This window comes from Oncorhynchus mykiss, chromosome 19 (assembly GCF_013265735.2).
Source record: "Oncorhynchus mykiss isolate Arlee chromosome 19, USDA_OmykA_1.1, whole genome shotgun sequence".
Taxonomy (NCBI): domain Eukaryota; kingdom Metazoa; phylum Chordata; class Actinopteri; order Salmoniformes; family Salmonidae; genus Oncorhynchus; species Oncorhynchus mykiss.
In genome coordinates, this window is record NC_048583.1 from 36,218,658 (window position 1) to 36,330,573 (window position 111,916).

Below are 111,916 nucleotides of genomic sequence, written 5' to 3' on the forward strand. Positions count from 1 at the left end.
TATTAATGGTGTAAATATGAAATGTTGTATTGGAAATCATAACTCACGTGTATGCGATTGACTGTTGTAATACTGATTTATGTTTATGATGTAACAGCTGATGCAGTGTATTTTAATACATGAATCAGAGCCCCACTGCCTGAACTCTAACATGATCTCATCAACTGTCAATACCAGTGTCAGTGTGTGCCATGCTAGGGCCACCCTACCTGACTTTCCATCCCTCATCTCCCCAGCCAACTGAGCCAAGTCAGACACAGATCTGTCTAAAACAATCTTCCACACACACTTCATACAGTCAACACAGTCTGATAAACACATGGTATGGTTTCAGGCAACCTTGCAAAGAGAGTGGACATACTGTATTCTCCAGCCCAAAAAATGACTTCCAACATTATGCTCACACTCAGTCACACAGTTAGTACATCTGTTATTCTCTTAGCTAACATGAATTAATAGAAAGCGTAGACATTAGGTGTGACCTTTCCAAATGAAGTCCTTTCCTTTAGGTTCACTCAAAGTCAAGATGATATCGTCCAAGGAAGCTTCTGTTACTAGGGAAATAAATAAACCCAGGATATTCATTAGCTAGTTAGCTGCTGGCTACACCTGAGAATGTTAAGTATCATTCGATGATGGAATTAGTTGCTTAGTTGATCAAATTACAGTGTGAATGTAACTCTAGTTCCACCGAGCCATGCGTGTGCGTGCATTTCTGATTCGGTCTCTGTCCGTCATACCCTAACAAGTGTGTTTGGAGTGAGATGCATTAGTCTGTTGAAATGTGTTTTGAAGTGTGTAGCTGTATTTTGAATCAAATCCAAACTGCCAAGGCACCACTCCTTCACAGGTGAAAGAGATAGAAAGGGTGAAATATGAGAACATACAAGACGGTTTGTTTTACTCTTAAAATATGCCAGAGCAGAGATCTGAATAGGGTTGAAAAAGCTACCGGTAGTTTATCAAAGTTACCGGAATCTTCAGTAATTTTGGTAATTAATACTTGAATAACGTATATATGAGAGAGAGTATCACTTTTTTTTATATCGGTCTCCACATTGTCCATGAGTGTCTAGTAGATAGACCATATGGTTCAATTAGTAATAAGGCCCTAGGAGGTGTGGTATATGGCCAATATACCACAGCTAAGGGCTGTGTTTATGCACGAAGCAACGCAGAGTGTCTGGACACAGCCCTTAGCCGTGGTTTATTGGCCATATATCACAAACCCCCGAGGTGCCGTATTGCTATTATAAACTGGTTACCAATGTAATTAGAGCAGTAAAAATAAAATGTTTTGTCATACCCGTGGTACGGTCTGATATACCATGGCTGTCAGCCAATCGGTATTCAGGGCTTGAACCACCGAGTTCATAAGAGAAAATAGCCTAACTAATAAAAAATCTCCCCACTGGGCACAGACGTCAGTTCAAAGTTTAGTTTTGATTTACATTTGGTTGAGATGTCAACTAACGTGAATGCAACGTGGAATCGACCAAAAATGTAACCCTATCATTGGATTTAGGTTCAAAGTTGGGTGAAAAAAAATACAAAATTTGCTTATTTTGATAACTTTTGGGCAAGTCCAGAAGTATTTTGGGGTTGAAATTACATGGAAACAAAGTGGATTCAACTTGTTTTTGTAATCAACAACAGCATTATTTTCAATTAACTCTGCAACTTTTCCAACTATTTATGTTTTTCAAAACTGCCACCAGTTTGACACCAAAACATTGACAAATACATACTGTCATCGTAAAATAAACAGGTGTGTAAAATACAGATATTTCAAGCTGAAACCCTAACACTAAACAACGGTATTCACTAAGTTGATGGTTTATATTTAACATTGTTTTGTTTTTTGGAAAATCGTATTGAATTATTTAATACATTTTTACATGTGATAAGGCCACACAGAGGGACAGAGATAATTACAGACACCTGTAAACATCTGAAGTACCCAAAAGGGCCACTAGATGTCTTAAATCCTTAAAAAAAGTAAAACATTTGGGTATTTTACTAGTAAACTTAGAAAGTTTCAAGTGATATACCCTTCCTTTGCAACCCTAGATCTGAATAAGATAAAATGACATGAAAGACCCTTCTTCCAGAGAACAACTCTACAGAGGAATCCACACAACTCCATACATCAACCATCATGACAAATGTTTTCCCGCTTTATTTTGACAGAGAGTCAATGCTGAGACCAAGGACTCTTTTCCAGATGAGTCCTGTTTAGCACAACAATACACATCAAAATACAACATACACATTAACAACACATCCAAATACACATTAAAATGCATGTTATAATACACAACAATACATGAAAAGCAAAACACAGTCATAAAATATAGCTGGAAGCAGCAATGAATGGGGTTCACAGGATGACAGAAAGGACAAGATCAGAGTGGATTTAGAGTGGTTTAAAATGGACACGTAAAATCTGACCAATTCCTTAGCTAAGTTAAGACATACGATAGGCCTACATTCCAAATGTGGTGTCATTTGGTCCTATGGTTCATGAGAAGAAGATTTCTTTAGTATTTTTTAGCATCTTTGAAAGCATCAATGTTATTTTCTCAAACTCTTTAGGGACTATTGACAAAGATTCAATTCAGAGTGAATCAGACTTTTAGACCATGACAAGATGATATGATTACTTGAAGTATTACCGTTACATCGTCAAAAGTCAACTATTAATAGTTTCCTTATTTTTTAAGATGTCAATGCCAAACTTAACATGGTTCATAATGTCTTCGGTAACCCTAAACAGTTTCAAGCTGTTATGCCATTGTGAAGTGGATTCACAAAGGATTTAAATGGGCACATAACATCTGATTTATCACTAACTCAGCCATCTCTTAACAAATCCTTTAGCTTTTCTCAAACTAAGTTAAGATATGTAGCATGGGCCTACGTACTGAATTTGGTATTATATGGTTTTCCAAAATGTTGGACGACAATCTATTCTGATGGCCCTTATCGGTCTTTGAGGCAAATTTGTTCAGTACACCTATTGTACATTTTCTTTAGGAATATAGTGTAGTAAAAGTGAAAGTTGTTAAAAATATAAATAGTCAAGTACAGATATCCCCAAAAACGACTCAAGTAGAATTTAGGTAAAAATACTTAAGTTCTTCCATAAAAACTAAAAGCAGATCAACCCAACTGAAGGGATCTCCAGAGTTAACCATCCATGAGACAGGGTCTGGCCTCTCGTACATCTGTTAACAATGACGTCAGATACGGTGGAAGCTTATGCAGGAGGTATGTATAAACAAAGAGTGCAATGCATCAATCTACGATACTTCAAAGAGTGCAAGCCTACGTTCTGATACAAAATACAGTGATGCGTACTGAACCTATCGCCCACCAGGTGCTTTTGCTCTCTGAGCCTGACGTGAGGAAAACTCTCAATAGAGTAAACACTCACAAAGCAGCCGGCCCAGATGGTCTCCCAGGCTGTGTCCTCAGAGTGTGTGCTGACCAGCTAGCGGGCGTCTTCTCTGAAATCTTTTACCTGTTCCTGTCCCAGGCTGTAGTCCCTACTTGCTTTAAGGAGACCCCAGTGCCCAAAAATAACTACGTGACATGCGCAAATGACTATTGTCCCATCGTGCTCACCTATGTGATCCTGAAGTGCTTCGAGAGGCTGGTCATGACCCATAGCAAGGCCCGCATGCCAGGCACACTGGACCCACTCCAATTTGCCTACAGCCACAACAGATCCACTGAAGATGCCATTTCTATCACTATTCACACAGCCGTAACACATCTGGACACGAGGAACACCTATGTGAGAATGCTGTTCAGCAATCAACACTATTGTTCCCTCCAAGCTCGACACCAAGCTCAGAGCCCTGAGTCTGGACACACTCTGCAACTGGATCCTGGACTTCCTGACAGGCAGACCGCAAGCTGTGAGGATTGGCAACAACACCTCCTCCACACTGACTCAACACAGCGGTGTGTCATCAGTACTCCCTGTTCACCCCACGACTGCGTGGCTTTGCACGACACCAACTCCATCAAGTTTGCTGACGACACCACGGTAGTAGGCCTGATAACCAACCACGACAAGTCAGCCTATAGTGAGGAGGTAAGTGAACTGGCATTGTGGCATCATGACAAAACCCTCTCCCTCATCGTCAGAAAACAAAGGAGTTGATTGTTGACTTCAGGAAGCATTGGAGGGAACATGCCCCGATCCACATCAATGGGATTTTATCAGAGAGTTCCTCGGTGTCCACATTGTCATGAACCAACACCATCACCACCCTTGGCAAGAGGGTGCAACAGCGTCTCTACTTCCTTCACCTTGTCGAGCTAACCACTATGTGCCGGGTTACCAGAGGTATTGCCGGATATATGCGACAGATGTGAAGAAAACATTTCCGATTAGACCAAACTGATATGAAAGGAAACAGCAAGAGGTCACAACTTCAGCAGAAGAAGAAAAACACACAGCGAGAAGGCATTTCATGCATCACTGAGTACAGTGTGTCACTGCTAACGTCAGCCATGACTGCATGGTCACAAAGCAAATCTCCCAAACAGCAAGAGAAAATAACATTACACCAATGAATTGGTTACAGTACTTGCTCTACAGATTTATGTTCATATTTCCATGATGTGGTTAAACATAAAACATTTAAACAAATTGCATTTGATCCCATTAGAGCCCCTGTGAAATGTTATATAAAGAGTCAACAGTATTGCTACACTGGCTCCTTCGGTGTGAATGGATTGACCCCTGGGTTCTTGTTCTGCTTTGAAATACTTTGATTTATGAACTCTGAATGTCTCAATGTTTGACCGCTTAGAACAACCAGTCCATCTTTCATTGATTTACAACTGCATGATTCACAATAGAAAAGCCTATTTCTCTCTCTCTCTGTTCTGGGGAGATGTGGTACTTTAAAACCAAACTCCTAATGTAAGGAGGAAAACATGCAGCAGAAAAGAATCTGTGCAGAGTGTGAAAGGTCAGATACGTTAGTTCCCATGTGGGTCGTTTAACCTGGAAATACTCAGGTTGTGTGGCCAGGACATGGCCTGGGAAGACATGGGAACGGGAAAAGGGATGGGGGCATCATGGGGCAGTTCCAACTAAGACATCCTTAAGATGGGCAGGGCAAACCCCTGGGAAAGAGAGTGCAGTAGAGAACACTGTGAACAACTTATGCTAAACACAGAAGTCAAGTAAGTCAAGACCTCTGGGTTACTACTGAGCTTGACCCGGTGCTGATGCTTCCCTGAAGGCTCTCAACCAATGATGTATGTATATACAGTATGTCTATGCTCTCCACACACCTTCAGTTATGAATCTGAGCTAAGGAATCCTTACGTACCCCTGAAACTGGGAGCAATTCACATATATTGAGCAGCAATAATCCCAGAGGACCTATTAAGATAATAACTACTTGTACATTGAACATAAACATGCAACAATTTCAAACATTTTACTGAGTTACATTATATATAAGGAATTCAGTCAATTGAAATAAATTAAATTGGCCCTAATCTTTAAATGACTGGGAATACAGATACGCATGTGTTGGTCACAAATACCTTAAAAAGAAAAAGGTAGGGGTGTGGATCAGAAAAACTGTCATACACGTTGACCCAGAGCATCCCAAACATGCTCAAATCGGTGACTTGTGGTGAGTATGCAGGCCATGGAAGGACTGGGACATTTTCACAACTCCAGGAATTGTGTATAGATCCTTGCGACAAGGGGCCGTGCATTGCCATGCTGAAACATGAGGTGATGGCGGCGGATGAATGGCACGACAATGGGCCTCAGGATCTCGTCACGGTATCTCTGTGCATTTAAATTGCCATCGATAAAATACAATTGTGTTCGTTGCTCGTAGCTTATGCCTGCCCAGATCATAACCCCACTGCCACCATGGGGAACTCTGTTCACATCGTTGACATCAGCAAACCGCTCACCCATACAACGCCATAAACGCTGCCTGCCATGTGCCCGGTACAGTTGAAACTGGGAGTCATCCGTGAAGAGCAAACTTCTCCAGCGTGTTAGTGATGTCGATTACGACGCAGAACTGCAGTCAGGTCAATACCCTAGTGAGGACGCAGAGCACACAAATGAGCTGCCCTGAGATGGTTTCTGACAGTTTGTGCAGAAATTCTTTGGTTGTGCAAAGCCACAGTTTCATCAACTGTCCGAATGGCTGGTCTCAGACAACACCGCAGGTGAAGAAGCCGGTACTGGAGATCCTGGACTGGCATGGTTACACGTGGTCTGCAGTTGTGAGGCCGGTTGGAAGTACTGCCAAATTCTCTAAAATGACAGCTCTGGTTGACATTCCTGCAGTCAGCATGCCAATTGCACGCTCCCTCAAAACTTGAGACATCTGTGGCATTGTGTTGTGTGACAAAACTGCACATTTTAGAGTGACTTTTTATTGTCCCCAGCACAAGGTGTAATGATCATGCTGTTTAATCAGCTTCTTGTTATGCCATACCTGTCAGGTGAATCATTATCTTGGCAAAGGAGAAATGCTCACCAACAGGGATGTAAACAAATGTGTGCACAACATTTAAGAGAAATAAGCTATTGTGTGTATGAAACATTTCTGGGATATTTTATTTCAGCTCATGAAACCAACACTTTATATATTTTTGTTCAGTGTACTTAAAAAGAAACAAACAGGAAATAGAGATAAGTTTGGTCAAGAGGCTATGTTGATATGTCGTATCTGTGCTGATATGTCGAATCTGTGCTGATATGACATATGAATTCAGAGTCACTCTCAAAACCATAAACACACAATGAATATTACATAATGTGATGAAAGATTAAAACCTGACAATGTTGCAGAAAGAACTTGGTATTGAAGATAGTTTTCAACTCAGGCTTATACACAAGGCAGCATCACCTGTGCAAGTGTCCTGCACATGTTAAAGAAAGTATAAAACATTCATTTAAAAAACAAAAAGCATCATATTCACATGTTATTACCTTAATTATAACACTTTTACTATGTCATATGTCCAAGGCCACTGTAACAGAATGACACAGACTGTATGCCAGACAAAAACCATTGATTGCAAAGTTCAACAAAGCATACAGCTCTATGCACAAGGACCACTTTTAACAATTTCCACTGAATATTTTACAAAAACATTGACTCGAAGAACAGTGCAGATGTAAAGTTTGGTAACAGAATGCCAATATAATCTCCCTCAGTTTTTTTGGACCACGTTTTACTCCAAATTAAGATTCAAAGATGTTTGCAGAAAGAATCGGTGTCAGCAGTGATATGACAACTTGAGTTTGAAAAGAAAAATCTACTTTGGTTATTGAACTACATACAGTAAGTGAAGTGGATTAACACCCGGAAACAGATGGTCACATCATGAGACCATGATCTGTACTATACAGAAGTGCATCATTATGAATGTCCTTCTCCTCATTGTGATGTATCCTAAAAAAGGTACACAAAAGGTAGAACAAATGTAATGCATTATTCTACACAATGGCTATTATTCTAATGAGCTCCGGCCCCAAACAAGACCAAATTTGGTTGGTCCGGTTCGGACCAAATCTGTACCAATCATAGACGTCATTGTTTCACACGTTTGGACAACAAAGTACAGCACCAAAATACAGCACAGTAGAGCAGAGTACAGTAAAAGGTCAGTACAGTACAGTATAGTTCAGAAAAGTAAATGTCAGTACAGCGCAGTATAGTTCAGCATAGTAAAGGTCAGTACAGTACAGTAGAAACAGACATCTATGATTGGTTTAGATTTGGACTGACAAAATGTAAACTACTTTTCCACGTCCAAGGACGCGCGGTCTCCGTCGGTGCTCAGTGGGTGAGAGGGCTGGTTACAGTAAATGGAAATAGAGAGGGCTCATGAGAGTCATGGCTAGGTGGCAATAAGAACCAGGAGAAGTGACTTCAACTGGAGAAGTCATTCCGTTACCAATTTGGTAACAAAATGACACGTTTTAAATCACTTAATAAATCATAAACCAAATTGTTATCAGTAAAAACACTCAAATCGGTAGGTCTACCTTTAATTGTTACTTATGTGAACTTTCATTATCCTCCCTCCTCATGAGGGAGAGAAATGAGAAAATATCTTAAAGATATGTTTCTGGTAAGAGAATGACGAGACACTAGGCAATACTCCTTAAACTTACAGATGTCAAAACATTTCTGCAAAACTAAATATAAATATATAGATATTACTTGGAAGGGTCTTTACTTCAACATTACTGGGTTTTCATGTATTTCTGATACCTTTAAGACTTTTTCTGGTAGATGTTATCTAAGACCCCTTTTCTATCTGGTTGAACAGAAATCAAAGCCTTTGCTTATTCCACATGCTTTGCATTGGAAATGGTTGAAAAGTGTATATATGCGTTAATTTCTCAAAAATATAGACTCTTAGCTTTCATTTAACAGCGAATTTGATGGGCTCCTATGACCTTCACATGTTACTGCTCATAGGACTGCCCATAATCATATCATTGTCCAATGTCTCATGTCCAATGTCCTGTCACTGTATGTATTTTTTCCCCGACCTTCTCTCTCATCCAAATCCAACCCTAGCTCCTAGTCTACTATTCAAGTGTCTTTAGGTCCTTCAAAAGAGCTTCATAAAACCCATGTATTATTAATATTACTACTAGACGTCAGCAGTGTGACTGAGACTTTTCTGTTCTCGTTGGAGGTGGCCACCTCGGAGTCTGTACCTGTGGTTGTGACGGGGCTGTGCTGTCCCCTGTGGCAGCAGCAGCAGAGGGCCTGCCTACAGGCCTCCTGAGCTTGTTGGATCCCCTGCTGGGCCCTCTCACTGACGAAACAGTACAGCGCTGGGTCGGCCACGCAGTTGAAGCTGGTGAGCAGCAGGGAGACGTGGTAGTAGTTGAAGATGTTGATTATGAAGGGGCAGTCTCTTTCTAAGATGGTACGCACCAGCAGGAACACGTGGTATGGAGAGAAACACACCAGGAAAATGACAATGGTGCTGGTCACCAGGTTCTTGATGCGCGTTTTCTGGGTGCTTTGCGTGCCTACACTTTTTCCGACCGCCCGCAGGACGCGGAGATACGACACGGACAGGATGCCTAGTGGGAACAGGAAGCCAACGGCGAAACGGTAGTAGTTTATTGGGTACTCCCACGGCTGCATGGGGTAGTGCTCAAAGCACACTGATTGGTTGGTGCTGTCCCTGCTTAGCTCCTTGTGTCTGAAAAAGACAACACCCACAGCAATCTCTTTCAGCCAGATGAAGGCGCTGGCCAACGTGGCTGCCCGCATACTTCGAAAAGCTGTGAAGCGGAATGGGTACACTACGGCCAGGTAACGGTCTATAGAGATACAACATAAGAATCCGATACTAACATAAATGTTTTCATAGAGCAGGAAGCCACACAGCTGGCAAAGCCACTCAGTTTGTCTCCAGTCATCTCCCTGGAAGATGTACTGCAGCCAGAGAGGCAGAGAGGCCAGGTAGAGGAGGTCTGACACGGTCAGGTTGAGCAGGTAGATCCCCAGCTCGTTCTTGTCTCTCAGCTGAAGCCAGGCATGGTAGAGGGAGTAGGCGTTGGTGGGAACGCCAATCAAAAGAACCAGGATGTAGGCCACAGAGAACAGGTACTGGTGGATCTCATGGCTGATGGTGCAGTTAATGTGATCTGGCTCAGCCTCAGACATGTTGACTGTCATAGCAGACGTGGTCCACATGCTTTGTTCCTCTCTGTTAGCACCCACACAGTACCAGGCTGTGGGGCCCAGCACAGTGAGTTTGACTCAAAACAACGACAGTCCTGGCCATTCCACTCACTCAGCTCTGGAAGAAGAAGAAACAACAAAATGTCACGAGGAAAGGATTTTTGTTTTGTCATTGAGTTCCTGAAATGAAAATGATACAATGAGAGTCCTTTGATAGAGTAATATAATAATGCACGGACTAAGAACAAGGCTTTAGCAGCAGACTGGGACAATCTGACATTTTTTTCCAATTTTCACCCAAAATGACTAACTGCCTGTAGCTTAGGACAGAAAGGAAGGATATGCATATTCTTGATACCATTTGAAAGGAAACACGTTGAAGTTTGTGGAAATGTGAAATGAATGTAGGAGAATGTAACACATTAGATCTGGTAAAAGATGATACAAAAAAAATACATGCATTTTCTATAAAATAAATTGTTCCATCATCTTTGAAATGCAAGAGAAAGGCCATAATGTAATATAGGGGTTTAGGAGCTATTTAGATTTTGTCCATTAGATGGCAGCAGTGCATGTGCAAAGTTTCAGACTGACCCAGTGAAGCGTCGCAATACTGCACAGTATTTTGTATTAAGTCTGCCCAAATGTGCCGAACTGGTCAATTGATACATTTTCAAGTACATAACTACAGAAACATACAAAACTGATATGGTAATACAAAATTGAAGCTTATACACTCCCAGGAATGTCATACATGATGGATCATTAGCTTATACATGAACTTTCACACATCTAGATGGCCGGGCGCTGTGGGTGCGGACCCAGAGACGGCATGGGTTTAAACTGTAGAACCCTGTTCCTACATTTGAATTATAAAAATTGATTTTATCAAACTATGCTACGTTTCATCTCTGGGGCCCTCAGGATGACAAATCAGAGCAAGATTACTGAATGTAAGTCCATTATTTACCTTCAGAGCTGAATATATCAAACCAGTTGCCGTGGTAAAAGTGTGTTGTTGTTGTGCACTCCCCTCAAACAATAACATGGTATTTTTTCACTGTAATTGCTACTGTAAATTGGACAGTGCAGTTAGATTAACAAGAATGTAAGCTTTCTGCCCATATAAAGACATGCGTATGTCCTGGAAAGTTTGCTGTTAATTACAACGTCATTATAGTCACATTAGCGCACGTGAGCAACAACCGTCCCGGTATGGGGACACCGTAGTGTCTGGAAGAAGAAACAACAAAATGTCACGAGGATTTTTGTTTTGTCATTGAGTTCCTGAAATCAAAACGATAAAATGAGAGTCCTTTGATAGAGTAATATAATAATGCACGGACTAAGAACAAGGCTTTAGCAGCAGACTGGGACAATCTGAGATAGCTACTCACATCTTAAAATGTGACTAGTTTCAGGAAACTAGGCGTATATCGCAAGTCACAACTTCACAGGAGAGGCATTCGAAAGTTTCTTTTTTATATTTGTTTTGAATGCGTTTTTTTGGCAGAAATGCCTTCTGGAACATTTGAGCTTTCGTGTTTTATTTAACCATGTGCCTTAATAACAAAGTTGTATGTCATGTGTAAATACGAATAAAGGTAAAGTTAAATTACAAGCCTAGTTGGTTTAGCCACAGAAAAAAAGACAGGAACCTTCCCACTAGCCGTGATTGGCTGAGATAATGAATGGGCTGGGCATCCTGGGAGATGAGTTTCAGATTGGTCTGCTGTGTAGCATCTTCTGTCTATAAAATGAGCTGCTCGCTATGTGCAATCCTTTCTACTGCAGTTTTTTTTCTAAAGATATAACGTTAGCCATGGAGAACTGCAAATGTGTTGCTACTGCTCCCAATAACATTGATCCCCTGAATTTATCAGGCGCTATCGACAAAGGTCAGTGGGAAAGAGTTGTGATGGACTACTTTCAGGAGGACGATTCTTATGCCATTTGCACACGGTCAGTGTGAACCAGAGTGACTTGACACAACGGACCAAGTAAGCTGTACAAACAAAACTCAAACGACGTCTTATTGAAAGGGGTCTGCCGTGAAGTGTTCATTTTTATTTCATAATTTTAGTTAAGAACAAATTCTTATTTACAATGACGTCCTACCCCAGCCAAACCCTAATAAAAATGCACTGGAGCCTGGTGTGGTCGCCAAGGAGCATTCGGACTCAGTTGGGACCAGGTTTCAGCTGCTGAGCAACGCTGACATTCTTCCTCCCATAGATGGTATGCCTGTACAAGCACCACTTGGACTGGACACAGCTAGACAAACTTCTCTTTTTGAGAAGATCAGGGAGCTTTGCGACGAAGAGACTATAGACATCACATGACCTACACCAAAGTCAAGGGCAGGACAGAAACAGGCTCTCCGAATAGATTCCCTTGTTCATGCGTGGTTCGGACAGACCAGTTCATCACTGGTGGTGAGTTCAGTCATCAGCACTATCTGCAGTGCCTCTATTCACATTACTCTCTCCTAACACACACCATATGTTGCTGTTACTATTTATTTTTTTATCCTGCTGCTCTGCCACTTTACCCCGTATTGTATGCATACAGCTTACAGTTGAAGTCGGAAGTTTACATACACTTAGGTTGGAGTCATTTTTAACCACTCCACAAATGTATTGTTAACAAACTATAGTTTTGGCAAGTCGGTTAGGACATCTACTTTGTGCATGACACAAGTAATGTTTCCAACAATTGTTTGCAGACAGATTATTTCACTGTATCACAATTCCAGTGGGTCAGAAATGTACATACACTAAGTTGACTGTGCCTTCAAACAGCTTGGAAAATTCCAGAAAAGTATGTCATGGCTTTAGAAGGTGTACCTGTGGATGTATTTCAAAGCCTACCTTCAAACTCAGTGCCTCTTTGCGTGACATCATGGGGAAATCGAAAGAAATCAGCCAAGACCTCAGAAAAAGAATTGTAGACCTCCACAAGTCTGGCTCATCCTTGGGAGCAATTTATAAATGCCTGAAGGTACCACGTTCATCTGTACAAACCATAGTACGCAAGTATAAACACCATGGGACCACGTAGCCATCATACCGCTGAGGAAGGAGACGCGTTCTGTCTCCTAGAGATGTACGAAAAGTGCAAATCAATCCCAGAACATCAGCAAAGGACCTTGTGAAGATGCTGGAGGAAACAGGTACAAAAGTATCTATATCCACAGTATAACGAGTCCTATATCGACATAACCTGAAAGGCCGCTCAGCAAGGAAGAAGCCACTGCTCCAAAACCACCATAAAAAAGTCAGACTACGGTTTGCAACTGCACATGGGGACAAAGATCATACTTTTTGGAGAAATGTCCTCTGGTCTGATGAAACAAAAATCGAAATGTTTGGCCATAATGACCATCATTATGTTTGGAGAATAAGGGGGGGGGGGGGGGGCTTGCAAGCTGAAGAACACCATCCCAACCATGAAGCACATGGGGTGGCAGCATCATGTTGTGGGGGTGCTTTGCTGCAGGAGGGACTGGTGCACTTCACAAAATAGATGGCATCATGAGGTCGGAAAATTATATGGATATATTGAAGCAACATCTCAAGACATCCGTCAGAAAGTTCAAGCTTGGTCACAAATGGGTCTTCCAAATGAACAATGACCCCAAGCATACTTTCAAAGTTGTGGCAAAATGGCTTAAGGACAACAAAGTCAAGGTATTGGAGTGGCCATCACAAAGCTCTGACCTCAATCCTATAGAAAACTTGTGGGCAGAACTGAAAAAGCATGTGCGAGCAAGGAGACCTACAAACCTGACTCAGTTACACCAGCTCTGTCAGGAGGAATGGGCCAAAATTCCCCCAACTTATTGTGGGAAGCTTGTGGAAGGCTACCCTTAACGTTTGACCCAAGTTAAACAATTTAAAGGCAATGTTACCAAATACTAATTGAGTGTATGTAAACTTCTGACCCACTGCAAATGTGATGAAAGAAATAAAAGCTTAAATAAATAATTCACTCTACTATTGTTCTGACATTTCACATTCTTAAAATAAATTGGTGATCCTAACTGACCTAAGACAGGGCATTTTTACTAGGATTAAATGTCAGGATTGTGAAAAACTGAGTTTAAATGAGTTGGGCTAAGGTGTATGTAAACTTCCGACTTCAACTGTACCTACCCCATCACCAGTATCATTGATATTGATATTGTTCTTGTATATACAGTATATTATTTTGTTCTCTCTCTAGAATTGACACCATCTATTTTTTGATATTGCTAGTATGCAAGTAATCAGTTCGCTGTAGAGACACACCCACTTAGCAAGAGTCTGGGTATGTGTTATCTAATATTTGGACACTTTCTGTTTACCTTATTTTAGGCTTCTACTTTTTACCTCTTTTGGTCGTAATCTTTACTACACTACTCACTGTTTAGCACATGACCTCACATGTGAATCCTTAAAGAGATGGGTGGGGCTGGTTTAAGGGGATGTGAACAATGCTGAATTGGTGTAGACAAAGAAGAGCTCTCCACTAGGTACCACAGCGTTCAAGGGACATTTTCTAAAAAAAAATACTTTCCCCATTGTTCCTCAACTGTAGTGTATGATATACCATTTTATAGCTGTGTCTCTGATTTTATCCAATGTAAAAAACACAATTTAAAACGTTGCTACATAAGACCGAATCAAGGCGGTCGGTCACAAATAGCATACCAGTATCCTGTTACAGATGAAACTATTTGCAAGCTTTACTTAATAACTCCAGACCTCCAATTGGAGTGATTCTTCTGTGCTGCTGTGAGTGACCTCAGGAGGACAGAGGAGAGTACAGGGAACAGTTTGCCCAACTTTATCTCAGACTAGCCCTCCACAAAAAGGCCTGCAGGACAGAGAGAAGATCTCATCATAACTTAGACCCAGTCAAAACTTCACAGCTTCTCAGGGAAGCCATATGCTCTTTTGTAAACCATTAACACATGAATGACAAACCTAATGAAAACGTATATTATGCCTGTGTAGTAACAGTTTATTACACTTGTAACAACACTCAAACATTCAGTGTGTGAGCATTAAAATACAGGGCATTGCTCTGTTCAGGAATGATAAATTACACACACTAGCTGGTGTGATTTCCCAAGAGCTTTTGCTGTTCTATGTGAAATGATCCTCTGCTTTATCACAGAGGCAGAGATCAGTGAGGTCTGCACTCTACTAGCTGGCCTGAACTACATGTATTGATTGCCAACAGCCCTAAGCCTGTTACCTTGGCAAACTAAATTGGAACTACTGTGGCTTTATATCAGAAATACAAGATAGTCAACACAGAGGGAGGACAGCACGGTAACCATGGAAACAGGACAAGCAAGATAGTGTATGTCACATGACCAACATTTGATAAAAGTTCCCCTTGTGGCCAAGATGTACTGTACTCATGCCTGGAGTAGTAACACGTGCTGCTGAAGAACAAGGAGTTTGTCTCAAATCAACATTACTTTTCAAGAATGAAGTGATGAAATATTAAAACGCATCATTAGCCTCAGGTCCTTCCTACACTGTGATATTATTCCAAAATGAACACGTCCATCAGTTACTCTGCGCTAACTTCTGTCCTCATATAACCTGTCTAAATATGCCCATGTGCAGATGGAGATTTGGATCAACACAAAGCCATAAACCATCCCCACTGAAACTGAAGTGTAGCCACGGGCGTGTTCAGTAGGCAGGAAATGTGAAACCATTTAGAACACACATTTGGTTGCAAAAACGCTTAACTACGTTGTGCTGAACACAACAAATATTTGTTTAAACTGTGTCCCCTATTTCACACAGCAGATCTCTGTAGTCAAAGAACAGCCAACCCCTAGAGGTGCTCAGGCTGAGGCTGATGATGTTGTTGACAGGCAGGTCCATCTCACAGCAAGTCCTAGAATTCCCAGTGGACCCTCAGCATGTAATGAGCATCTCTTTCCAATAAAGACAAGCCTAGAATAACAAATCTGTCCTATCTGGGCTAATTCAGTCTAATCACGTCTGACATGGAATGATGTACGTGTCTGAAATAGCACCTTATTCCCTATATAATGTACCATATTTCATATATATTGCCTTATTCCATCTATAGGGCAATTCTTTTCACCAGAGTCCTATTGGGTCCCATTTTAGACACAAACCATGAGAACTCAAGTAACGCATCAACATGTGGTCATTCTGTATTGTCACAAGCAAGACTATACACTGAGAAAAAATATTTCCAAAAGGGTTCTTCGGCTGTCCCCATAGGATAACCCTTTTTGGTTCCAGGTAGAACCATTTTGGGTTCCATGTAGAGCCATCTGTGGAAATGGTTCTACGTGGAACCCAAAAGGGTTCTACCCAGAACCAAAAACAGTTCTTCCAATACCCACACCAGCATACCACTTGAAAAAAGCAATGTACTGGTAATTTGAAGTGCTATGCAGGTGTGGATATTGGAACATGCCTGCTCCACAGGCTTATGTCCTTGTCTGGTTCTATTCAGTTCAATTAAATACAGATTTATATATCCCATCAGGGGCAATTACAGAGCCGTGGAGGAGAAGCAGAGAGAGCAACAGGTGTACCAGGCAGCAAGTTGGTCATTATAACCACCACATCCTCATTATAATCATAATGTACACTCACATTTGTTGTGTGATCCCATTGGGCAAAAGTACAGTACCAAATCATAATTGGTTTACGAGGACATTAGCTACTGATTGATATTGTATTAGGATGATTTCTAGTATTAATATTTTAGATCAATAACAACATTCCCTATCCTGCAGAAAGGACGTGGCTGACATTATGGTCATAAAGAGGAGTCTGTAAGTGCATACCATAACTTTCTCTACCAGCACCAGACCAATAAAGACTGAGCAATAAATCAGCAGAATACAAACATCACAACACAATCATACCTTGAGATAATGTCTTACTGAAAGTTTAAAGGATGTCACGCTGCTTGCTTAGGAAGTCCCACTTCCTCCTGACTCTAACACCGAAGCTCCAACCCAGGCCCTCTGCCTTGCTATAACAATTGACTGCTCTCCTGAAGCTTCTTACCAGGGTCTCACGAAAAGCTAGCTATTCGCTGGAGCGGGTGAGGACACTTCAGGCTGACGATTAAGTTTCACACATCCCCATGTGCTACATTCATCCCTCAAACTTCCTTAACAGTGACCCCAGCGTTGAATTGAGTGCAACTGTAGATCTAGGTCACAGCACCACTGTAAATAAGTGACAGCACATTACTTACTTAGAGACCACTGCTTCCTCCTGATTCGGCGCACACCGACGCTTGAACCTAGGACCTCTGCTTCGCTAACACAAGTTACCACCCTCCTTGACAACGTACCAACCGTTCGAGTTATCCAAATAGGATAGGTCCATCGGTGACATTTCAAGCAAGCTGTGGAGTGAGTTTACGGTGCGTTCTTAAGTCTGTTACAAAAGCACTACTGTAAGTTGCCAATGAGTATTGAGATCCACTTCATGTCTGGTTAATTTCAGCAGTCTCTACTTTCCTTTCTAAATAGTCATTTGGGGATTGTGTGTGTAAGAGACAAAGTCTGAATCAATTCATAGCTCAATGCCAGCCAAGCTATTCATTCATAGACTAATGCCACAGGAGATGAAGACTGGCAGCTCTGTGGTACCCAACTTTTGTCACCGGAGGGCATTGCTTGGTCCACTAAGAGAGACTGAGGACATGGTTTGGCCCACTGAGAAGCTCCAATATGCATCGGCATATTTTCTTTTCCTCTTTGTTTGACTTCTTAACCTACGTAGTACTCTTGTGCTAAACTCCCAAACAATACTTATTCCACCACCAGTTGAGCAGAATTTGATGCATACTCCAATATCGGACAATCATAAAAATATAGCCTAATACCACCCAAAATACGTTAGAATAATGTCCCCAACGAGGATAGTAGCCTATGTTTATACATTTTTTTAAGCTAGAAAATACATTACCGTTATTGATATTACTCACTCAACAATATGCAAAATCCTTTCCAAAATCTTGCACCTGTTAATCGCATTGGTCTCCATGCAGAACTCTTGTCCACTGGCTAACCTACGGTCCACACCACAGCACCATGCACTTCCCATTAAGTAAGCTACTGTAAAGATGTTCAATAGGATAACTGTATTTAGAAGGCGTTAATAGGATACATACAAATGCAGGCTACTTAGGATACATACAATCTAGGCTACTTCCCTCAGACACCAAACACAGGAAAGCCTATTGTACAATTGCAAACAGCACAACATTTAGGAATGATTTGCAAAGATAAATAAGCGCACTGAGAAAATATAATAGTGCATTTCAAACAATACTTTAAAAAACCAATTAGATCCACCAAGGCTTAGCCTATACATTATTCAAAAACTCGAAATGCATTGGTAGTGCCGCAATGAACAGGCTATATTGCACTATACAGTAGACTAATTAAGCCACAAACGCCAATAATTAGCGATATACTAAAGATATGATTTTACCTTATCCACGCCCCTTGAAATAGGCTGTTCGCGGTCTTTGATGGTGAGAGTCGCTAGGTTTCTCGGCAGTAACTCTCTGAGTGCTTTGAAGAACCAAGCGCTTGGTTACTGACCAATCCGAAAGTAAGGCAGCTGTAGCGCGAAAGAGGCACTGCTCACATCTGGCGTTAGAGACGGGAGGGCACGGTGGTTACGGGCTTTATAGGGCTCAGTGCCACAGACCAACAGATTCTGAGAAACCCTACTTTCATTATAAGAATGCTGGTTTCGCTAGTGCCTTATTTTGTCAGCATATCTTCTTGAACTATATCATCATTCAGAGTAATTTCCTTCCCCCTTCCCAGTACATTACAACCCTAGCCTGTGTGTCTATTCATGCGATTAATGTTAGAAACGACCCTCTGGTAATATTTAAACTTGAGTCAGTTGCACAGTATGGGTGGGTCTAGATCTTATTCAGCAGTGGCTGTATGGTTAAAGGAGAAGGTAATTTTCATGTAAAGGTACCAAAGAGCACCAAGTTTATATGAGTATATCAAAGTTGATGTCAAATGAAAGTGAAGTGTCTATATTTTTGTGAAATGAATGCATAGATACGTTTGCTTATTCTTAATATTTAGGATGAAAAATGGTTGACAAAGGCTTTGATTTCTGGGCACACCGATGGAAAAGGGGTCTAAAAAAACTACTAGGAAAAGCATTTAAAATTATTAGAAATGCATCAAAACACAATGTTTAACTAAAGGCCCCTGAAAACTAATATTAACATTTATATTTAATTTTGCATTAATGATTTGCCTTCATAGTAGTCACAAACCACGTTGCAGTGGAGCATAGTCCAGCACAGTAGAGTATAGCTCAGTGCATTACAGCTCAGTACAGTAGAACACACATGAGTAGTGTACAGTATGTAATATTCAACTGAACTACACTCTTTACTGTGCTCTACTGTACTGAACTCTACTGTAATGTACTGTGCTGTTCTGTGATGTCTATATTTCACAAGTTTGGACATCTATGATTGGTACAGATTTAGTCTGGCTTGGACCAACCAAATTTGGTCTTGTTTGGAGATCGAGCTCATTATAATAATAGCTTGTGTGTAGAATAATACCCAAATCTTTAAATATAACGAAGGGAGAGACATTCATAATTATTCATTTCTATAGAGTACAGATCAACGACCCATGATGTCCCGTTACCAGGTTTTACTGTCATTCTGTTATGAAACGTTGCATCTGCACTGTTACTCAAGTAAAATGTGTTTTAGTAACATTTTCAGTGACAATTGTTAGTCTTCTGCATATAGTGTATAGTTTGATACACGGTAATAATCACTTTTCCACTTTAGAATGTATGCCAAGCAAGAGCCATTTGATTGCAAAGTGTAACTGCCCATAATACAATGACATGACAGTCATCTCTTAACAACCTGATGGTGACATATTACCTTGACAATGGTCAAACCATAGTAACACAGTAACAGAAATGCACTACATGACCAGAAGTATGTGGACACCTGCTCGTCGAACATCTCATTCCAAAAGCATGGGCATTAATATGGAGTCGGTCTCCGCGTTTGCTGCTATGACAGCCTTCACTCTTCTTGGAAGGCTTTCCACTAGATGAATGAACATTGCTGAGGGGACTTGTTTCCATTTAGCCACAAGACCATTAATGAGGTTGGGCACTGATGTTGGGCGATTAGGCCTTGCTCGCAGTCAACATTCCAAATCATCCCAATGGTGTTTGATGGGGTTGAGGTCAAGGCTCTGTGCAGGCCTGTCAAGTTCTTCCACATCAATCTCAACAAGCCATTTATGTATGGATCTCACTTTATGCACAGGGGCATAGTCATGCTGAAACAGGAAAGGGCTTTCCCCAAACTGTTGCCACAAAGTTGGAAGCACAGAAGCGTCTAGAATGTCATTGTATGCTGTAGAGTTAAGATTTCCCTTCACTAGAACTAAGGGGCCTAGCCCAAACCATGAAAAACAGCCCCAGACCATTATTCCCCCTCCACCGAACGTTGGCACTATGCATTCAGGCAGGTAGTGTTCTCCTGGCATCCGCCAATCCCAGATTTGTCTGTCGGACTGCCAGATGGTGAAGCGTGATTCATCACTCCAGAGAACGCGTTTCCACTGCTCCAGAGTTAGCTCCAGCTAACGTTGCTTCCAAAGGCAGTTTGGAACTCTGTAGTGAGTGTTGCAACCGAGGGCCGGTGATTTTTATGTTCTTCAGTACTCGCCGGTCCCGTTATGTGAGATTGTGCGACCTATCACCTTGTGACGGAGCTGCTGTTGCTCCTAGACTTTTCCACTTCAAAGTAACAGCTCTTACAGTTGACCGAGGCAGCTCTAGCAGGGCAGAAATTTGACTGACTTGGAAAGGTGGCATCCTATGACAGTGCCATGTTGAAAGTCACTGAGCTCTTCAGTAAGGCCATTCTACTGCCAATGTTTGTCTATGGAGACTGCATGTGTGCTACATTTTACATCTGTCAGAAACAGGTGTGGCTAAAATAGGCAAATGCACTACTTTCAAGGGGTGTCCACATACTTTTGTATATGTAGTGTAGCCCTACAAAGAGAGTCAGCAGAAACGTCATTTTACAAATCTTTATTTAAAAAGGTTTCCATTGTTTTTGGACAGAAAAGGTCTATGTATCTACATTAAGCTATGAAAACATTTGCAATATTTTCATTTCAGTATCTGTGCACGTTGGTAGGTGTGTCTTTTAGAACTCCAGTCATTTTTTAGTAGTGTTTGGTCATGATTATCAAAATCAAATCTCTAACCTACTGTACATTACACACAGGAACTGTGCACCAGTTAGACAAGACCTTAGACACCTGTACACATGGTGATGGCACACATATTGTGTGTGTGTGTGTGTGTGTGCACGCGCGCACACACACACACACACACACGTGTGAGATTCAATGCAAAACAGATGATATTTCTCTTGGGAATGCCAACCATACCAACCTTTCATCAATCTGAAGAGAACAGCTGTGGAAGGGAAATTTGATTTAGTAGAGAAAAGTGCCAAATATGGTCAATTTTCATGCTCTATATAGTCATCTGATGCATTGTTACACTGTAACAGGCAGACTAATCATCCACCTAATACAGGAGTCTAATTAGAATTTTATCCACTGACTTTTTACTAATACAGAAAACGCATCGATACTTTTTGAATTAATGAGGTTGTGCACAATTCAAACACCACCACCCTTACAATGAAACACACACTGTTCACTTCACAACAAACACATTTAGGTGAGAAAAAAAGAGAAAAAAACATGCAGACAAACTGTAGTTTTATCATCGAGGGGAACATAAATTCATTGAGTCTTATTGCCATTTTAGAGCTGGGTAGCAGACAGTATCTACATTTAACACTATCAAGAACTCAAAATGAAAAAGACAAACCCTTGGTCGACAATGTACTCGTTTTCTGTAGTAAAAATGTATCCAGTGTTCAGACTCATTATCTACTTCATTGTATAGTGCTTTTTGGAATGAATTTGGAAAATAATATTCATCATATGCATATAGAAAACATCAAAACTGACAGTGTTCTACTATATGTAGCAGGGCTCTCCAACCGTCCTGTACGTTTTCACTTCAACACCAATCTAGTGCACCAGATTCTAATAATTAGCTGAATCAGGTTAGTTACAACTGGGGTTGGAGTGAAAACCTACATGAGGGTATCTCTCCGGGAACAGGGTTGGAGAGCTCTGGTATAGACACTAGTTTCTGGGGGCATTCACGGTGGTCAGTAATGGACAGTATGAAATATTTCACCGTTTTATTTCTCAACCTGACCAATCTCTAACTCGCATCTTCATCTGTTTTAATCATGTCACCATTTCCATCTTTGTCCATATTTAAAAAAAAACTCACTTTCGCTCCATCTCCATCACTTTCTCAATCCTCCTTCACTCCTTTCATTTAAAAAGTAGCCCCTCTCTTGCTACAAAATCCCTGCTTTTTCTCTTTTCGGAAGTTGGTCAGTGCGGTGCTCTCTCCCTCTACTTTCTCGTCCTGCCTCGCGTGCACAAGGACAGATATGGGATGAATTACATGCTCCCCACAAGCCAGTTTCACAAAGCCCATAGTTTGGTCACCCACAGGCCACAACAGAAAACAGTATGTTCGAAGTTGGAGCAGACCTTTTTCCAGTAATGTGTCACTCCGAGGCTGTGTTGAGACAATCAAACACTGTCTGTCCTTAAGCTCCTAAAGATGGAGGACAGAAATTACCATGCAATTACTCTGGGAGTGGTTCTTTTCTCCTTCCCCAAAATGTTTGTTTTTCAGATTCAGAATATAACTTCTTGGACAAGGCCAAGGTTGTATATACAGTGCACAGAGAGCTGAGGGGAATCAGTGGTGTCCAATAGAAAAATATTAAAATACATTCGTCGCTCCCTAGTGCCTTTTGTCTTCCTCAAAGCATTCATGTGCTAATGTAACTGCGGTACTGGTGGTCCCTTGGTCATGCAAATCAAATCAACCATATCTTTTGCCAGCTGGGTACAGGCCCCTGTTGTGTGTTGATTGAGGTGGTCTCTGTGCCAGCATCTCCTTTATGAAGCTTTAAAGATAGAATCCGCAGTAGGGGGAAACAGCGCCACTGGCCGCTACACCACCGCTGTTATTGTTTTTGATGCCGAGCTGAGAAGACGTTGCGCAGCATGGTAAAAAAACAAACAAGCAGTACATGTTTTGCTCTCCTGTCGTGCGCGTAATGATGTCTGAGGGGAAAAACAGTGTTCGTTGTGTGCAGTAACTTCTTTGTTGTTGGCTGTTTCACCATTAAAGATTACAGTTAGGAAGTTTCAAACAGTCCGAATCATAAAGGATATATCCAGTACAGTAAGGACCAGCCTAGGAGTGCCAGACAAGACCAGGCCAGACATCCTGTGGTTTAGCAGGAAGAACAGTGTTTGTACAGTACTGAGGCTGTGGTCTGTAACTACACTAACGGCTCCTAGACACAGCCATATTCATACCACACAGTCTGGGGGTCGTTATTGGGGTCTGGGGAGGCAGGGGTGCTCGTGGGGGGCTCCTCTGTGCCACAGCTCAGCCCTCCTCCTCCTCCCACCTCCGGTTTCTTCAGTAACGGGGAGTCCGCCTGTAGCTGCACCTCTTCCTCCTGTGCCTCCTCCAGTCTCAGAGCCGGCACTGCCCTGACTGGCGTCACCATGGCAACCTCCCCACGATGGTTCTTCTGATTCTGCTGGGGGTTGGGTCGTCCCTGTTGTTGTCCGGTGCTGGGTCCGTTGTTCCTGGGGGTGGAGCCTGGTGTTGTTCTTCCTCCGTATCGCTCGGGCTGCAAGGATAGGGAGGAGGAGTGGTGCTGGGGAAGGGTCAGGCTGAGTGGTTCCTCTTTGGGTGGAGCCAGAGGCAGCCTGCGGGGGTCTATGTCCGAGGGTCCTGCTAGCCTGGCAGAGTGGGGGCGCTCCCTGGCCATGGCTCCAGCCCCAGGCCTCCTGACCACCCCGTCCACACTTCCACCACCTCCACTCTGGCTGGGTGAGCCACCTGCCTCCCTGTCTGTCCGGTAGCTATCTGGACCGTTTGAGCGCAGCAGGTCAGCAGAGGCCAGGCTGAAGGTCCGAGACAGACTGCTGCTGCCCAGACCACTTCCACGGGGTGCAGGAGGTCCCAGGGGTGAGGGCCGCCCCCCTGTCCCTAACCCGTTGCTGGCCCGGTTGGGTAGGGTCTGGGACTGGGGTGTGGAGGTGGATCCCTCAGGGAGCCGGACGATGGGCCTGACGCTCTGTCCTGGTTTGGAGTTCCTGCCTGGCACCTCGCCGGCCCGTTGGAGGTCTGTGTCTCTCTTCACGGTGGGCGTGACATAGCTGGTTGGAGTCTTGGCTCCATCTCTATGAGCAGGCCGGCCGGAGGTGGATCTCTCCCGCTCTCCTGTTCTGCTGAAGTAGTCCTCCATCAGGTCCTCCTGACTGCCTGTCTGCACCTGAGGGGAGGGATGAGGGAGACAGACACACAGCACTTAGATGAATCAAGGAAGTAGACTTCAACACCAAACCCTTATCACACAGAGGGAATCCATCCAAAGCTATTATTGTCCATGTTCAACTACCTGGATTACTGTAGACACAACATGGGACTCAGGACTGATCCAATCAGTGAAGTGCTTGTTTAGGTTGTCTAGTGTTAAACAGTATAAAGATTCCTGGAAATATGGCCCATGGGTCTGTCTGCCTATGCCTCTATGATGCAGATTCATTAGGGAATGTGTTTACAACACCAGGGACCAAACACATCTCACTGCAGCACTATATAAATTATATTACATTAATGGAAAGACAAGCAGAGCGGCCCGCTGCTCGCAAGGCTAACAGCCAACGACATGAGAAAACAAAGCTAATCTAATGAGGAACAAGAAATGCCTTTATAAACAAAGAGGAGTATTGATTTGGTCTCATCTACCTGCACCATTAAAAATAGAGGGACTATGGGAGGTAACACCACTGCTCAGATGTTGATTGATACAGCACTTTGGAATGCAGGTAAATGTGAGTGTGTTTAGGCATGAACATCTCTCAATCATATTTAGTCAGGTTTGTAGGCAAACACTTTAGGTGTGTTAACCCATGTTACACTGATTTAGGTGGTTAGTCAGGGAAGCGAGAATCAGATTGATCTCTACATTCTTTAAAACAGAGGTAGGAAGAGAACAAGAGACATGGCGAAAAAGAAAAATGTACATTGTGTGGTGTTGAACCCCCCCCTGTTGCCACAGTATGCCCGCTAAGTGATGACCATTTTATTTACTGTGTGAGTTAGGAAGTGAGGTGAATGGAGAGTGTGTAGATGTGCACGTCCTAACATTTCATCGACAAAAGCCTGTCAAGTGAGGTGAATGACCAAAAACTAACAGTGCCACCCATCCATCACCCTGGCCTGGTGGTACCAAAAACAGAGCCTCAGTCAGAGGAGCTGTTGGTGGAGAGGAGTTCTCCTGCAGAGGGGCTGGAGAGAGGGAAGCTGTGCTTTATGTAGCATCACTTCAATTGAAGCCACAACGCCTTCCCAAACCTTTCATCCATTTCTCTATGACACTATATGCTTATAGCTGGTTGGGAAAATTAACTCAGAATGTGTCATATTAAACTAGAAGCTATATCCACGATTCCATCCATGCCAAACCACCATACATCACTTTATGGCATAGAACGTACAAGTTCGTACAGTGGTTGATGTACAGTGCATTCAGAAATTATTCAAGCCCCTTGACTTTTTCCACATTTTGTAACATTACAGCCTTCTTCTACAATCAATGAAATATCTGTATTTGTTTCATCAATCTACACACAACACCCCATAATGACAAAGCGAAAACCGGTTTTAGATTATCTTTGCAAATGTATTAAAAATAAAAAAAACAGAAATACCTTATTTACATAAGTATTCAGACCCTTTGCTATGAGACTCGAACTGAGCTCAGGTGTATCCTGTTTCCATTGATCATTCTTGAGATGTTTCTACAACTTGATTGGAGTCCACCTGTGGTCAATTCAATTGATTGGACATGATTTGGAAAGGCACACACCTGTCTATATAAGGTTCCACAGTTGACAGTGCATGTCAGAGCAAAAACCAAGCCGGAACTGTCCGTAGAGCTCCAAGGCAGGAATGTGTAGAGGCACAGATCTGGGGAAGGGTACCAAAAAATGTCTGCAGCATTGAAGGTCCCCAAGAACACAGTGGCCGCCATCATTCTTAAATGGAAGAAGTTTGGAACCACCAAGACTCTCCCTAGAGCTGGCCGTCCAGCCAAATGGAGCAATTGGGGGAGAAGGGCCATGGTCAGGGAGGTGACCAAGAACCCAATGGTTAATCTGACAGTGCTCCAGAGTTCCTCTGTGGAGATAAAATAACTTTCCAGAGTGACAACCATCTCTTCAGCACTCCACCAATCAGGCCTTTATAGAGTAGGCCAGGTGGAAGCCACTCCTCCGTAAAGGCACATGACCGCCCACTTGGAGTTTGCCAAAAGGCACCTAAATGACTCTCAGACCGTGAGAAACAAGATTCTCTGGTTTGATTGAAATCTTTAGCCTGAATGCCAAGCATCATGTCTGGAGGAAACCTGGCACCATCCCTACAGTGAAGCATGGTGGTGACAGCATCATGCTGTAGGGATGTTTTTCAGCAGCAGGGACTGGGAGACCAGTCAGGATCGAGGGAAAGATGAATGGAGCAAAGTACAGAGAGATCCTTGATGAAAACCTGCTCCAGAGCATTCAGGGCCTCAGACTGGGGTGACGGTTCATCTTCCAACAGACAACGACCCTAAGAACACAACTAAGACAATGCAGGAGTGGCTTCGGGACAAGTATCTACGTCCTTGAGTGGCCCAGCCACAGCCCGGACTTGTACCCGATCTACCATCTCTGGAGAGACCTGAAAATAGCTGTGCAGCAACACTCCTCATCCAACCGGACAGTGCTTGAGAGGATCTGCAGAGAAGAATGGGAGAAACTCCCCAAATACAGGTGTGCCAAACTTGTAGCGTCACACCCAAGAAGACTCGAAGCACCTTTGGCAGCAATTACAGAATCAACAAAGTACTGAGAAAAGGGTCTGAATACCTAAATGTAATCAGTTTATTTTTTATACATAAAAAAATATTTTAAAAAAGTTTTACTTCATCATTATGGGGTGTTGTGTGTGTATATAGAGAGAAAAAACATCCACATCCCAAACCATTCATCCATCTCCCTATGACACATTATCCCTCTATTCTTACAGTCGGTGGTGAGAGGGTGTTGCTCTCCTCCAGGAACTCTTCCAAGGTGACCATATCGCTGCCAGGGGAGGAGGTTCGGTGGCGGCCCGGCCGGGGTGCACTCCTCTTGGTCGGGGTGTGTGTATGGGTGTCGTAGGGAACCGTGGAGCTCCGGGGGAGAGACAGGGAGTGGGAGACGTCGTGACTAACGCCCACTACGTCATCACTGGACAGGCTGGCAGAACGGCCCTGCAGGCGCTGCAGGGAATCTAGATGGACAGAGGGGGGTAGAGAGGTAAAGATAAACCATCAGGATAAGAGATACAGTATTGCTTTTTAGTCAACTAAACGCTGAAAACGACTTAAGTCCACAGTGGGGGATAGTACTAGAAAGCAGGCTAAAACAATGGCCTGAGACATGCCCAATATAATGACAAATCTGGTATAGAAATCAGTTAAATATAAAATGGCATCTATTGAAGTAATTTGCAGGGTTTGCAGATGGGCATAATGTTGGTTGTACCTTTGAAGTTAACAGGGGAGTTGCTGCTGGAGGTGTTGCGGCTGAGCTCAGCAGAGCCTGGTCGATAACCTGCAGAGAAAGAGACGGAGGCGGGAAAGAGAGCAAGAAAGAATGAAACAGAGAGCGGGACAGAGAGTGAAAGGGAGCCCAAGGGTCCAGCAGCCGTCTGAACTTGTATTGATCAGCCTGGTCTTTTACCTGCGTTTCCATGGATACTGCTCCCAAACAAGGCGTCGGGGGAGTGAACCCGAGGGTCGTCCTCGTGGATAAAACCTGCAGAGCACAGAGGGAAGTGAGTTACTCCGCCACGTCATCACATATTGATAGAGAGATGAAGGTATGTGTGTTACGAGTCATTTGTCCCAACAGACAGGTAACCAACCACACGCTGATACTGTCCCACTTTACAATTAAAACTGTGCACACTAAAAGGGCAGTAGTGTTTAAGGATGATTAAGGGGATATAGGAAAACCCCAGGTTTATACACAGTATATCAACTATAGATAATCCACTTCACTTCTACATACTGAATTAAAATGTTGCTACTGATTAACAATGTAACAACTGGCTCTGTACGATGATGTCGCCTTGAGCCACAAGGCTCCTTCCTGTAAGTGTTTGTGTATCTATTCTCCAGTTGATGGGACAAAGTTCTGAGATTGGACCACAAGGTTTCAAGGAAAGTAAACAAATGTTCCGACTGTGATTATTGACTAAGGATGGCAGAATTATTCCAAAACACTGATAACCTCTTGGTAGACTTAAGTGACATGTCAATTTTTCAGCACTGCGTGCGCTCTGGGAGATTAGGGATTTAAGTCACCCGTTTGGTGTTATTCTGGAACACTAGATAGGTTTCCATGCAAATATTCTAAAACCTGCATTTAAAAAAATGCATGTTCTCTCACTGGAGGTACGCGTCCATCAAACTGATTTCTTGTGGATAAAATGCTGTGTGTGATAACGCAGTGCACATAAAAATAACTTTGGCGGTGAAGTTCATATGCACCGAATTTAAAGCAGAAGTTCAATGCCGTTTCGACCCTCTCTCCCCCTCTCTACGGCACATGCTGTCTCAAACTCTGAATGAATGCTTGGCTATGAAAAGCCAACTGACATTAACTTCTGGCCTGTTGCAACCTCTACAACCACTGATTATTATTTGACCCTGCTGGTCATCTATGAACGTTTGTACATCTTGAAGAACGATCTGGCCTTAATGGCCATGTACTCTTATAATCTCCACCCCGCACAGCCAGAAGAGGACTGGGCCACCCCTCAGAGCCTAGTTCCTCTAGGTTTCTTCCTAGGTTCCTGCCTTTTTAATGAGTTTTTCCTAGCCACCGTGCTTCTACATCTGCATAGCTCACTCTTTGGGGTATTAGGCTGGGTTTCTGTATAAGCACTTTGTGACAACTGGTGACGTAAAAAGGGCTTTATGAACACATTTGATTGATTGAATGGGGTTCCATCACATTTTAAACTCTACCGATGGCTTTGCCACAAAAACTGTTGCTATAAATTGCAAGCTTGCCCAATCTGGTTTTGGAGCATTCTCTCTAGACAACAGGTCGCTAATAAAATGGACAGGATAGGTTATGAAGAGATATGGATAAGAGCAATATAATGTATTTGATCATTTGCAGCCAAGCGTCGATCATCATGTCACCAGCATTCAAATAATACCCTTGATATTTATTGTAAATTTGCATCAAGCTCATCACCACCCATCAGTTAACCACCATGAAGTTGAACTTATTTAATCTGCCTACAAACGCAACGCTTCTCCACATGGTTGTGGTAGTACAACATAGCATATCATCACGTGACTCCATATCATGGGCATAAAGGACTTTCCACCGCATAATACATTTTACAGACTCAAAAACTTCACACCATGTCAAACAAACAAATTGTCTGTCAACATTTATGAAATTGTACAGACATCGTGTTTCCATCACACCCGTCTTGATTTATTTAACGGAATGACTTTACTTAACTGTGAATGGAAACTTAATTACTGACTTTAAGAAGAGACATAAGCAAACGTGCAGTTTCATAGAAAGAACATACTGCAGATCTACACTACATCATGACATCTTAACATTGAAGATGGCAGCTAGTCAGTAAATGGGCATTGGGGCCTACCGTACCTTTGGGTCTGCGTCCAGGCCTGGAGCTTGAGTTGGGTGTCAGGCCTGAAGTGGAGGTGTGGTTGGCGAGGGTGGAGTGAGCAGCACCCCCTAGCTCCACACCTCTTCTTCTGGCGTAGAGCTCTTCTGTGCCATTGACACTCTCACTGCTACCCCCTGGAATTCGGTACAGCTCCCTGCCTCGGGACACTCCACTGTCGTTTAGTGCTAGGGGAACAATAACAGAGCAGTTAGTATCCATGATGGTACCACATCCGTCCAAACAAACAACCCCATTCTCCACACAGCAGAGGCAGGTGAGCTGGAGGCTGCTGGACAGTGGACAGTTAGGGCAGGTAGACAAGTGCGTGCTAGAGCAGTGAAGCGTAAGTGTAAGCAAAAGCTTTCAAAGGACACAAGTTGACTCCATTTGCACATTTGCTACAGTACACAATGATATACAATAGTCTCAACTAGCATTTCTTCAGTCAGACCACTTTCCAAATGGCAACATACTGTACGCACATCAATGGTTTTTAGATGCATTTTGGACCTACCAATGTTTCTATCTGATCAGTCTTTTTTTTACCAAAGAATAAAAAGCTAAATCCCTTTATAGTAAGTCAGACTGAACCCTGGACTGCTGAGACAATAGAACACTGGCAGTTCTACTATTCTATAGGAAGTGAAGGCTTTGGCAGTTTCCTGTCTGATTCTAACTCTCAAGAAAGGAAGAAAGTGAGAGAGAAAGAGAGTGTGTGGGTAGCCTACAAGACAGTGGTGTCTCAGACAGCAGGGTGTCTGGTAGACTACTGGCTCCGGGAGGGTCTGGTTCTATACCTTAGTGTTATTGCATTCCTTGCTCCCTCTCTCAGTCCAGCATTGGATTGGTCATTTATGCAAACATCACTGTGTTAGTAGTCTCAGACATCAATAGTTCCAATACAACAGCTATTCTGTATTTTTGCAAAGGGATAACGCGAATGGTGTGGAGGGAAACGAGGTGGACAGAGAGTGAGGCTAAAACGCATGGCAGAGAGTGACAGACAGATAAGAGTACAGGATATGGAATAAAGGATAGGATGATGTTAGACTGTGGTGCGCGTTTGACATGGAGAGTCAGAGTGTGATGCTAGCTGGAGGCATTCGTATTATCAGCAACATGACACAGGCTAACACAACACAGCACAGACAGCATGTGCACACATCACTCCCCAATGTCGCATTTTCTTTGCACTGGGATTAAAAGCACAACCCTTTAAACAGCAGTAAATATTGCAGATTGCCCCTGTAACAAGTTCTCCTCTCATCACCCCTCCAGCCATGTGCAACATGAGATTTATACCAGCTGCCAGACTAAGAGACACAGCAGACAGAGTAATTGCCTTCATTGGGCTGGTATCATCGCTCTTCAGTTGCCCACTTTACATGATTAAACATCAGTTGACAGACACACAGATCTCATTTTCACAGAGAGAGGCAAAGCTGCTGGCTGCAGTAAGGGCTGGCTGCAGTAGGGGCGGGCTCTAATCCAAAACAGGGCTACTTACTGCAGGGTCAAGCCAGAGTCCAGAGTGGAGTGTGCAGGGTATGAGGCTAGAGGCCTCAAAAGGTTCAGTTCAGAGTTCAGTTTGTGTGTGTTGGTATGTGTGATAAGTGTATGTTGTGATGGGAGGAACATGTGCATTAAGAGGTCAGTTTTCTGTAAGTAAATTATGACAGAGGGCCAAAAAGTTAAGATGTTGCAGATTTTTTTTTTTAAAGGGGGGGGGGGGGGGGGGGGGGGTGAGTGAACATGAAGATGACAAAGATGGTGGTGGTGGTATTAGAACTGTCCAATGAGGGGCAAGAGAGGCTCGGTGGTACAGGTGGAGATGTCAGAGGAGGACCAGAAGCGAAGTTGTCTAGAGAGAGAATGCCGTGAGAGAGGCATCTTGGGAACCTTCATTTTCTCCTGGCTCTTACTCCTCAGAAAACCAAACCGCTTGGCTGCTGTGACGGGGAGTACCGCTGGCAGGGCTGGGGGTGCTGAATGATAGGGGATTATGTTATACACACAACGACAAAGAAGGGGGAGAAAGAGAGATGAGTGAGTGAAAGAAAGTAGTTAACTACATGCATTATATTAATGAACAGAGTCCAAAATAGTCCAACAGAGAAGATGACGAGTTAAAGTATTAAAATGTTTAGGCATGCAATAGATCCTCAATGAAGTAGTAGATAATGAAGAACATGCAAGATGAGTTTGGAGGGGGAGGAAATGTGAGATTGTGTGTAGCTAGAGCTCCCTCTTGTGGTAAATAGAACTGTATGGCCTTGACACCTTTCCTTATTCAGTTAAGAACAATCCTGGATGAGTAGACGAAAATACACTGCATTTCCCTTTAGTTCCCCAACCCACCCCCCACCCCCCGTGTCAGTCTTACCTCTGCTGGAGTGGGTGGGGGTGAGGGTAGGGGAGTGCCCCTGTCCGTGGTGGTTCTCCTCCTGAGAGTGGTTCCCCACAGAGTCCAGGCTGAGGCGGGACTGGCGGGGGGGTAGAGGAGGGGGAGGCAGGGGGGGAGGTATGTCAGGGAAGTCCAGGGTGGGAGGTTCTGGCAGGGGGATGTCTGGGGCGCTCCGCACCCTCTCCCTCGAGCTGTCCTGTCTGTTCTTGGGCTTGATGAGTTTGGCCAAGGCCTTCGCCCCGGCCCAGTGGTTCTTCCTGACAGACAGGAAATCACAGTTTCACTCAGACATCCATCTATCCTCAGGCCATAGGTCATCTTCACTTGCGTCATATTTCTTTCCTGTCTATGTATGCTCTAGGGCCCACAAAGTAAGCTCTCCACAAGTGGCATAGCTAGGGTCAGGAGGGTTTACAGACCATGTGACCTGACCAGGAACAACTCAGGGACCTAGGGCTTGCTAAATGCATCCATTTGTCATCCTATTCCATTGACTTAGATTAGCAAGTGTTAAAAAAAAAAAACTTACTTTTTAGGGGTTGGATCATAAAACTTGTACTGATCCATGATCTTCTCCTCCAGCTTCTCTTTCTGCCTCCGGAGTGAGTTCAACTTGTCACTGGAAACACAGGATTTGTTCGATTTATTTATGACATTAAACAAATCAAATTCCAGTAGAAAATATCTCCCTCTATATACCCGCACGTGCACACACACACCCTACTCACATGTACTGTTTTTGCTCTTCGTGGTAGAGCTCCTTGCTCTCCATGGTTCTCTCCAGAAGGGTCTGGTTCTGTTGGCTCAACATCTGGATCTGACTCAGCAGGTGGTGGTTCTCCTCCTCCAGGTTCCCCTTCAGACGCGTCAGCAACTGGGACAGAACACACAATAGAGATGAGCTGTTTTATCTTAGACATAGACAGTCCCTTGTGCAGTAGCTCATTGAGGTCCCGGTGTGGTCTTTCAGTCGTCTCTGTACCTCACAGTGGTTGTCCAGCTTGGTCATGGAGATGTCCAGGCCCTGGTGTTGCTCCTTCATTGAGTCGTATCTGGCCTGCCAGCGGTTCACCTCCAGCTGAGCTCCATTCAGACTAGTCTTCAGCTCCTTGGTCTGCACCTGCAGCACATCATACTCCGCACGTAGCTGGGTATGTGTCTGGGTCAACCTTCAGGGGGTGTGGAGAGACCGTATGGAGAGACATGAGTTCCTGGTGCTTTGCAAAACAAATTCATCTTCAAAATACCAATTGTAGGGTCAGCTAGTCAGTGTTGTAGTTAGTTAATTTTGTTAGATTTTTGTTGAGAGGTGAGTTTAGCCATACTTATTTTTTCTGCCAACTTGGCAACAAAAGCCAGTTTAATCTAACTGTAGTGTTAAAAAACATGGCCAAGTGTGTGTAGCTGGAGAAAGATAGTTAGAAACAGCCATTACAGTATGTAACCACCAGAGGGTGCCAGGGTCAGGCTGTTCATGTGGTGCTTTGAAAAGCTGGAGTTGGTTGTTGGTGCTGTATTCAGGTGCTGCTGTGCTGACTGAGCTCACCTGTCCACTTCCCCCCTCAGGCTCTGGTTCTCACCCAGGATCAGGGCGTTTTTGTGGATCTCCTCTCCTAGACTCTCCCTCTCCTTCTGGAGGGTGGACTCCAGCGCCTCCATGGCATCTTTCTGCTTCAGGAGCACCATGTACCTGCACACAGAGACCCAGACAGAAAAACAGTAACAAAGACTGGGTTAAAAGACAATTTCTCCTCAGAGGTCAAAGTATTCCGACCCCTTGGATTTCATTTTTATTGTGGGATTAAAATGGATTTGTCATTTTTTGTCAACAATCTATACGCTATTGTCACAGTGGAAGAACATTTGCATAAATAAAATAGTCATTGCATGAGTATTCAGCTCCCTGAGTCCATACATGTTAGAAACACCTTTGGCAGCAATTCCAGCAGTGAGTCTTCTTGGGTAAGTCTCTAGAGCTTTGCTCACCTGGATTGTGAAATATTTGGCCATTATTCTTTTCAAAATTCTTCAAGAGGTTGGGGATCATGACAGTAATTTCTATAGTATTTCAAGCGAATTTAAGTCAAAAGTGTAACTTGGCCATTTAGGAACATTCACAGTCTTCTTGGTAAGCAACTCAAGTGTTAATGTGGCCATGTATTGTAGGTTATTGTACTGCTGAAAGGTGTCCTCTCCCAGTGTCTGGTGTAAAGCAGGTTTTGCGCCAGGATTTTCCTGTGCTTAGCACTATCCCTTTTCTTTTAATTCTGAAAAACTCCTCAGTATTTGCTTATGTCAAGCACACTCGTACCATGATGCAGCCACCACCATGCTTGAAAATAAGGAGGCAGTTAAATGACAAATACATTTTAATCCCACTTTGTAACAAAATGTGGGGGAAAATCCAAGGGGTCTGAATACTTTTGCAAGACACTGTATGGTGCCTAATTAACTGTCCCCAGGTTTTGTATTGTGTTACATCTAAAAATAGGCCATGGCAATCCCATCCCATATAGATTCCTATTACCACCGAAAGAACAATAACGATACTGGGTCCGACAAGAGCTGGATGGAAAAGTCATGAAGTATTGAGCATCCATGATATATGTGGTGGTGTGTTCAAAGAGCTGCTAAAATCCCATCAGGTTTGTCTTGATTCTTTCATAATTTCCAAAAAATTAAAGAAACTGACTGGAAAAGGGAGGGACTACCTCAGCCTGTCCAATAAGAACCTCTCATTTTAGTTGTGTTGAAAAATATGTTTTAAATGTTTTTCTACGGTGTACCCTAATGAACACAACCCAGGCCTTTGAGGCATATATGGACCATCTGATATTCAGGCTGATTAGGTCCTTGACGGCACAGCAGGCAGACTCTTCTAATCCCTGGGCCTCAACCCGGGCCCCAAGGGACCCTGCTCCATTATTCAAAAAAGTAGATAAGGAGAGATTTTTAGTTAGCCAGCTCAACCACGTCACATCTCACATTACTCCATTTAGACTGATGTGATAGTAAGCTTCCCAATAGGACAATTTTTCCAGTACAGGATAGTGTGTGGGTTCTCATTATGTCTCTGTGTGTGTGTGTGTATGTGATATTAGGGCTGGGCGATATGTCCAAAATATTATCACAGTATTTTAAGTATAAATTCAAGTATAGAAGTAAAAATACTTTAAAATTACTTATATTACACAAACCAGATGGCACCATTTAAAAAAATATATATTAACGGATAGCCAGGGTCACACTCCAGCACAATTTACAAACAAAGCATTTATGTTTCGTGAGTCCTCCAGATCAGAGGCAATAGATAACCAGAGATGTTCTCTTGGCAAGTGCGTGAATTGGACCATTTTCCTGTCCTGCTAAGCATTCAAAATGTAACGAGTACTTTTAGGTGTCAGGGAAAATGTATGGAGTAAAGAGTACAGTATTTTCTTTAGGAATGTAGTGAAGCAAAAGTTTTCAAAAAGAAAAAAAATAGTAAAGTACAGATACCAAAAAACAACTTAAGTAGTAACCAAAAGTATTTTTACTTAAGTACTTTACACCACTGCTCAATTGAGAATTTCCACACTGCCACAGAGCTGCACACTGCTGCACACTACCACGTAGGGATGCAGATATGGGCAAATAATCTAGGATTTATTTTTAACCAAATGTTGCAATTGCGGTTTGACTTGCGACTTAGAGCAAAACTGTTGGAATCATGGGAATAGAATGACTATTATAATTCAATAGTTAGAATAGAACAGTGTTTGAGATGACAACGAATTAAAATGTCAGGAAAGAGTTATTGTGACAAGGTAGGAACTAAAGTGTTGATACGTGTTTCCTAGGGGACCCTATAAGCTTTGGCTACATTGCATGTTCTCTCGTAGCTACTTCATGTAGTTAACATATTTTTGCTTGGCATATTTCTCTTTGATTTAGAAGATAATGTTGCACAAACAACTTGCTGATTTAGGTCTACACCATCACTGGTATTAGCTAGTTACGTTCTCTTACTCAGTACATTTATTAGCTAGCTATTAACATTAGCGGCTAACGATTAGCATCAAGAATCAGGGCAACTTGCTAAGAAAAGACAAACTAATAGTGTCATTATAGAACGCTGGCGGGTTTATATTAAGAACGCTGGTGGGTTTATATTAAGAACGCTGGTGGGTTTATATTAAGAAGAAAAGTGAAAACAGCATCGGTGTCATCAACATTGTTGCATGTGCTGCATTGACCATGCAGACTGAACGCAAGTGTCTCGTGGTTGAGGAACATCAAATGAGCTCCTTGAGTGACAGGGGGCGTGGCTAGGTCTGTGTGAAAAGTGGCACGGAGAGAGAGAGTGGACAGATGAGTCAAGTAGCAAAGTAAAAATTAACATTACAGATGGCATATCACATTTAACAAACCAAACATTAAAATACTGGTATAGAAGTAAAAACCAAAACGGTCCCTGCATCAATACCTGTATGTCATAAAATAAGGTATACCGCTCAGCCCTATGAGATATACGTACATAATATAACCAAGTCCAAATATAACCACAGCAAAAAAACAAAGAACACTGTCGCAATAGTTAGAGGAGTGATGTCGCCCTCCGGCCCTCCCCTCAGGAGTGGCCTGCCTGAAGCAGTACAGGTTATACGGTTCCACTGTAAAACAATAAAAGCAGCAGACTAGAAGAGTTCCACTGACATCCAAAAACCCTATCTGAACACCAACTGAATGAAATTAGTCTCCCAGCTTTATTGAACAGTCACAATTCTGGCCTGATGTTAACTTCTGTTGTCCTGTCCCTCCCTAGCCCTAGTGATAGGCTACCTGTCTCCACCCAACCCGACCGTTGCGGTGTCAGCAGTTTCTCCCAGCTCCAGCCAGGGTGTGAGTGAAATCACACCCAGTCTGTTACTGCTGTACTGTTCCAGCCGTGGCATGGAGTGGTCAGGAGAGAGGCAGGAAGGGTACGCAACACATCCCCTAGGTCACTTCCTTAGGGCGGTCTCTCAATGTCCCAGTGCCAAGCCAGTCTGGCAGGACATACTTTCACAAGCCTATGGCTGTTTAGATGTGGCTTATCAAATGAGAAAGTATGTTATTGGAAAATTAACTTCAGAGAAATATATTAACACAGTTCTCTTGATGACATGTAACCAATTGATACAGACTCACACCGATGTCAATACACATGACATGAACATGAACAACCATGTAATATGACCACTCTGTGATAATATACATTTATTTTAAACAAATCTGACCTTTTTCTATTACACCTTCTCAGTGTAACATCTTGGTGAGTGTATTTGTGACCATGGTAGTTGACCGCTTGGTGTGTATGACCCATTGTGGACTCTTCCATGTGTGTTCAATCACTTGGTGTGTGTGTGTGTGTGTGTGTGTGTGTGTGTGTGAGAGAGAGAGAGGTGTGAACCTGTGGATTATGACATGTATGTGTGACCATAGTCACTTTATTTATCCCGCGCCCTTTGATGATTTCTGAACATTGATAAAAAGGTCCGTAAAAAAATCCCAGCCAAAATGACAAGTACTATGGTGGTTGTCTATAGTGTGATTTCTAGCACCATGTTGTTGTTTTTTTTCTTCCTATGAATTTGGCTCTAGCGTTTAAGCCACAAAATATTATGACCCCATTCCTGAAAGTTAAGACCAAGGAACAAGTACATGCCTCCTGTTTCCCTCTCTGATACTCACAAGGACTCATTGTGTGTGACAAAAAAACACACCTAATGACTGAGGGAAATTAATTCAAAGCATATCTCCTTCAGACTGGAATTTGGCATTAGCTGATCGTCATTTATTGAGATGCCTAGTTCAGACGATTTAAAAAAATACCTCATTTCTTTTAAAGATGCAATATGTAAATTTTTGGGCAACCCAACCAAATTCACATAGAAATAGCCTTTTATTTTATTGTTGCTCTTATTTTTTAAACCTTTTGTTGACTTAGTAAATATTTTCTCAACTCTTATTTTTCTTAAAACAGCATTGTTGGTTAAGGGCTTGTAAGTAAGCATGTTGTATTCGGCACCTGTTGTATTCAGCACGTGACAAATAAAATGTGATTTGATTGGATTACAATGACTACACTATACTTGCTTGTTTTGTCAAACTGAAATTAGGCAAACTATTCTAATTTTAGCAACCAGGAAATGGTGGTGTGATTTTAATAGCGTTGAGCCTTTTCAACAATGCTAAAAAATTTTGGTTGCACCTTGACTCACGCAAGTTGAGTGCACTCCACTTCTTTCATTTACTTTAAGCAACATTCCATTTTAAGAAAAGTGATTTATTGGAGGTTGTGCTGGAGTGTGAGTCAGTTCTTCTGAAGAATAATGTTGAAAATATCCAGCACCCCTGCAATGAACCTTTTTTTTTATTTGATTTTTTTTTTTTTTTTTTTTTTTTTACATAGACCTGCCTTAGGGTATTACCACCTGCCTTAGGGTATTACCACTTGGTGTGTGTGTGCCAGGTGGTTTGTGTAACCCCTGTGCGTGTGCCCCATGTGTGTGACCCACTTGTTCTCCAGTGTGCGGTGCTCTTGCTCCAGAGCTCTCTGGTTGCCCTTCAGGGTGGCGTGTTGGGCGATGAGCTGCTCGTACTCCGCTGCCTGTCTCTCATGCACACTCAGCAGGCGCTCGTGATCCTGCAGCACGCTCTCCCTACCCACCCGCGCCTCCTCCCGCTGCCGCTGCCACGCCTCTGACTCACTCTCCAGCGCCCCCACCTGGCCCTGCAGCACAGCATTCTGGGCCATGAGAGATGCACTCTGGGAGTTGAGGGTGGAGTTCTCCACCTAAAAGAGGGAGACATTTCTTTCATTTTACAACATCTATATGTTGGCAACAACTGACACAGCTAGTCTAACTAGGAATTAGGGCTGACCCCATTTTGTCGATTGGTCTATTGTTTGGTCGATAGGCTGTTGGTCGACAGAGATTTTTTGTTGTTGAGAGGTCACAAATACACATATTTTTTCCATGGCACATGTGTAGGGCTGACAGACAAAAAAAAAAAAAAGAGTTGTCTGTTCTTTCAACCAATCAATTAGTAGACATTTTTAAATGTGTATTTTTCCATATATTGACACATCCTATGTGTTTTAATCAAATCAACTATATTAGCTTGTCTGATGCTTTAAGCACACAGTCTGATGAAATAATTAGGACACAGAAATGACTAGAGGGAGTCCGACCAGCAATTGATTTGATTGTGCCGGGGCCGACTCAGACTTGCTGCTCTGTTAATAACAAAAAAAGACAGCGAGGGACTGACTAGCACCCGTTGTCTGTCTCTCCTCCCGGCTGCATCGTCTACCACAGAACATCAAAGTGTTTATCGAGCGGTCTGTGTTGCTGAAGCTGCAACATAATTACAGCCATTTCTGACTGAAAAGATCTGTTACCGGAATCCATCATTTGTTTAGGAAAAACCTCCTATTCCCTCAACCCTTGCTCTCTTTACGTGACACATGTATGCACCGCATGCACATGAGCAAAGACCTGTTCGCACAGGACAAGTATTACTGGAGAACGTTGGTTATGTAATGTAATTATAACTCCAGAATGCCCGTTATTCCAGAGGACGATTTGGATGGGATAATTTTTTCCCCGAACTGCCCCCTGTAATTTTATTTTATATACATTTACACAGTTATGAAGGTCAATCGCAGACATTTCTCTCAAAACACAGGGATGTCGATTTCGCACAGGACTAGAATTATCAGAGGACCTTGGAGTTTGCCAAAAAACAGTATGTTATTCTGGCTGGAATTGTTACTCTCCTGCAATGTAAAAATGACTGACAGGCCAGGACTAATATTACAGATGTGGTGTTTTGTGCTCATGCACATAATTACATTTCCCCGACCTCCCCAGTAAAACTAATACTGTCCGAATAGGGCCTGACCTATAGACAGGGTCGGTCTTCGCCTTTCTGCCGGCACAGGTGAGACCAAAAATGACACCGGTCTATTTATTGTTTAAGGTTTCAAGGCTTGCTTAATTTTATATATATTTTTAAAACTAAAATGCTTGATTGCATTTCAAATCATGAATGCTGTGTGATGACATGAACAATTGATTGATACAGTAGCCTAAAAAAAGTATTGAAATATAGGCCAAAGTAAAACAGATGTGCTTTTATGCCTGAATTCTAAAATGGTGGTTATACCAGGCTGCTATACTAAGCCTACTAATGATAATGACATTACTTATGATCATAATAATAACACCAATAAGAAGGAGATCAAGAAAAAGGAGCATTATCCTGACCCCTCCTGTCTCTGCCTCCAGTATTTATGCTGCAGTAGTTTGTGTGTCGGGGGGCTAGGGTCAGTCGGTTATATCTGGAGTACTTCTCCGGTCTTATCCGGTGTCCTGTGTGAATTTAAGTATGCTCTCTCTAATTCTCTTGGAGGACCTGGCATGATGACTCCTTGCTGTCCCCAGTCCACCTGGCCTTGCTGCTACTCCAGTTTCAACTGTTCTGCCTGCGGCTATGGAACCCTGACCTGTTCACCGGACGTGCTACCTGTCCCTGACCTGCTGTTTTCAACTCTCTAGAGACAGCAGGAGCAGTAGAGATACTCTTTATGATCGGCCATGAAAAGCCAACTGACATTTACTCCTGAGGTGCTGACTTGTTGCACCCTCGACAACTACTGTGATTATTATTATTTGACCATGCTGGTCATTTATGAACATTTTAACATCTTGGCCATGTTCTGTTATAATCTCCACCCGGCACAGCCAGAGTACTGGCCACCCCTCATAGCCTGGTTCCTCTAGGTTTCTTCCTTGGTTCTGACCTTTCTAGGCAGTTCTTCCTAGCCACCGTGCTTCTACACCTGCATTGCTTGCTGTTTGGGGTTTTAGACTGGGTTTCTATACAGCACTTTAAGATATCAGCTGATGTAAGAAGGGCTATATAAATACATTTTATTTGTTATTCTAAATATAATGTCTCGGACAATTTGGAACAGTGTAAACACTAAAATTATAATACCAGAGAGGCTGTTCTAATGAAAAAAGTGTAACGCCTTTACAGCAAAGATTAAAAACAGCTGAATTTGGCTTGGTGCTCGAGGAATCAGTAGGCTATTAAACACACACTCAAACAGGCAACTGAAGTATCTTATTTCTGTAGATATATTGATGACTTATAAAGTCAGGCACATTTAACAGTTAAACTATTAATTAGATCTATAATCAAGTTTGGATTTCCCCTTTCCTGACTTTTCTTAGACAATGAGGCAAGGGGTGTTTTCGCATCTCCTCATTCTGCTGCTGCATTGTTCTCAACTGGTTAACTTTGCTATTATGCACATAGCAACATGGTCTAGGTGGGGGGGGCATAGGGTGTGGCTATATATGCTATGCTATATATATTGAAAAATACATGTTTAAAAAATTTGGACCGATCGATTGGACGAAAGAACAGAGGACTGTCGGTTAACCAAGATCTTTTTTAGTCAGGGACAGCCCTACTAGGAATGCAAACAAGGGGGTGAGTAACTAAAAAGGAAACAAGGGGGTGAGGAACAACTGCCAGACCGACACACAACCAAGCTCACACACACACAGAGAGACAGAGAGACAGAGAGACAGAGAGACAGAGAAGCACAGTAGCTGTGCGAACATGGTGGAGCAGAGCCCCTGTAGTATGTATTGTCGTACCTGTAGCTTGGCTGTCTGTGTGTGCAGGGCCGTGTTGTGCTCTTGCAGTACAGCAGACTGCCTCTGTACGGCCACAGTCTGGGCATTCAGCTGACTGTTCTGGGTGTCCAGCTGTCTCAGCTGCTCCTTCAGAAGGTGCTTCTCTGTCTGCAGGGTTGCATTCTGAAGGGAAAGGCATCCAGGTAAGATTAAACATGCACAATATACCATTTGTATAACAATTTGCCTGATGCTTGTATTGGCCAGTATGTTGTGACCGTTACTGTAGTAGTTGTTTTGCTACATATGTTCTAAGCATTCACAGCAAGGGTTGAGAGATCTACAGGAAGAAGTCCTTGTCAATGGTCAACTAAACATTCAACCCTTTTAAAATTCCATCCCCACTCACATTCTTCTCTATGTCGATGAGGCGGTCCTTTAGTTTGAGGAGCTCCGCGGTGGCCTCTCTAGTCTCCGTCTCCCACTTCTCCTTCTGGCCAGGCCTGCCCTGGCCCTGACCTACAGCCTGCAGTGTGGAGCTCTGGGTCTGGGAGTGGGCCTCCTCTTCCTCCTGCCTCTGTCGCAGAGCCTCTAGAGTCTTCTTCACCTAATCACCGCAACACAAGAGGGCAACAGTGTGAGTAAAAAGGATTGTAAGTGAATAAGTTACATAAGAGAGTAGAAATAAGAGTGAAAGTGTTTGTGTGAGAAAGATTGAGTATGTGCAAGAGTATGATTAGTAGACTGTGTGTGTACACACGTCTGTGTGTGTGAGTGAATGAGAGAGGCATATAGGTACGTACGGTGCTGAGTTCAGTGCGTAGCTGCTGGTTGAGACTACTAGACTCCTCCAGTCGGGACTCCAGCCCCTGAATCTTCTCCTCGCGGATCTCCAGAGTCTTCTTCAGTGTTGACTCGATCTTACTCTCCAAGATCTTGAACTTACTGAGGGGGCAAAGAGACAGGCAAACAGTATGTCTAAATGTCATGAAGGCCAATAGAAAGTCCCAGACGAATGAATTCATTGTGATTCAAATGTATCAGCAACGTGGGGCTTTTATTTAAGTCCGATGATGAGCAAACAATGGAAATTCCTGTAGAACGATGTGCATTTACTTATCTATGTTTGAGGCTGAATGTACTATTTATTGTACCTTATTTATAATACCAAGAGGGAGACCGCATGTGTGGCAGATATCAAGCCTTCACTTAGGACAGACTAGAGTAATACTACGGGAGATCAAGTTTGAGACAGAGGTTTGCTTGCTGAGGTCATCTGAAATGTTTTACAACCATATGACTGTCATCTGTACTAAGGAGTCACTGTATTAGCTTTGCACTAAGACAACTATGACGGAAACATATGAAAAACCCTAGCCACAAGCAGTTGAACCTAATAGTTAAATAAAAATAAATTTAAGAGTGCAGAGCACACGAGATTACTAAGTGCTGTAGAAATGTAACTCGGGGTGGTGAATTTATTTGACATGAACTGATTAGTGGCAGCTTGGGTTTCATTGAGCACAAATAGCTGGAGAAGGAATGTCTTTGTTTTTAATCCAATCTCCCTGGGTGACACCCAGCTGGGTCTCTAAGTCTTACCTTGAGAGGTGCCTCTTACCACATCCTCAGAGACTGACGAAAAACCCCTCAAGAAGAGGCCCTCCCCTTTCAGGCAATACACGTTTTTCCAAAGTGTCTTATTTCATATATTTTCCCTTCAGAAAGGCTGGAGTTCAGGAGTGTACAGTTCAGCTATTCCCACAGCGCTGTCCTGCTGCTTGCCTCACCGGACCTGGGGTTCAAATAGTATTCGTTTTTTCTTTCAAATACTTTTTTTTTTTTTGTTGTCTGATACAATTGAACCAATGGAATTGTCCCAAAACCTCACTCATCTGGCAACCCAGGCAGGCAGGCTCAAATGCGCAAAATATTTGAAGGAAATATTTGAAAATATTTGAACCCAGGTAAGGTGCTGTCACTGTACATTACCTCACCCAGCAGGACTAGATTCTAGAAAGCCTTCGCTCTCCAGGGAAAATTCCAAGGAGAATTTTACTGTTGCAAGACAGAGGAAAGGAAATGATCTTTCCCCTGTAATTTTCCCATACAGTCTTTTGAAATTGGTTGTAATAGAACATTGCACACCTGCTGCTGGAGATCACTCAAACACATACACGTTTGAGTGAAACACGTGTTCATGCCACCAACTGCACCAAACAATTTGAAAAAAAAGAGCCTAAACAAAATGTCACATTAAATCTGTAGAGAAAGAGATTAAACGCTTTCAACACAGGTTTGAACAGAAACCAGGACTCACCCACTATACCTGGCACAGGAGGTAGGGCAGAATCCATTAAAGCAAATAACTTGTTAAACATGAAAAGCCCCTTTACAACTCAAAACCAACATGTCCCCTGTACCTCATCCAAAGTGGACATTGGGCACACATTTTCACAAGCACTTCAGCACACACAAATGCTATAAATACCCGTTACAAAATATTAGTACACTCCCTTTTTTTATACAAAAAATGGCTGCAGTATTATGAGGGTAAGGTATTGAGTCTGAGACATGCGTCTGAGACACCGGTAGTGTGATGGCATGCTGGTACAGTGTAGATGTAGTTAGTGTAATGCATGCTGGTAGACAGTGAAAAGCCTCTTACTTGTCTTCACAGCTGTGCTCCTCCTGCAGTAGTTTCTCTCTGTTCAGGCCGATCTTCTCCAGCTCATGGCTCAGTGTCTCCAACTCGTTCCATTGCTGCTGCACCTTTAGCTTCTCATTCACCAGGTCCTGGACAGAACACACACAATATAACGCTGATTCTACGGAGCTGTCCACCAAACAATTTTAGAGAGGCAGTTGTAGCAGAAATGCAGATCTAGAAACAGACTTGAAACACGCTGCACATTCAGTATACGGATAGGCTACTGTAACCCTTACTGCAGTTTTAGAGGTGCATTGACATAAACAGAGTATGCACAGAATACTAATCTCATGGTGTGATCCATAATTTATATATAAAAAACGAAATCTTTATCCATTCATCGGCACCCTGCATTTCTTTTTCTACTTGAACTCTATGTGCTGTATGGTACATCTACACCGAACAAAAATATGAAACGCAACATTTAACAATTTCAAAGATTTTACTGAGTTACAGTTCATATAAGAAATTCAGTTAATTGAAATGAATTCATTAGGCTTTAATCTATGGATTTCACATGGCTTGGAATACAGATATGCATCGGTTGGTCACTAATACCTTACAAGAAAAGGTAGGGCCGTGGATCAGAAAGCCAGTCAGTATCTGGTGTGACCACCATTTGCCTCATGTGAGGCCGGTTGGACGTACTGCCACATTTTCTAAAACGACATTGGATGCGGCTTATAGTAGAGAAATTAACATTCAATTATCTGGAAACACCTTTGGTGGACATTCTTGCAGTCAGCAATTTAACGCTCCCTCATCACTTCAGACATCTGTGGCATTGTGTTGTGTGAAGACTGCACATTTTAGAGTGGCCTTTTATTGCCCTGAGTAGGTGTACCTCTAATGATTATGCTGTTTAATCAGCTTCTTAATTTGCCACATGTCAGGTGGATGGATTATCTTGACAAAGGAAAAATTATCACTAACAGGGATGTAAACAAATTTGTGAACAGGATTTGAGAGAAATAAGCATTTTGTGCAGATTGACCATTTCTGTTCAGGCTGATCTTCTCCAGCTCATGGCTCAGTGTCTCCTGTTATTTCAGCTCATGAAACATGGGACCAAAACTTTACATGTTGCGTTTAGATTTGTGTTCAGTATACAGTAGACCCATTGACTTTTTCCACGTTTCTTACGTTACAACCTTATTCTAAAATTGATTATATAATTTTTTTCCCCTATCATCAATTTACACACAGTACCCCATAATGATAAAGCAAAAACTGGTTTAGACATTTGATAATTTATAAAATAAAAAAACTGAAATATTTACATAAGTATTCAGACCCTTTACTCTGTACTTTGCTGAAGCACCTTTGGCAGTGATTACAGTCTCGAGTCTTCTTGGGTATGACGCTACAAGCTTGGCACACTTGTATTTGGGGATTTTCTCACATTCTTCTCTGCAGATCCTCTCAAGCTCTGTCACATTGGATGGGGAGCTGCACAGCTATTAATTTTCTCCAGAGATGTTCGATCTGGTTCCAGTCGGGGCTCTGGCTGGGCTACTCAAGGACATTCAGAGATATGTCCCAAAGCCACTCCTGCATTGTCTTGGATGTGTTTTTAGGGTTGTTGTACTGTTGGAAGGTGAACCTTCACCCCAGTCAGGTCCTGAACACTCGGGAGCAGGTTTTCATCAAGGATTTCTATGTACAGTGCCTTGCGAAAGTATTCGGCCCCCTTGAACTTTGCGACCTTTTGCCACATTTCAGGCTTCAAACATAAAGATATAAAACTGTATTTTTTTGTGAAGAATCAACAACAAGTGGGACACAATCATGAAGTGGAACGACATTTATTCGATATTTCAAACTTTTTTAACAAATCAAAAACTGAAAAATTGGGCGTGCAAAATTATTCAGCCCCCTTAAGTTAATACTTTGTAGCGCCACCTTTTGCTGCGATTACAGCTGTAAGTCGCTTGGGGTATGTCTATCAGTTTTGCACATCGAGAGACTGACATTTTTTCCCATTCCTCCTTGCAAAACAGCTCGAGCTCAGTGAGGTTGGATGGAGAGCATTTGTGAACAGCAGTTTTCAGTTCTTTCCACAGACTCTCGATTGGATTCAGGTCTGGACTTTGACTTGGCCATTCTAACACCTGGATATGTTTATTTTTGAACCATTCCATTGTAGATTTTGCTTTATGTTTTGGATCATTGTCTTGTTGGAAGACAAATCTCCGTCCCAATCTCAGGTCTTTTGCAGACTCCATCAGGTTTTCTTCCAGAATGGTCCTGTATTTGGCTCCATCCATCTTCCCATGAATTTTAACCATCTTCCCTGTCCCTGCTGAAGAAAAGCAGGCCAAAACCATGATGCTGCCACCACCATGTTTGACAGTGGGGATGGTGTGTTGCTTTTACGCCAAACATAACGTTTTGCATTGTTGCCAAAAAGTTCAATTTTGGTTTCATCTGACCAGAGCACCTTCTTCCACATGTTTGGTGTGTCTCCCAGGTGGCTTGTGGCAAACTTTAAACGACACTTTTTATGGATATCTTTAAGAAATGGCTTTCTTCTTGCCACTCTTCCATAAAGGCCAGATTTGTGCAATATACGACTGATTGTTGTCCTATGGACAGAGTCTCCCACCTCAGCTGTAGATCTCTGCAGTTCATCCAGAGTGATCATGGGCCTCTTGGCTGCATCTCTGATCAGTCTTCTCCTTGTATGAGCTGAAAGTTTAGAGGGACGGCCAGGTCTTGGTAGATTTGCAGTGGTCTGATACTCCTTCCATTTCAATATTATCGCTTGCACAGTGCTCCTTGGGATGTTTAAAGCTTGGGAAATCTTTTTGTATCCAAATCCGGCTTTAAACTTCTTCACAACAGTATCTCGGACCTGCCTGGTGTGTTCCTTGTTCTTCATGATGCTCTCTGCGCTTTTAACGGACCTCTGAGACTATCACAGTGCAGGTGCATTTATACGGAGACTTGATTACACACAGGTGGATTGTATTTATCATCAGTCATTTAGGTCAACATTGGATCATTCAGAGATCCTCACTGAACTTCTGGAGAGAGTTTGCTGCACTGAAAGTAAAGGGGCTGAATAATTTTGCACGCCCAATTTTTCAGTTTTTGATTTGTTAAAAAAGTTTGAAATATCCAATAAATGTTGTTCCACTTCATGATTGTGTCCCACTTGTTGTTGATTCTTCACAAAAAAATACAGTTTTATATCTTTATGTTTGAAGCAAAAGGTCGCAACAGGTTGTTTGTGGCAAAAGGTCGCAAAGTTCAAGGGGGCCGAATACTTTCGCAAGGCACTGTACATTGCACCGTTGATCTTTGCCTCGATCCTGACTAGTCTCCCAGTCCCTGCAGCCGAAAAACATCCCCACAGCATGATAATGCCACCACTATACTTCACCGTAGGGATGGTGCCAGGATTCCTCCAGACGTGACGCTTGGCATTCAGGCTGAGGGTCTTTAGGTGCCTTTTGGCAAACTCCAAGCGGGCTGTTATATGCCTTTTATTGAGGAGTGGCTTCAGTCTAGCCACTCTACCATAAAGGCCTGATTGGTGGAGTGCTACAGAGATGGTTGTCTTTCTGGAAGGTTCTCCTATCTACACAGAGGAACTCTGGAGCTCTGTCAGAGTGACCATCGGGTTCCTGGTCACCTCCCTGACCAAGGCCCTTCTCCCACGATTGCGCCGTTTGGCCAGCTCTAGGAAGAGTCTTGGTGGTCCCAAACTTCTTCCATTTAAGAATGATGAGGCCACTGTGTTCTTGGGGACATTCAATGCTGCAGAATCTTTTTGGTACCCTTCCTAGATCTGTGATTCGACACAATCCTGTCTCGGAGCTCTACGGACAATTCCTTCGACCTCATAGCATGGTTTTTGCTCTGGCACTGTCAACTGTGAGACCTTACATAGACAGGTGTGTGCCTTTCCAAATCATGTCCAATGAATTCACCACAGGTGGCCTTCAATCAAGTTGTAGTAACATCAAGGATGATCAATGGAAACAGTATCTGTTTTTTATTTTTAATACATTTGCAAAGATTTCTAAAATATGTTTTCGCTTTGTCATTATGGGGTATTTCCAGATTGCTGAAAAAAACTGTTTAATCAATTTTATAATAAGGCTGTAACGTAACAGAATGTGGAAAAAGTCAAGGGGTCTGAATATTTTCTGAAGGCACTGTATATACTGCATAGTACACGTACTTCTCTACAATCTACTGTAGCCTATATTATCCTCAGACCTTCCCCATACATACCTCTCGGAGTGTGGCCAGGGTCCTCTTGTCAATCGTGGCCTGTTTCTGCAGCTCCTTGTTCTCCCTCTCTAGCTCTTTGACCTTCCCAGTCGCCTCCTTTAACCTCTCCAGCTCTTTCTCCTTGGTGATGCCCTCCTTCTCCAGGGAGGCCAGCCTCAGAGCACTCTCCTCCAGAACCCTCTCCTTCACCTCCAGCTGCTGCCACAGCCTCCGTGCCTCCTTCTCCAGCTGCTTACTCTCCTGCAATTTAATTTAATTGAAATCAGGAGTACTTAAGACAAACAACTACAGTTTACACATAACACAGACATACCTTCTCTGACTGGCCCAGTTCTTGCTCCAGCCCCCTCTTCTCCTTCTCCACTGCCTCCAGGCGTTTTGCCACCAGGCACACCTCCTCCAGCTCCCTTCTTAGCCCCCCTGTCTCGGCCTCGGCCTGCCTTAGCTCCCTTTCCAGCCCCTGGATCTTTGTGGAGCTGTTGTCCAGGCTCTGCTGGAGCCTCTGGTTCTCCTGACCCAGGCTGCTGATGCTTATCTCCAGCCTCTCTGCCCTTTTCCCCTGGGACCTCAGCTCCTCCACAGACCGGGCCAGCTCCTCCCTGTCCCGCTCTAGCTCCTCATTCTCTTGCTGGAGCTGGGCCAGGCGCACTGCGGCTGGCCGAAGAGATTCCACAGTGCGGCGGAGCTCCAGGTTCTCCTGGTCCAGGAGGCTGTGGTCCTTCTCCAGAGTAGTCAGGCGCAGGCTGGTGTTCTGGGCCATGTCCGCCTGCTTCTTCAGCCTCCGGTTGTCCTGCTCCAGGCTGGCGTTGTCTCTCTCCAGGGCCTCGGCCCGGTCACACGTAATCATCAGCGACGCCACCTATGTTTACAGTTACAGTAGTCATGTTGAAATCATTGTGATATGTGATTGTTTTACCTAAGTTGAATACACTGATTGTTTTACTTGCAGTGATTGTGGATCGCATTCTTCAAAGACCTCTGCAGATTTGGCAAAAGAAGTGTGAGCGCAAGAATGACCTCCCTCACCTCCCTCTGAAGCTGCTCTTTGCTCCTCCCAAGATGTGCAGTCTCCCTCTCCAGCTCCTCACAGCGCTCCCCCCTCTCCCTCAGTGTCTCCAGCTCCTTAGTCGACTGCTTGCCCTGGGCCTCTAGCCGGGCCAGCTTGGACCCTGTGTCCGTGATGGTCTGGTGGAGGACGCGGTTCTCCGTCTCCACCTCCCTGACCCGAGCCTCACTGTTGGCTTGGGCACGCTGACGCAGGGAGCTCACCGCCTGGCTCAGGTGCTCCTTCTCCTGCGCCAGCTCAGAGATCTGGAGAACACACAAAGACAGTCAGGTGGGACAACAGTGACATAAGCGGGACCAGATGACATACACAATCAGTGGTGCATTTAGCATGCGCAAGGTTAGAAGTAGTGTGTACCTGTCTGTCCTTGTCTTCCTGCAGTGTCTCCAGAGCCTTATTCAGTTTCTGCTTGTCTTTGAGTAGATCTTCCCCAAGACCCTCCATGTCCTGGGTTGTCTGCTTCTCCTGGTCCAGCAGGGTCTGCAGATGCTCCAGCTAGGGAAGGAATGGATGATGGATGACAATCATGATTGAAAGCACAAACAAATTCATCAAGCCAGAGCAGAGAGGTCATAGCAATGAGGTCAAAGCAATTGTCTGTAGAGATCCGAGACAGGATTGTTTCGAGGCACAGATCTGGGGAAGGGTACCAACATCTATCTATTGAAGATGCCCAAGAACACAGTCAACTCCATTCTTAAATGGAAGAAGTTTGGAACCACCAAGGCTCTTCCTAGAGCTGGCCGCCCGGCCAAAATGAGCTATCGTGGGAGAAGGGCCTTGGTCTGAGACGTGACCAAGAACCCAATGGTCACTGACAGAGCTCCAGAGTTGTCTGTGGAGATGGAAGAACCTTCCAGAAGGACAACCATCTCTTCAGCACCTCACAAATCAGGCCTTAATGGTAGTAAAAGGCACATGACAGCCCGCTTGGAGTTTGCCAAATGGCACCTAAAGGACACTCGGACCATGAGAAACAAGATTCTCTGGTCTGATGAAACCAAGATTAAACTCTTTGGCCCGAATGCCAAGTGTCACACATCTGGAGGAAACCTGGCACCATCCCTATGGTGAAGCATGGTGGTGGTAGCATCATGTTTTGGGGATGTTTTTCAGCGGCAGGGACTGGGAGATCAGTCAGGACTGAGGGAAAGATGAACAGAGAAAAGTACAGAGAAATCCTTGAAGAAAACATGCTCCAGAGTGCTCAGGACCTCAGACTGTGGCGAATGTTCACCTTCCAACAGGACAATGACCCTAAGCACACAGCGAAGACAACGCAGGAGTGGCTTCGGGACAAGTCTCAATGTCCTTGAGTGGCCCAGCCAGAGCCTGGACTTGAACCCTTGAATCTAACATCTACGGAGAGACCTGGAAATAGCTGTGCAGCAACAATCCCCATCCAACCTGACAGAGATTGAGAGGATCTGCAGAGAAGAAAGGGAGAAACTCGCCAAATACAGGTGTTCTAAGCTTGTAGCGTCATACCCAAGAAGACTCGAGGCTGTAATATCTGCCAAATAAGCTTCAACAAAGTACTGAGTAAAAGGATCTGAATACTTGTGTAATTGTGATATTTCACTTTGTTATTATGTGGGGTAGTGGGTGTAGACTGATGAGGGGGGAAAAAAACAATTGAATCCATTTTAGAAAATAAGTCTAACGTGACAGGGACAACACATGGAAAAAGTCAAGGGGTCCGAATACTTTCCCGAATGCACTGTACATTAAAAACATCCACACCGGTGCTGGGCCAATGCCAAATAAGATAAATATTGCATTAATCCGGTACATGCTGCTCTGCTCCCACCCGCATGCTTTAACTGCACCACAAAACATACTGCAATGCATACTGCAGACCAACTTTATAGGACATGTGGGACCAGCATATAGTATCCCACAACATAGAGACTGTCAATCTATAAAAGAATGTGGGACCCGCATACAGTACCTTCTGCATGCTTTTTTTCTGTATTCAAGGTGTGTGGCCCCCATCCCTGTGCATCAGAGTGGCTGAACGTGCATGTACGCAAGTCTGTCTCTAGTATGTGTGTGTCTTTGCGCAATCAGTGTGTGTCTGTACAGTACCTTCTTGCAGAGGCCCTGGTTCTCACTCTCCAGCTCCAAGGTATGTAGCTGGCCCTCCTCTAGACTTAGGGAAGCCTCTCTGAGCTCCTGTATGGTGGTCTGCAGAACCTGGTTCTCTTTCTCCAGCTTCAGCAGACGGCTCGACGTAGACTCATTCAGCTCACACACAAACGACTTGCGCGCTGCACAGGGGGGGGGGGCTTGATTAATCCAATGCATTTGTGTACTGTACAGTATGACATTGGGATCAGAAGTATGTATATTTATTTAGAATAGTGTGTGGAAGTGATTGAGAGAGCAGCTTTGGTTGCTTGCATAATGGATATTTTTCGTTTTGACTGAATCGGTGTGGAAAGTTTGAGTCAGCCACATTTATAGCACACTGTAGATTTCTATATTGTAAGTATTGTGTGTAGATTTACATAATACATACAGTCGTGCTCAAATTTGTTGGTACCCTCACAGCTCATTGAAATAATGCTTCATTCCTCCTGAAAGAAGTGATCAAATTAAAAGCTATTTTTTATACTTGCATGCCTTAGGTATGTCATAGAATAAAGCAAAGAAGCTGTGAAAATATTATTTATTGCATATTCTACAAAGATATTCTAAAATGTCATGGACACATTTGTTGGTACCCCCTAGAAAAGACAATAAATCATTGGATTATAGTGATATTTCAACCTAATTTGTATCACACGTCTCCAATCTTGTAATCAGTCATTCAGCCTATTTAAATAGAGTAAAGTAATCCCTGAGCTGTTTGGGATCATTGTGTGCACCACACTGAACATGGAGAAAGCATAGGAGAGATTTGTCTGAGGAGATCAGAAAGACAATAATAGACAAGCATGGTAATGGTAAAGGCTACAAGACCATCTCCTAGCAGCTTGATGTTGCTGTGACAACAGTTGCAAATATTATTAAGAAGTTTAAGGTCCATGGAACTGTAGCCAACCTCCCTGGGTGCGGCCGCAAGAGGAAAATCGACCCCAGATTGAACAGAAGGAGAGTGCAAATGGTTGAAAAAGAACCAAGGATAACTCCCAAAGAGATACAAGCTGAACTCCAAGGTGAAGGTACGTCAGTTTCTGATCGCACCATCTGTCGCGTTTTGAGCGAAAGCGGGCTCCATGGAAGAAGACCCAAGAGGACTCCACTTTTGAAAGAAAAACATAAAAGCCATTAAGGAATTTGCTAAACTGCACATTGACAAGCCACAATCCTTCTGGGAGTATGCCTTTCGGACAAATGAGTCAAAACTGGAGCTTTTTGGCAAGTCACATCAGCTCTCTGTTCACAGATGAAAAAAATGAAGCTTTTTAAGAAAAGAACACCATACCGACAGTGAAACATGGAGGAGGCTCAGTTCTGTTTTGGGGCTGCTTTGCTGTGCCTGACACAGGGTGCCTTGAATCTGTGTAGGGCAAAATAAAATCAAGACTATCAAGGCATTCTGGAGCGAAATGTTCTGCCCAGTGTCAGAAAGCTCAGTCTCAGGTCATGGGTCCTCCAACAGGATAATGACCCAAAACACACAGCTAAAAGCACCCAAGAACGGATAAGAACAAAACATAGGACAATTCTGAAGTGGCCTTCTATGAGTCCTGGTCTGAATCCTATCGAACATCTATGGAAAGAGATGAAACTTACAGTCTGGAGAAGGCACCCATCAAACCTGAGACAGCTGGAGCAGTTCTCTCAGGAAGTGTGGGCCAAGCTACCTGTTAACAGGTGCAGAAGTCTCATTGAGAACTACAGAAAACATTTGATTGCCTCTAAAGGTTGTGCAACAAAATATTAGGTTACGGGTCCCATAATTTTTGTCCATGCCATTTTCATTTGTTTTCTTATTCACAATATTATGTTGAATAAAAATCTAAAGCAAAGACTCATTTCTATTAAATATGGAATAAACAATGGTGGAGGCCAATTGCTTGTCAGTTTCAAGTTATTTCAGAGAAAAGTGTGCATTCTTCGTTTTTTGTGGAGGGGAACCAACAAATATGAGCACATCTGTATGTGTTGACAGTTAGAGGACCAGGCACAGTGATACATGTGGGGCCGAGGGAAACAGCTGAGCCAGCTGCTGAGTTACTATATTACCTTTCTGACAATACAGAGTTAAATATTAACTTCAACACAGAGGCCAAAATATAACCCCTCACACACACACCACTGCAAAGACATGTCGTGTAAATCTACAGTGATGTTCAACCTCTCTAATAAAAAAACTGAAATTATGATACTATTCAATTGCCTAATTCAAGTATCAACAGCATAGTGCTTGAACTTAATTTTTATTTTAGGTTGCGCCACAAGTTCTGTCAGGATTCACTGAGAATCTTTGATTTTCAGCATTTTTCAACCAAAATCTCCATCAGCAACTAATCAAAGATGATTTATACACGTTGGCTGTCAGCAGAATAATATATGTGCCATTTAGCAGACCCTACAGTGACTACATGCGTGCAGACATGTTACGTATGGGTGGCCCCGGAAAACAAACCTATGAACTGAACAGTACAGGCCCACTACTCAAAGTGATGTAGCTGGGGAAAAACCTACACATGTTTAGTGTGAGTGAGTGAGTGAGTGAGTAAAGTGAGTGAAGTGAGTGAAGTGAGTGAAGTGAGTGAAGTGAGTGAAGTGAGTGAAGTGAGTGAAGTGAGTGAAGTGAGTGAAGTGAGTGAAGTGAGTGAAGTGAGAGAGAGAATATGCATGTGCGCCTTTACTGTCGCTGTTGTCATTGTTCTTAGCCAGCTGCTCCAGCTCCCAGCCAAGGTGGGTAGACTCGTTCATGCTCTGTTTCTGAGAGATCTCCAGCAGCATGTTCTCCTCTATCAACTCCTCCAGGCGCTTCTTATCTGTGACCCGGTCCTGAGAGGGACAGCAGGGTGAGTCAGACACACACCAACATATACACAGTTAACAGAGCATTCGGAAATTATTCAGACCCCTTGATTTTTTCCACATTTTGTTACGTTACAGCCTTATTCTAAAACGGATTCAATTAATTTGTTCCCCTCGTCAATCTACACACAATACCCCATAATAACAAAGCTAAAACAGGTTTAGAAATTGTATCACATTTATTTGCTATGAGACTCAAAATGTAGCTCAGGTGCATGCATCCTTATTTCATTGATCATTATTGAGATGTTTCCACAACTTGATTATAGTCCACCTGTGGTAAATTTAATTGATTGGACATGATTTGGAAAGGCACACACTTGTCTATATAAAGGTCCCACAGTTGACATTGCATGTAAGAGCAAAAACCAAGCAATGAGGTCAAAGGAATGTCTGTAGAGCTCCGAGGCAGGATAGTGTCGAGGCACAGATCTGGGGAAGAGTACCAAAAAATGTCTGCAGCATTGAATGTCCCCAAGAACATATTGGCCTCCATCATTCTTAAATGGAAGAAGTTTGGAACCACCAAGACTATTCCTAGAGCTGGCCGTCCAGCCAAACGGAGCAATCGTGGGAGAAGGGCCTTGGTCGGGGAGGTGACCAACAACCATATGGTCACTCAGAGAGCTCCAGAGTTCCTCTGTGGAGATGGAAGAACCTTCCAGAAGGACAACTGTCTCTGCAGCACTCCACCAATCAGGCCTTTATTGTAGAGTGGCCAGACGAAAGCTTATCCTCTATAAAATGCACATGACAGCCCGCTTGGAGTTTGCCAAAAGGCACCTAAAGGACACTTCAGCCAATGAGAAACAAGATTCTCTGGTCTGATGAAACCAAGACTGATATCTTTGGCCTGAATGCCAAGCATCATGTCTGGAGGAAACCTGATGCTTGATGAAAACCTGCTCCAGAGATCTCAAGACCTCAGACTGGGGCGAAGGTTCACCTTCCAACAGGACAATAACCTTAAGCACACAGCCAAGACAATGCAGGAGAGGCTTGGGACAAGTCTCTGAATATCCTTGAGTGGCCCAGCCAGAGCCTGGACTTGAACTGGAGAGACCTGAAAACAGCTGTGCAACGACACTTCCCATCCAACCTGACAGAGCTTGAGAGGATCTGCAGAAAAAAAATGGGAGAAACTCCAAATATATTTGCAGAAATTTCTAAAAACCTGTTTTTGCTTTGTCATTATTGGGCAATGTGTGTAGATTGATGAGGGAATTTTTAAAAAAAAAAATTAGAGAAAAAGGCTAACATAAAATGTGGAAAAAGTTAAGGGGTCTGAATACTTTCCGGATGCACTGTATACACAAACACTGCATTGACATAACATACACTGACATATAGCACACACAGATGGACAGGCAAACAGACAGATGGACCAATCCCTACTGCATTTCTTACCATCTCCATGTCATGGAGTTTGGAGCGCAGCTGCAGGTTCTCCTTCTCCAACTCATGTAGTTTGTCACAGCGCCCCCTGGCTGCCCCCAGCTGCTCTTCCAGCATGGCTTTGGTATCAATCAGAGTCACGTTGTCCTCTCTCAGCTCCTGGAAATACACACACACAGAAGAAACACAGACAAACTGTCAGATGGAAACAAAGTAGGGTTAACCCCATTTAGTCGACTGGTCGATAAGCTGTTGGTTGACCAAGATTTTTTTAGTTGAGCATCGCAAATATCTACATTTAAAGTTTTTTTCCTTAATGGCACACGAGACACCTGTCTGATTCACGGCCATCTCAGTGGACTAATCCACTGAGGTCGCGGTGATGCCACGGTCCAAGAAAAAGGGGTGTGTGGCTAAGATGCAAAAGGCACTTACAGTATCTCTCCAGAATGTGCTCTCTTCTGCGAATTCATGGTTTCATAACTTAATTGTGTGAATTGTTTGCCCTTTGATTGTTAGTGTCTATCAATTCCCCATTACTTATATCACCATGGACATGTTTGCAATGCTCACAACGCATGCTACACCTGTGAGAAACAAGTTTTGGTTTATTTCATCCCATTTACGAGTTTTGCCAATTTATTAATCGTCTCGTTTGGAGCCCTCCTGTCAACCAACGTTGAGTAAGGACTCACAGCTGATTATGCATAGAATTAGGCATATAAAGCATTTTTTTCTTCACCTCAAACAGCAAGTAAACAAAGTATTTTTATTATCCAATGAGAATGAGTTCCTCGAACTATTTGAAACATTTTCCAGCTCTCTCCCTATCGATAACCACTCGGCATGAATGGGAAAGATGTAATGCTCAGATCCAGTGAAAACATAAAAACACCCAATTACTTCTTATTCCTTGCACAAATAGCCTACAGCTGTCTGTCCTGAGCTCACTTGCGCAGGAAACTGAGGGCCCAGGATATTTGATACAATGTTGGATGTTTGCTAGCGTGAGCGTCGGGCCGGACACAGTCGATAGTTGATACAAGTTCATTGCAGACAGGCCATGATAGTCAATGTGATTTATATACATTTTTATCGGGATATTTTCTACCTGCTTTTAGATTTGTATAATTTAAATTTTGATATAATTCATATTAAACACATGACAATGATTGAGACTATTATAAATTAAATGAAACCGTTACACAAAAATGTGTATACGAAAATCATAACTGGCAAGCAGATCGGTAGAAATGGTAAGAGTAAATTGGTACTCCAAATTGAAAAGGTTGCCGACCACTAACGTACCCTATTACCAGTAACATTAATGAAGATTATTGATAAAAACATCCTAAAGATTGATTCTATCCTTCGTTTGACATGTTTCTACGAACTGTAATATTACTTTTTGTCTGAACTTTCGCCTGGCCTTGCCCGCGCCTCGTGAGTTTGGATTGTGTACGCGAACAAAAAGGAGGTATTTGGACATAAATTATGGACTTTATCGAACAAAACAAACATTTATTGTGGAACTGGGATTCCTGGGAGTGCATTCTGATGAAGATCATCAAAGGTAAGTGAATATTTATAATGCTATTTCTTACTTCTGTTGACTCCACAACATCGCGGATATCTGTATGCTTGTTTTGTTGTTGTCTGAGCACTGTACTCAGATTATTGCATGCAGTGCTTTTTCCATGAAGTTATTTTGAAATCTGACACAGCGGTTGCATTAAGGAGAAGTGGATCTAAAATTCCATGCATAACAGTTGTATCTTTTATCAATGTTTATTATGAGTATTTCTGTAAATTGATGTGGCTCTCTGCAAAATCACAGGATGTTTTGGAACTACTGAACATAATACGCCAATGTAAACTAAGATTTTTGGATATAAATATGAACTTTATCGAACAAAACATACATGTATTGTGTAACATGAAGCCCTTTGAGTGTCATCTGATGAAGATCAAAGGTTAGTGATTCATTTTAATCTCCATTTCTGCTTTTTGTGGCTGTGTTTTTCTGTGACAAGGTACTGACCTAACAATCATTTGGTGTGCTTTCGTCGTAAAGCCTTTTTGAAATCGGACACTGTGGCTGGATTTACAACAAGTGTATCTTTAAAATGGTGTAAAATACTTTGTATGTTTGAGGAATTTTAATTATGGAATTTCTGTCGGTTTTAATTTGGCGCCCTGCAATTTCACTGGCTGTTGTTGAGGTGGGACGCTACCGTCCCACATATCCCAGAGAGGTTAATGGCAGAATTTGCGAAGGCCAGCAGCAGTGGGAGGAAGAGAGTCAGGAACAGTTTTTTTTCTTCTTCCAGGTAGGCCATCTTTATCTCTGGCTCCCTCAAGTCATTTGTGTGTCTTAATGATTTAATAAAACAGCATGCTTAAAGCATCAAACAAGTTCAGTAGATATAGTTGATTTTATTAAAAACACATAGGGTTGTCTATTTATGGAAAATACATGTTTACAATTTTTGACCAATTGATTGGTCGATGGAGATTTTAGGGACAGCCCTAAAACAGAGGGACATATAGAGCGTGTTGAAGGGGATTGGCCTGAGACGCTGTGCAGGTTTAATAATCATGATCACATTATGAGTAGTTATTTGGGAATCAAGGTGATTTGTAATTCCGTTCAGTCGGACTGCAATGTAGCGATGTAGCCATAGATTTTTTTAATCTCAGTAAGGAGACAGTGAAATATAAATGAGGCATAGATGGAGACAATAGGAAATATAGTGATTCAAAGGCCTGCCACTAACAGCTGTGGAGCTCCCTTCCTGGACAAACTCAATTCTGCTGATCAGGAGGTGCCATTGTTCCCCTGTGACAGAGACAGCAGGGGTTCTAGTCAATGAAGTGGAACTGATTTGACCCAGAGACATGAAAGACGTGCTGCTAAGGAGTATGGGTCTTAATTTGCACAACCAATATTAATTCGTCTTGACAGATGAGATAGGCTATACATGCGGATGCGTGTTGATAATGAGAAAAATAAATGCTGTCCCTACCTCACTTTCACACAAAGGTGCATGAACAGTGGAGCAAACAAAAGTATTTTCCTTTTACATGTGTTGTTAATGTACAGTATTGTATTTTATTCTAGCTTTCATGAAATTGATGTTGGTGAGTTTAAATAAATTAAATTCAATGCTCAGTGTCTCTCACCTCGACTCGTGTCTTGTAAAAGTGGACGTCGTGTAGCCTCTCCTTGCAGCGTGACAGCTCTGTGTCCAGTCTGTCCACCTTGGCTGCCTTCTCCCTCAGAGCATCCACCTCATCCCTGTAGGCACGCACCGACCGTGCCTCCGCCAGCACCTGCATGTTCTGCACAGGGCATAAAAGCACACTATGGATCTGGTCTGGAGGTTATAATTGCAGAAATTGTATACTGCCTCTGTTTGGTTGTTGCAAAGTAAAGGCACATGAATTATACAACAAACTAGATGTACTGGAGGTTACGGCAAAATAACAGATCTTTCCATTTCAGAATTTCCTAGTCTCATATGAATATCCAAAAATTGTAATGGCTTTGAGAATGTGACATCAGCTAAAATGTTCACCACTGTGAAACTTCTGAAGATGGAATTTCAAAGCTTTTCTAACATGTCATTTGTGGTCAAGATTTGGAGGAAATCTTTCTAAATTAAAGAGGAAATTCACACCTCTTGCTTGAGTTTCTGCATCTCCAGGTCCAGCCTCTCCACCTCATGTTTGGTATCCATCAGATGCTCAGTCTTCTCCTCCCTGGGAGAGAGACAGCACACATTAGGTTGGCAAATACATTTATTCAGACATATATACATTTTTGTAATCGTGTTAAGTGTAGTTTATTTAGGGTCAATATATTTTCTGAGGGCTTGCAGTGTTTCTGAAGTTAACATCTTAGGGAATTATTTTTCTTATTAAAATGTACTAAATGCTAAAATGTTACCCCCGACTCTAACCTCTCCCCTATTCTGACTCACAGTTCCTGCCGTGAGCGTCTCAGTTTGGCTTTAGTGTCGGCCAGCTCCACAGCCAGGTGCTGGCGGTCCTCTTTGGACAGCAGTGAGACGGGTCCGTCCAGGCCCAACACATTCCTCTCAGGACAGGGGTAACCCATGTGATTGGAGGGCTGCTGGGACTGGAGGTAGTCCTTCTCCTGGGTCAGCTCCACGATCACCTGGAGGATGGTGGAGAAGAATTCTGTCAGTCTATTGACTGTGTATAGAAAGGGCACAAATCAAGTCTGAATGACAGTACATTTATTGTGGGTAATACAGTTGATTTGCACGCGTTTCAGACTTGTTCCGTCTTAGATGCCAACCTCTGCACATTCATCTCGTTCATCTATGAGTTTGCGGAGGTGCAGGGCCATGTTACGGGACAGGGGGTTGAGCTCCTCAGGGGGCATGTCTGGCAGCTCCAGCCACTGCATGTCCAACACATTCTCCTGGTTATGGGTCACCTGAAGGGGTAGACAGACAATATAACCATGTCAACAGGAATGCCATAAGTTCTACATTGAAACCCAATACATGTGTAGTAACAGTGCCCCTCCCTTGTATTTCTGTGTCTGTGAAGCAAAAAATAACAATATTGTCAAAATAAATATATTACTGTAGGCCTGGGAATAAGACTTTAATGTGTCTATGTGAAGATGCAAAGTACATGTGATAAAATATTCTCAATACACAAATTGACAGACACGCATGAACATGATCACCTAAATGTCAATGGAAATGCCATACTGTTAAAGTGTAGGCCTAGGAGTAAAACCTGAATATGTCTTTACATCATTAGATTTATTTGACAGGGACAGTGCACATCAATCAAGGTTTCTGTAAATGTGCCAGATTTAGCCAGATGCGTACCTGAAGATAACATGAGAAAAAGAATTCGCTACAAAAAAAGGAAGGGCTGATGCGCATGAACATGTGTGCCTGCTTTGACGTGAACATCTGCACTACTCACCTCTTGAATGTGGGAGACGATGGCTGCCTGCTTCTCGATGTCGAGCAGTTTGATTTTCTCAATGATCTCTTCTTTCCTCTCACACTGCAGAGGAAGTAACAATGGCAGGCATTTCTATTAGATACCTATAGGTCGCGACTATAAACTAAATCAGGTTTTCACATTCTCTATTGAACACAAAGGACTGGGTGTTTGAATGGTCATAAATATGAATAAGCCATTTGAAAAGAATGTTCTAAATCTTATAGAAATACGGTTAAGGGTAATGTGGAGGACTTGAGGAAGCACAGACTTGAGTAATTACCATTCAAATGGGAGAAAACAATTAAGAGATATAGATAATGCATCAACTTTGAAAATGTATTACATCTATGCATTTTTTTGGGGGTATCGGAAAAATAACTGAGGAAAAGTCAACAACTATTCAACACTTCATCTCTATCCTGCTTTTTCCCCAGGAACAAGAAAAACCAGGGCAGTGTAACAAAGAGAGAAAAAAAAGAGGGGGAGAGGCCAGGTGATTGGAGGGAATGAAAACAATAGTGTACAGAGCTGAAGCTACAGAGATCCAGCCAAGGGAATGGAACAGTACAGCCTCTGGTATAGGCACAGGTGGGTCCCCCTGCACTATTTAACCCTTTATCTCTATGAGCCTCTTACATGCTCTGTTATACTGGTGCTACATAGGACATGTTGACTTCAAAAAGAGAAATTAATCTCAAAACTTTGGAGGGACATTTTGAATTGATTCCTAAAATGCTGATAAGATAACAGGCCGTTGCTGTTGCACTAATGTTTAATGTTATCTGTTTCAGTTAATACAGGGATGCGTTCTAACTTGTAAAGTTATGCCAATGCAGCTTTACTTCCTGGTGTGATCAGGTGCAAGGTGGGGCGCCAGGTAGACTAGCAGTTAGAGCGCTGGGCCAACCGAAATGTAGCTAGTTCAAATACCTGAGTCAACAACGTGAAAAGAAATATAGGCACTTAACCCTAATTTGCCTGATGGGGCACCATACTACTATGGCTGACCCTATAAAACAGCACATTTCACATCCGGTATATGTGACAAAACGTATACATTTATACACATTCAGTACCAGTCAAAAGTTTGGACACCTGCTCATTCCAGGGTTTCTTTATTTTTACTATTTTCAACATTGTAGAATAATAGTGAAGACATCAGAACTATGAAATAACACATGGAATCATGTAGTAACCAAAAAAAAGTGTTCAGCAAATCAAAATGTATTTAACATTTTTCAAAGTAGCCACCCTTTGCACACTCTTGGCATTCTCTCAACCAGCTTCATGGGGTAGTTGCCTGGAATGCATTTCAATTAACAGGTGTGCAGTGTTAAAAGTTAAATTGTGGATTTTCTTTCTTAATGCGTTTGAGACAATGAGTTGTGTTGTGACAAGATAGAGGTAGTATACAGAAGATAGCTCTATTTGGTAAAAGACCAAGTCCATATTATGGCAAGAACAGCTCAAAAAAAGCAAAGAAAAACAACAGTCCATCATTACTTTAAGACATTAAGGTGAGTCAATCTGGAACATTTCAAGAACTTTGACAGTTTCTTCAAGTGCATTTGCAAAAATCATCAAGCGCTATTATGAAACTGGCTCTCATGAGGACCACCACAGGAAAGAAAGATCCAGAGTTACCTCTGCTGCAGAGGATAATTTCAATAGAGTTACCAGCCTCAGAAATTGTAGCCCAAATAAATGCATCAGAGTTCAAGTAAAAGACACAATTCAACATCAACTGTTCAGATGAGACTGCGTGATTCAGGCCTTCATGGTCGAATTGCTGCAAAGAAAACACTAAAAAGGACACCAATAAGAAGAAGAGACTTGCCTGGGGCAAGAAACACGAGCCAAGAAACACATTAGACTGGTGGAAATATGTCCTTTGGTCTGAAGCATGGAGGAAGTGGTGTAATGGTTCTTTGCTGTTGACACTGATTTATTTAGAATTCAAGGCACACTTAACCAGCATAGCTACCACAGCATTCTGCAGATATACGCCATCCCATCTGGTTTGCGCTTAGTGGGACTATAATTTATTTTTCAACAGAACAATGACCCAAAACACATCTCCAGGTTATGTAAGGGCAATTTGACCAAAAAGGAGAGTGATGAGTGCTGCATCAGATGACCTGGCCACAAACCCCCGACCTCAACCCAAATGAGATGGTTTGGGATGAGTTAGACCGCAGAGTGAAGGAAAATCAGCCAACAAGTGCTCAGCATATGTGAGAATTCCTTCAAGACCGTTAGAAAAGCATTCCTCATGAAGCTGGTTGAGAGAATACCAAGAGTGTGCAAAGCTGTCATCGTGGCAAAGGGTGGCTACTTTGAAAAATCTCATATATTTTGATTTGTTTAACACTTTTTTTGGTTACAACAATGATTCCATATGTGTAGTTTTGATGTCTTCACTATTATTCTACAATGTAGAAAATAGTAAAAATAAAGAAAAACCCTTGAATGAGTAGTTGTGTCCAAACTTGACTGGTACTGAACACACACACAATATGTATAAAGTTTGCCAAAGCCAATAGTTTACAGTATAATAAAAGGATATGACTGACTGCTTCTACACCAACTCAGTCTTCGAATGGAAATCTAATTCTAATGTAGGCCTACCTGATTGGCTCAATTAAAAGGGTTTGTTAATGTTTTGTAATTTTAACTTTATTCATTCAGATTATCATTGAGATCAAATCAATTTTGCAAGAAAATCTGTTTAAAATCTGTTTAATATGCTAGAAAAGGCAATGTTACCTGTACAGCACAGCCTAGGATCAACAGCAGCAGTCTCTTCACCTCCTCCATGCCCTTGCCTGTTGAAGATGAAAGATGAAGATATAACTGATTAAAACACCCTTTCCTTATATCCAATTGATTTTGAGCTCAGATTCAATGTTTAAATCCCACAACTCTGCAGGCCAGTCACTATCTGACACAGCCATAAAATATAACATTTTAAATCTAACCCTTTCCCTAACCTTAGTGGCACCCCAGTCTAATTTATCTCATTTAACACTACGATGGAGACGGAGGAGATGGCTGGCGTTTTACGATCCCCTCACCAAGTGCTATTGTGTGTGTTTTTTCACGTTATTTGTAACTTATTTTGTACAATATCGTATGACCGAAAATAGCTTCTAGATAACAAGACAGCGATTACTCACCCCGTACTGGAGGAATACTTTTTCTTTAACGAGTCGGACGGAAAGGATTTACTTCAGATGCCCGACAAGGCCCCTCATCCCAGTCATTTGCAGGAGAAAGAGACATCGAAGGCGAAGGTCTGGGTGCCTTGTAAGGATCCGACGGCAAGTGGGTAATCTCCCTTTACCCATAGGTCCCATTTTTATTAAAAAAATGTTACCTTCATTTAACCAAGGTAAGTCCGTTAAGAACAAATCCTTATTTTCAATGACGGCCTTGTTCAGGGGCAGAACGACAGATTTTTACCTTGTTTGCTCGGGGATTCGATCCTCTCGGTTTCTAGTCCAACACTAACCACTAGGCTACCTGCCGCCCCAACGTACAACGCCCTATTAGCCAACGTACAACCAATGGCAAATAAAATCGACTTACTACGATCACGTATATCCTACCAACGGGATATTAAAAACTAACATCTTATGTGTCACCAATTCGTGGCTGAACGACAACATGGGTTAAGCTTTTTCGGCAAGATAGAACAGCGGCCTCTGGTAAGACCAGGGTTGGCGGTCTATGAATATTTGTAAACAACAGCTGGTGCATGAAATCTAAGGAAGTCTCAATGTTTTGTATCTCATGATACGCTGTAGACCACACTATTTACCAAGAGCATTTTCATCTATATTCTTCGTAGCTGTCTATTTACTACCACAAACCGATGCTGGCACTAAGACAGCACTCAATGAGCGGTATAAGGCCATAAGCAAGAAAACTCTCATCCAGGAGGCGGCGCTCCTAGTGGCCGGTGACTAACGCCGGGAAACGTAAATCAGTTTTACCGAATTTCTACCAGTACTTTACATGTGCAACCAGAGGAAGATATATTTTTTTTTATAAAATTTTAACATTTAAAAAGCTCTAGACCACCTTTACTCCACACACAGAGACTCATGCAAAGCTCTCCCTCGCACTCCATTTGGCAAATCTGACAATTATATCCTCCCGATTCCTGCTTACAAGCAAAAACTAAAGCAAGAAGCACCAGCGACTCGGTCAATAAGAAAGTGGTCAGATGAAGCAGATGCTTGGCTACAGAACTGTTTTGCTAGCACAGATTGGAAAATGTTCCTGGATTATTCTGATGGCATTGAGGAGTACACCACATCAGTCACTGACTTCATCAATAAGTGCAAAGATGATGTCACCGTACGTACAAACCCCAACCAGATGGATTACCAGGACGTGTGCTCCGAGCATGCGCTGACCAACTGGCAAATGTCTTCACTGACATTTTCAACCTGTCCCGACGGAGTCTGTAATACCAACATGTTTCAAGCAGACCACCATAGTCTTCTTGGGCACAGGGACTAAGGTAACCTGCCTAAATGACTACCGACCCATAGCACTCATGTCTATGGCCATGAAATGCTTTGAAAGGCTGGTCATGGCTCACATCAACACCATTACCCAGAAACCCTATTCCCACTCCAATTTGCATACCACCCCAACAGATCCACAGATGATGCAATCTATTGTACTCCACACTGCTCTTTCCCACCTGGACACAAGGAACACCTATGCAATAATGCTATTCATTGACTACAGCTCAGCGTTCAACACCATTGTGCCCTCAAAGCTCATCATGAAGCTAAGGACCCTGGGACTAAACACCTCCCAATGCTACTGGATCCTGGACTTCCTGACGGGCCACCCTCAGGTGGTAAGGCTAGGCAACAACACATCTGCCACGCTGATCCTCAAAACAAGGGCCCCTCAGGGGTGCGTACCCCTGTACTCCCTGTTCACTCATGACTGCATTGCCAGGCACGACTCCAACACCATCATCAAGTCTGCCAATGTCTGATCACCGACGAGACAGCCTGTAGGGAGGTCGGGGACCTGGCCGTGTGGTACCAGGATAACAACCTCTCCCTCAAAGACAAAGGAAATGATTGTGGACTACAGGAAAAGGAGGACCGCCCCCATTCTCATCGAAAGGGCTGTAGCGGAGCAGGTTGAGAGCTTCAAGTTCCTTGGCCTCCACATCACTAACCATCATGGTCCAAACACACTAAGAAAGTCCTGAAGCGGGAAAGACAAAGCCTATTCCTCCTCAGGAGACTCGGCATGGGTCCTCAGATCCTCAAAAGGTTTTACAGCTGCACCGTCGAGAGCATCCTGACAGGTTGTATCACTGCCTGGTATAGCAACTGCTCGGACTCTGACAGAAAGGCTCTAGAGGGTAGTGCATATGGCCCAGTACATCACTGTGGTTAAGCTTCCTGCCATCCAGGACCTCTATACCAGACGGTGTCAGAGTAAGGCCCTAAAAATTGTCAGACTCCAGCTACCCTAGTCATAGACTGTTCTCTCTGCTACCGCACGGCAACCGGTATCCGGAGCACCAAGTTTAGGTCCAAAAGGCAGCTTCTACTCCCAAGCCATAAGACTCCGGAACAGTTAATCAAAGGGCTACCCAGACCCTACTTTTACACTACTGCTAATCTATGCATAGTCTCTTTAACTCTACCTTCATGTACATATTACCTCGACTAACCGGTGCCCCCTTGTAACCGGTTTGAAATGGCTAGCTAGTTAGCGGGGTGCGCGCTAATAACATTTAAAATCAGTGACATCACTTGCGGAGTCCTTGAAGTAGTTGTTTCCCTTGCTCTGTAAGGGCCGCAGCTTTTGTGGAGCGATAGGTAACGATGCTTCAAGGGTGACTGTTGATGTGTGCAGAGGGTCCCTGGTTTGAGCCCAGGTAGGGGCGAGGAGAGGGAAGGAAGAAACTGTTACACCCACACATTGACTCTGTACCGGTACCCCCTGTATATAGCCTCGCTACTGTTATTTTACTGCTGCTGTTTAATTATTTGTTGCTTTGTCATTTTTTACTTTACACCTATTTTTCTCAAAACTTCTTTAAAGCATTGTTGGTTAAGGGCTTGTAAGTAAGCATTTCACTGTGAGGTCTACACCTGTTGTATTCAGTGCATGTGACAAATAAAATATAATTTGATTTACTTAACAAAAAGGCACATCTGAATTAGGTGGTCCAGGCAAGTCATTGCACAAGTGAGTGAGTGGGTGGGTGGAGGGGGGCTTTCCTCTTTTGTTCTCTATTTGCTCCTCAAGCAAGGGGGGGGCCAATGACCTCACGGAATCCGATCAGACCAACTCCTTGAATGCCCTACTCCTTCAAGTTGTGTATGGCGCTTTTCAACAGTACAAGCAAAAACATCTATGGGAGGACATCTTGAAATTAAGACATTTTTGTTTGATTTTTTAGCGATATACAGTGCCTTTAGAAAGAATTCATACCCCTCGACTTATTCAACATTGTTGTTACAGCCTCAATTCAAAATGGATTAAATACATCCCACCCATCACCCCATAATGACAAAGTGAAAACATGTTTAGAGAAATGTTTACAAATGTATTTAAAATGAAAGAGAAATATCAAACCGACATAAGTATTCACACCCCTGAGTCAATACATGTTAGAATCCCATTTTGCATCACTTATAGCTGTGAGCCTGCCTGGGTAAGTCTCAGAGCTTTGCACACCTGGATTGTACAATATTTGCAGATTCTTTTCAAAATTCTTCAAGCACTGTCAAGTTGGTGGTTGATCATTGCTAAACAGCCATTTTCAAGTCTTGTAATTTATTTTAAAGCCAATTTAAGTCAAGACTAACTAGACATGGGAACATTCAATTAGAAAACCTACCAGGTCTTTGTGGTTGAATCTGTGTTTGAAATTCACTCCTCGACTGAGGGACCTGACGGATAAACATGTGTGTGTGGTACAGATGAGGTAGTCATTCAAAAATCATGTTAAAACACACACACACACATACACACATACACACATACACACATACACACATACACACATACACACATACATACATACACACATACATACACACATACATACATACATACATAAAACACTACTACTATTGCACACCGAGTCCATGCAACATGTGACATAAGCATATTTTTACTCCTACACGTATTTAGGCTTGCCATAACAAAGGGGTTTAATACTTAGAGTCAAGATATTTCAGCTTTTCATTTAATACATTTTTAACATAATTCCACTTTGACATTATGGGGTATTGTGTGTAGGCCTGTGGCACAAAAGCTCAATTTAATACATTTTTAATTCAGGCTGTAACACATTTGCAAAAGTTAAGGGGTGTGAATACTTTCTGAAGGCACTGTATAGCCAATTGACTTTTCAGCTGGCCTATCTAGTGGTAAGGGAAGACCCCCATGAAATGAATGGCTACTTATTGGCATTGGGCGAACCATATACACAATTGCAAACACCAATCAAATGGACGGCAGTTGATCAAAAACATACTGCAAGCGGAACATGGCAAATGCCAGGGGTCACAATCCAAAAATCCCAAACGGGGTGAGCGCGCTCCACTGTAGGATTTCATATGGGAAATGGTCAAAGTCAGGACTCAATCAAGGGTGAAATTTCCAAAATCTCATTTTTTTCAAAATTGTAAACCCTCATATCAAGTGTGTTTTGTACCATTTTACGAAATGTCTTTAGGTCAATTATACATATGTAGTAACCATATGGACATACATTTGTCTTATTATATTGAGTTTGCCCAAAAGGCCTTTGTTTTGTCCATTTGCCATATATGATCATAGGAAGTCAGCTTTCGAACAGTGAACCATGTGCAAATGGCATATATAAAATGTTGAGATGGCCTATATACTGACAAAATTATATACATCACTATGTTAAGCCCTGAATCAACCTAGAAGATCTATTTGATCACAGGAAGGCAGAATTTCTCATTGGTGATGATTCAGCATGTCCATTTCGTAACGGGGACATTGGCAACTTGCAGAAGAGCATGTTCACATTCACAATTCCAGTGGGTCAGATGTTTACATACACTAAGTTGACTGTGCCTTTAAACAGCTCAGAAAATTCCAGAAAATGATGCCATGGCTTTAGAAGCTTCTGATAGGCTAATTGACATCATTTGAGTCAACTGGAGGTGTACCTGTGGATGTATTTCAAGGCCTACCTTCAAACTCAGTACCTCTTTGCATGACTTCATGGGAAAATCAAAATAAATCATCCAAGACCTCAGAATAAATAAATAGGAGCCCTCCACAAGTCTGGTTCATCCTTGGGAGCAATTTCCAAATGGTTGAAGGTACCACGTTAATCTGTACAAACAATAGTACGCAAGTATGAACACCATGGGACCACTTAGCCGTCATACGCTCAGGAAGGAGACGCGTTCTGTTTCCTAGAGATGAACGTACTTGGTGTGAAAAAGTACAAATCAATCCCAGAACAGCAGCAAAGGACCTTGTGAAGATGCTGGAGGAAACAGGTACAAAGGTATCTATATCGACAGTAAAACGAGTCCTATATCAACAAAACCTGAAAGGCCACTCAGCAAGGAAGAAGACACTGCTCCAAAACCACCATAAAAAAGACAGACTACGGTTTGCAACTGCACATGGAGAAATGTCCTCCTGTCTGATGAAACAAAAATAGAACTGTTTGGCCATAATGACCATCGTTATGTTTGGAGGAAAAAGAGGGAGGCTTACAAGCCGATGAACAACATCCCAACCGTAAAACGGGAGTGGCAGCATCATGCTGTGGGTGTGCTTTGCTGCAGGAGGGACTGGTGCACTTCACAAAATAGATGGCATCATGAGGTAGGAACATGATGTGGATATATTGAAGCAACATCCCAAGACATCAGTCAGGAAGTTAAAGCTTGGTCGCAAATGGGTCTTCCAAATGGACAATGACCCCAAGCATACTTCCAAAGTTGTGGCAAAATGGCTTAAGGACAACAAAGTCAAGGTATTGGAGTGGCCATCACAAAGCCATGACCTCAATCCCATAGAAAATGTGTGGGCAGAACAGAAAAATCGTGTGCGACCAAGGAGGCCTACCAACCTGACTCAGTTACACCAGCTCGGTCAGGAGGAATGGGCCAAAATTCACCCAACTTCTTGTGGGAAGCTTGTGGAAGGCTACCCAAAACATTTGACCCAAGTTAAACAATTTAAAGGCAATCCTACCAAATACTAATTGAGTGTATGTAAACTTCTGACCCACTGTGAATGTGAGGAAAGAAAGAAAAACTGAAATACATCACTCCACTATTATTCTGACATTTCACATTCTTAAAATAAAGTGGTGATCCTATCTGACCTAAGACAGGGATTTTTTACAAGGATTAAATGTCAGGATTGTGAAAAACTGAGTTTAAATATATTTGGCTACGGTGTATGTAAACTTCCAACTTCAACTGTATTTTTCCTTACACCGTAGGTTTATATATATATTTTTTTAACTTCCCGGAACACCGGGCCCAGGGGGACGACCTGAGGCCTTCGGCCTATTTTAATAACACTCGCAGAAGTCCAGTAAGGGACCGTCCATTTGCAATATGAAGGTCCTCAATCATAAGGGAAATGACACAAGCGTCATCCCAATAAATGTCAACCTGCCAGGCAGGCAGCAAATCCCAAGTGACAGTTTTGTGGACCTCTCCCATCCCCCCAGTTCTTACACCAGTGGGCTGGAAGATCTCCCATCACTGATGGTTAGGAGCCATCAGTTAGTGGGTCAATCATTAAAATCTGCCACAGCTCAGGATTGGGTTTGGGTGTTTTTGTGGATGTAGCAAGCCCTTCCTTTTTAAAAGACGCATATGATTGTAAAAAACTATTTACCATGTCGTTTTGTGCAGGGTTTGTCTGGGATCAGCTGTGTGTGTGTGTGTGTGTGTGTCCCCTTGGGCCTGGATGGGACTTCAAAAAAGCTTGATCAACACTCTGGGGAAAGGGCAACACGGTTGCCACGGAGACCCTGTCTGCACCCAGCTCTGCCCTTATTCCATTGAGACCAACTAAAAAGACAAAAGAGGTACACAGGGCAGGCAGTGGTATAACCCTGAGAGGAGCTTTTCACTGTTTCTAATCTACACTTAACATAGCTTTTCCGTGACTTACTAACTTCCTGAGGTCATTCCATACAAAGATAACGCATCAATCTACACAATAATATTAACACATACCCCATTAACCAATATTGAGATTCAGTTCACATACCAAGGCTGACTTACAGCTAAAGCCTCCCAACAACTCCACCACTCAATGTTAGATCACTATTGTCCTTGATTGCTAAACACGTTTTCATACGGAACCAATCAAGAGGCCTAGATCTAGATAACTTGGCTCCCGGCAGGAAAAATAAAAAAAACAACCCACATGGGTGCTGATAAGTTATTTGTGTGTCTGACAGACAGTTGCAGGAACCAACATGCAAAACAAGTGTGCGGGCGGCATGGTAGTGGCCCAACCCATGAAAGGCCTAGCCACCAGGAGGAGAAGGAACAACAATGTCTGGCGGTGAAGCTGAACACTTCAAACATGACGTCATTATCCTAAAGATACTCTACTCTCATGCCAGCCGTTACAAAAGCCATAGAAATAACTGGTCTGGTGTTCCTTTTATTCATTCATGCATACAGTAGCGCACTGCAAGTACATGCATGAACTACATACAGTATGTGTGTGAACTACATACAGTATGTGTTAACTAGCTTTATGGAGTCATCTAGCGAGGTAGAGTTTCAAAAAAGTCATAAGGGACAGAGACGGCATGAACCACACTAGCTAGATTTAAACTCTCATGACAGTAGTGTACACAATATACGGTTCTGGGTTCAGAGATTAAAATTAGATGAGGAAACAAAAACAACTCTTCCTTCTCATAAAAGATTAGTTGGTCCCATCAAGGCCCAATATACCATCGTAGCCTTAGGTGAACTATCCTCAGCTATATCTGTATCTTGCGGACAGCAGGCCTCTATCTGACCTTTCCACACCACTATATAAGGTCTGACTGTCTCCATAGCCACATCTAGCCATATCAGGTCTATCCTGGCGAGGTTGTCGACACCAGACCGGAGAGCCCACACACTCAGCACTCTCCATGGCCTGATTAGCCTCCTACAGATAGAAGGGCTCCAACGGACTTTTCCTGCCTTTCCCACTTCCTGACTGACCCCAGTAAAAGGCCACAACATGTGCATCCTTTCCACCACAACACGCCCTCATACAGTACAGTATCTGGACCGAGATTACAAGGGAATACTTAAAGGCATTTGTAAGCACTTATTGTGAGTGTGAACAATAGATGGGAACCCCTACCTTAAATATTGCACTAGCCAGCTGGCCAACTAGATTTAGAGGCATGAGGATTGTTGTGAGTTTGTGAACAAGAGAATGAGCACCACAGTACCTGAGAGGGGGTCCTTCGCAATGGTCAGCACATTAGGCAGGGTCATCAGGATGAGCTGCTGGAGACTGTCCTGAAACCACAGAGGAGAACATACCGGATTAAGTAAGAGCAGGACCAGAGGAAGGAAAACATTGCAGCAGAAGTCCTGTATTGACTTGTAACGCAGTGCAGGGGTTAACTAGGCTAACTAATAAAGCCACAGACTCCAGCTAGAACAGAACAGGAAGCTTCCACCGGCATGAATTTGAAGGGTGAAGTCACTAACAGAGCTTGAACAGAGACCCACAGCAAGGTGGGAAAGGGAAACGTATTAAACACAGACAGGAAATATTGATGGAAAGAAGGACCATTTTCAGTTTGTAGAGAACACGTTTGGGGAGGAGGGGAGTTCATACAGTAACCAATGCAGTGCCCAGCTGTAACAATCTCCTAGTGAGAGAGAATATGGGCAGGGTTGTAATAACACACACAAAAATAAAAAAATAAAAAAAAGTCACAGAACGGTACATGTTGGGAATCAGGAAGGAACACAATCGCATACATACATGTACGTACTGTTTGTTCTCTCGTTTGTCACACTCACATGAATAACAAATGAAATGCTCAATGTCGGTCTGTGTGAGAATGGACCAGAAGAACAATGGACACCTTGGTAACAAGCTATAACACATCACACAGACACAGTAAACCAGACCCAACACGTCCAAATGACCTTAGCTCCTCGTTCAAACACACACCTACATAGAAAACATTACACCCACACAACTTAACACGGGTAGGTCACCTGTAATGGTTATAGCCGTAAACCCCAGGCACGTGCTTCAAACAACTCATTGTAGGAAAGTGAACAACTTGACTCTTGTTGGAGAATTTAACTGAAGTCTGCTTGAGGTCTTCAGGTAATACTGCAGGATATGTAAAATGGGAAAACTGAAAGATTAGGGTCAGGTTAGCCTCATTGTGAGAGAGAAAAAGAGTGAGAGCGATAGCAAGAGAGCATTGGCACAGAAGTTACTATGACATCTTTACTCCTTTTCTTTCCCATACAGGTTTCACTGGACTCGAGGCATTAGAATAGACCGGCCTGGGGGAGAATCAAAGGGCCTGCCGCCACTACAAGGGAGGGGCCTTCTGTGTAGAGGGGCTGGATGGTGGTGGTGTGGGGTAATGACCACTTTCACTCTCCCTCCCTTCTATTGCAGCAGACCCTTGGCAGAGGCCCCAGCCTAGCTACAGCTCTATTGTCAGGTAAAAACCGTTGGGCATTCTATTTGTTACCCATGTCATCCTGAGAAACCTCTAACACAAAAAACACCCCCCACTTCTGTTTCAAATGCACTGAACTAGAAACCCAGAGCACAAGATCGGTTAAGAAACAGCCGAACAGAGCAGAGTCTAACTGCCTGCTAGGCTCCTCATCTTACACTAGCAGCAGCTCAGTGAAAATGTCACCAGGTGTTGCTTGTCCTTAGTTCTCTTGGTAGTCCATAAATTCCATGGCGCAAATATATAAACATAGATACATAACATAGATCCAGACATGAAACAATTGTTCTATTCCTTGATTAGCCAGATTTTTACATTATTTTAAAATTAAGTTATGCTCGGCATGGCTTTGAGTTGCTGTGGTAGTTTGTTCCACTCAACCTTGCCAGTATTTAAAAAAAGGTGATCTTACCAGATACTCTACAGATAGCCAGACTAGCTGTTTAAAATGCTCGACCTTCGATGAGTACAATGAGGGAGTTAAGTACAGTTTCCACCAGCTTGTTTTGGCTGGTCTGGAACTTATTTTTTTAGCCGTTTAGGGATGCCGGTGAACCATGTTAGTATCACTTTGATTATGCGTGCACTAGCGCACCTGCCAGAGTCTTTAGGCTGTCACCATCAAGATATTTTGAGGTCCGAGATAGAAATGCCAGTGTCACCAGTCAAGTACCCATTCAATTAACACCCAAGGTAGCTGACCGAGGTAGCTGACTGAGGCTTTTCGTGTAACCACTGAGTTGCCCACGCGGACACTAAAACCAGGGGACCTTCAAGCTTCTCTCTGGATTCTGTTTTTTCCAATATGCAGCGAAAGGTTTTCTGAAAGTAATTTACTGATATTGGATAACTCTGCACTAAGGATATTTTCCACTGAGGCTTTGTTCTTTTGGGATACCAGTAGAGCAGAGTCATCTGCATACAAAATCAATTACGAGAGCAGGCTGATTTCATATCGTTAACGTGTGTATCTTCATGCTCCTTGACCTTAGTCCTGCATTCGACACCAATTCGAGCCCAACATTCTTTTGGGGGGATTGGAAACCACATTTGATTTACGCAGACGAGTTCAGATCTGATCTGTCAGAAATATATCAGTTAGTCTCTGTGGATTATTCGGTGTTCCTCAAGGTTCCCTTCTAAGACCACTACTGTTCTCCATCTTACCGCTTGGTAATGTCATTCGGAAACACAATGTCAACATTCACCGCTATGCAGATGACACACAAGCAGTGCATTTTGATCAAACATGGTGAAGCCCCAAAATTGCCTACCCTGTGTTCCAGACATAAGGAAGTGGATGGCAGCAAATGTTTAAAAGTAAAACTCAAACAAAACAGTGACGCTAGTTCTAGGTCCCGAGAAACAAAGATCTGCTGTCAGACCTGACAATGAATCTCAATGGTTGTACAGTCATCTCTAATAAAACTGAAGGACCTAGGCATTAGTCTGGACCCTGATCTCCCTTTTGACAAACAAAAAATATTAAAATCTTTAACATTACAAAAATCAAACTTTTTTTTTTTTTTTTAAAGCTAATCCATTATTTTGTGACATCAAGATTAGATAACTGGCTACCCAGACAAGGCACTCAAACTTCAGCTAGTGCTCAATATGGCTGCTAGAATCTTGACTAGAACCCCAAAATGTTATCATATTACTCCAGCGCTAGCCACTACACTGGCTTCCTGTTAACAAGGCTAGGGCTGATTAAGGTTTTACTGCTAAAGTATAAATTATGGACTTGCTCCTACCCATCTCACCAATTTGGTTCTGCAGTACATAGCTACACGTACGTTATGGTCACAAGACACAGGCCTCGTTATTGTTCCTAGAATTTCTAAGCAAACAGCTGGAGGCAGAGATTTGGACTAGAGGTACATTTTTATGGAATGGTCTGCCGATCCACGTGAGAGATGCAGACTCAGTCTCAACCTTTAAGTCTTTACTGAAGACATCTCTTCAGTAGGTCCTATGATTGAGTGTAGTCTGGCCCAGGGGTGTGAAGGTGAATGGCAAGGCACTGGAGTGGCGAAACACCTTTGCTGTCTCTGCCTGGCCAGCTCCCCTCTCCCTACTGGGATTCTCTGCCTCTAACCCCATTACGGGGGCTCAGTCATTGGCCTGCCCTTCCTGTCCTCAGGCTCATGTAGTGGGGGAGATCTACGTGGGCTATACTCAGCCTCATCTCAGGGTAGTAAGTTAGTGGTCTGTTGATATCCCTTTAGTGGTGTGGAGAAAGTGATTTGGCAAAGTGGTTGGGTTTTTATCTTGCCTGGTTGGCCCTGTCCGGGGCTAACATTGGACAGGGCCACAGTGTTCCCCGATCTCCCGTCTCAGTATCTATGCTGCAAGTCTATATGCCGGGGGGCTAGAATCAGTCTGTCATATCTGGTGCAATTCTCATGTCTTGTCTGTCCTGTGTAATCTTAGGTACTCTCCCATCTCTCACTTCCCCTCTTCCCCCCTCCCGGAGGATCTGAGCCCTAGGACCATGCCTCAGAACAACATGGCCTGATGACTCCTGGCTGTTCCTGTCCCCAGTCCATCTGGTTGTGCTGCCGATCCAGTTTCTGCTGTTTTGCCTGCAGCTATGGAACCCTGAACTGTTCACCGATCGTGCTACCTTGTCATGCTGCTGATCCAGTTTCCGCGGTTTTGCCTGCAGCTATGGAACCCTAACCTGTTCATCAGTCGTGCTACCTTCTCGTGCTGCTGTTCCAGTTTCTGGTGTTTTGCCTGCGGCTATGGAACACTAACCTGTTCACAGGTTGTGCTATCTTGTCCAGGACCTGCTGTTCTGACCCCCTCACTTGCACTCTCTCTCTTGCGCCTCCCCTAATAAAGTATGTTAAAAACAATAGATGCGTCAGTGGAGTGGGACTTTCTAAAACCGGACCAAGACAAGAATATTAGTCTTGCTCTATTCATAAATGACTTTTTCCAGCACTTTAGACAGCACACTCAAAATAGACACATCTATAGTTGCCCTTGTTGGTGTTTCTGCTCTTCTTGTGGATAGGGATCACTCTAGCATGTTTCGTAACTGTGGGAACTCTACCTTGCTCAATAAAGATGTTGATTAAATAAGACTTTACTACTTCTCTGTTATTAACAGATGCTTGGGTTTGGGGGCAACATTAGTAAATAAGCATGGTGCATCTGGACTGGAGCCTCTTATGGCCATAAAAACACAAGACTGTCTGACTAGAGGGCCCCATATGTCTGTTATTCTGTTACACCTCATCAATATTCAAGCAGGCTTACGTTCTATCCGTCACACACCCCCAGGCCTTTTTATAAAACACCTCGTAATTGTATGGCTACTTAAAATAGATCAATTTAGGGAAGCAACACCATTAAACAATGTCCCATTACAATATTAGTATAATATGGCTAGCACTGGGGCTTTGAAGAGGTGTTACAGGGTGTTACAGGCTCAAGCCATCATGTTTCAGCAGGCAGGTGATCATCGAGAGGAACCTGAGTGAGAATGGCAGCTCTGAGACCTGCTGCCTACCGGTTTACCCTCTGGAGGACAGGCCAGTGAGGACACTAACAGTAGCTGCAGGTGTTGGCTATGATGCATAGCTAAAGAGAGTTTCCTAGCTATCTCTGTCTACGACCCAAATGGCACCATATTCCCTTTACAGTGCACTACTTTTGACGAGGCTCTGGTCAAATGTAGCGCACTATAAAGAGAATAGGGTATCATTTAGGGTATCATGTTTGCCTGGTCAACTCCTGCTGTCAGCTAGTTGAAATCTCAATCAGCATAAGAGAAACCAAACCAGTGTAAATTAAACATGACAACAGCCAGGCAGATGGTGCCTTCAAGGCTCTAACTAGACCTTATTGGAGATATTTGCCTTGTTTTTCCAGTACTGGGTCATAATCATTAGGCACAAATAAAAAATAATATATAATTGAAATGACAAATAGGGAGAGAGACTACCTGGACTTACATATATTTTCAGGTTTACCGTTTAAAAAAAGTGATGGAGATGCTATGGTAGGCCCAACTGAACACAAAGCTGGTTTATCAGCCATGTTAGTGGAAAACAGGCTGGGACACACTAACAAAAAAGAGGTCTGGTTTACATTATTGATAAGTGCAGATCGATTTCAGCCTGCGGGAACAGGTGAGGTCATGTTCAGGTACTGGAGTCAAATCTCTCCTCTCCTACCCTCTCTCCATTACCCACCCAACAATGATAACTCCTTCAGTACAATAACAAAAATAGTTTTTGGCTGACCTCATCCCTTCGTGTGCGCAGGTGTGTATTGTGCAATAGGTAGACGTGTCCCTTGACAACAGCCCTCTCCTCCACTGTAAAATCTACCTTTGTTTAAAACAGGGAAGTGGGGAGGAGAAAGAAAAGGACTTCATGATCATCTACAGCTCAGTAACATTATGGAACCATCATTGGGAGGAATGGCTTTGAAGATGTGTTGGGAGGGTCAAAGAAAGATTTGGGGTAAAACAATAAATAAATAATTTTTTTAAATCTATGCCCGGGCCCCATTTCCTGTTCCTCTTTTGCTATGTAGAACAATACAGAGCTCTGCAATCTAGGATATCCATAGGCCACATGTTTGTTTGTTTTTCTGGACCTTTGGCTTGATGGTGCTTCTACACTTGCATTGCTTGCTGTTTAGGGTTTTAGACTGGGTTTCTGTACAGCACTTTGAGATATCAGCTGATGTAAGAAGGGCTTTATACATAAATGTGATGGTTATTTGGAGACCGATTAACCTGTTCACATTAAGCTGATGAAGGAGCTGTAAACCAAGTGTTTCAAATTCTACATCATTAGGAGTGAGACGAGTCAGCAAGTGAAAGCAAGCACAAGTGAAAGGTTGAGACAAAAGCAGAGGAAAAGAGCTTCAGCCTCCTCTCCTCCTCCCCAACCAACCAAGATCAAGGAGACAGCAGAGGCAGGCTAGGTAGCTCCGCACCAGTGCTGGGCTCGACACAGTAACGTCAGTCAGAGAATGTTCCCCCAGGCCTCTCCCCCTCAGCACAGACAGCCCATAAGAACAGCAGGACTCCTGCATCCATCCACTTTGCCAGGGTTGCTTCAAAGCACCACATACAGTCGAAGTCGGAAGTTTACATACAACTTAGCCGAATACATTTAAACTCAGTTTTTCACAATTCCTGACATTTAATCCTAGTAAAACATTCCCTGACTTAGGATCACCACTATTTTAAGAATGTGAAATGTCAGAATAATAGTAGAGTGATTTATTTCAGCTTTTATTTCATCACATTCCCAGTGGGTCAGAAGTTTACATTCAATCAATTAGTATTTGGTAGGATTGCCTTTAAATTGTTTAACTTGGGCCAAACGTTAAAGGTAGCCTTCCACAAGCTTCCCACAAGTTGTTGGGTGAATTTTGGCCCATTCCTCCTGACAGAGCTGGTGTAACAGTCAGGTTTGTAGGCTGCCCACACATTTTCTATAGGATTGAGGTCAGGGCTTTGTGATGGCCACTCCAATACCTTGACTGTGTTGTCCTTAAGCCATTTTGCCACAACGTTGGTAGTATGCTTGGGGCCATTGTCCATTTGGAAGAACAATTTACAAACAAGCTTTAGCTTCCTGACTGATGTCTTGAGATGTTGCTTCAATATATCCACATACTTTTTCTACCTCATGATGCCATCTATTTTGGGAAGTGCACCAGTCCCTCCTGCAGCAAAGCACCCCCACAACATGATGCTGCCACCCCCACAACATGATGCTGCCACCCCCATGCTTCACGGTTGGGATGGTGTTCTTCGGCTTGCAAGCCTCCCCCTTTTTCCTCCAAACATAACGATGGTCACACAGTTCTATTTTTTTTTATCAGACCAGACAACATTTCTCCAAAAAGTATGATCTTTGTCCCCATGTGCAGTTGCAAACCGTAGGCTGCCTTTTTTTTTTTTAATGGAGGTTTTGGAGCAGTGGCTTCTTTCTTGCTGAGCGGACTTTCAGGTTGTCGATATAGGACTCTTTTTGTGGATATAGATACTTTTGTACCCGTTGCCTCCACCATCATCACATGCTCCTTTGTTGCTGTTCTGGGATTGATTTGCACTTTTCGCACCCCAAGTACGTTCATCTCTAGGAGACAGAACGCATCTCCTTCCTGAGCAGAATGACGGCTAAGTGGTACCATGGTGTTTATAATTGCGTACTATTGTTTGTACAGATGAACATGGTACCTTCAGGCGTTTGGAAATTGCTCCCAAGGATGAACCAGACTTGTGGAGGTCTACAATTTTTTTTCCTGAGGTCTTGGCTGATGTCTTTTGATTTTCCCATGATGTCAAGCAAAGAGGCACAGAGTTTGAAGGTAGGCCTTGAAATACATTCACAGGTACACCTCCAATTGACTCAAATGATGTCAATTAGCCTATCAGAAGCTTCTAAAGCTTGACATCATTTTCTGGGATTTTCCAAACTGTTTAAAAGGCACAGTCAACTTAGTGTATGTAAACTTCTGACCCACTGGAATTGTGACAGTAAATTAAGTGAAATATTCTGTCTGAAAACAATTGTTGGAAAAATTACTTGTGTCATGCACAAAGTAGATGTTCTAACCGACTTCCCAAAACTATAGTTTGTTAACAAGACATTTGTGGAGTGGTTGAAAAACCAGTTTTAAATGACTCCAACCTAAGTGTATGTAAACTTCTGACTAACTGTACATAATGTGTGTACTGTGTAACTGGTAGAAAGCAGAGGCAATCTCAACGAAGAGACATTTAGGTATAGCACTTAAAATAAAGAAATTCCCTTCCCCCATTATATTCCAATGTACTGTATTTTAGTTGTACACCGTAAACAATGTATTGTATTTTATTTGTACACTAAACAATGGGCTGTATAGACAGAGCTCCATGACCAGGTTACTATAAGAGGAAGGGACCACACCCAAAACAGTTTTCCTGAGGAGAAGACAACACTAGTCTATAAACAGTGCTGCTGCTGCTTGCTGCTGTGTTAGGGAAACAGTACAAGAGCTTCATACTTACTATGGTGAGGCCGCACAAGCACATTATAAACTCAGCAAAAAAATAAAACATCCTCTCACTGTCAACTGCATTTATTTTCAGCAAACTTAATGTGTAAATATTTGTATGAACATAAGATTCAACAGACAAACTGAACAAATTCCACAGGCATGTGACTAAACAGAAATGGAATAATGTGTCACTGCGAGCACGATCAGCTGTCCGTCCTGTCTCCCTGTAGCGTTGTCTTAAGCGTCTCACAGTACGGACATTGCAATTTATTGCCCAGGCCACATCTGCAGTCCTCATGCCTCCTTGCAGCATGCCTAAGGCATATTCACACAGATGAGCATGGACCCTGGGCATCTTTCTTTTGGCATTTTTCCAGTCAGTAGAAAGGCCTCTTTAGTGTCCTAAGTTTTCATAACTGTGACCTTAATTGCCTACCGTCTAATCTGTTAGTGTCTTAACGACCGTTCCAGAGGTGCATGTTGATTGTTTATGGTTCATTGAAAAGGAATGGGAAACAGTATTTAAAACACTTTACAGTGAAGATCTGAAGTTATTTGGATTTTTACAAATGATCTTTGATACAGGGTCCTGAAAAGGGGACGTTTCTTTTAGGTGTATGCTAGCAGCTAACTGGTAATGTTGTGCACCAGAACTCTGCAATAGCCTAGGGACACAATCAACTAGCTGGAGTCCGTCGAGGATGTCACAACTAGGAACAGTCTGGCAGTGTGACAAATCAACACCCTGCACCCAACTGCTGCCACCTGCCACCCTACCTACCTAAACAAAAAGCAAAATAACTGAAGATATTACCAGGCGGCACCGGAAACAGATTAGGACCTGCCTCCGTCACAGGGTACACACAGGCTCTCTTGGTTGTTTTTGTCACATTACAGTGAATAAAAAAATAAATTAAAAAAAAGCATTTTTCAAAGGCCCAGGTCCTTCAATATCATTCAGATGTACTTTTAAAGGATGTGTAATAGTGTATAAAAAAGGTGAAGTAATGTGTATGCCATTTCCATACCAAATAAAGAATGCTATGTCAATCTTTTTTTCATCTCAATTTTGGTGAGTGGATGTGCAGTAAAAATCCCAGAGAGTGGATCAAGTCATTGTTGAATATTACAGCCTGGTGAGTGAGAATTTCATCATGTACCAGCAACCCATTTAAAAAAGCGCACACCCTATGCCCCCCTTGGTCTGACCACTGACCCAGGCTATGATCAATACACAGCTAAGCACACTTGTGTGTGTGTGTATGTATGTATGTACGCACACGTGAGAGAGAAACAACTTGTCAATTAAATTCCCACAATGTACACAGCCCATCTCCCTTGCTAATTGACCCCCTGCACCATATTCCCTGTGGGGAAGACAGCCTTCCTCACAGCACTGACTACACATCTGTAAGCACTCATATCTATACATTTTAACATCATTCTGTGAATGCTTCTGAAATAACACAGAAAGCTTCTCTCTGCACTGATGATTGCATCAGCCGAGCTTCAGTGGCTGCAATCAGAGCTTCAGAATTCTAATCACAGGGTGGTGAATTATTTCTCACCTGGGCGTCTAGTCTACAGTTAAGTCACTAACCACAGAGTATCACATACACTTTGTAAAACCATACAGGCGGAGAGATGGGAAATAACTGTCCGTGCAGATACTGTACAGAAAACAGACAACAGAGTGATTAGTTGAAAAGATAAAGGGGCTAAAATAAGAAGGAACAGAGCTGGTATAGAACTTATTCAACACTGGATTAAACAAACGCTCAAACTTGACAGAGTGAGTAAATAGGGTACCTAGTCTTCCCAGCCTCCCAGACACATGACAGCAACAAACACTAGGCTGACTGGGAGGTTCGCTGCTGTTCACATTTCAAAGACTTTTCTCTGTAACAAATGAATGAGAATTCATTAACATAAAAATATTATTTTAGGCTGTCTGCCATATTTCATAGCCCAGACTGCATTAAGGCTTCTTGCCAAAAGACCTGGGACAAGGACACCCCAGTTGAAAAGAAAGACACAAAGAATAAGACTGAAGCAATGTCCGAGACCCCACACTTGATAAATCCCACTGTGTGCGTCTCTCTCAGAGCCAATACACCCACCTACTAACTCCGCAACAGCAGGCTGGAAAGAGGCATTCCTGCCACCATGATAACCCTGCCCCCCACTCCTCCTCTTCTTTATTGACTGAGTACAATGACACCTCCCCTGAACTCCCCTACCCCCTCCCCCAGCGTCCATTGAGGGGACGCAGTCTTGTGGAACCCTCCCCAGCTGTTCCATTCTCCTCTGCTGAGTGTGCTGTGAAGGTCTGAGGGCCAGAGCTGGTTGACATGATCCTGTCCCTATGAGTGGAGAGTGTAGCGGTCTGGGTGTTGGTGTGATAAGGCATGGTTTGACCGGGATGGGGTGACTTGATGACCAAGCCCCTATGGGGTACAAGCAGGGCTGGAGCTGATGCTAGTCTAGTGCCTTTACAGAGTACAGTACACCTGTCTCTACAGCCTAGGGCAACCTGGCTGCTGGAAACCAGTCAGTGCCTGCATCGTTGCTTCTATAGCCCAGTGGCAGCAGATCCCTGAAACTATGAACAGAGGAAGCCAAGTCACCCCTCCATGGGGTGTATGACCCTGATTTTGTTGCTCTAATGTTTGGGCCCAGTGCCACAGAGGACAGGTTGGCAGCAAATGTTGTGTTAAAGTAAAACAGATACCTATCAAAATACAGTTAACAAACACAGTCATGGCAGAAATGGCCCATATGGCAATTAAATGCAGACAGACATTGCCCACATGCTTTCCAGCCAAAACAGTTCGAGCAAATATTATGACATCATTTTGTGACATTTTTGACTTTGGTAAGGGTTTTCTCAGCTCTTCGGGCAAACAAAAAATGTTCTTAAGGCAAGCCGAAATCAGTAGCCAAAGTTCACACCCCTTCGTCGGAGATTGGTCAGCAGTAGGGATTCTTCGACTCGTTATCATGCACATTCTTTGGAGAAATACTGCATCAAACATCTTAGATGAAAAATTGTGCGACTAAGATCTCCGACAAAACATCAAAATTAATGACAGAACTCAAGTTCAGATCAATTGGGACTACTTTGAGGAAGTATGCTCTCAGATAGACTAGACTAAACTTCTTTTCTCGCTTTGAGGACAATACAGTGCCACTGACACGGCCCGCTACCAAAACCTGCAGGCTCTCCTTCACTTCAGCCAACGTGAGTAAAACATTTAAACGTGTTAACCCTCGCAAGGCTGCAGGCCCAGACGGCATCCCCAGACGCATCCTCAGAGTATACGTAGACCAGCTGGCTGGTGTGTTTACGGACATATTCAATCAATACTTATCCCAGTCTACTGTTCCCACATGCTTCAAGAGGGCCACCATTGTTCCTGTTCCCAAGACAGCTAAGGTAACTGAGCTGAACGACTACTACCCCGTAGCACTCACTTCCGTCATCATGAAGTGCTTTGAGAGACTAGTCAAGGACAATATCACCTCCACCCTACCTGACGCCCTAGACCCACTCCAATTTGCTTACCGCCCCAGACGACACAATCGCTACCACACTGCACACTGCCCTAACCCATCTGGACAAGAGGAATACCTACGTGAGAATGCTGTTCATCAACAACAGCTCAGCATTTAACACCATAGTACCCTCCAAACTCGTCATCAAGCTGGAGAACCAGGGTATCGACCCCGGCTGGTGCAAATGGGTACTGGACTTCCTGACGGGGCGACCCCAGGTGGTGAGGGTAGTAACATCTCCACTCCGCTGATCCTTAACACTGGGGACCCACAAGGGTGCGTTCTGAGCCCTCTCCTGTACTCCCAGTTCACCCACGACTGCGTGGCCATGCACGCCTCCAACTCAATCATCAAGTTCGCAGACGACACTACAGTGGTAGGCTTGATTACCAACAATGCTGAGATTGCCTACAGGGAGGAGGTGAGGGCCCTCGGCGTGTGGTGTCAGGAAAATAACCTCACACAACGTCAACAAAACAAAGGAGATGATTGTGGACTTCAGGAAACAACAGAGGGAGCACCCCCCTATCCACATCGAAGGGACAGTAGTGGAGAGGGTAGTAAGTTAAGTTCCTCGGCGTACACATCACGGACAAACTGAATTGGTCCACCCACACAGACAGCGTTGTCAAGAAGGAGCAGCAGCGTCTCTTCAACCTCAGGAGGCTAAAGAAATTTGGCTTGTCACCAAAAGCGCTCACAAACTTCTACAGAAGCACAGTCGGGCTGTATCACCTACCCACCCACCCACCCACACACTGTACTCTATACCATCTTGCCTATGCCGTTCTGTACCATCACTCATATCTTTATGTAAATATTCTTTATCCCTTTACACTTGTGTATAAGGTAGTAGAATTGTTAGGTTAGATTACTCGTTGGTTATTACTGAATTGTTGGAACTAGAAGCACAAGCATTTCGCTACACTCGCATTAACATCTGTTAACCATGTGTAAGTGACAAATAGAATTTGATTTGAAGCAGTCTACAGCGTCTCAAATTTTTTCAAGCGAAGGTCTTTCAAGGGTGTGTGTGAGCACACGCGTTCGGTTTGGCTAGCCACCAGCTGAACGGAAGCATGCTAACGCCTTTAGTAATCTGAAATCAATACCAAAAACAGAAAACCCACACACACTGGCTGCCTGTGGCCTGAAATAACTCAGTCAATCAGGATGTGGACTGGATCTAGACTAGAGAGGGTTCGCCACAGTCAGACCTGGGGTTCTTCATACATTTCAGATCAGCCATAACTATCTAGATTAGAGAGGGTACATCAGGTCTCAGACCGCTCTTGGGGCCTCCTTACTGAGGCCATCACGAATAAATCATATTAGTGTTTTAGAGACACACTGTTGCACAGTGGGTAAATAAAAAAGTAAATTTTTAAAAAAGAAAACGTCCTCTCACTGTCAACTGCATTTATTTATTTTACTGCATTTATTTATTTTATAAACTTAACATGTGTAAATATTTGTACGGACATTTAACAAACTGAACAAGTTCCACAGACATGTGACAAACAGATATGGAATTGTGTGTCCCTGAACAAAGGGGGGTTAATTCCCGGACACTTCTGGGGGGAATGGCCTGCAATGACAACAAGCTCAGTCTGATGATGCTGTGACACACCGCCCCAGACCATGACGGACCCTCCATCTCCAAATTGATCCCCCTCCAGTGTACAGGCCTCGGTGTAATGCTCATTCCTTCGACGATAAACGCGAATCCGACCATCACTCCTGGCGAGACAAAACCGCGACTCGTCAGTGAAGAGCACTTTTTGCCAGTCCTGTCTGGTCCAGCGACGGTGGGTTCGTGCCCATAGGCGACGTTGTTGCGGGTGATGTCTGGTGAGGATCTGCCTTACAACAGGCCTACAAGCCCTCAGTCCAGCCTCTCTCAGCCTATTGCGGACAGTCTGAGCACTGATGGTGGGATTGTGCATTCCTGGGCTAACTCGGGCAGTTGTTGGTGCCGCCATCCTGTACCTGTCCCGCAGGTGATGTTCGGCTGTACGGATCCTGTGCCGGTGTTGTTACACGTGAATGCAAGAAGTGACACAATTTCCCTTTTTAAAAGAAATTCATGTTAGCAGGCAATATTAACTAAATATGCAGGTTTAAAAATATATACTTATGTATGGATTTTAAGAAAGGCCTTGATGTTTATGGTTAGGTACACATTGGTGCAACGACAGTGCTTTGTTCGCAAATGCGCTTGTTAAATCACCTGTTTGGCGAAGTAGGCTGTGATTCAATGACAAATAAACAGGCACCACATCGATTATATGCAACGCAGGACAAGCAACAACCTGTTACAGGTAGACGTCCCGCAACAACCGGTGAAATTGCAGAGCGCGAAATTCAGATTCAATTATTACAAATATTTAACTTTCATAAAAATCACAAAATTACACCAAATTAAAGCTAAACTTCTTGTTAAAGAATTTCAAAAAGGCTTTACGGCGAAAGCAAACCATGTGATTATCTGAGGACAGCATCCCACCATACAATATGAAAATCATATTTCAACCAAGCAGGTGCAACATGAAAGTCAGAAATAACAGATATAATTAATGCCTTACCTTTTAAGATCTTCTGTTGGCACTCCAATATGTCCCAGAAACATCACAAATGGTCCTTTTGTTCGATAAACTCCTTTTTATATCCCCAAAATGTCCATTTATTTGGCGTGTTTGATTCAGAAAAACACCGGTTCTAACTCGCCCAATTTGACTACAAATGATCTAATAAGTTACCTGTAAACTTGGTCCGAACATTTCAAACAACTTTCCTAATCCATCCTTAGGTATAACGTAAATAACATAAATGTAAATAATCAAATTTAAGACTGTGTTCAATAGCTGATAAAAATCAACGTGGAGCGCATGACCTGGAGCGCGCACCAAACAAAAGAGCTTGACACTCATTCTGAACCTCTTCATTTCTCAAAGGAAAAACATAAACCAATTTCTAAAGACTGTTCACATCTAGTGGAAGTCATAGGAATTGCAACCAGGTGCAGATTCCTATAATAAACCAATAGAAAACAGCCCTCAACATTTTTTCCCCTGGATTGGCCCTCGGAGTTTCGCATGCCAAATTGTATTTTATTTTACTTTACCTCTATTTAACTAGGCAAATTCTTATTTTCAATGGTGGCCTAGGAACAGTGGGTTAACTGCCTGTTCAGGGGCAGAACAGATTTGTACCTTGTCAGCTCGGGGGTTTGAACTTGAAACCTTCCGGTTACTAGTCCAACGCTCTAACCACTAGGCTACCCTGCCGCCCCATTAAGATGTTATACTCAGACATAATTTTAACAGTTTTAGAAACTTGAGTGTTTTCTGTCCAAATCTACCAAATTATATGCATATCCTAGCTTCTGGGCCTGAGTAGCAGGTAGTTTACTTTGGGCACGCTTTTCATCTGGATGTGAAAATACTGCCCCCTATCCCAAAGAGGATAAACTAGCAATATCATCAACCATGTGTAGTTAACTAGTGACTATGTTAAGATTTTTTTTATTTTTATATAAGATAAGTTTAATGTTAGCGAGCACCTTACCTTGGCTCCTTGCTGCACTTGCATAACAGGTAGTCAGCCTGCCACACAGTCTCCGTGTGGAGTGCAATTTAATCTGCCATAATCGGTGTCCAGAAATGCAGATTACCGATTGTTATGAAAACTTTAAAATCGGCCCTAATTTTTTTTTTTAATTGTTGACCGATTAATCGGAATGGCCCTCTACGCACTACCCTCTTTAGAGCCTTGCGGTTGGACACCGAGCAGTTGCCAAACCAAGCAGTGATGCAGCCAGTAAAGATGCTCTCAATGGTACAGCTGTAGAACTTTGAGGATCTGAGGGCCCATGCCAAATCTTTGCCTCCTGAAGGGGGGGCTGCCCAATCTACAGACAGACCCAAGTCAAGAACCATCTGCTTAATGCCTTTGCAAGCTAGACTAGGCTGCATTCAAAAGATGTATGCCTGTGCCATATATGGGTCCATTTGCAGGGTGATAGGAGCATCACACATACACCAAACTACACAAAGCACAGTTCCTGGATAGAAGGTACTTGAGGCATAATATAGCAGGACCTGAGAGCTGACTGACAACACAGTTCTCCTGTAACACATCTGAGACTGAAGGAGTCATGTTACAGTGAGGTGGGGGTGAGGTGGAGTGCCCTGATTCTCCACTGTTGTGCTCTCTTAACAACTGTCTTGGTGTGTTTGGATCATTATTGGTCCTTAGCGATGTGGACACCAAGGAACATGAAGCTCTCGACCTGCTCCACTACAGCCCTGTTGATGTGAATGGCCCTCAGTTTCCTGTGGCCTGCGATAAGCTCATTTGTCTTGCCCACATTGAGGGAGATGTTGTCCTGGCACCACACTGCCAGGTCTAGTTGGTGATCAGGCCCACCATCGTCGTGTCATCAGCAAAGTTGGTGTTGGAGTCGTGCGCAGCCACGCAGTCGTGGGTAAACAGGGAGTACTGGAGGGAACAAGCACACATCCCTGAGGGGCCTCTGTGTTGAGGGTCAGCGTAAACAAGGGTCAGCCTTTCCTCTGCTCATAAGCCACTGAACCACAGGGCAACCACCACATACAGGTAAACGACATGCAGGCCAAAGGTCAGAATGGCCAAAACACTAGGACTGGGAATGGTGCTCCTCATCTAGGGCACAGGCATCAGAGAGAGAATGTCAAGAGTTCAAAATTAAATAAGTCAGAGGCCTTGTTTTTGTTTCCCATGGCAGCGGTCTCGGGAGGGGGTTTCCTGTACTGGGGGGTGGGGAGCCACACATATCCAGGCTTCAGAGGTAACAACAAAAGAGAAAATACTTGGACAGGGAGAGTGAGAGCGTGCTACATAGGAAACAAGTGTGCTACGTAGGAAACGAGTGTGCTAGGTAGGAAAAGGAATAGGATGAAAGGAGAGATGAGAACATAAAAGAAAGGAGAATGGGAATGCCTGTGGCTCTTGTGCTGGTCTCTAGAGCTTTACAGCTGAATACCATAGCCAACAGTGAACCTTGAAGAAACTGAACACCTCTGAGAAAAGAGGAGCACCAGGAGGCCAAATCAAAGTACCCCAGCCTCAGCTGCAATGCAGTGCAAGAGACTCCACACTGCCCAAACTACAGACAGACCCAAGTCAAAAACCATCTGCTTAATGCCTTTGCAAGCTAGACTAGGCTGCATTCAAAAGATGTATGCCTGTGGCATTTATAGGTCCAATTGCATGGTGATAGGAGTGTCACACATACAAACTACACAAAGCACAGGTGCTGGAGAGAAGGTACTTGCGGCATAATACAGCAGGACCTGAGAGCTGAGTCCTGACTGACAACACAGTTCTCCTGTAACACATTTGAGACTGAAGGAGTCATGTTACAGTGAGGTGGGGGTGGGGTGGAGTGCCCTGTCTCTCCAGACAATAGCCGGGGTGTCGTTCCCCCCCCCCCCCCCCCCCCATGTCCCCGTTTTGGTGGGGCGCTTTATGGTGCAGCGCACAGATATTGTTATTTGGGAGCTAATCTAATTTGGGGAGAGTATATAAGGGGGGAGCCGGGGGATGCAGACACAGAGATGATCCCTGTGAGTGAATAGGGGCCCTGCCTGCTGTCTCTGATCTACAGTGTGTAGTACTGTGTTTGGGGCTCAATGGGATGGATGCGAGTCATCATAATATCGTCACGTCCGTCTCCCATTCCTGGATGAAATTGGGGCACTGCCAGAACAGTCTGGGTGGCTTAAGCAAGCAAATATGAGACATGCTTTAGGTTTAGACTGAAAACCAGGCTAAGCTGGTATATGTATTAAACCAGTATTAGATTTGGCAGTTATTGTTAATCCTGGTTGGGATGCCACCAGGAGTACCCCATCCCTTGTGACACGCAGAAATAGTCTCACCACATTCGTTCTACAAACACACACACAAAAAGGCTGGTCTTTTCACTTGTAAACTGGTGTTTTAAACATATTATCAATCCTTAAGGTACAAAACTCAAATATTTTATAACAGCATAGGGTCCAGATGAAAGGTAAGGAAAGAAGACTTATTGGTCCAGTTGCCAGGTTGTACTGTATAGTTGGGGGTTGGTGTGGGGGACTGTAACACTGCCTTCTAGGCCATGCTTTCTGTAAGCATGTCAGTTTTGAGCTGTGTTTAGCAAAGTTGTGAAACTGTTTTCAGTTTTACTCCATATCAAATTAATTTCCTGTGTGACGAACACACACACACGATTGGTGCCTTAGATTAGTGGTTCCCAAGCTGTGGGGTGCTCTATACTGCCCTCCTACAGCAACATCCTGCTGAGGATTGATCTAACTACAACTTCATTGCCTCAATGGCACACTATTCCCTACATAGTGTTTCTCTCAGATGGTGGCTCACACATACAACAGGCCAGTCTGCAACGCTCACCATATCTTATCTAGCCAGGCCTTCTGAGCATGTTTGTGTGATCATAACTTCTTTTCAATGGTCAATTGTGTGATCATATCACATCGTCCAGCCCTTACTGTACTAACATGCACACCCTGAGGGGGTAAAAGGTTGGTAGGGAAGGAGGGAGAGACTTACAACCAGAGAGCTGCGTGATCATTCAATGGTAGCCAAAGGGTGTTTGGTTGGTTTGCTATGCAGTATGCGGATTGCCATGGATTAATCTAGATCAAACGTCAGGGCCAAAATTGAATCATGATAAAGTACAAACCGATCTGTGCAATGGTTGATGGGAACCTGAGGTTAAATGTCAACGACATTGATCGATCTACATTAATATAAATGGTAATCCGCATACTGCATAGCAAATCAACCAAACTATAATAACGCATCAGAAGACAACCAACCAACAACACTACTGGCCTGGGGGCAGGAACAGAACACAACCATCCAGCTTGACAAAGTGAGTTTACTCTTTAGCTAACTGCTTTCACACAGAGTTAAGGACAGAACACAACTGGGACTAATACGATCAGTCGTCTGAAACAAATGGAGAGTAGATTCATTATGAGCACACACACAGACAGTGATATCTGTGTTAAACAAGAACTGCCTGTGAGGGGAAATTAGACATTAGCGGTCAGAGGGCCGAGGGGTTAGTGAACCAGGACAGGACTGGAGTGACTTAGTTAGAAAACAAAACACCAGACGAGGCTAATCTAAAGTGAGAGGCCTAATGCATTACCAAAGCTATCCGTTTCTGTTAGCACGGGCCGGAAATCTTAAAACAGGCCTTCAGGGAGCAGGCGCCTGGAGGGGCTTTATAGTATGAAACACCACCAGCCACCTCCCCTCCCCCACTATACATATGCAGGCTACAGGGGAGGCAGATGACCACAGGGCAGGCCAGGCAAAGACAACACATCTGTTCTTGATCAGGAGGAAAGGGAGAGAGGAGGGGTGAAGAGTGAAACTCCCCACCCGCCTCCCTCTTTCTCCCATCTCTGTCGACTCCCACAGCAGGGTTGGAGCAGGACCTGGGAAGACATCTCTACCCCACCACTGGCCATCATTTATTAGATCAGATAGAAACCTCTAGAAAGCAGGGGAGAGAGGTATGAACCCTACTCCATCAAGCCCTATAGTTGACTCAACCACGTGGATTTGGCTCTAAACGTTCAATACAAAGCAAAAAAGTTAACTGAAAATGGCAAAACTTTACACAGGAAACCTTTGAGTTGCCATGTGGCTTGGTGAGTCTACTCACATTGAAGGTGAGTCCCTGGTCTGAACAGACACAGATCTGTTACTCATTAGCCTAGTGTGTGTGTGTGTGTGTGTGTGTGTGTGTGAAAATTTAAACACGAAGCAGACCAAACTCTTTGGTTATTTACAAACCTGCTGTATGTCAAATAGTGCATGCTTTCGCTTGGAAAATAAGACTCTGGATGGAAACATGTTTGTTTCCAACATTAAGGTCGTTTTCCTAAAGAAGTTAAATCCGCTTTGTGTTTTAGTTTCCTTGCCACGGTAGTAATGAATAATGCGATATTGGCATCGTCTCCCGGCCCTGTGTGTATCCAAGGCTCAGACCTAGCCTATCTACCTAATGAAAGGGGCCTCCCTGCCAGTGCCATGGGTGTGTGCACTTCACGAGGGCTAGAATTTCTTCAGTCACACAACACACACACACTAATTAAAAACACTGCAGAGGCATCATCTATGTTTCCCCATTGCTTTATCAACTATAACCAACCACTAAGCTAACAAAATCTACTTTCAAACAGAAGAATTAGAGAATGAGGCTCTTTTCAAATCAACTTGCAAAGTTCTCACATCTTGAACGCCACCTCAAATGTGTTGCATCACTTGCAACTGAACACATACATTTAACCTTTTTACACAAATCGAGAACAAAAAAGGATAGCCAAGAGCAGGTTGGATTTTTCAACTAGGGCAGCGTTTTGTATAAGCTACCCTGTAACATTGAGTATGGAAACATAAACTGTCTTGCATAACACAGTGCAGCTGTGTGTGAGGAGAATGTAGACATTTTGTTAATCTTGCTACCTAGCTCTGTATAATATGAATGACACCGATACAGTTACTGTACTTTTATATTCGTATCAGAGATGTAAACGTACATTTTTGCTATGCTGAAGTTAGGCCTACTTGATGTTAGCTAACGTTAGCTAGCTAGCAGCTGTGCCATTGGCTATTTGCCTTGCAGCTAAATTAAATGTGCATGGATGAGAAAATAATCCATTGAAATGTTGGCACATGCCTGTGAATTGTTGCATTATTGAAGAGTATAATATGGTTTTGTCCCATTAATCAAGAGTTGAATACGGTAGATGCATGAAAGGTTGCTTGCATAACGTTAGCTAGTTTAATAGTTTGCATGCTTAGCTAGCCTACTGGCTAGTGTGACATTTACAGTACATTTTAACAGCGAAGCAAGAACGTCCCAGACAGTCTCTCAGCTCGTGACATTCCCATTGCTAATGTGAATTGAACGCTCTTCAATGGGAAAAGCCTCTTACATTCAGAGTGTGAAAGTAAAACTGAAAGAGGGAGACTAGGCTAACTTCCATACAGTATTTGGGGTGATAACACTGCTTAGTTCGGTGTGATCAACTGAAGCGGGCGACACCATAAACATACAAAGCGGACACAGATTTGAAACTTTGGACCTGGCGGGGCAGCCAGTGGCAGGGTCGGGAAGTGTTTGAATGGAGTGTGTGTGTGTGTTACAGCCAAGGGCGGTATTTGAATGGAGTGTGTGACGTCTGTAGTTGGGAAACCGAGGAAACAGAGAAGGAATGTGTTGAGAGAGGTCAGCCAGAACAGTTGGGTCGCTCTCCACTGTCTCACCGTGTGTGTAGTGGATTTCACCAACTCAATTACAGTGGAATAACAAGGTCGGCATAGTTTCTCCAAAAGCTTTCCACGTGAGGACTAGCGATCATGATTCATAATGAAAGACTACTAGCCTACTCCATCTAAAGATAGTGTTTTTGTGGGGAAGCATTAATTTTCCCAGATTACTATAATTACAGGTTGTGAGATGAAACCTACAGCAACCTAGAAAAGATAAGACTACTGTTGGTTTCTGATATAGGCTAATTGTCATTCATGACTGACCTACCTCTACCAAAAATATCGTGACAGAATTATCACCACAACATTTCTCATTAAAACAGAGGACATCATGTATTAGTAATTGTTTGATAATCGAGATGTCAGTGTAAGGACAGCAGACAAAACAATGAGACATTCCTCCAGGGATAACCACCACACCCAAGCAGCCAGGTCTAATCCCCAGGATGCTCTGGATGTTCACACACACCAGCTGCTGTCTGATCACCAAGATCAGAGACTACACACATCTCCTGGCTCTACACGTGAAGGAGGTGTGCATTAGTAAGTAGCTATAATTTGATATGGTGAGCAGCATTAAAAGTGGTTAGGAAATTTAAAAAATAAAAAGTGCGTGAGGTGAGTGAGCAGGAAGTGGATAGACAGAACTGAGCTCACCTGGTAGTAGTTCTTGATGTGCCTGATCACAATGTTGAGGTTCTGGATTCGTAGGTTCACATCATTGTTCACATTCTTATTCACTCTCTGATTTGTGGGGCTGGGGTCTCTGGATAAGAAAAGACATAACATGAAAAAATATTTTTGTAGTACTACAAAAAAAGAAGAAACAGCAGCCTTTTCCTTTACTGAGTATTATATTGACTATATTTTCTTTGAACAGCTGCTTAAGGTGTCAGCATGCTTCCGTTCGGCTGGCGCCTAGCCAGTCTCTGCTAGCCGGACCGAAGGAGCGTGCTTGCATACTCCCTTACAAGACCGTCGCTTGAAAAATGAGAAAAAAAAAGGAGCAATAGTACTGTTTGTCCATTCTGAGACTTTGTAACCTATTCCTCAAAAGTCAGAATTCATCTAATAATTAATCTAATACAGCCAAAAAAAAACTCAACGAAGTCCAAAACACCACAAAATGATAACACAATATATGCATGAACTCTAAGGAACAGTTTTAGTTGGGAAGCGTTTAGTCTGGCATGCAAGACATACAACTATAATGTACATAATCCTGTAAATTCCTATTTTAGGCTACATTTGTATGTACTGTACACCAACTCCAGTGAAAGAGTTGCTTTTACCAAATATCCACACACAAAAAAAGGAAAAACAGATTACTGTTGGGGATTAGCCTAAACTTTAGAGGGGAACGGCATATATAATATGGTGCTTATTCAGAACACACAGACGTGATGTCCTTCTTTCCTCGAAACAAGTAGGCCAAGAACCCAATTGTTTGGTTGACAGATGTATTATTATGGATGCGCATGGCTTTCAGGAACAGCATTGTCCCCCTACACAAGCTGGAAGCGCACACACACACACAGGTCTCCACAGGAGAGGGTTCAATCTACAAAGCCAACCAGAAATGTGAAAACACGCTTGAAATACATAGAGCTGATCAACAGGACGACATTTAAATATGCTGGTCACAGAACTGCTGTACTTGTTAGGTAAACAGTCAGTGGACATTGGACTAGTAATAGTCTGACTTGAGTTCAGAGTGTTAGCATTGAGACCGGGATTTCATCTGAAATGACACCCTATTTGCCTTCTGAAAGTATCCATACTCTGACTTAGTCCACATTTTGTTGCGTTACAGCCAGAATTCAAAATAGACCTTGGCTGTTTTGAGGGCCTGGTCTGGATAAGTGTTGTTTGTGCTAACCTCATTTACATATGTTTTGTGGGCACACCATGCAAATGCTGCCAAGCGTGGGCCAGTATTTCAGTAAGTCTGTGAAAGGGCTTTAGTTTAGAAACAAGGAAAGGTTTTTTTATTCAGGTAAACTTGTGTACTAGCTGCCTTTAGTTCTAAATGTACAGCTTTCTGACATGGCCATTCCCAGTTCTCACTGGCTGGCTGATAAAGCAGAGTGCATTCAAAAAGCCTTTCAGAGTAGGAGGGCTGATCTAGGTTCACCGCTCGCCCTGTCCATATAACCGTGTACATTATTACAGTGCATTCGGAATGTATTCAGACCCCTTGACTTTATCACATTTTGTTACATTACAGCCTTATTCTAAAATTTAAAAATATATATTTTATTCCCCCTCACTCTAGACACAATACTCCAGTATTCAGACCCTTCACTCAGTACTTTGTTGAAGCACCTTTGGCAGCGATTACAGCATTGAGTCTTCTTGAGTATGACACAAGCTTGGCACACCTGTATTTGGGGCATTTCTCCCATTCTTCTATGTAGATCCTCAAGCTCTGTCAGGTTGGATGGGGAGAGTCGCTGCACATCTAATGTCAGATCTCTACAGAAATGTTTGATCGGGTTCAAGTCTATGGATCAGGTTTTCATCAAGTACCTATCTCTGTACTTTGCTCCGTTCATTTTTCCTTTGATCCTGACTAGTCTCCCAGTCCCTCCCGCTGAAAATCATCCCCACAGCATGATGATGCCACCACCATGCTTCAACTTAGGGATGGTGCCTAGTTTCCTCCAGATGTGACACTTGGCATTCAGGCCAAAGAGTTCAATCTTGGTTTATTCAGACTAGAGAATCTTGTTTCTCATGGTCTGAGAGTCCTTTAAGTGCCTTTTGGCAAACTCCAAGCGGGCTGTCATGTGCCTTTTACAAAGGAGTGGCTTCAGTCTGGCCACTAACATAAAGGCCTGATTGGTGGAGTGCTGCAGAGATGGTTGCCATTCTAGAAGTTTCTCCCATCTCTAGAGGAACTCTGGAGCTCTGTCAGAGTGACCATCGGGTTGTTGGTCATCTCCCTGACCAAGGCCCTTCTCCCCCAATTGCTCAGTTTGGCCAGGCAGCCAGCTTTAGGAAGAGTCTTGATGGTTCCAAAACGTCTTCCATTTAAGAATGATGAAGGCCACTGTGTTCTTGGGGACCTTCAATGCTGCAGACATTTTTTTGGTATCCTTCCCCAGATCTGTACCTCGACTTTGTCATTATGGGGTATCGTGTGTAGATTGATGAGGAACATTATTTATTTAATCCATTTTAGAATAAGGCTGTAACTATTATGATTTTTCAACGCCGATACCGATTATTGTAGGACCAAAAAAAAGCAGATTCCGATTCAAATCGGGCATTTTTTTGTTTTTGTAATAATGACAATTACAACAATACTGAATGAACACTTATTTTAACTTAATATAATACATCAATAAAATCAATTTAGCCTCAAATAAATCATGAAAAATGTTCAATTTGGTTTAAATAATGCAAAAAAAAAAGTTGAAGAAAGTAAAAGTGCAATATGTGCCATGTAAGAAAGCTAATATTTAAGTTCCTTGCTCAGAACATGAGAACATATGAAAGCTGGTGGTTCCTTTAAACACAAATCTTCAATAAGTTTTAGGTTGTAGTTATTATAGGAATTATAGGACTATTTCTCTCTATACCATTTGTATTTCATTAACCTTTGACTATTGGATGTTCTTATAGGCACTTTAGTATTGCCAATGTAACAGTATAGCTTCCGTCCCTCTCCTCGCTCCTACCTGGGCTCGAACCAGGAACACAACGACAACAGCCACCCTCGAAGCAGCGTTACCCATGCAGAGCAAGGGGAACAACCACTCCAAGTCTCAGAGCGAGTGACATTTGAAGCGCTAACTAGCTATCCATTTTACATGGGTTACACCAGCCTAATCTCGGGAGTTGACAGGGTTGAAGTCATAAACAGCTGCTGGCAAATGCACAAAAGTGCTATTTGAATGAATGCTTATGAGCCTGCTGGTGCCTACCGTCGCTCAGTCAGACTGCTCTATCGAATCATACTTAGTTATAACATGATAACACACAGAAATACGAGCCTTGGGTCATTAATATGGCCGAATCCGGAAACTATCATGTCAAAAACAAGATGTTTATTCTTTCAGTGAAATACGGAACCATTACGTATTTTATCTAACGGGTGGCATCCATAAGTCTAAATATTCCTGTTACATTGCATAACCTTCAATGTTATGTCATAATTACTTACAATTCTGGCAAATTAGGCGGCCCAAACTGTTGCATATACACTAACTCTGCGCGCAATGAACGCAAGAGAAGTGACACAATGTCACATGGTTAATATTGCCTGATAACCTGGATTTATTTTAGCTAAATATGCAGGTTTAAAAATATATACTTCTGTGTATTGATTTTAAGAAAAGGCATTGATGTTTGTGGTTAGGTACACATTGGAGCAACGATACGCACCGCATCGATTATATGCAACGCAGGACATGCTAGATAAACTAGTAATATCATCAACCATGTGTAGTTAACTAGTGATTATGATTGATTGTTTTTTATAAGATAAGTTTAATGCTAGCATTCGGGTAAAACAGGCAGTCTCCAGACTGGAGTGCAATGTAATCAGGTGGTTAGAGCGTTGGACTAGTTAACAGTAAGGTTGCAAGATTGAATCCCCCCAAGCTGACAAGGTAAAAATCTGTCTTTCTGCCCCTGAACGAGGCAGTTAACCCACCATTCCTAGGCCGTCATTGAAAATAAGAATGTGTTCTTAACTGACTTGCCTAGTTAAATAAAGGATAAATAAAGGTGTGACATTCTTTTTTTCTCTCTTTTTTTTAATAAATAGGCCAAATCGGTGACCAAAAATTCCGAAATCGGCCCTAATTAATCGTCCATTCCTATTAAATCGGTCGACCTCTAGCTGTAACGTAACAAAATGTGGAAAAAGTCAAGGAGTTTGAGTACTTTCCAAATGTACTGTATCTAAAAAGGTAAAGCCTGACCCTATATCAGAACTACTAGAATACATGCCTAAAGCAGGCCCAGGCTTGAGCATTAGAGAAACATTTCCATGAAAATAATAAAGGGTATCTAGAACAGCAGAGGGGGGGGGGGGGGGGGGGGGGTCTCTAACCACAGTGTGTACCCTCAAAGAGAGAGAGACACAGAGAGAGAGAGAGAGAGAGAAAGACTTCTGCTGCTGGCACTAATGGCCTGGAGGATTTCAGCCATCCACTCATCTGTGGTAGAGGTTTAACATAAACAGCTCAGACACCTGTGCGTGCACATGTGTGCGTATCTAAGGGTGCCAGAAGTTGACCATAGAGGACCTAGGCTATATGATTGTAACCAAAAAGATCCAAATACACCCGTGTATTTTCTCAACAAGAAAAATACAAAGTGAATAACCTTGAAACTATGCCACATGAAAGAAGGCCAAAACAATGACACCAGTCTACATGTATGCCATGTCAGTGTCACTATATGACCAAAAGTATGTGGACAACTGTTCGAACATTTCATTCCAAAAAATCATGGAGATTAACATGGAGTTGGTCCCACCTTTGCAGCTATAACAGCCTCCACTCTTCTGGGAAGGCTTTCCATTGGATGTCGGAACAAACCATTTATGTATGGACGTTGCGTGGGCACGGGGGCATTGTCATGCAGAAACAAGAAAGAGCATTCCCCAAACTGTTGCCACAAAGTTGGAAGCACAGAATCGTCTAGAATGCCCTTGTATGCTGTAGCGTTAAGATTTCCCTTCAATTGAACTAAGGGGCCTGGTCCATACCATGAAAAACAGCCCCAGGCCATTATTCCTCCTCTCCCTAACTTTACATTTGGCACTAAGCAGTCGGGCAGGTAGCGTTCTCCTGGCATTCACCAAACCCAGATTCTTCCGTCGTACTGCCAGATGGTAAAGTGGGATTCATCATTCCAGAGAACGTGTTTCCACTGCTCCAGAGTCCAATGGCGGCGAGCTTTACACCTCTCCAGCCGATGCTTGACATTGCGCATGGTGATCTTAGGCTTGTGTGTGGCTGCTCAGTCATGGAAAACCATTTCATGAAGCTCCCGACGAACAGTTCTTGTGCTGACGTGGCAACCGAGGACAGAAGATTCTTTACACGCTTCAGCACACGGCAGTCCAGTTCTGTGAGCTTGTGTGACCTACCACTTCCGCTGTTGCTCCTTTCCACTACATAACAGCACTTGACCGGGGAAGCTCTAGCAGGGCAGAAATTTGACGAACTGACTTATTGGAAACGCCGCATTCTATGACAGTGAGACATTGAAAGTACCGGAGCGCTTCAGTAAGACCATTCTAATGCCAATGTGTGTCTGTTGAGATTGCATGGCTGTGTGCTCTATTTTATACACCTGTCAGCAACGGGTGTGGCAGAAATAGCCAAATCCACGAATGTGAAGAGGTGTCTACATACTTTATTACATATTGCATATGATAATTACTAGACATACCAGTGATGTCACATGGACTTATTTACATGGCTAAATCCTGCATGGCAGAGTTACACCCCTCATTGTCCTGGTGGGGGTTGTTTTCTGTCCCCTTGTCCTGTGCATAATAATATTGTCTTTGTTTGAGGAGGAGCATACAGCATTTAAACCCCTCATTAAGACAGATAGGCCAGGGGAAGCAGGAGCAGCTAGTCAGGGGGAAGTAGGTTAAAATACAGGACTTAGGAGGGGGTTGGGAGAGGGAGGGGGCAGGAGGAGGGAGCGGGAGGGGACTGTATGGTTAGCACAGCTGGGGGCAACACAAAGGGACAGACGCTAGGCACAGTTAGAGAGTGAGGGAGAGAAGAGTGTAATTGAAGGAGTGCAAGAGAAAACTGGTAGCTGATTTCAGAAACAAGTCACAGCATTATAGGGAGTTTCTTAAACTAAGTCACTGACTGCGACTGCATTGCCTGCCATTCAGGGCACATCACTTTCCTTTGAAGTGACAGAGCACAGGAAATGCTTCAGAAACTTGAGACGGTTTAGAGAAAAACCTAGCCTGAGCCATGTCAGATTTCTGAACAGTAATTTTGTGAGACGAGCAGCCCTCTGTGTCAGAGCAAACTATCACAATCATTATGAAAAAAATAATATATACACTTCTTTAATATTTTCACATACATAATTTTCAGCAGTGAGATAATGGTTGTGTTCACTGTTTTCAGTAGACAGACTGAATGCATCTCTGAGCTCAAGAGCTCTGAGAGGCCTCCCAGTACTAACCAAACAGACAGCCACATTGTGCAGATATAATCGCAGCCTTAGGATCACATTGACTCATGAAAGGCAGGCAAGAGCGCGAGAAAAAGCGAGTGAGAGGGAAGGAGCAAGAGAGACTTTCTGTGTCAGATCACATTGACTCATGAGGGCCAGAAAATGAGCTGAAAGAGTGAGTGAGTCCAATCAGTGAGCCATGAAGGCATGGGGAGGATGTCTGAACACAGTTGGATACCAGTAGGGGAAACCATGCCAGGATGTGGTTACGAAAGGAGATAGATTGAGGCCACAAAACAGCTGCCAGATTAACATGCACGCACGCACGCACACACACATGTTTATGTCCACTCACATGTGTGTCATGATCTTGTGCAGGAAGACACCATCCACCAGATCCATGAACATGGAGAGTTTGTCCTCTGAGCCAGAGCCCAGGGGTCCAAAGGTCTTCACCTGAAGAGAGAGGGGGAGAGGGAGAAAAGGGAGGAGAAATGGACAGACAGGATTGGATTACTCTAAAGAGCTCAGCTCACCTATGAAGAGATTGGCCACACCTGGCTGTTAGTGCTTTCGGTTTCCAAGAATACACAGACGTTTCCTGCTCTGACAGATGTCAATGCAAGTTTTACACTCTCAATTAATACTGTCTATGACTTTGTGAGCATGTCAAGATATTTAGGCTCTAGATCGAGGAACCAGGAGGTCCTCCTAGAGGTGAGTCAGGGCGAGTAGAGAGGACGAATCCCAGTGAGCGAAACAAAGACCGGAGGGTAGAGAGTTGTTCGAGCGGAACAAGCAGCCAGCGGCTGAGGTCCAGCCGACTGGCCAAACAGGACATCAGGGCAGGATGAGGGGATCAGCCCAACCACCATAGCCTGGTGCCATACTGTATGTGCTTAAGGCATAGCCTGGTACCATGGTGTGTAGTGTATCCATAGACTGGTGACACACTGTGCAATGTTGTAGCCATTGCCTCATGCCATACTGTATGTGCTTTAGTCATAGGCCTTCATACAGTGTCACCAGGCTATGTGCTGTAGCCAACTTCTACCATTGTCATGCCATATACAGTGGGGCAAAAAAGTATTTAGTCAGCCACCAATTGTGCATGTTCTCCCACTTAAAAAGATGAGAGGCCTGTAATTTTCATCATAGGTACACTTCAACTATGACAGACAAAATGAGAAAAAAAAAATCCAGAAAATCACATTGTAGGATTTTTTATTAATTTATTTGCAAATTATGGTGGAAAATAAACTTTTGTTATTGACCAAATACTTATCTCAATACTTTGTTATATACCCTTTGTTGGCAATAACAGAGGTCAAACGTTTTCTGTAAGTCTTCACAAGGTTTTCATACACCGTTTCTGGTATTTTGGCCCATTCCTCCATGCAGATCTCCTCTAGAGCAGTGATGTTTTGGGGCTGTTGCTGGGCAACACGCCCTTTCAACTCCCTCCAAAGATTTTCTATGGGGTTGAGATCTGGAGACTGGCTAGCCCACTCCAGGACCTTGAAATGCTTCTTACGAAGCCACTCCTTCATTGCCCGGGCGGTGTGTTTGGGATCATTGTCATGCCCCAGATCGAGGGAGATTATCAGTGGGCTTGTATGTCTTCCATTTCCTAATAATTGCTCCCACAGTTGATTTCTTCAAACCAAGCTGCTTACCTATTTCAGATTCAGTCTTCCCAGCCTGGTGCAGGTCTACAATTTGTTTTCTGGTGTCCTTTGACAGCTCTTTGGTCTTCGCCTAGTGGAGATTGGAGTGTGACTGTTTGAGGATGTGGACAGGTGTCTTTTATACTGATAACAAGTTCAAACAGGTGCCATTAATACAGGTAACAAGTGGAGGACAGAGGAGCCTCTTAAAGAAGGCTGTGAGAGCCAGAAATCTTGCTTGTTTGTAGTTGACCAAATACTTACTTTCCACCATAACTTGCAAATAAAATCATTAAAAATCCTACAATGTGATTTTCTGGATTTTGTCTGTCATAGTTGAAGTGTACCTATGATGACAATTACAGGCCTCTCATCTTTTTAAGTGGGAGAACTTGCACAATTGGTGGCTGACTAAATACTTTTTTGCCCCACTGTATCCATGTAGCCATGCATTGCATTCATGGTATGGCAATAAACATACAGAGAGTTGTCAAAAGTTATACCATCAGGCTACAGTCTTCTGAACCCCTGTGGCATAGCTTACATACAGTCCTCATCTTTCTACTCTAGCGACATCGAGTTCAACCAACAACATTATGATTCCCTTGACTTGTGTGATGATAAAAATGGAGCCAAAGTACAATGACCTAGGAATGGCTCTGTGATAGACCAATATTGACCAATATTGACCCTCATGGACTAGATACAAAATTCAGGCTAGGAGGTTGTGTTAACAGCTGGCATGGCTCTTGCTCAGTTTCATGAAAGGTCAGTTCCAAGTTTTAGGGAATAATAGTAGGTCACGCCAATAAAACCCATAGACCATAGGAATAAAACACAATAAGATGTTGGCTTGTTGGGAAAATGTCAGACATCCTGGCTTTACAGCAAAGATTAACACCAAACAGTAAATAAATAATGTAAACGAACAGGTCTACCAGTCTGCTACTGCATGTTTGAAAGAAAAAAACGTTTTTTTTTTTTTTAAATATGTCATTAGGAGTAGGAGATGGACAAGGATATTTAAAAAAATGAAAGTGGCCAAGAGCAGGTTAGCAGGACACCGAGTTACATTATTATCCGCCATGGCACTTGCTGAGTGCACATTCACTTACCCACACCACCAGCGGCGTATCCATGAAGTTTCCCATCAACTCTGACACTGTAATATCCATGTTCAGAAACTTCAGATATTCCACCCAGTTCTTAAATCCGAAAATAGTGTTCACCGCCCGATTGCTCGCGGCCACTCATTCCTCAGCTCGAGGGACCTTACATGCCTGGTCGAGACAGAACAATGCCGTGAGGCATCGAACATAAACCGCACGTTGTTGGGGATCTAGCGAAAACAAATCTTCACGTCGATATAGATTCCGAAGACGCAAAAAAGTGCCTTTTATATTTTACAAAATTTAAATCCAGTGCAGGTCACAGGGATTCAATTTTGGGGGGTAATTATAGCGTTCAGACTCCAGTTTTAGACTAAATTAATCTAAAACTTCCATAAGAGCAGAACAAAGTAAACGCGTTCACATGTTCAAGCTACATTGCCCATGTAAACTGACTGGAAGAACATCGAAAAAGAAGAGTAATCAAAAATGAAACATTGTTGCCGCGGCCATGAAAAGAAAAGTTACAGATGCTTCCGGCGACGACAAGTTCTGTACACCTCCATGGCCTGCCTCTGCCGCACATTATTTATTTCACACACAGCATCATACAACCTGTAACCTCTTGAATAGCGCGCTTGAGTGACAGCGTGGATAGCCTATCAAATCTGGTATCAGACCTCAAACCTAACAAAGAACAGCCAATGCACGAACCCAGAAAACTGAGTTTAAATCAAGATTACGTAATTGGAGAAAAAAATATGAAATACAAATTAAATATTTTAAATTACACACCATCCACTGTCTAGAACCAATAGCTGCAGTTGTTGCCTATGGGAATTGGTCACACATTTACCCAAAATGTAGGTGTGTCATCAACCATCGCAAGTAGTGGTGGAAAGTACCCAATTGTCATACTTTAAGAGAAAATGACTAATGTCAAAGTGAAAAACACCCAGTAAAATACCACTTGAGTAAAAGTCTAAAAGTATCTGGTTTTATTAAATATACACTATATATAAAAGTATGTGGACACCCCTTCAAATTACTGGATTTGGCTATTTCAGCCATACCCGTTGCTGACAGGTGTATACAATCAACACACAGCCATGCAACCTCCATAGACAAACATTGGCAGTAGAATGACTTTCAACGTGGCACTGTCATAGGATACCACCTATGACGGTGCCACAAGTCAGTTTGTTAAATGTCTTACCTGCTAGATCTGCCCAGTCTGTTCATAGGGAGCTTCATGAAATGAGTTTCCATGGCTGAGCAGCCGCAGACAAGCCTAAGACCACCATGCGTAATGTCAAGCGCTGGCTGGATTGGTGTAAAGCTCACCACCATTGGACTCCGGAGAATTGGAAACACGTTCCCTGGAGTGATGAATCACTCCTCACCATCTGGCAGTCCGACGGACAAATCTGTGTTTGGATGATGCCAGGAGAACGCTATCTGCCCGAATGCATAGTGCCAACTGTAAAGTTTGGGAGAGGAGCAATAATGGTCTGGGGCTGTTTTTCATGGTTCGGACTAGGCCCCTTAGTTCCATTGAAGGTAAATCTTAACGCTACAGCATACAATGTCATTCTAGATTATTCTGTTCTTCCAAATTTGTGGCAAGGGGAAGGTCCTTTCCTGTTCCAGCATGACAATGCCCCCGTGCACAAAGCGAGGTCCATAGAGAAAGTATTTGTTGAGATCGGTGTGGAAGAACTTGACTGGTCTGCACAGAGCCCTTAACTCAACCCCATCAAATACCTTTGGGATGAATTGGAACACCGACTGTGAGCCAAGACTTATCGCCCAACATCAGTGCCTGACCTCACTAAAGATCTTGTGGCTGAATGGAAGCAAGTTCCCGCAGCAATGTTCCAACATCTAGTGGAAGAGTGGAGGCTGTTATAGCAGCAAAGGTGGGACCAACTCCACATTAATGCCCATGCTTCTGGAATGAGATGTTCGAGCAGGTGTCCACACACTTTTGGTCATTCTTTACTTAAGCATCAAAAGTAAAATATATAAATAATTTCATATTCTTTAAGCAAACAAGACAACACCATAAAAATAATTTATTAATGGGTTGCCATGGTTATACTGAAACATTCAGATATCATGTTCAGAAGAAGCATTTGGGTTTAGTGAGTCCACCAGATCAGAAGCAGTAGGGATGGCAAACATGTTCTCTTGATAGGTGTGTGAATTAGATCATTTTCCTGTCCTGCTAAGCAGTCAAAGCATTACCAGTACTTTTAGGTGTCAGGGAAAATGTATGGGAGTATTTTATTTTCAATGTAGTGGAGTAAAAGTAAAATATGTCAAAAATATAAAGTACAGATACCCCCCAAAACGATATATAATAGTATATAATACTTCAAAATATTTTTACCACTGATCACAAATTAAGGAGACACAATTATTTTAGTTACATAACAGTCTCCAAAAAAACACATTTTGAAATCTTTCAATCTTTTCCAAATAGATAATATTTTAGGAGAAAAATAAATATATATTGTGTCTATAAAACCATGGTTCAGTACAGTCTCCCTACTATAGTCCAATAGGAAGCGTTGCTGTACTTTTATTGTGGTGTCCAAAACTGTCTGTGGTGCTAATATGCAGCTCACTGTACCACCTACTGCCCAGAGGTTAAAATGTCACCTAGTTTGAACACAGGGTCGGTCCATAATATTTAAATCCCTTTCTGACTACACCCCTTATGATTTGAACAAAACCGTTCATACATGCTCGCTTGCACATTGTGGAAGTGGTCAGAAAGTGACTTTCTGGACCTGAATGGCAAAACATTCAGGATATAGAGGTGACCAAAGTTGACCCAAGACGTCCATGTTTTCATCACTGAAAAAAGATAACGGTTGAGTTTGATATCATTTGAAAGCTTACAAGCAGGGTTGTCAAACTGTTGTATGATTTATTGAAATAAAATATCAAAAAACGGGTAAACTCAGATTTGTTTCATTTTCACAACTGTTGTATCTTAGAACCTATTTTTCATAATCTGAATCATTTGTGTTGTGCGCATCATCAATTGACACAGCATACTCTTGAATACAGAGTGGGTGTCATTTCAACCATAGAAATATAATTCATAGAATGGACCTATCCCTTCAGACCCCTGCAATTTATCTCGTACACAATAGACATTTAAATTGAATTGAAACTTTAACTTCCAATTACTACCAGTAAGATGGCCGCCGGTCCACCCACTGTCGAATGCCAACTTTAATTGGAATGGCTATTCTAATATCCACCCTGCATTCAAGAGTAAGCTGTGTCTCAATCCATGGCAGGCACAACACAAACAATTCAGATGATGTAGAATAATGTCTAAGGTACAACATACAGATAATGAACTGTATGTTTTAGATAATTGACCTTCAAGCTTAAAAAATGACATACATTTTTTGTTTTCTCAATAAATCATAAACAGCTTGACAAACCTGTTTGCAAGCTTCACATGATATAAAACTCAATAGTTCATATTTGTCAGTGATGAAGACATGGAATTCTCATGGCAGTATGGGAATGCAGAACTTGGAGCACCTCTATCTCCTGAATGAAAAAGTCACTTTCTGAGCACTTCTACGTTGGACAAACATGTATGGAAGGTTTTGTTCAAATCAAAAGGGGTGCGGTCAGAAAGTGATTCAAATCATATAAAACAACCCGACAGCTAAAAGTATGCCACTTGGTAAACAGTCAGTGTTATCAATTGGCAATAAAATAGAAAACAAGGAGAAGAGTTGAACTCCTATTACACTCACGTCTTCAATGTAGTAATGTGTGAATTTTTCTTTTTGAACAATTTTACTTCTACATAATATTATACCATACAACAAAGCAAGTATGTTTTTTATGTAACACAAGACACAACACAGACAGTAAGACTCTTAACATGAGTAGAAACGTTCATTTACTGATGCCTTCATTACATACCGTCTAGATTACTGTAACACCTTTTTTTCAGGCTGTACCGCCACAAATACATTTAATAAAAACATCTCATACAGAATGTTGCTGCCAGAGTCCTAACAGGAACCAACAAATCTGAATACATCACCCCAATTCTTGCCTAACTGCACTGGCTCCCCAGTTCGGTACAACCTACAGTCTAACTCTTAACATAAGTATAAAGCCTTAAATAGACACGCTACCACCTACCTTAAGGACATATTAATACAATACTAAGCCATCAGATCCCTCAGATCACAGGAAGCCGGCCTTCTCATTTTCCCAGATATATCAGAAAACACAGCTAGGTGCAGGCCTTCTCCTACAGCGCACCATCCCTCTGTCTGGGCAGCAGATTCAGTCTAAGTTTTGAAGAATATGCAGAAAACACCCCTTTTAAACCTTTGTTACATTTAGTATTTTTATTTACTTTCCAAATATGTTTATGTCTGGATCCTTTATGCCTTTGTCTTCTTTTCTAACAACCCTGCTTCTCTCCCTTTCTCCCTCTTGGCGGCCCGTGAGGCCACCCATCCTGGCCCGGATCCAGATACCTGTCCACCCACAGACCTGCCCACCTGACCGGCTGCTTCCCCTTTCATCAAGCCACCATACTCCATCCATTCTTCATCCACCCTGGCTGTGCTAACCTGCGATCCATCCACCTTACACCTGGCTATAAATGGACTCACTATCACTTCTGCACTACTGCACTCCTTAATGTTTTACAATCCCATGTGTCTTAACCCTATGTAATTTCCTTGTACTCTGTCTCTTAATCAGCATTAACCAGCATTCATGAACAGGATTCTTGGGTGTCAACATCATTTGATACAAAATACACTACCCTTTCGTATATACAGTGCCCTCTGAAAGTTTTCAGAGCCCATGAATTGTTCCACATTTAGTTACTTTACAGCCTTATTCTAAAATTGATTACAATACCCCATAGTCACAAAGCGAAAACAGTTTTTTCGATTTTTTGCAAATGTATAAAAATCTAAATAAAGATTTATTACATGTGCATAAGTATTCAGACCCTTTACTCAGTACTTAGTTGACGCTACAAGCTTGGCACACCTGTATTTGGTGCTTTGGTGCGTTGTGTGTTTAGGGTCGCTGTCCTGTTGCAAGGTGAACCTTCACACCAGGCTGAGGTCCTGAACCCTCTGGAGCAGGTTTTCATCAAGGATCTCTCTGTACTTTGCTCCGTTCATCTTTTCCTTGATCCTTACTAGTCTTCCAATCCCTCCCGGTGAAAAAAATCCCCACAGCATGATGCTGCCGCCACCATGCTTCACCACAGGGATGGTGCCAGGTTTCCTACAGATGTGACACTTGGCATTCAGGCCAAAGAGTTCAGTCTTGGTTTCATCAGACCAGAGAATCTTGTTTCTCATGGTCTGAGAGTCTTTATGTGCCTTTTGGCAAACTAAGCGGGCTGTCATGTGCCTTTTACTGAGGCCTGGCTTCCGTCTGGCCACCCTACCGTAAAGGCCTGATTGGTGGAGTGCTGCAGAGATGGTTATCCTTCTGGAAGGTTCTCCCATCCCTAAAGAGGAACTCTGGAGCTCTGTCAGAGTGACCATATGGTTCTTGGTCACCTTCCTTACTCAGGTCCTTCTCCCCCGATTGCTCCTTCTGGCCGGGCGGCCAGTTCTAGTAAGAGTCTTGGTGGTTCCAAAGGTCTTCCATTTAAGAATGATGGAGGCCACTCTGTTCTTGGGGATCTTCAATGCTGCAGACATTTTTTGGTACTCTTCCCCAGATCTGTGCCTGGACACAATCCTGTCTTGGAGCTCTACGGACAATTCCTTCAACCTCATGGCTTGGTATTTGCTCTGACATGCACTGTCAACTGTGGGACCTTATATAGACAGGTGTGTGCTTTTCAAATCATGTCCAATCAATCGAATTTACCAGAGGTGGACTCCAATCAAATTTGAGAAAGATGTCAAGAGTGATCAATGGAAACAGGATTCACCTGAGCTGAATTTTGAGTCTCATAGCAAAGGGTCTGAATACTTATGTAAATAGGTATTTCTGTTTTATTTAAAAAAATAAATTAGCAGACCTTTCTAGAACCCTGTTTTTCACTTTGTCATTGTGTGTATTGTGTGGGGTATTGTGTGTAGATTTATGAGTAAAAATGTTGTAATCCATTTTAGAATAAGGCTGTAACATAACAAAATGTGGAAAAAGTCAAGGGGTACTTTCCAAAGGCACTGTATTTGTTGCCTGGCTAACCAAACTCCTTGCTCCAACAAGTTTGTAGTCACACGCTTGATGTAGTCATGGCGTGCTAGGTATATGGGACCAAATACTAAACTTTTGTTGACTTTGGGCTCCTGAGTGGCGCAGCGGTCTAAGGCACTGCATCTCATTGCTAGAGGTATCACTACAAACCCTGGTTCGATTCCAGGCTGTATCACAACCTGCTGTGATTGGGAGTTCCATCGGGCGTTATGCTTTGGCCGGGGTAGGCCGTCATTGTAAATAAGAATTTGTTCTTAACTGACTTGCCTAGTTAAAAATAAGTTAAATAAAAAATATATACACTGTAAGGGAATTTGTCCAAATACTTATGACACCTTCAAATGGGGGGACTAGATACATAAGGTGCTACTTAAAGAAGAAATTAAAGATGTGGTCAGTATGCAACCCATCTGGGATTTGCCAGAACTGCCAGATGGCCAATCAAACCCTGCTCGGAGAAAATGATTGCACAATTGGTAAATAGTAGCTTATAGAAATGTCAGTCAGGTACCGTGGCTAGCTGCCAGCAGAGACTTCTATTGCAGTAATGTTGTCATTTAATTGAAAGTATATTTGGGGCTTGAAGTGGGAATTCTGAAGTGGGAACTTCGTGGAAATCTGTGTCAATGTGTTTCACCGAGGTAAAGACAGTTTCAGGTTGGATATTCAACGGATATTCGCCTGTAGTTTTCCTTAAGTCCACCAACAGCAGTTAGGGACCGTCAACATAGTGACAAAATCAAATTGTTCAAATTTCAATAGCTCTTTAACCATTACTCATGAAACTTTCCAAACTGGTTGTAGCTAACCCGATGGCATAGACACACATTCAACACACTTTTTTTGTCGACTTTCATCTCACATGATTTTACATGCATTTTTCAAAATTTAGAATTTCAATAGCTCCTTGGTCATGTGACCCAGTGACTTCAAAAAAGGTTCAGAATGTTCACTCGGTGGGCCTACACATTATACACCCTTTAGTTTGTCCATTTTCATCTCACACATTTTTACATTAATTTTTCAAAATGTAAAATGTCAATAGCTCCTTGATCATGTGACCTAGTGACTTCAAACAAGGTTCAGAATGTCCACTGGCTACCCTTCTATATTACACACCATTTAGTTCGTCAATTTTCATCTTACACATTTTTACATACATTTTTCAAGATTTAAAATTTCTACTCCAGAGACAGCCTGTAGAGTTCTGTCATACTATCCAGGTCTGTGCCCAAACAGTTCGAGCTTCTACTTTTAAAAATCCACCTTTCCAGAAATAAGTCTCTCACTATTGCCGCTTGTTATACAGACCCCCCTCAGCCCCCAGCTGCGCCCTGGAAACCATATGTGAATTAATTGCCCCCCATTTATCTTCAGAGATTGTACGGTTAGGTGGCCCAAACTGGGATATGCATAACACCCGGGCCATCCTATAATCTAAGATAGATGCGCTCAATCTCACCCAAATTATCATGGAACCTACCAGGTACAACCTCAAATCCGTAAATTCGGGCACCCTCATAGACATCATCCTGACCAACCTGTCCTCTAAATACACCTCTCAGCGATCACTGCCTCCTTGCATGTGTCCGTAATGGGTCTGCGGTCAAACGACTACCCCTCAGCAAAGTCAAACGCTCCCTAAAACACTTCAGCGAGCAGGCCTTTCTAATCGACCTGGCCCAGGTATCCTGGAAAGATATTGACCTCATTCCGTCAGTAGAGGATGCCTGGTTATTCTTTGAAAGTGCTTTCCTCACCATCTTAAATAAGCATGCCCTATTCAAAAACTGTGGAACCAGGAAAAGATATAGCCTTTGGTTCACTCCAGACCTGACTGCCCTTGACCAGCACAAAAACATCCTGTGGCGTTCTGCATTAGCATCGAATAGCCCCCGTGATGTGCAACTTTT

General features: G+C 42.9%; 2 protein-coding genes across 2 annotated transcripts; both read right to left on the reverse strand.

Annotated features, from left to right (window-relative positions):
* Window positions 1-6,569: 6,569 nt before the first annotated feature.
* Window positions 6,570-18,577, reverse strand: LOC110497741 (ovarian cancer G-protein coupled receptor 1). Its single transcript, XM_021574067.2, has 2 exons — window positions 18,218-18,577; window positions 6,570-9,837 (listed from the first exon to the last, which is right to left on the reverse strand). The coding sequence occupies exon 2, from the start codon at window positions 9,729-9,731 to the stop codon at window positions 8,640-8,642; it is 1,092 nt and encodes a 363-aa protein (XP_021429742.1). The 5' UTR covers window positions 9,732-9,837; window positions 18,218-18,577; the 3' UTR covers window positions 6,570-8,639.
* A 3,545-nt stretch (window positions 18,578-22,122) lies between these two features.
* ccdc88c (coiled-coil domain containing 88C) lies at window positions 22,123-104,382 on the reverse strand. The gene is made up of 32 exons (XM_021574068.2): window positions 103,779-104,382; window positions 101,352-101,452; window positions 94,487-94,595; window positions 72,656-72,725; window positions 63,949-64,007; window positions 61,159-61,242; window positions 60,512-60,652; window positions 60,171-60,367; window positions 59,868-59,949; window positions 59,371-59,529; window positions 56,200-56,346; window positions 54,615-54,759; window positions 51,880-52,061; window positions 50,149-50,286; window positions 49,752-50,036; window positions 49,039-49,584; window positions 48,726-48,965; window positions 44,442-44,569; window positions 42,577-42,718; window positions 42,183-42,380; window positions 41,795-41,956; window positions 38,636-38,913; window positions 33,643-33,786; window positions 33,079-33,265; window positions 32,825-32,970; window positions 32,626-32,715; window positions 32,076-32,353; window positions 29,671-29,877; window positions 27,715-27,789; window positions 27,517-27,585; window positions 27,015-27,262; window positions 22,123-24,215 (listed from the first exon to the last, which is right to left on the reverse strand). Exons 1-32 carry the CDS (start codon window positions 103,836-103,838, stop codon window positions 23,223-23,225), a joined length of 6,090 nt encoding a protein of 2,029 aa, XP_021429743.2. The 5' UTR covers window positions 103,839-104,382; the 3' UTR covers window positions 22,123-23,222.
* Window positions 104,383-111,916: the final 7,534 nt, after the last annotated feature.

What these genes read in the sequence shown, in the direction of transcription:
- LOC110497741 (XM_021574067.2), bottom strand. Translation starts at nt 9,731, where the DNA reads ATGTGGACCACGTCTGCTATGACAGTCAACATGTCTGAGGCTGAGCCA.
- ccdc88c (XM_021574068.2), bottom strand. Translation starts at nt 103,838, where the DNA reads ATGGATATTACAGTGTCAGAGTTGATGGGAAACTTCATGGATACGCCG. An exon ending in ACCAGGGCCTCTGCAAGAAG is followed by an intron (nt 50,287 to 51,879) that starts GTACTGTACAGA and finishes TTCCTTCCCTAG; the next exon opens with CTGGAGCATCTGCAGACCCT. An exon ending in CACCGCACACTGGAGAACAA is followed by an intron (nt 33,787 to 38,635) that starts GTGGGTCACACA and finishes CTCTGTGTGCAG; the next exon opens with GTACATGGTGCTCCTGAAGC.